At 43.9% G+C, this 144,179-nt stretch overlaps 4 protein-coding genes across 4 annotated transcripts in view; 2 read left to right on the forward strand and 2 right to left on the reverse strand.

The window, feature by feature from the left end:
• Window positions 1-2,307: 2,307 nt before the first annotated feature.
• On the forward strand, window positions 2,308-21,641 carry LOC139376419 (ATP-dependent RNA helicase DHX8). Its single transcript, XM_071118996.1, has 22 exons — window positions 2,308-2,493; window positions 5,938-6,023; window positions 8,103-8,175; window positions 9,649-9,740; window positions 9,856-9,959; window positions 10,053-10,415; window positions 10,527-10,671; window positions 14,105-14,308; window positions 14,400-14,487; window positions 16,873-16,970; window positions 17,083-17,230; window positions 17,561-17,742; window positions 17,854-18,048; window positions 18,168-18,353; window positions 18,438-18,648; window positions 18,821-19,143; window positions 19,265-19,420; window positions 19,549-19,686; window positions 19,778-19,906; window positions 20,122-20,318; window positions 20,429-20,608; window positions 20,744-21,641. The coding sequence occupies exons 1-22, from the start codon at window positions 2,385-2,387 to the stop codon at window positions 20,961-20,963; spliced, it is 3,627 nt and encodes a 1,208-aa protein (XP_070975097.1). The 5' UTR covers window positions 2,308-2,384; the 3' UTR covers window positions 20,964-21,641.
• Window positions 21,642-22,000: 359 nt separating this feature from the next.
• On the forward strand, window positions 22,001-51,273 carry LOC139376420 (ATP-dependent RNA helicase DHX8-like). The gene is made up of 23 exons (XM_071118997.1): window positions 22,001-22,187; window positions 22,614-22,699; window positions 22,804-22,873; window positions 23,033-23,121; window positions 23,256-23,353; window positions 23,470-23,778; window positions 23,895-24,039; window positions 24,161-24,364; window positions 24,456-24,543; window positions 35,538-35,635; window positions 35,756-35,903; window positions 36,349-36,530; window positions 36,677-36,871; window positions 36,973-37,158; window positions 37,247-37,457; window positions 37,578-37,759; window positions 37,891-38,031; window positions 38,447-38,602; window positions 42,429-42,566; window positions 42,822-42,950; window positions 47,647-47,843; window positions 50,062-50,241; window positions 50,513-51,273. Exons 1-23 carry the CDS (start codon window positions 22,079-22,081, stop codon window positions 50,730-50,732), a joined length of 3,561 nt encoding a protein of 1,186 aa, XP_070975098.1. The 5' UTR covers window positions 22,001-22,078; the 3' UTR covers window positions 50,733-51,273.
• Window positions 51,274-53,743: 2,470 nt separating this feature from the next.
• LOC139376421 (ETS translocation variant 4-like) lies at window positions 53,744-93,659 on the reverse strand. Its single transcript, XM_071118998.1, has 12 exons — window positions 93,488-93,659; window positions 92,686-92,776; window positions 92,392-92,439; window positions 84,988-85,041; window positions 70,097-70,226; window positions 67,990-68,190; window positions 65,229-65,626; window positions 62,851-62,919; window positions 61,917-61,964; window positions 59,762-59,934; window positions 54,768-54,869; window positions 53,744-54,512 (listed from the first exon to the last, which is right to left on the reverse strand). The coding sequence occupies exons 1-12, from the start codon at window positions 93,542-93,544 to the stop codon at window positions 54,285-54,287; spliced, it is 1,599 nt and encodes a 532-aa protein (XP_070975099.1). The 5' UTR covers window positions 93,545-93,659; the 3' UTR covers window positions 53,744-54,284.
• Window positions 93,660-142,885: 49,226 nt separating this feature from the next.
• Window positions 142,886-144,179, reverse strand: part of LOC139377454 (homeobox protein MOX-1-like) — a 9,469-nt gene continuing 8,175 nt past the window's right edge. The window contains exon 3 of the mRNA XM_071120484.1: window positions 142,886-143,697. Within this exon, the coding sequence (XP_070976585.1) occupies window positions 143,575-143,697 (123 nt within the window). The 3' untranslated portion in view covers window positions 142,886-143,574. The remainder of the gene's footprint in view (window positions 143,698-144,179) is intronic.

Here is a 144,179-nt window from a genome sequence, read left to right on the forward strand (position 1 = left end):
TCACAATCCCAGACAGCATAATGTGAGGGTCCCTCAGGTGAGGACATGGCCAGCCTGACTCTGTCACCCTCTGGTGGCGGAAATACTGCATTACCCAAGCTTGACAGCTTCAGGTCAGCACATGCTGATAATGTAAAATAAGATAATGTAAAAAAAAGAGTATGGGCAAGCTATCACCTTCGCACACATACAGCTGACATGACTGAAAAAAAATCAGAAGTGGGTGGACAATATATGATGAAATGTTCATTCTCTTAAAAAATTTTTTTTTTTTTTACAAGGCCTAGCTCTACTTAAACACATGTTCATCAATGTGAATGTCAGTCCATTAGCCAGTAAATATGAATGAGTCACATAATAACAGATGCGCAGTGTTTTCTCATTGATACTTTTCTTGTCTCAGAATCTTTAATAGGGAGCCCGCTCACTCGTCATGTGGGTGGGAAGCTGTTGTGGGGGCTGTGATCTCACAAAGGCAGCTTTTCCGCCAACCAATCCCTCCCTTGCTTTTCGGACCCTAGCACGGCCCCCTCAGCGGCTCCCTCCTCCTCTCTTCCCTATTTTCCCTCTCTCCATCCTCAGTTGTAGCAGGAATTTTCCACTCAGCGGCAGGCAAACATCTCAGCCAGCTGTGCTGTCAATTCAAGTATATGCACGCATGTGTACGCGCATACAGAGGCTTCACCTCTCTCTCGTACACTCCTCCCCTCTCTCACCCGCTCGTTCTGACACAAACACATTGCCATACTGAACATATAGCGCCACTGTGAATTCACTTCCTGCCTGTAGGTCAACGGCACATTTGTTTGGAACTCCATCTTGCCGCTCTTTTTTTGCCCCACGCTCACTAATGTAGCAAAGAGCTCGGATGAAGTGACAAGAAATAAACATAAACACGAGGAGGGGGGAAACTGCATTCCATCCACCTTTTTTTAATGTATGAGTGCGGGGATCTTTTCCCATGATGGTTAAACAGGGAAATGTAAAAACAGACACGGAGATGACTGCCTGTCGCCCCCCCCCCCCCCCCGAGTTGGTTGTAAACAATCAGGAAAGAATGTACTCTTGACAGGGGTTCTCTCTCTCTCTCTCTCACTCACTCACTCACTCACTCACTCACTCACTCACTCACACACACACACATAGGCTAAACCCACACAGGTATAAGTCCATTGTGAAAGAGTCTCCACTCCCTCCTCAGCTCCACTCCGCTGGGTCAGGTAAGGACAAGAGAGGGGGCCTCAGCTGCCCCCCCCCCCCCCCCCCAGATCCATTTCAAAACACATAGGAATATGTAGGCTACACCGTGCTGGAAAAGTGAAGAGGGAAGTGGGGGATGATTATACAAGCCCTTGGCTGGGACCTAAGCAGTGAGCCAGGGGGTAGAGAATGAAAGGGGATAAAGGATACACAAATCTTTAATGAAGGAGGGGAGGAAAGAGACTTTAGAAGAGGAGGGGGAGCAAGTGGGTCTCTTGAAGGGAAGGAGATGGTTCTCAGAGACGGCAGTGCAAAGAAAAAGTTTGAAATTCAGGGCAGTTGGGTAACTCATCATACAAAAAGAAAAGGAAACCTATTCAATTATCTCGAGGGTTATAAAAACCCATTAAAAGAGTGTGTCGTAAGAGAGATGATGCACTTGTGGCAGCAGCTCTTCCTAGATTGCAGTGGTTCAGTGCAACTGCATGTTCAGGGTTGGGCAGGTTGCTTTCTAAATGTAATCTGTTACAGTTACCTGTCCAGAATCTTAATCAGTAACAACTTTTGGATTACCCAAACTCATTTATGTAATCTGATTACTTTCCCTCTTTTATTTAACCTTTATTTAACTAGGCAAGTCAGTTAATTAAGAAAAAATTCTTATTTTCCATAATGGCCTAACTGCCTTGTTCAGGGGCAGAACGACAGATGTTTACATTGCCAGCTCAGGGATTCGATCTAGCAAACTTTTGATTACTCGTCCAACACTCTAACCACTAGGCTAACTCGTGTATGTCTGTCACTGTGGCAGTCATAACATCCGGTCAGTGTCCATAGAGACAGTGTCCATCTTGGGAAAGCCCTAAAAACACGCCCCTTCGATACAGTTACGTCTTTTCGTAGCATATTAGGAGGATTTACGCAAGAAATTCGGATAATTAGGTTAAGATTAGGACTAGCGAAAATTCTCTGCTAATTTTATCTGCTACGAAGTGTCTTGTATCGAACTGGAGTGTTTTTAGGGAGTCCCCTTTTGGGAATGGTTTTAGCACCACCAGGTGACAAAATTGAAGAACTACACCACACACACTAATTTCCGGCAGAACCGGAAATGGTGTCATACTCCATCAAATTCCAGATGTCTGCTGCTGGTTTCTTCTGAAAACAAAACAATCTCGTGGAGAATGGCAAACATCGGAGATAACGAGCTAGAACAGCTCGAATACCTTTCGTTAGTATCCAAAGTGTGCACAGAACTCGACAACCATCTGGGGATAAGCGATAAAGATCTAGGTATGAAAACCGCAAGTTGTTTAGCAGCTAACTATCCAGCTACATGTTATCCAACGATAGCTAGCTACCTAAGTTAACTGTCTACGGTCTTATACCCCAAATGAGTCCCAGTAACTCGCTTGGCACTGTTGTGGTTGTCTTGTTGCCAATACAAACGTATCCGGACTAACGTTAGTTAGCTAACTAACACAGCATTGACATCTGTCTGACCTAGCTAGCTAAATTAGTTCTCAATCTCAAGGCGGCATTCTGGCTTCTCCCCTGGCTACAGTTCTGAGCCAAAATTAGCTTCGCCCACGGCTGCCTCATGTGAACTGCAATCCCGACGTTGTTTTAACGTTTAGGAACTTCAATAATCATTGGCACTTGTCTTCCATAAGCGATGAAGAATTCTCAAATAAAAAGATATAAACTTACGGTATCCGTTTTGGACAGATCCATAACGTTATAACTATGGGTGACTCAATCTACGAAACACTTCCGCTACACTTACACACAGGTGTTATGCGAATGCTAGATGGACAATTAGCACAAGTGGTCGCCTCTTGTCTTCTGTCTGTTTTCTTTTTTTAAATAATGTAACATGGATATGGCAGTGTGGGAACACTAACTATATCAAGGTGTGCATCAATGTAATCATTTATATATGTATATACACTACCGTTCAAAAGTTTGGGTCACTTAGAAATGTCCTTGTTTTTGAAAGAAAAGCACATGTTTGGTCCATTTAAAAGAACACCAAATTGATCAGATACAGTGTAGACATTGTTAATGTTGTAAATTACTATTGTAGCTGGAAACGGCAGATTTTTTATGGAATATCCACATAGGTGTACAGAGGCCCATTATCAGCAACAATTACTCCTGTGTTCAAATGGCACATTGTGTTAGCTAATTCAAGTTTATAATTTTAAAAGGCTAATTGATAATTAGATAAACCTTTTGCAATTATGTTAGCACAGCTGAAAACTGCTTATTAAAGAAGCAATAAAGCTGGCCTTTAGACTAGTTGAGTATCTGGAGCATCAACATTTGTGGGTTCGATTACAGGCTCAAAATGGCCAGTTTCAAAAGAAACAAAGGTTTATTTTGAAACTCATCAGTTTATTCTTGTTCTGAGAAATTAAGGCTATTCCAAGATCTCGTACAACGATGTGTACTACTTCCTTCACAGAACAGCGCAAACTGGCTCTAACCAGAATAGAAAGAGGAGTGGGAGGCCCCGTTGCACAACTGAGGAAGAGGACAAGTACATTAGTGTCTAGTTTGATAAACAGATGCCTCACGAGTCCTCAACTGGCAGCTTCATTAAATACTACCCGCAAAACATCAATCTCAAGGTCAACAGTGAAGATGCAACTCCGGGATGCTGGCTTTATAGGCAGAGTTCCAGTGTCTGTGTTCTTTTGCCCATCTTAATCTTTTATTTTTATTGGTCAGTCTGAGATTTGGCTCTTTCTTTGCAACTCTACCAACGGAACATTTCAAGAACTTTTAAAGTTTCGTCAAGTACAGTTGCAAAAACCATCAAGCTCTATAATGAAACTGGCTCTCGTGAGGACTGCCACAGGAATGAAATACCCAGAGTTCAAATCAAATTTTATTGGTCACATAATGTGTATAGCAGATGTTATTTCGGGTGTAACGAAATGCTTGTGCTTCTAGCTCTGACAGTGCAGTAATATCTAACTAGTAATATCTAACATCGGTGCTTTTTGATTGCGCATCTGTAAAAGTTTGAGGGTTTTAGGTGACAAGCCACATTTCTTCAGGCTCCTCAGGTTGAAGAGGCGCTATTGCGCCTTCTTAACCACACTATCTGTGTGAGTGGACCATTTCAGTTTGTCAGTGACGTGTACGCCGAGGAACTTGAACCTTTCCACCTTCTCCATTGCGGTCCCGTCGATGTGGCTAGGGGGGTGCTCCTTCTGCTGTTTCCTGAAGTCCACAATCATCTCCTTTGTTTTTTTTTACATTGAGTGAGAGGTTGTTTTCCAGGCACCACACTCCCAGAGCCCTCACCTCCTCCCTGCAGGCTGTCTCGTCATTGTTGGTAATCAAGCCTACTACTGTTGTCTGAACACTCTCACTTATTTAGAATTCAAGGCACACTTGACCAATATGGCTACCACAGCATTATGCAGCGATATGTCATCCCATCTGGTTTGGGCTTAGTGGCACTATCATTTGTTTTTCAACAGCACAATGACCCAACAAACCTCCAGGCTGTTTAAAGACTATTTTACCAATAAGAAGAGTGATGGAGTGCTGCATCAGATGACCTGGCCTCCACAATCCCCCGACCTCAACCAAACTGAGATGGTTTAGGATGAGTCGGGCCACATAATGAAGGATTTTGGGATGAGTCGGACCGCATAGTGAAGGAAAAGCAGCCAACAAGTGCTCAGCATATGTGGGAACTCCTTCAAGACTGTTGGAAAAGCATTCCAAATCACATACACTTCCAGGTGAGGCTGGTTCAGAGAATGCCAAGAGTGTGCAAAGCAGTCAACAAGGCAAAGGGTGGCTACTTTGAAGAATCTCAAATATAAAATCTATTTTTACTTTTTTTTTGTGATTTGTTATTTCATAGTTTTGTCTTCACTATTATTCTAAAATGTAGAAAATAGTAAAACTTTTGACCGGTAGTGTGTGTGTGTGTGTGTGTGTATATTTATGGAAGATGAGGTCAAAGATTTTTATCACTAACTCAACAGACCAGAGCCTGTCATTTCCAATGGGAGCAAATTAATCATAGTGGGCAGAACAAGCAAGGAGGTGGGCCCAGCCAAGCACAAGCTAGTGAGTTCCCATTGGCACGTTCTAGCATTTATTTGCATATTTTCGTGAGGGAACGCCTACCCTGATGTGTGCAATAACTCAATTCGCCCTTGCACTCCTTATAAACAACACAATGTTTTGAAACTTTAGCAAAGGGTGAAGTCTACAAAACACTCTGTTACAGATTCTAGTTTTTGAAAGAGAACTGTATGGAGATCAAATGTTTCATCGATGAGTAAATTTGCAGAATGTTGGCCAAATTCTATGTTCTCCCACTGCCGGTCACTTGGCTTCCTCATCACAATATTTGGTAGTGAGTGGAAACGCCACCTGGAAGCTTCACATTTTATATATCCAGTGAACGATCTGGCTCATTGTTCTATATGTGATGAGGTCCTTATTCTTTCGATACCCTACCGCAAGCAACGAGTGTTAATGGTCTTAACAAAACGTCCCTGTAAGAGGATCTCTTCATTCAATGACTCTTATGTGTAATGGAACTGAGTCATGCTCAAGGGCTATGTCTGACCTTAAAGTTGGCTAGCTAGCTGGCGTGATAGCCCTGTTTAACAAGCAAACGAGTACATTCTTTATGTTTAGGAGTAACATTACTTGGCTAATCAGGTTAACCCTGAACTAATGGGTTGTTTCTTTGCCACACAGCCGAGTTTGTCATCAGCCTTGCTGAAAAGCAACCAACGTTTGATGGCTTTAAATCACTTCTATTGAAAAATGGCGCAGAATTCACAGTAAGTACTGTCCACTGCTATCTACTGTAACTAGCTAGATAGCCAGCAGATCTGACCCACTTGTGTACAGCTGCACTAGGGTCGTACGGACTTTCTGTGTAGATTAAGACACTGTGGAGCCTGCGCAAGATGTTAAGGTTTGGAAAAAGCACATCAATCCAGGGATAAGAAATGCTTGTGCTGTTACACCGACAAGATTGAACTACCAGCCACAGCAGCCATTATAGCATGTCTTGTTGAACAACAAAGGAGTTGATTGGCTGACACTATCATTCCAAAATGGCTGCTAAAAATTAGCAGCCGTTCAATCTTCTCTGTGTAACAGTTGGGATAATGGAACAAGTCGGGAGTACAACACATTTCTCATCCCTGAATTGAGGTACGTTTTCCAAGCCATATCTCGCGCTGGCTCCGTGGTGTCTTAATCTACACAGAACGCCTGTCCGACCCTAGTGCAGCTGTAAGCAAGCGGGTATGATCTGATGGCTACAGTTGAAGTCGGAAGTTTACATATACCTTAGCCAAATACATTTAAACTCAGTTTTTCACAATTCCTGATATTTAATCCTAGTAAAAATTCCCTGTTTTAGGTCAGGTAGGATCACCTCTTTATTTTTAGAATGTGAAATGTCAGAATAATAGTAGAGAATGATTTATTTCAGCTTTTATTTCTTTCATCACATTCCCAGTGGGTCAGAAGTTTACATACACTCAATTAGTATTTAGTAGCATTGCCTTTACATTTTTTAACTTGGGTCAAACGTTTCAGGTAGCCTTCCACAAGATTCCCACAATAAATTGGGTGAATTTTGGCCCATTCCTCGTGACAGAACTGGTGTAACTGATTCAGGTTTGTAAGGCCTCCTTGCTCGCACACGCTTTTTCAGTTCTGCCTACACATTTTCTATAGGATTGAGGTCAGGGCTTTGTAATGGCCACTCGATACCTTAACTTTGTGGTCCTTATGCCATTTTGCCACAACTTTGGTAGCATACTTGGGGTCATTGTCCATTTGGAAGACCCATTTGCGACCAAGCTTTAACTTCCTGACTGATGTCTTGATTTTGCTTCAATATATCCACATAATTTTCCTCCCTTATGATGACATCTATTTTGTGAAGTGCACCAGTCCCTCCTGCAGCAAAGCACTCCCACAACATGATGCTGCCACCCCCATGCTTCATGGTTGGGATGGTGTTATTTGGCTTGCAAGCATCCCCCTTTTCCTCCTAACATAACAATGGTCATTATGGCCAAACAGTTTTATTTTTCTTCCATCAGACCAGGGGACATCTTTGCGGTCTTTGTCCCCATGTGCAGTTGCAAACCGTAGTCTGGCTTTTTTTATGACGGCTTTGGAGCAGTGGCTTCTTCCTTGCTGAGCGGCCTTTCAGGTTATGTCGATTTAGGACTTGTTTTACTGTGGATATAGATACTATTGTACCTGTTTCCTTCCTGCTCCAAGTACATTCATCTCTTGGAGACAGAATTTGTCTCCTTACTGAGCGGTATGACGGCTGCGTGGTCCCATGAAGTTTATACCTGCATACTATTGTTTGTACAGATTAACGTGGTACCTTCAGGCATTTGGAAATTGCTCCCAAGGATCAACCAGACTTGTGGAGGTCTACAATTTGTTTTTCTTAGGGCTTGGCTAATTTTATTTGATTTTCCCACGATGTCAAGCAAAGAGGCACTGAGTTTGAAGGTAGGCCTTGAAATACATCCACAGGTACATCTCCAATTGACTCAAATGATGTCAATTAGCCTAACAGAAGGTTCTAAAGCCATGACATAATTTTCTGGAATTTTCCAAGCTGTTTAAAGGCACAATCAACTTAGTGTATGTAAACTTCTGATCCACTAGAATTGTGATTAAGTGAAATCTGTCTGTAAACAATTGTTGGAAAAATGACTTGTCATGCACAAAGTAGATTTTCCTAGCTGACTTGCCAAAACTATAGTTTGTTAACAAGAAATGTGTAGAGTGGTTGAAAAACGAGTCTTAATGACTCCAACCGAAATGCATGTAAACTTCCCGACTTTAACTACGTGTTCAATTTATTTTCGATCTTTCAGGATTCACTTGTTGGCAATTTGCTCAGACTTATTCAAACGATGCGGCCTCCATCAAAGACATCTACAAACAAAGGTATGTGAGCTATATTCCACCTATATCGTCTGATTTATGGTGATGTATGCTTTTCACTTACAATTGCAAAGCTATGGGCTTTGTGCAGTGCATTCGGGAAGTATTCAGACCCCTGCCCTTGACTTTTTCCACATTTTGTTACTTTACAGCCTTATTCTAAAATGGATTAAGTACATTTTTCTTCAATCTACACAATATAAAAAATGTACACATACCTTATGTAATTTTCAGACCCTTTGCAATGAGACTTGAAATTGAGCTCAGTTGCATCCTTTTTCCATTGTTTATTCTTGATGTTTCTGCGTCTTGATTGACGTCCACCTGTGGTAAATTCAATTGGTTGGACATGATTTGGAAAGGCACACACCTGTCTATATAAGGTCCCACAGTTGATGGTGCATGTCAGGGAAAAAACCAAGCCATGAGGTCGAAGGAATTGCCCGCAGAGCTCCGAGACAGGATTGTGTCGAGGCACAAAGCTGGGCAAGGGTACCAAAAACATTCTGCAGCATTGACGTTCCCAAACTGAGCAATCAGGGCAGAATGGTCAGGAAGGTGACCAAGAACCTGATAGTCACTAACAGAGCTCCAGAGTTCCTCTTTGGAGATGGGCAACCATCTCCGCAGACCTCCAGCTATCAGGACTTTATTGGTGGAGTGCTCAGTAAAAGGCATATGACAGCCCGTTGGGGTTTGCCAAAAGGCACCTAAAGGACTCCCAGAAAATGAGACACAAGATTCTCTGGTCTGATGAAACCAAGATTTAACTCTTTGGCCTGAATGCCAAGCGTCACATCTGGAGGAAACCTGGTACCATCCCTATGGTGAAGCATGGTGGCAGCAGGATTGAGGGAAAGATAACCCGAACAAGGTACAGGGCGATCCTTGATGAAAACCTGCTCCAGAGCGCTCAGGGCCTGCGACTGGGAGCAAACAGAACAACAACCCTAAGCACACAGCCAAGACAACACAGGAGTGGCTTCGGGACAAGTCTCTGAATATCCTTGGGTGGCCCAGTCAGAGCCCGGACATGAACCCGATCGAACATCTCTGGAGAGATGTGCAGTGCAGCAATGGTCCCCATTCAACCTGACAGAGCTTGAGAGGATCTGCAGAGAAGAATGGGAGAAACTCCCCAAATACAGGTGTGCCAAGCTTGAAGCGTCATACCCAAGAAGTCTCGGCTGTAATCGCTGCCAAAGGTGCTTCAACAAAGTAAAGAGTCTGAATACTCATTTTGTTTTTTTCATCGTTTTTTTTGTTTGTTTTTTGTACATTTGCAAAACATTTTACATGTTTTTGCTTTGTCATTATGGGGTTATTGTGTGTAGATTGTTACGTACCAGTATTATTCTAAATTGATGGGAAAACAACAATTTAATCCATGTGGAAAATATAATGGCGTCCGAATGCACTGTTTATGCTATTGTTACTATGTTGTAGACTTGCTGACTCTTTACTCTATGATTCTAGCTTTTGAGCCTGTGGTCAAGCAGAAGAGTGAGAAGGACAAACTGAAGGAGTTGTTTCCTGCGTTATGCAGGCCAGACGATCCGGCTCCTAAGGTAAGTCTTTGTGCTTTAACGTAGTTCATTTGCAGGTAAAATATACATTATAGACTACTTTGGTTGACTGTGTGACCTACTGATATTTGGCCTACCATTTCTGATCCCCCCCCAGGCCATACTAGACGAAGACGACGTGAAAATCGCAGACGCCGCCATGAAGGAGTTGGAGATGTTCATGCCCAGTGTGAGTAGATCAGACTCAAAGAGCAAGAGCAGGTAAAGAGATTTCCCCAATTAAACTCTTATTGGTTTCAAGTGTACATTTTCCTCAGTTACATAGATTGGAGCTCATAGATTTGCATTCCTCAGGTCGGACAAAAAGAGGCGGCACAGCAGAAGCCGGAGCCGAGACAGGGACAGGAGGAGGCGTCATCGTTCTCGGTCCCGCTCTCGCTCTAGATCTCGATCTAGGGACCGTGATCGTCAGAGAGACCGAGACCGCGAGAGGGACCGCGACCGTGGTAAGAAACGTGCGTCTCGCTGGAGTGAGCGCAGTCGCACCCCCAGCCCCCACAGAGACCGAGACAGGGACACAAAGGAAGGTTCTGACCGGTGGAAGGACAAACACGTGGACCGCCCACCACCAGAGGAGCCTACCGTGGGAGACATATTCAATGGCAAAATCACCAGCATCATGCAGTTTGGCTGCTTCGTGCAACTGGAGGGGCTGAGGTCAGTAAAAGAGTTGTTAATGCCTCGGCAAAAGTCATTAATTCAATAGTGATGAACTTGGTTCGCGTTTGATTGTGCAATGTTGAACGCCTTATCTGTTTTGCATTGTAGGAAACGCTGGGAGGGGTTGGTGCACATCTCTGAGCTACGCAGAGAGGGACGTGTTGCCAATGTGGCTGATGTGGTCCAGAAAGGTCAACGAGTCAAGATCAAGGTGCTGTCCTTTACTGGCTCCAAGACCAGTCTCAGCATGAAGGTATGTGCCTTCAGGAAGTATTCATAACCCATCAAATTGTATTGGTCACATACACGTGTTTAGCAGATGTTAATGCGGGTGTAGCAAAATGCTTGTGCTTCTAGCCCCAGTGCACTAATATCTAACAAATTACACAGCATATACCCGATACACACACATTTAGTAAAGGAATGGAATTAAGAATATAAAAATATATGGACGAGCAATGTCAGAGCGGCATAGAATAGGATACAGTATATACATATGAGATGGGTAATGCAAGATATGTAGACATTTTTGAGTGACTAGTGTTGCATTTATTAGTGGCCAGTGATTTCAGGTCTATGTGTATATAGGCAGCAGCCTCTGTGCTAGTGATGGCTATTTTAACAGTCTTATGGCCTTGAGATCAGTCTCTCGGTCCCATCTATAATGCACATGTACTGACCTCGCCTTCTGGATGATAGCGGGGTGGTTGTTGTCCTTGATGATCTTTTTGACCTTCCTGTGACATCGGGTGCTGTAGGTGCCCTGGAGGACAGGTAGTTTTCACCCTGTGATGCGTTGGGAAGACTGCACCACCCTCTGGAGAGACCTGCTGTTGTGGGTGATGCAGTTGCCATACCAAGCAGTGATACAGCCCGTCAGGATGCTCTCGATTGTGCATCTGTAAAAGTTTGGGGGTTTTAGGTGACAAGCCAAATTTATTCAGCCTCCTGGGGTTGAAGAGGTGCTGTTGTGACTTCACCACACTGTCTGTGTGAGTGAACCATTTCAGTTTGTCAGTGATGTCTACGCTGAGGAACTTGAAGCTTTCCACCTTCTCCATTGCGAGACTGCAAATGTGGATGGGGGGGCGCTCCATCTGCTGTTTCCTGAAGTCTACTATCATCTCCTTTTGTTTTGTTGAGTGAGTGCACCACACTCCAAGAGCCCTCATATCCTCCCTGTAGACGGTCTCGTCATTGTTGGTAATCAAGCCTACTACTGTTGTCTGCAAACTTGATGATTGAGTTGGAGGTGTGCTTGGCCACGCAGTCATGGGTGAACAGGGAGTACAGGAGGGGACTAAGCACGTACCCCTGACGGGCCCCTGTGTTGAGGATCAATCTAGTGGAGGTTTTTCCTACCTTCACCACCTCGGGGCGGCCCATCATGAAGTCCAGGACCCAGTTGCACAGGGCGGAGTTCAGTCCCAGGGCCTCGAGCTTAATGATGAGCTTGGAGGGTACTATGTTGTTGAATGCTAAGCTATAGTCATTGAACAGCATTCTTACATATGTATTCCTCTTGTCTAGATGGGATAGGGCAGTGTGATGGCGATTGCGGCGTCTGTGGATCTAATTGAGACAGTAAGCAAATTGAAGTGGGTTTAGGGTGACGGGTAAGGTAGAGGTGACATGATCCTTGACGAGTCTTTCAAAGCACTTCATGATGACAGAAGTGAGTGTTACCGGGCGAAAGTAATTTAGTTCAGTTACCTTTGCTTGCTAGGGTACAGGAACAATGGTGGCCATCATGAAGCATGCGGGGACAGCAGACTGGTATAGGGAGAGATTGAATATGTCCGTAAACACACCAGCCGGCTGGTCTGCGCATGCTCTGATGACGTGGCTAGGGATGCCGTCTGGGCCGGCAGCCTTGCGAGGGTTAAAACGCTTAAATGTCATACATCGGCCACTGAGAAGGAGAGCCCACAGTCCTTGGCAGCGGGCCGCGTCAGTGGCACTGTTATCCTCAAAGCAAGCAAAGAACGACGTGGCTGGTTTTCCTTTTGTAGCCCGTGATTATCTGTAGACCCTGCCACATAGGTCTGCTGTCTGAGCCGTTGAATTGTGACTCCACTTTGTCTCTATACTGACATTTTGCCTGTTTGGAAATAACTACACTGTTTGTATTCTGCCATATTCCCAGTCACCTTGCCATGGTTAAATGCAGTGATTCGCACTTTCAGTTTTGCGCAAATGCTGCCATATGTCTACGGTTTCTGTTTAGGGTAGGTATTGAGTACAACATCTCCTATACACTTCCTGCTAAAGTGAGTCAGTCTATTCGTCTATGTTGTTCTCGGAGGCTACCCGCAACATATCCCAGTCCGCGTGATTAAAACAATCTTGATGCGTGGATTCCGATTGGTCAGACCAGCGGTGAATAGTCCTTAGCGTGGGTACTACCTGTTTGAGTTTCTGCCTATAGGAAGGGAGGAGCAAAATTGATTTGCGGTCAGATTTGCCGAATGGAGGGCGGGGGGGGGGGCCTTATAGATATCTCGGAAGTTGGAGTAACAGTGGTTGAGTTTTGGCAGCGCAAGTCCAAATTTAACAAATTTGCTTTGTTAAAATCTCCAGCTACAATAAATGCAGTCTCAGGACATATGGTTTGCATAAAGTAAACTGGAGTTCTTTGAGGGCTGTCGCAGTATCAGCTTGAGGAGGAAATATACACGGCCGTGACTATAACCAATGAAAATTCTCTTGGGAGATAATACGGTCTGCATTTGATTTGAGGTATTCTAGATCGGGTGATCAAAAGGACTTGAGTTCCTGTATGTTATCACAATTACACCATGAGTAGTTAATCATGAAACACACCCCCGCCCTCCTTCTTCCCAGAGAGATATTTATTTCTGTCTGTGCGATGAACTGAGATTCCAACTGGCTGGACTGATTCGGACAGTATATCCCGGGAGAGATGTTTCAGTGAAGCAGAGTATGTTACAATCCCGGTCTCTCTGGAAAGAGACCCCCTCCATGAGCTCCTCAACTTTATTATGCAGATAGTAATATGCTTGGAAGCGGTGGGTGGCGTGTGCGCCTCTTAAGTCGGACTAAAAGACCACTCCGAGTACCTCTCCTTCGCCGGAGTTGTTTTGGATTCTGGAATCAGATCATTTTCCCTGGGGGGCAAATTGATCTGCTTCAGGAAAGTCGTATTCCTGGTAGTGCTAATGAGTTACCGGCGCTTTGATATCCAATAGTTCTTCCCGGCTGTATGTAATAACACAACATTTTCTGGGCTAACAATGTAAGAAATTATACATAAAAATAAAAAATTCTGCAGAGTTTCCTAAGAGCAAGAAGTGAGGCAGCCCTTTATGTCAGTGACATTTTTGACTTATTCAGAAGGTTGTTACAGCCTGAATTCAAATTGGATTAAGTGGATTTTTTTCCTTCTCACCTATCTACACATAATTCCCAATAAACTTGTTTTTAGACATTTTAGCAAATTTATTAAATTAATTAATCTAATTTACATAAGTATTCACATCCCTGAGTTAATAAGCACTTTTGGTGGCGATGATAGCTGCTTTGAGTCGTCTTGGGTATGTATATCAGCTTTGCACATCTGGATTTGTGGATATTCTCAAGCTCTCTTAAGTTACAATAGATGGAGAGTGGTGGTGAACAGCACCCTATGGTATCACGATACTACTTGGTATCCTCTTGGTTGACAGGATGTGGACCAGGAAACTGGGGAGGACCTGAACCCCAACAGAAGGAGGAACCAGGGCCCTGATGGTGAGGACGAGAAAATCATGAGGAACCCCGACCGCCCAACCAACCTCAACCTGGGCCACGCCCCTGAGTTGGAGGATGACACACTGGAGCGTAAGAGACTGACCAAGATATCTGACCCCGAGAAGTGGGAAATCAAACAGGTATGTGTGCACACAGGGTTTTTTATCAAGACCTCTTGACTGTTATCAATGTGATTTTTGATCTAATAATGCTATTTTCTTCTGTTCTCAGATGATTGCTGCTAATGTTCTTTCTAAAGAGGAGTTCCCTGACTTTGACGAGGAGACTGGTATCCTCCCCAAAGTTGATGACGAAGAAGGTAAAACATGACTTATGTTATTGTGTGTTCCACAGCGGGTTGGTCAAAACAAGCTTTTTGATTTGCTTGAGACGTGTTCTAAGCCATACTAAAAACTGTTTAGCACGGGTGAGCCTATGATGCAAAAATGGGCATATTTTTTTCTGTTCCATCTGAGAAATCCTTGCCCATCCACTGTCTCATCGTCCCAGCCAGCCAATTCATTAACTTGATCTCCACTGTAAAAAAAAGTATGTCGACGTTATTGCCTCTTGCTTCTAGCCTATCATTTGGTTTGCAACAACAGGGATTTGTATAAACGTTGCTGCCAGTCTCTCGACATTTGCAACATTGTATCAATATTGAAATTCGATCTCCACTGTCTTATTGAGAATGAACGTGTCAGGACGAGACAGTCATCTTTTCGCAGCCAGTCAGTCATGAATCGGCATTATATATATATATATATATATATATATATTACATACACACACACACACTGCTCAAAAAAATAAAGGGAACACTTAGACAACACAATGTAACTCCAAGTCAATCACACTTCTGTGAAATCTGTGGTGACCACAGACCACTTCTCAGTTCCTATGCTTCCTGGCTGATGTTTTGGTCACTTTTGAATGCTGGTGGTGCTTTCACTCTAGTGGTAGCATGAGACGGAGTCTACAACCCACACAAGTGGCTCAGGTAGTGCAGCTCATCCAGGATGGCACATCAATGCGAGCTGTGGCAAGAAGGTTTGCTGTGTCTGTCAGCGTAGTGTCCAGAGCATGGAGGCGCTACCAGGAGACAGGCCAGTACATCAGGAGACGTGGAGGAGGCCGTAGGAGGGCAACAACCCAGCAGCAGGACCGCTACCTCTGCCTTTGTGCAAGGAGGAGAAGGAGGAGCACTGCAAAATGACCTCCAGCAGGCCACAAATGTGCATGTGTCTGCTCAAACGGTCAGAAACAGACTCCATGAGGGTGGTATGAGGGCCCGACGTCCACAGGTGGGGGTTGTGCTTACAGCCCAACACCGTGCAGGACGTTTGGCATTTGCCAGAGAACACCAAGATTGGCAAATTTGCCACTGGTGCCCTGTGCTCTTCACAGATGAAAGCAGGTTCACACTTGAGCACATGTGAAAGAGTCTGGAGACGCTGTGGAGAACGTTCTGCTGCCTGCAACATCCTCCAGCATGTCCGGTTTGGCGGTGGGTCAGTCATGGTGTGGGGTGGCATTTCTTTGGGGGGACCGCACAGCCCTCCATGTGCTTGCCAGAGGTAGCCTGACTGCCATTAGGTACCGAGATGAGATCCTCAGACCCCTTGTGAGACCATATGCTGGTGCGGTTGGCCCTGGGTTCCCCCTAATGCAAGACAATGCTAGACCTCATGTGGCTGGAGTGTGTCAGCAGTTCCTGCAAGAGGAAGGCATTGATGCTATGGACCGCCCGTTCCCCAGACCTGAATCCAATTGAGCACATCTGGGACATCATGTCTCGCTCCATCCACCAACGCCACAGACTGTCCAGGAGTTGGCGGATGCTTTAGTCCAGGTCTGGGAGGAGATCCCTCAGGAGACCATCTGCCACCTCATCAGGAGCATGCCCAGGCGTTGTAGGGAGGTCAGGCACGTGGAGGCTACACACACTACTGAGCCTCATTTTGACTTGTTTTAAGGACATTACATCAAAGTTGGATCAGCCTGTAGTGTGGTTTTCCACTTTAATTTTGAGTGTGACTCCAAATCCAGACCTCCGTGGGTTGATAAATTTGATTTCCATTGATAATTTTTGTGTGATTTTGTTGTCAGCACATTCAACTATGGAAAGAAAAAAGTATTTAATAAGAATATTTAATTCATTCAGATCTAGGATGTGTTATTTTAGTGTTCCCTTTATTTTTTTGAGCTGTGTGTGTGTGTGTGTCGTATGTATGTATGTATGTATGTGTGTGTGTGTGTGTGTGTGTGTGTGTGTGTGTGTGTGTATGTATATATGTCACTAGAAAAGCCGGTCCAACTAAATGAAAGGCAGCTACTTTGCTATTATAGCATAGTTTGACGTAACTGTGTTAGTTGTAGTTGGCTAGCTAGCAAGCAAGGGATAATAGCTTTGCCAGCCAGCATGGCAATGGAACATTTAGATTGGAATATATATATATTATATTTGACTTGTAACCCTTGTAGAAAAGCAATTGTACACTTGCGGTTGTGTAAAAACGTTTTTTTTAGCACGATTGTGCTAATCTACGGTACTCTGCTCCGCCTCGTACCTATGGCCGCAGCATAGCCGTGCTAAAAGAGTAATTTAGCACGCCCTCGTGTACATTTTCTTCATAGAAAACCACTGTCGGTTTAGATTCACATCGATGTATTGGATGCTGATTTGCCCACCGCTTTCTTTCAGATGAGGACCTGGAAATTGAGCTGGTGGAGGAGGAGCCTCCGTTCCTGAGAGGACACACTAAACAGAGTATGGACATGAGCCCTGTCAAGATTGTTAAGGTATGTTTCCATGTCCTCTTGATCAACCTACTTTCAAGGCAATTTTGTTTGAGTGTTTTCATCCTGTTTAGTAGTGTGAACAATTGCAGCTCACTTTGTTTCCCTCTGTCAGAATCCAGATGGCTCGTTGTCCCAGGCAGCCATGATGCAGAGTGCATTGGCTAAGGAGAGGAGGGAGGTGAAGCAGTGTCAGCGAGAGGCTGAGATGGACTCTATCCCCATGGGCCTGAACAAACACTGGGTAGACCCTCTGCCTGATGGTAAGTCCGTATGGAAGCACACAGTAATCCTCAACACAGTCCGGTCTGAGCCACTACATCAGACTTCCTCCAGTGTAGCAGCAGCAGCCCTCAGGGTTTGCAGGGCTGGAGATGGTTATCTGGTTTCCTTTAGCATCCTAACAGGCCGGATAGAGTGGCCTGCTGTAGTGTGCCGTGTCCTCCATGGCCCAGGGTTACAGGGGAGGCTTTGTGGGTGTAAAGGTTCCTCCCAGGGTCCTAGACTGGGTCTGGATCACCAGTCATCTGAAGGGGTGGAGGTTAAATATCACGCCAGTTCATCTCAATTAAAGACGCTTCCCTCTTACACAGTTGATGGAAGGCAGATTGCAGCCAACATGAGAGGAATTGGCATGATGCCAACTGACATCCCAGAATGGAAGAAACATGCCTTTGGGGGCAACAAGGCCTCTTACGGCAAGAAGACGGCAATGTCCATCCTGGAGCAGAGAGAGAGCCTGCCCATCTACAAGCTCAAAGAGCAACTCATACAGGTTTGTGCAAAAGTTTGCAAATTATATATCGCTAGTTATTTCTATTTCAACAGCTGTTTTTGACCATTTATGGCATAACATTTTGCTCACATCTCTGCTTCTCTATTACAGGCTGTCCATGATAACCAGATCTTGATTGTTATTGGAGAGACTGGTTCTGGGAAAACTACCCAGATCACCCAGTACCTGGCCGAGGCGGGCTACACCACTCGGGGGAAGATCGGCTGCACTCAGCCCCGTCGTGTGGCAGCCATGTCTGTGGCCAAGAGAGTTTCTGAAGAGTACGGTTGCTGTCTTGGCCAGGAGGTGAGTGATCTCCTGGCCCACGTGACCATGAGACGATGCCGAATACATCTGATTGCAGAACAATCTCAAACGTCTGGCCCTAGTTATTTCTAACTTGTGTCTCCGTTCTTCTACACCAGGTGGGCTACACCATCCGTTTTGAGGACTGCACCAGCCCTGAGACGGTGATCAAGTACATGACAGACGGTATGTTGCTGAGAGAGTGTTTGATAGATCCGGACCTTGGCCAGTACGCCATCATCATGTTGGATGAGGCCCACGAGAGGACCATCCATACCGATGTGCTCTTCGGTCTGCTCAAGAAGGTATACCAGGGTCTTGTTTCCCCTTGACTTCAGGGTCTAAACATAACAAAAGTTTTGTATTAAGCTAACTCTCCCCCTTTTCAGACGGTGCAGAAACGCACAGACATGAAGCTGATTGTCACTTCAGCCACGCTAGATGCCGTCAAGTTCTCCCAGTACTTCTACGAAGCGCCCATCTTTACCATCCCAGGACGCACCTATCCAGTGGAGGTGCTCTACTGCAAAGAGCCTGAGACGGACTACCTGGACGCCAGTCTCATCACCGTCATGCAGATCCACCTGACTGAGCCTCCAGGTACGGTTTTAACAAAGGTTAAACCCAGTCTATAGTCTAACTGTAATTCATAGTCATTGGCCTAAATCACTGCATGAATGCAAATCCATTGCTATAAAATGTCAGTTTAAAATTCACCCTTGATTGTGAAGAGTTATCAACCTTTATGTCCTCTCTCGCTCCTTGTTTGCAGGTGATGTCCTGGTGTTTCTGACGGGTCAGGAGGAGATTGACACCGCTTGTGAGATCTTGTATGAACGGATGAAGTCTCTGGGACCTGAAGTGCCTGAACTCATCATTCTACCTGTCTACTCTGCGCTGCCAAGCGAGATGCAGACCCGTATCTTTGACCCTGCTCCCCCCGGCAGCAGAAAGGTTGTCATTGCCACTAACATTGCTGAGACGTCGCTGACCATTGACGGTATCTACTACGTTGTGGACCCAGGATTTGTGAAGCAAAAGGTGTACAACTCCAAGACTGGTATTGACCAGCTGGTGGTGACTCCCATTTCACAGGTAGACTGGTTAATCACTCAGTTCATATTTATTTTCTAAACCTACCAAGATTGTAACCCCTCTGTCTCTCTCAAGCAATTACGATTTGGTATGCTAAGGGCTTCAATGTATCTTCTGTTAGGCCCAAGCCAAGCAGCGGGCTGGTAGAGCTGGAAGAACTGGCCCAGGGAAGACCTACAGGCTGTACACCGAGAGAGCATACAGAGACGAGATGCTCACCACCAACGTGCCTGAGATCCAGAGAACTAACTTGGCCAGCACTGTGCTGTCCCTCAAGGTATGCACACAGTCACAAAAGGGGATAAACCTTGTTTCACTGTACATGCTTCTGTGATCTATACTTGTCTGCTGAGACCTACTCCTCCCGTATCATCCCCTGACGTCCCTTTCTCCATATTCCTTCAGGCCATGGGCATCAATGACCTGCTATCGTTTGATTTCATGGACGCTCCACCCATGGAGACGCTGATCACTGCCATGGAGCAGCTCTACACTCTGGGGTCTCTGGACGATGAAGGGTTGCTCACTCGTCTCGGACGCAGGGTAAGAGTTTATACCAAAAAAAGGAGACTATTGTTAAGAAAGGCAAAAGTGAGGATTAATTACCAATTCATTATTTCCATCTCTCTGTCAGATGGCGGAGTTCCCTCTGGAGCCCATGCTGTGTAAGATGCTGATCATGTCCGTCCACCTGGGCTGCAGTGAGGAGATGCTCACCATCGTCTCCATGCTGTCTGTGCAGAACGTCTTCTACAGGCCCAAGGTACGTTAAATCACAAGACTCATAAACACTGAAATAGGGTCATATCACTCCTCTGGGTATCCTGATTAGATCTTTATTTTTCTTTTTTTCTTTGCAGCACAGTTGAATGTTGTTGAGGTTTACCATTATGGTTGGACACCTCAATGAGGCAATTATATGGTGTGCCATTGTTGATCATTTGATGACTAACAGTTATTTTATTCTCTGTGTCTCAGGACAAGCAGGCCCTGGCTGACCAGAAGAAGGCCAAGTTCCACCAGGCCGAGGGAGACCACCTTACTCTGCTGGCTGTCTATAACTCCTGGAAGAACAACAAGTTCTCCAACCCCTGGTGCTACGAGAACTTCATCCAGGCCCGTTCCTTGCGCAGAGCCCAGGATATCCGCAAACAGATGCTGGGTATCATGGACCGGTAGGTTCCACTGTCCATTTGATGATCAAGGTAAATTGTATGTCTGGTAAAGAAACCTCACTTACTAGAAATCTTCTCACACAAATCCAAAAACGTTTACCTCTTTTCAGACATAAACTGGATGTGGTGACTTGTGGAAAGGCCACGGTGCGTGTGCAGAAGGCCATCTGCAGTGGTTTCTTCCGGAACGCAGCCAAAAAGGATCCCCAGGAGGGCTACCGTACGCTCATTGACCAGCAGGTGGTGTACATCCACCCCTCCAGTGCCCTGTTCAACCGCCAGCCTGAGTGGTGAGTCGACCCTCATTTCTGATTACCACGGGGACTAATGGATTAGTCACTAGTTTACATTGAATGTCAACTGTTACTGAGCCATCCTGGACATTATTTTCCTCTTGCCTGATACTCTTATTCCTCTCTCCACAGGGTGGTGTACCATGAGTTGGTGCTGACCACTAAGGAGTACATGAGGGAGGTGACCACCATTGACCCACGCTGGCTGGTAGAGTTCTCGCCGGCCTTTTTCAAAGTGTCCGACCCCACGCGTCTCAGCAAACAGAAGAAGCAGCAGCGCCTCGAGCCCCTCTACAACCGTTACGAGGAGCCCAACGCTTGGAGAATCTCCCGCGCCTTTCGACGGCGCTAGAATGTGCATCTTGTATCGCAACACAGAAAGAGAGGGACACATTCCTATATCAGCTGGTTGAGAAATACCATGGAGAGACATTGTCTGCCAACAGGCCTTTTTAGCTGTAACATGCGATTTGATAAAGCTGGGTCATTATCTACTTGTTTTGGACATGTGTAAAGTATGTGTTATATGTGCTCAGCTGTTTTCTATTAACTGCAATTCTATCATTTTGAGCTGAATTCTGGTAGGCTGAATTCTTTCTCTTGACCTGTATAGCAGTCAACTAGTAAAATTAGGTCATTGCTCTCCTGTCCTTACAGGCTTACCTGGGTAACATGAATAAAAATGTCTCATCCCCCTGAGGAGAATCAATCTTATATTTGAGTATCATGGACAACGAAACATGTTTGTTTTACTTGAATGTCACATCTGACCTGTGTGTAAACTTCTGAAAAAATATAAATTGAATAGGAAGGGGACTGGGCATTAATTTGACAAGGCAGTGAACGTCTTTGTTTAAAATGCACAGTGCTCTGAGACAGTTTGTCTATGCTATATTTTTATACAATGAAGGGAGATACCAGGATGGAAGTTAATACTTGGGCATTGTCTTTTGTTTAGCTTTGTGTGATTGCTTTCCTGTGCTAGTGTAATCCTAACATTTTCTGCACTCATTAAATGCATGTTCTCATACTTTTTGTTGCTAATGTTTCATTTAGAAATGTTTTATTGACATCCACACTGGAGACCACAATGTCAGTTTTGTGGCTCCTGAGTGGCGCAGCGGTCTAAGGCACTGCTCAGTGCCAGAGGTGTCACTTCAGACCCTGATTCGACTGCAGGCTGTATCACAAGCCGTGATTTGCAGTCCCATAGGGCGGTGCACAATTGGCCCAGCGTCGTCCGGGTTAGGTGGTCATTGTAAACAAGAATCTGTTCTTAAACTGACTTGCCACCAGGTTAAAAAAATGAACTTGGAGTTTAGGTTGTCATATTGGCAATGAGTTTACCCCCACCTGGTGACCAATAAAATAATTACCCGGAAGTGTGGTCTAAGTTCAAAGTTCGTAACGTAAAGTGCGTGTTACCAATGCCTGCGTTTTCTGAAAACAAAACAAACACTGGACACAATGGCAGACTTTGGAGTTGAGGAGCTTAAGCGGCTTGAATACCTGTCTTTGGTGTCCAAAGTGTGTACAGAACTTGACAACCATCTTGGTATATGCGAGAAAGATCTTGGCAAGTTGAATCGTCACACACTACTTCTGTCACCCCACATTTGGAACGATCTTACTAGCTTGCTGCTAAGCTAGCTATCTTAGTTACCTTTGGTTTTAGCTAGCTAACGTTAATTTTACTCCCGAATTCCGATTGTAAAACGTATTTTTATTTAGTCATAACGTTATCTATTGTAAAGGAGATGGTTACTTTGCCTTGAAAGTGTGGTGGGTGGTCTGGACCCCATAACATGTTTAAGCATGTGACATTTCCCTTTCTATAAAAGCTAGCTAGTTCATGTTTCATGTGAGCATTCTTGACAAAACAAGAAAGTAATTTGCTGCTGATCAGTTATTTATGATAGTGGCATAGTTACCCTAAGCGAATACAGTAGCCTACCATTTTTTTCTCTCTTCTGAAGTTGATTATTCTTGCTGTCTCTTTTAGCTGAGTTTGTCATCTGCCTTGCTGAAAAGCAACCAACATTTGATGGCTTCAAATCACTTCTGCTGAAAAATGGAGCAGACTTCACTGTAAGTGTTATAGTGTGATGTAGTTGTTTGATATGTTTAAAATTAGCCCGGGCCATTCAATACTCTTTCTTTCTGGTTTTGAATCCACTTTCACTCTTTCATAGGATTCTCTCATCAGCAATTTGCTCAGACTTATTCAAACTATGCGGCCGTCAAAAGCATCTACGAGCAAAGGTTAGTTGATCATATGTTGTGTATAACTCTGGTTAGTGTCGAATGCAGCTGATGTCTTACATTCAAGTATGATTTATACAATGCTGGTATACAATTTGATATACTGTATCTGATTATTTCAAAATGTCATACTGAATCTCTTTAATTTTATGGCGGTAGCCTCTGAGCCTGTGGTCAAACAGAAGAGTGAGAAGGACAAACTGAAGGAGATGTTTCCTGGATTGTGCAGGCCAGACAATCCAGCTCCCGTAAGTCTCTCAGAAATTAGTACATACATAGTGGCTAAACAAGTACGATTAAACAAGGCGCAGCTATTACGTCCCACTCCCCACACACAGCGTATGGTTGTCAGTAGACCAATGCTCTCTAACAACACCCACAGATTCCGCTAGAAGACGATGATGTGAGGGTAGCAGATGCTGCCATGAAAGAATTGGAGATGTTCATGCCCAGTGTTAGTGGAACAAACTCAACGAGCAGGTAAGGACATTTTGATAATTCAGGGTTTGCAGTTTTACTGGTGCACTATGAATAGCAAAACCCTGAATTGGATGAAAAATAGTTGTAATTTTTTTATTTTATTGCTCTTGTTTTAGGTTGGACAACAAAAGGCAGCGAAGCAGAAGTCGGAGCCAAGACAGAGACAGGAAGAGACGCTCACGCTCTCCGTCTTGCGACCGTGAGAGGGACAGAGACTTCAAACGCGGTCGAAAACGTGTTTCCCGCTGGAGTGATCGCAGTCCGAGCCCCTCCAGGGATCGAGACATTGAGGTTGGTTCTGACCGCTGTAAGGACAAACACATGGACCGGCCCCCACCAGAAGAGCCTGCTGTAGGGGACATATTCAACGGCAAAGTCACCAGCATCCTGCAGTTTGGCTGCTTCGTGCAACTGGAGGGACTGAGGTTAGTGAAGAGAATAGGACAATATCGATAGCATGTACCCAACACGTTCTGTATCTTACGGTGATCCAATGTTTTGAAAACCCGATGTTGAAAACTTTTTTTGTTTTTTATTGTAGGAAACGCTGGGAGGGGTTGGTCCACATCTCTGAGCTACGCAAAGAGGGACGTGTTGCCAATGTGGCTGATGTGGTCCAGAAAGGTCAACGAGTCAAGATCAAGGTGCTGTCCTTCACTGGCTCCAAGACCAGTCTCAGCATGAAGGTAAGACAGCAACACAGAGCAGGAATGAATTCAAAGCCTACTGCCCTTTGGTAAGCATGATGAAGGACATGAAGCTAAGTTAAATTATAACTGAAACTTATACTCTACTCTTGGTTGCCAGGATGTAGACCAGGAAACAGGGGAGGACCTGAACCCGAACAGGAGGAGGAACCAGGGCCCTGATGGTGGGGAGGAGAAAATCATGAGGAACCCCGACCGCCCAACCAACCTCAACCTGGGCCACGCCCCTGAGTTGGAGGATGACACACTGGAGCGCAAGAGACTGACCAAGATATCTGACCTTGAGAAGTGGGAGATCAACCAGGTATGTGTACACATGTAGGGTTCATCGAGACATCTTTGCTCATTTTAGTAGTGTGATGTTGATCTATACATGGTATTTTTCCTGTCCACAGATGATTGCTGCTAATGTTCTTTCTAAAGAGGAGTTCCCCGACTTTGACGAGGAGACGGGTATCCTCCCAAAAATTGATGATGAAGAAGGTAACATTTTAGCATGTTTTTTTGGGGGGGGGTCGGGAGCAGTGATCTACTGAAAGCATTAGGGGTGTAATGATTCATCGATACAGATCGGAATCCGGTTCAATTGTTTAAGATGCTTCAGTCAAAAACAATCCAAATGTTTATTTATTTTAATTTCACCTTTATTTAACCAGGTAGGCAAGTTGAGAACAAGTTCTCATTTACAATTGCGACCTGGCCAAGATAAAGCAAAGCAGTTCGACACATAAAACAACACAGAGTTACACATGGAGTAAAACAAACATACAGTCAATAATACAGTAGAAAAATAAGTCTATATACAATGTGAGCAAGTGAGGTGAGATAAGGGAAGTAAAGGCAAAAAAGGCCATGGTGGCAAAGTAAATACAATATAGAAATTAAAACACTGGAATGATAGATTTAACAGTAGATGAGTGTGCAAAGTAGAAATACTGGTGTGCAAAGGAGCAAAATAAATACAGTAGGGGAAGAGGTAGTTGTTTGGGCTATTTATAGATGGGCTATGTACAGGTGCAGTGATCTGTGAGCTGCTCTGACAGTTGGTGCTTAAAGCTAGTGAGGGAGATGTGTTTCCAGTTTCAGAGATTTTTGTAGTTTGTTCCAGTCATTGGCAGCAGAGAACTGGAAGGAGAGGTGGCCAAAGGAGGAATTGGCTTTGGGAATGACAAGTGAGATATACCTGCTGGAGCGCGTGCTATGGTGACCAGCGAGCTGAGATAAGGGGGGACTTTACCTAGCAGGGTCTTGTAGATGACCTGGAGCCAATGGGTTTGGCGATCAGTATGAAGCGAGGGCCAGCCAACGAGAGCGTACAGGTCACAGTGGTGGGTAGTATATGGGGCTTTGGTGACAAAACGGATGGCACTGTGATAGACTGCATCCAATTTGTTGAGTATGGTGTTGGAGGCTATTTTGTAAATGACATCGCCAAAGTCGAGGATCGGTAAGATGGTCAGTTTTACGAGGGTATGTTTGGCAGCATGAGTGAAGGAGGCTTTGTTGCGAAATAGGAAGCCAATTCTAGATGTCATTTTGGATTGGAGATGTTTTATGTGAGTCTGGAAGGAGAGTTTACATTCTAACCAGACACCGAGGTATTTCTAGTTGTCCACATATTCTAAGTCAGAACCGTCCAGAGTAGTGATGATGGACGGGCGGGCAGGTGCAGGCAGCGATTGGTTGAAGAGCATGCATTTAGTTTTACTTGTATTTAAGAGCAGTTGGAGGCCACGGAAGGAGAGCTGTATGGCATCGAAGCTCTATGTCTTAAGTAGTTGAACATGTTATTACTCCAACCTTGTGGTAGTGACAAACTGACACGTTTTCAATACCGTCAAAAAACTACTTTATATCAAAGGAGTGCCTTTGATCTGACGGCCTGCACATGCTCAGTTAGGTGTGACCAGATGTCATGTTTCTATGCATGAGCTTAGCTAGCCAACGTCGCCATGACATCGCCTACATGTGTGATCTATCGGAGAAGCCGTTTCAGCCTGTCTTCATGCTGTACTGTCTTTGGTTTCTCTAGAGATAAATCAGATCCAGCCTGAACTGTGTGATGTTGTAGTTTCCCAACAGGCCAATATTCTACATAGTTTAGCGCATAAAACATGGTAATTAACTACGACCATAATCCATTGCTCATCTACCTGTCCGGTCTGTTTCTTTTATGCCTGCTACAGAAGAGAAAAGAAGGCGCTGTCGTGAGGGGATATAGACAGCAGCTGTTGATATTCAGCAGTCATAAAAGTATGCCTTATTTACTTTGAATTACTTCAAAATAGTGATTTTTGTCAGACAGGATAGGCAGTAGCTCTGTCGAAATGAGAGGACTTGGAATTAAATGATTAAGTCATCAAATGAAACAAATGTAATATACATAACAATTTAAATATATTTTTTAAAGTAATGTGAATAAATTATGGTTAATAAGTGATCAGCAGTAACGGGCAGTCACTACCATTATGGGACTTTTATTAATTGTTTTGTTCTGTGTTACAAGCATTCAACCCAAATAATCGAAACCAAAATCGAAAACCGTGGTTGTTTTTATAATCGCACTGACCTCAAAAAGCACTAGTCGCTCAGTGCTATTAATATTAAGACAACACCGCAAATAAATTACAAATGTTTGCCAAAATTAAAGATTTGGGTCAAATCCAATACAACACAGAATGAAACCCTCTATTTTTTAAGTATTGTAAAGGCAGCATTATGTTATAGGTATGCTTCTCACCAGCAGGGCCCGTGGAGTTCCAGGATCAAAATAAATATGAAAGCTCAGGTAAAAATGTAGAGGAGAAATCACCTCAGTCTTCTGAAAACCTAACCCTGGGATAGTTATATTTTTCAGCGGGACAATTTAGACACATCTTAATGCCAAAAACACACTAGAATGGCTTTTCAAGAGGTTTTGAGTGGTCCAGTCTCAGTCCTGATATAAATTTACTTGAAAATCAGAGAAGGTTTGAATTTTGCTGTCTATCAATTGTTCCCTACCCAAATGTACTGCATGAGCAATTTTGAGAAAAGCAATGGATAAACAGTGCCTTCAGAAATGATTCACCCTTGACTTATTCCACATTTTGTTGTTACAGCCTAAATTCTAAATCGATTAAATACATAATCGCCCAATAACGACTAAGTAAAAACATGTTTTTTGAAAATATCCTATTTATACACCAGTGGCGGTCGGTGCCGTTTAAGATGAGGGAGGACGATTATTTTTTGGGGTGCATGGCCTTATTTCTATTACAGCCTATTTAATGACTCATTCATATTCCATTTACCCTGCTCAATGTAACATCAATTGGTTTAGGTTATTACATGATACTCACATTTTCCCTATACCCATCATGAGGTTGCGCCAACGTAGCCTAGGAATGAAAGTCTTCAATGTAGATACACAGGTCGAGAGAAACGTTTGAGTAGCCTAATCACACTCTTCACTGCATCTAGGGTGTAACCATTAGCCCAACAGTTGCATTTGAGTGTTTCTATTGGACAAATTCAGGTATGTTTATCCCCATTTTGTCAGTTTGCTTCTGTCAAAGAAACGTTTTTCAACAAAATTGCCAGAATGAATACACTCCTGATCACATGCAAACACAGTTCACTTTCATTCTAGCCACATACAAACAGCATGATCACTTTGCTCGTTAATTCCTTCTTGCATCTACATACTCTCCTACTCTCACCTTTTCCCTTCACTTCAGTGCACTACACATCAGCTGTCTGTGAACAGGTGAAAAAACCTTTCCAAGCCAAACCTTCATATCATAACCGCTAAACACTACACACAGCTTACATCGTTGTCACCATATTAGCCGACGTCAGTCAACATAGCTACTAGAACTAACGCGTTAGTATACCCGGTACAATCATGCAGTACATTGTACAGTTAGCAAGCAGTTTAGCAGTTACTCCGGCGGGCCCGGAGGCAATAAATTAATAAAACCAAAAGCTTACCTTGGATAGCCAAAGCTAACATGGCATCCCTCTCTGTTTGGGTAGGCTAAACTAGCTAAGTAAGTGAAAGTCAAAAAGAAAAAAAAAGAAAATATATAGCTAGCTCTCCTTGCTTCTCCTTCATTTTTTAAGAAATGTATTTGTTCAAAATTGTTCAACTATTTTCTTTCTCTTTCTTTGAGTCAACTACTTACCACATTTTGTACTGTAGACCTTCATTGCAAAACAGTGTGTTTTAATAAATTATTGGTCACGTGAATATATTTAGTATACTTTTATCTAAAATTGATAACTTTTTAAACTTTTACTATTTTTATTTTTATGAAATTCACTGAGGATGATCCTCCCCTTCCTCCTCTGAGGATCTTCCACTGATTTACACCCCTGAGTCAATACTTTGTAGAAGCACCTTTGGCAGCGATTACAGCTGTGAGTCTTTCTGGGTAAATCTAAGAGCTTTCCACACCTGGATTGTGTAACATTTGCCGATTTAAAAAAAAAAAAAAAAAAAAAAAAAAACAATTTTCTAAATTCTTCAAGTGCTTTCAAATTGGTTGTTGATCAATTCTCGACAACCATTTTCAAGTCTTGCCATACATCTTCAAGCAAATTTAAGTAAAAACTGTAACTCGGCCACTCAGGAACATTCACTGTCTTCTTAGTAAGCAAGTGCAGTGTTGAGTTGACCTTGTGTTTTGGATTATTGTTCTGCTGAAAGGTGAATTAATCTCCCAGTGTCTGGCGGAAAGCAGACTGAACCAGATATACCTTTAGGATTTTGTCTGTGCTTAGCTCCATTCCGTTACTTTTTTTATCTTGAAAATAACTCCTCAGTCCTTAACGATCACAAGCATACACATGATGCAGCCACCACTAGGCTTGAAAATATGGAGAGTGGTACTCAGTAATGTGTTGTATTGGATTTGCCCCAAACGTAACATTTTGTAATCAGGACAATAAGTTAATCGCATTGCCACATTTTTTGCAGTATTACTTTAGTGCCTTGTTGCAAACAGGATGCATGTTTTGGAATATTTTTATTATGTACAGGCTTTCTTCTTTTCATTCTGTCAATTTGGTTAGTATTGTGGCGTAACTACAATGTTGTTGATCCATCCTCAGTTTTCTTCTATCACCTCCATTAATCTCTGTAACTGTTTCAATTGGCTTCATGCTGAAATTCCTGAGCGGTTTCCTTTCTCTCCCGCAACTAAGTTGTTTATTTTATTTAACCTTTATTTAACCAGGCAAGTCAGTTAAGAACAAATTCTTATTTACATTGATGGCCTACCAAAAGGCCTCCTGCGGGGACGGGGGCCGGGATTCTTTTTTTAAATATATTGGAAAAAAACACATCAGGACAAGAGAGACAACACTTCATAAAGAGAGACCGAAGACAGCAACACATGAAAACACAGCATGGTAGCAACACAACATGACAACAACATGGTAGCAACACCACATAACAACAACATGGTGGCAACACAACATGGCAGCAGCACAACTTGGTAGCAGCACAAAACATGGTACAAACATTATTGGGCACAGACAACAGCACAAAGGCAAGAAGATGGAGACAACAATACTTCACACGAAGCAGCCACAACTGTCAGTAAGAGTGTCCATGATTGAGTCTTTGAATGAAGAGATGGAGATGACTGTCCAGGTTTGAGTGTTTTTTTGCAGCTCGTTCCAGTTGCTAGCTGCAGCAAACTGAAAAGCGGAGCAACCCAGTTCAATAAATAGTTATGGGCTTGTAAGCAAGATTGCACATTTTGGGTAATATTCAGAGGTGGAAACGTTCTGTGAGAATTAACGGGAATGTATGGGAATTAACGGAAATATATGCAAATTAATGTAGATATTTTTTGCATTGGTTATATTTACCATATCATATGGAGACAGAAACATAAACCTTTTACCTTATCATAAGTACACATAATTGCAAATGATTAAATAATTCCAATATAAATAAAAATAACAATTTAGTTACGAATTTAACTTTAATTAAATGAGGTGACTCTTCACATGGGATGATTTCACTGAACAACAAAAGGGAATATTGAAGGATCCCCAATGATCCATCATATCTCCCAAAAATGTTTTCAACATACATCTGTAAAATGATAGTCTAGAAACTAAAGCTTGGTTGTCTTCCTCTCAGGCTTCCATGTCTTCTCCCTGGACCTCCTCAATGTCCACCTCTTGAACATCAGACTCTGAGGCCTCATCTTCACTGTCACTTTCCAACCTTGTTGAGGATGGCTCAAAAAGCCTCAAATTTGCCCGGATGGCTACCAATTTTTCAACCCTTGTATTGGTCAGCCTGTTGCGTGCTTTGGTGTGTGTGTTCCCAAACAAGGACCAGTTGTGCTCTGAGGTGGCTGATGTTGGTGGGATTTGGAGGATGATGGAGGCAACAGGGGAAAGAGCCTCAGATCCACAAAGTCCCTTCCACCAGGTGGCTGATGAGATATGTTGGCACGACTGCCATATTGAGTCTCCATCCCAAAGCCCTTGCTTTGAAGTGTACTTTGCCAGACTGCCAATAACCTTGCCCTCATCCAGGTCAAGGTGGCGAGACACGGTAGTGATGACACCATAGGCCTTGTTGATCTCTGCACCAGACAGGATGCTCTTGCAGCATACTTGGGGTCCAACATGTACGCTGTGGCGTGTATGGGCTTCAGGCAGAAGTCTTCATGCTTTTTGATGTATTTCAAAACTGCAGTTTCCTCTGCTTGGAGCAACAGTGAAGTGGGCAGGGTAGTACGGATTTCTTCTCTTACATCTGCAAGCAGAGTCTGAACATCAGACAGAATGGCATTGTCTCCCTCAATCCGTACAATGGCTACTGCTGTAGGTTTCAGGAGTTTCAGGCTGCTTACCACTCTATCCCAAAATACATCACCCGGGAGGATCCTCTTGATGGGGCTGTCCATATCGGAAGACTGTGATATGGCGATTTCTTGTAGAGTCCTTCCCCTCCAGGAGACTGTCAAACATGATGACATCACCACCCCAACGGGTGTTGCTGGTTAGCTTCAATGTGGTGCTCTTATTCTTCTCACTTTGCTTGGTGAGGTAGATTGCTGCTATAACTTGATGACCCTTCACATACCTAACCATTTCCTTGTCTCTCTTTTTTGATGAATTTAAGCAAAATTCCTGGGCTTAACTTCCCATGGAAAATCTCCGGGGGAAATTACCGGAACTTTTCTGACCCTTTGCAACCCTACTTGTAAGTAAGCATTTCACAATAAGGTCTACACATGTTGTGTTCGGAGCATGTGACAAATAAAGTTTGATTTGATGTGGAGGATGAGGGCTGCAGTAGGTATTTCAGATAGGGAGGGGGGGGGGGGGTGAGGCGTTAGAGGGTTTTATAAATAAGCATCAACCAGTGGGTCTTGCGATGGGTATTCAGAAATGACCAGTTTACAGTGGAGTATAGAGTGCAGTGATGTGTCCTATAAGGATCATTGGTGGCAAATCTCATTCCCGAATGGTAAAGAAGATCTAGCCGCTCGAGAGCACCTTTACCTGCTGATCTATAAATTACATCTCCGTAATCTAGCATGGGTAGGATGGTCATATGAATCGGGGTTAGTTTGGCAGCTTGGGGTGAAAGAGGAGTGATTACGATAGAGGATACCAAATCTAGATTTATCTTTATCCTGCAGCTTTGATATGTGCTGAGAGACAGTGTACCATATAGTCATACTCCCAAGCCCTAAACCCTCAGAGGTAGTAATCACACCTGTGGGTAGAGTGGCATTCTTCTTTCCAAACCACATTAACTTTGTTTTGGAGGTGTTCCGAACAAGGTTAAGGGCAGAGAAAGCTTGTTGGACACTAAGAAATATTTGTTGTGGAGCATTTAACACAAAATCCGGGGAGGGTCCAGCTGAGTATAAGACTGTATCATCTGCATATAAATGGATGAGAGCGCTTCCTACTGCCTGAGCTATGTTGATGTAAATTGAGAAGAGAGTGGGGCCTAGGATCGAGCCTTGGGGTACTCCATTGTTGACAGGCAGTGGCTGAGACAGCAGATGTTCTGACTTAATACACTGCACTCTTTTGAGAAAGGTAATTAGCAAACCATTCCAAAGACCCCTCAGATACACCAATACTCCTTAGCCGGCCCACAAGAATGGAATGATCTACCGTATCAAAATCTTTGGCCAAGTCAATAAAAATAAAGAAGAAAGGATCTAAACCATCTGACCCAGGTGGGGGGGGGGGGTCAAGTTTCAGGAGCTCCTTTAGCACCTCGGAATCAGTGACTGCCTATAGGGAGAAACTTATTAGAAGGGGCAGGGGGAAAAGAGGGAGGAGCATCGGGGCTAGTCGCATTAGAAGGGGTGGGAGATGAGGAAATGTTGGGGTGGGAGGTGAGGAAATGTTGGACGGGCAAGGAGGCATGGCTGAGTCAAATAGGAATCCTGAATTAATGAAGTGGTGATTGAAGAGCTCAGCCATGTGCTCCTTGTCAGTGACAGCCACATCATCAACATTAAGGTACATGGGCAGCTGTGACGAGGAGGGTTAATTCTCAAAATTCTTTAACCGTTTTCCAGAGTTAGGAAGGACACCTGTATCTATCTTTGTAGTGACTGGTAGAATTGATACACTATCCAAAGTGTAATTAATAACTTCACCATGCTCAAAGGATAGTCAATGTCTGCCTTTTTATTTTATTTTTACACATCTACCAATAGGCGCCCTTCTTTGTGAGGCATTGGAAAACTTCCCTGGTCTCTGTTTGAAATTCACTGCTCGACTGAGGGACCTTACAGACAATTGTATGTGTGGTGTACAGAGATGAGGTAGTCATTCAAAAATCATGATACAATATTATTGTACACAAAGTCCATGCAACGTATTATGTAACTTGTTAAGCAAATGTTTACACCTGAACTTATTTAAGCTTGCCATAACAAAGGGGTTGAATGCTTATTTACTCAAGATATTTCAGCTTTTCATTTTTAAAATTAATTTGTAAAAATGTCTCAACATAATTCCACTTTGACATTATGGGGTATTGTGTGTTGGCCAGTGAAAAAAAATCTAAATGTAAATTCAGGCTGTAACTCAAAATGTGGACAAATTTAAGGGATATGAACACTTTCTGAAGACTGTATGTTGCCCTAAGAGTTGTGCAAAGTAGGTAGAATCTTTAAAAAATGATTCCCAGCTGTAATGGCTGCCAAAAGTACTTCCACCAAGAATTAACTCTGGGGTACGAAAACATACGCAATCCAGACATTTAACTTTTTTATGTTCTTAACTTCTTTCACTTTGAAAATGTGTAGATTATTCGGGGGGGAAAGCAAATTATAATCCCTTTTTAGATTGAATTTTAAGACCGCAAAAATGTGAATAGTTTGCAAAGGAAGTAGACTTTCACTTGCGACTGTAACTGCGTATGCCAGTCGTCGATCTACAAGTCATTGCATGCCGAGCAACCTCAATGCCTATCAGTAGCTCTATAACAACTTTGTGCATGCTGTCCAACAAAAGGTAGGCCTATCTCTGATCTACCTGCTGATTTGGGGTTTACGTCGTTTTGATTTGATTTAGATTGCTCAGGTTCACCATCAGAAGAAATAGCTTTTGGTCGTGTTGCCTTAAAGGTGCAATCTGCAGATGCTTCATCCATTTTAGGATGATTTATGATATTGATTCTTGAAGAATATAACTTATAAATAAATGGCTCATGAGCTTAGTACCCCATCAGAACCCATAATATAAGCTTGAAAACAAAGTAAGCGTAAACAAACACAATATAGCCTCAAAACAAGATTAAAACTATAGTTTTGATATCATGGATGGTCAGTCCTTGCATCCAATGCTCCATGTGCTTGAATTTGCATTTCTCCAGCTTTTTACTGAAACGGGTGGGGAGAACGCTTTGTTACTGTTTCAAATTCTGATTACCACTTTAAACCGTTGTTGTATATGGTCATCTTTACATGAATAGGCAAAGTTGGCAGCTCATTTTGTAAAAAAGGGACATCAATAATTTTGCCCAACTGCATTGTTGGAGGAAAAGAGAAGCTCACTCCGTGAAACATTTACTTGAGATGTTCGACTTCAAGAACAACACATTTCAGCTTTTTGGTATAGAACCGTGTTGCGGTTTCACTTTAAAGTTATGGTTAGACGTGCCGCTGTCCTTTTTGAACACACACACTCCTGTCCTCATTACTACCTGTTCCATTGTAAGACTGGGTGTTCTCTCTTGAGTCAGGGAACATTCCGTTCTGTATGCAGCCATAGCCATGCTGCATTCTCATACAGGCTTCCACAAATAACCCATAACGCACACACACCTAAGTTTTCCTAACTGTGAAATCAAGTCTCCATTGTGTGGGTAGAATGGGTTCATTTAGTAAAATTGCTACAATTTAGGCGATAAAAGGGGATTTCAACAGTATCCCCTTTTTAACCTTGTCAACGGTCTATGTGGCTTTAGAATGCAGGTGATTGACTGAGAATTATACCTGCAGTGATATTATGCTTAAAAGAACATTTCAATTGATATATTATAATATATTTAAAGTGGCAGATGATTTTATTTTGTTCCTATGGATGAATAGAATCAGCAACCAATGAAACAACCTGGGGTCTATTCATTAGTCGCTCACCGTAGCAAAAGTTTTTTTTTACTCTAAACGGGTAATGTTACGCCATGTTTGTCACATTTCCTCATCTCCCCGCCCACTGCCCAGTAAGCTATTTGCTCATACTAGAAAGCACAGCTTATAGGGCAACGGACACAATCAGGACTAACTCACAGAAATTCACCAGTCATGTCTCCATTGTATGGATAGAATGGTTTAAATGGTCAAATTGCTACAACTTAGACAATAAAAGTGAATTTTATCGCCTGACCTCTACCTGCTGTGACCTTTTGTGGCATAAGAATGCAGGTGATTGACTGCAAATTATACTAACCTGCAGTGACATTATGCTGGAAAGAACATTACATTGATTCATGACGATATTTGCCTACCATTTAGGGGACGGAGGGAAGAATTTACATGAAATGGAAAATATTTCTTCAACTACAAATATGAAAAAAAAATTAGCTTTTTTTTATGACCAGATAGTAGAAACTGTCAACCATGTCCACATCCAGGCTGTTCCATACACACTCGCACTCGCTCAGAGAAGTCCGCTCAGAGAAGTCCGCTCAGAGAAGTCCGCTCAGAAAAGCTCTAGCTCAGTCGCCCAGCTCCTGAGCTCCATCAGAAGCAGATTTTAATTTTCAAATGGAAAATTAATGTCTTCATGCAATAAATGTTTGAATAAAATCGTATCGCATCAATTTCGTCCTCCTAATCAAACTAAATCGCTTCAAACTAAAACGTATCGTTTCTGTATCGCATTGGACCTTGTGTATCTAGATGTGTGTCGAACCTTCTTTGAAAGGGAAGATCCACACCTCTAGAAAGCATTGACTGCAGTGTCCTAAGTGCACATTTGATTTCATTCAGATCAGGACCTGGAGATTGAGCTGGTGGAGGAGGAGCCTCCGTTCCTGAGAGGACACACTAAACAGAGTATGGACATGAGCCCTGTCAAGATTGTTAAGGTATGTTTTATATTCCTCTGCACCACGCTACTTTCATCCTACCTTTTTTTTAGGCCTAACTGTTTTCTCCTGTCCCGTGTAGTGTGAACAAATGCCGTTCTCTCGGTTTGCCTCTGTCAGAATCCAGATGGCTCGCTGTCCCAGGCAGCCATGATGCAGAGTGCTTTGGCTAAGGAGAGGAGGGAGGTGAAGCAGGCTCAGCGAATGGCTGAGATGGACTGCATACCTATTGGCCTCAACAAGCACTGGGTAGACCCACTGCCTGACTGTAAGGACCCGGACCACACACAAACAGTCCATTAGGGATGCCAGACATACAGTATGCTTTCCAACCATGCGGTTTATCATGCTTTCCTTTCTGCCCTCCACAAGGTCACTACCACATAGAAAAACACAGTCCTGTCCAGTGTTCCTCCTCGGCTACTCTTCCTGGGGTTCACATGAAACTTGACATAATACCAACCATTAATAGACAAGAACCGCACTACATCAATAGTTATCTGGTTTCCTTTAGCATCCTAACAGGCCGGATAGAGTGGCCTGCTGTAGTGTGCCGTGTCCTCCATGGCCCAGGGTTATATAGGGGAGGCTTTGTGGGTGTAAAGGTTCCTCCCAGGGTCCTAGACTGGGTCTGGATCACCAGTCATCTGAAGGGGTGGAGGTTAAATATCACGCCAGTTCATCTCAATTAAAGACGCTTCCCTTTTACACAGTTGATGGAAGGCAGATTGCAGCCAACATGAGAGGAATCGGCATGATGCCAGACGGCGTCCCGGAGTGGAAGAAACATGCCTTTGGAGGCAACCAGGCCTCTTATGGCAAGAAGACAGTGCTTTCCATCCTGGAGCAGAGAGAGAGCCTGCCCATCTTCAAGCTCAAAGAGCAGCTCATACAGGTTTGTAATAGTAATTTCCCTATAGGGAGAAATACAGTTGTTGTCAACATTGCATTATTTCTAATGTTACCCTACTTCATTGTGACTTCAACAGTTTCAATGATCCATTTTATCTGACTTTGGTCACCTCTCTTTTCCATTATTAGGCTGTCCACGATAATCAGATCCTGATTGTGGTTGGGGAGACTGGCTCTGGGAAAACTACCCAGATCACCCAGTACCTGGCCGAGGCGGGCTACTCCGCTCGGGGGAAGATCGGCTGCACTCAGCCCCGTCGTGTGGCAGCCATGTCCGTGGCCAAGAGAGTCTCTGAAGAGTACGGTTGCTGTCTGGGCCAGGAGGTGAGTGAGCAGTTTTAGCTTGGTATTCCTTATAATTTGCTTGTAGACAATGACTTCCTTTTTTGAGGGACCTCTCACCTCTCAATTCTTTTCCACACCAGGTGGGCTACACCATCCGTTTTGAGGACTGCACCAGCCCTGAGACAGTGATCAAGTACATGACACATGGTATGCTGCAGAGGGAATGTCTGATAGATCCGGACATGGGTCAGTACACCATCATCATGTTAGACGAGGCCCACGAGAGGACCATCCATACTGACGTGCTCTTTGGTCTGCTCAAGAAGGTATACCAGGGTCTTGTTCATAACAGAACAGTCTAAATATTTCCTTGACTGTGTGTTAATTGCTTTGAATTCTCTCTGTCAATTTCAGACAGTGAAGAAGCGCCCAGACATGAAGCTGATTGTGTCCTCAGCGACACTAGATGCCGTCAAGTTCTCCCAGTACTTCTTCGAGGCGCCCATCTTTACCATCCCAGGACGCACTTTCCCAGTGGAGGTGCTCTACTGCAAAGAGCCTGAGACGGACTACCTGGACGCCAGTCTCATCACCGTCATGCAGATCCACCTGACCGAGCCTCCAGGTACGGTTCAAACACGGTTACAATGCATGCATCCGCAAGGACTGAACTCCTTGATTGACATCCGTAGTTAAGGATTCGGCGATCAGTGACTCATTGTCCTCTCTCGCTCCTTGTTTGCAGGTGATGTCCTGGTGTTTCTGACGGGTCAGGAGGAGATTGACACCGCTTGTGAGATCTTGTATGAACGGATGAAGTCTCTGGGACCTGAAGTGCCTGAACTCATCATTCTACCTGTCTACTCTGCGCTGCCAAGCGAGATGCAGACCCGTATCTTTGACCCTGCTCCCCCCGGCAGCAGGAAGGTATCAGTCGTGCCCACCCAAACACAAACCAGAACGGTCCCAAAAACACACACACAATCTCCTGCTGCCACACATGCCCGATATCGGAGGTAGGACTAAGCCTAATCATTTTGTGTTATTTGATTCTGCAGGTAATCATTGCCACTAACATTGCTGAGACGTCTCTGACTATTGATGGGATTTACTATGTGGTGGACCCAGGCTTTGTGAAGCAGAATGTCTACAATTCCAAGACTGGCGTCGACCAATTAGTGGTGACCCCCATATCACAGGTAGGTTGAATAAGACAGATATCATTATCGTACATGGAGAAGGAACACTGAAAACGTTGAGCACCTGCTCTTTCCATGACATAGACTGACCAGGTGAATCCATGTGAAAAGATATGATCCCTTATTGATTTATTTTGTTAAATCCACTTCAATCAGTGTAGATAAACGGGGGGAGACAGGTTAAAGAAGTATTTTTAAGCCTTGGGACAATTTGAGACATGGATTGTGTGTTTGAGGGTGAGTGGGCAAGACAAAAGATTTAAGTGCTTTTGAACGGGGTATGGTAGTAGGTGCCAGGCGCACCGTTTTGTGTCAAGAATTGCAACGCTGCTGGGTTTTTCACACTCCGTGTTCTTTGTGTAGTCCAGAGCATTGACATCCAATCTAAATGAATTGCTTTCTCTATATTTCTCAGGCCCAAGCCAAGCAGCGTTCTGGTAGGGCTGGAAGAACTGGCCCTGGGAAATGCTACCGGCTATTTACAGAGAGAGCCTACAGAGACGAGATGCTCACCAGCAATGTGCCTGAAATCCAGAGAACAAACCTGGCCAGTACCATGCTGTCTCTCAAGGTACGTAACACATACAGACAGACACTGGCCTACAACGCTTCTGTAACCATGGGCCCTCATTAACAATGCAACACATATTTTTCTTAAAATATTTGTATATATATTTTCTTGTATTATGCCCCAAGCCCACTCTCTACTGTTTGGAGGACTAGGTGGAAAACATATTGAATGTTAATATATACAGTGCATTCAGAAAGTATTCAGACTTTCCCCTTCCCTTTTTCCACATGTTGTTACGTTACAGCCTTATTCTATATATACACACAGTACCAATCAAAAGTTTGGACCTACTCATTCCAGGGTTTTTCTTTATTTTTTTTACTATTTTCTACATTGTAGAATAATAGTGAAGACATCAAAACTATGAAAGATCACACATGGAATCATGTAGTAACCAAAAAAGTGTTAAACAAATCAAAATATATTATATATTTGACATTCTTCAAAGTAGTCACCCTTTGCCTTGATGATAGCTTTGCAAACTTTTGGCATTCTCTAAACTAGCTTCACATGGAATGCTTGGACATGACATGGACATGACGTTTGGCATTCTCTCAACTAGCTTCACATGGAATGCTTGGACATGACATGGACATGACGTTTGTCATTCTCTAAACTAGCTTCACATGGAATGCTTGGACATGACATGGACATGACGTTTGGCATTCTCTAAACTAGCTTCACATGGAATGCTTGGACATGACATGGACATGACGTTTGGCATTCTCTAAACTAGCTTCACATGGAATGCCTAGACATGACATGGACATGACGTTTGTCATTCTCTAAACTAGCTTCACATGGAATGCTTGGACATGACATGGACATGACGTTTGGCATTCTCTCAACTAGCTTCACATGGAATGCTTGGACATGACATGGACATGACGTTTGTCATTCTCTAAACTAGCTTCACATGGAATGCTTGGACATGACATGGACATGACGTTTGTCATTCTCTAAACTAGCTTCACATGGAATGCTTGGACATGACATGGACATGACGTTTGGCATTCTCTAAACTAGCTTCACATGGAATGCTTGGACATGACATGGACATGACGTTTGGCATTCTCTAAACTAGCTTCACATGGAATGCTTGGACATGACGTTTGGCATTCTCTCAACTAGCTTCACATGGAATGCTTGGACATGACATGGACATGACGTTTGGCATTCAGGTCAAAGAGTTCAATCTTGGTTTCATCAGACCAGAGAATCTTGTTTGTCATGGTCAGAGAGTTTAGGTGCCTATTGCCAAGCGTAAAGGCCTGATTGGTGGAGAGCTGCAGAGATGGTTGTCCTTCTGGAAGGTTCTCCCGTTTCAACAAAGGTACATCGGAGCGCTGTCAGAGTGACCATCGGGTTCTTCGTCACCTCCCTGACCAAGACCCTTCTCCCCCGATTGCTCAGTTTGGCCGGGCAGCCAGCTCTAGGAAGGTCTTGGTGGTTCCAAACTCCTTCCATTTAAGAATGATGGAGGCCACCGTGTTCTTGGGAATCTTCAATGCTGCAGAAATGTTTTGGTACCCTTCCCCAGATCGGTGCCTCGACACAATCCTGTCTCAGAGCTCTACAGACAATTCCTTCAACCTCAGGGCCTGGTTTTTGCTCTGACATGCACTGTCAACTGTGGGACCTCATATAGACAGGCGTGTGCCTTTCCAAATCATGTCAAATCAATTGAATTTACCACAGGTGGACTCCAATCAAGTTGTAGAAACATCGCAAGGATGATCAATGGAAACAGGTTGCACGAGTCTCATAGCAAAGGGTCTGAATACTTATGTAAATAAGTTCTTTAAAAAAAAATAATAATACATGTCAAAAAAATCTCTTCACTTTTTCATTATGGGATATTGTGTGTAGATTGATGAGGAACATTTTTTATTTAATCCATTTTTAGAATAAGGCTCTCACGTAACAATGTGGAAAAAGTCCAGGGGTCTGAATACTTTCCGAATGCACTGTATGTGATATATTTTATTTATTTAGATGTGTGTATAAGTGATAATGCCCTCGAATCAGGTGTTTGGAGGATATATTGGCACGGGTGTTAGGCCCTCGACTTTGTCTCGGCCCAACAAACCATGCCAATATATCCACCAAACGCCAGCTTCGAGGGCATTATCACTTTTATACAACTGGTTACCAACATATTCAAGTAACGATTGACATTTTCATTTTAAAACATTATTTGGGTGAATTTATTTATACTATTTCATCCTTCCACAAGATATAATCCCGACACACATCTAAGGTTGCTACCCAAGCCGGCCAGGTTCGGTTGCTAGAGTGTTTTTGGGTCGCATCCATAGATACAGAACAGTCATTCGTTCTAAAGGTTCCATTGCCATACTCGCTGGCAACGTTCTTATCCCTTGCTTGCTAGCTAGCCAACTACGGCTAACTTAGTCTCGTCAAAAAGTGCAGCCAGAGCCTCCCGGGTGGCGCAGTGGTTAAGGGCGCTGTACTGCAGCGCCAGCTGTGCCATCAGGGTTGGCGCACAGGCTCTGTCGTAACCGGCCGCGACCGGGAGGTCCGTGGGGCGACGCACAATTGGCCTAGCGTCGTCCGGGTTAGGGAGGGCTTGGCCGGTAGGGATGTCCTTGTCTCATCGCGCACCAGCGACTCCGGGCGCAGTGCGCGCTAAACCAAGGTTGCCAGGTGCACAGTGTTTCCTCCGACACATTGGTGCGGCTGGCTTCCGGGTTGGATGCGCGCTGTGTTAAGAAGCTGTGCGGCTTGGTTGTGTTGTGTATCGGAGGACGCAGGACTTTCAACCTTCGTCTCTCCGGAGCCCGTACGGGAGTTGTAGTGATAAGACAAGATAGTAGCTACTAAAACAATTGGATACCACGAAATTGGGGAGAAAAAGGGGTCAAATTTAAAATATATATATTTTTTAAAGTGCAGCCAGAATAACAGCAACGTAGCTGCATTTGCATTTGTTCAAGCGGTTTTCTAGTGACATTTATTTAGATACAATGAGCTAATGAGGTGCAATTTTGCCTGGCATAGAAAATGTGCGCACTCATCAAGACACTGTTGTTCAGAGGAGCTAGCCAACAACACAACTAACAGAATCTCTTCAAACCGAAGCTGGAAAGACTGCAAACTAGCTGCACTTCGTTTTACCTTTTTTGTTTTGACATTTCTTCTGGCCGAGAAACGCCGTCTGCCTGCCTGTCCTGTCCCGACACGTTCATTTCTATGGGACAGCTGGAGATCGAATTTGAATATTGAAACAGTGTTACAAATGTCAGAGAGACAGACACCAAGGTTTATACAAATCTCTGCTGTTGAAAACTAAATGTTAGTCTAAAAGAAATTTGAGAATGTCTAGATGCTTTTTATAGTGGAGATCAAGTTTATAAAGTGTGTGTGTGTGTGTGTGTGTGTGGGCATGTACAGTTGAAGGCGGAAGTTTACATATTCCTCAGTTTTTGACAATTCCTGACATTTAATCCTAGTTAAAATTCCCTGTCTTCGGTCAGTTAGGATCACCACTTTATTTTAAGAACGTGAAATGTCAGAATAATAGTAGAGAGAATTATTTCTTTATTTTGTCACATTCCCAGTGGGTCAGTAGTTTACATACACTCAATTAGTATTTGGTAGCATTGCCTTTAAATTGTTTAACTTGGGTCAAACGTTTTGGGTAGCCTTCCACAAGCTTCCCACGTTGTGTGTGTGTGTGTGTGTGTGTATATATATATATATATATATATATATATATATATATATATATATATATATATATATATATATATATATATATATACAATACTCTGTTCTTCCAATGCCATCCCTTTACTTCCTTCAGGCCATGGGCATCAATGACCTGCTATCGTTTGATTTCATGGACGCTCCACCCATGGAGACAATGATCACAGCCATGGAGCAGCTCTACACTTTAGGGGCTCTGGATGATGAGGGGTTGCTCACTCGACTTGGACGCAGGGTAAGATGGAGTATTGAACAACAAGCGATCTATTCAATGTATTGAAGATGAAAATCCCGCAAGCAATTATATTTGAATTGATGCAGTAGTTAATATGAAAAATTGAAAAACATGTATTAAAATTTGGAAGTTCATGGTCATTGAATTGTCTGAGTTAAAATTGACTTGACCCCAACCACAATATTGTTGTTATGAATGTGGTTAAATGTTATACACTTCCCCATTCCTCTCCCTCTGTCTCTATGTTTGTATCAGATGGCGGAGTTCCCTCTGGAGCCCATGCTGTGTAAGATGCTGATCATGTCCGTCCACCTGGGCTGCAGTGAGGAGATGCTCACCATTGTCTCCATGCTGTCTGTGCAGAACGTCTTCTACAGGCCCAAGGTACCGCAAATCACCGGTCCATAAATACTGTGTAACCATGGCTATGTCTAGGCCAGTGTGTTAACTGAAATATTACATAAAAACCATGCACGGATAAAATAAATAACCTTCTGCAGCTCGACAATGATGGTAGCTATTAGAAATTAGAATACTGTAGTCTGGCTTTTTTATGGCAGTTTTGGAGCAGTGGCTTCTTCCTTGCTGAGTGGCCTTTCAGGTTGTTGATATAGGACTCGTTTTACTGTGGATATAGATACTAGAAAAGTATCTATATCCACAGTAAAACGAGTCCTATATCAAAAAAGTATCTAGAAAAGTATCTATATCCACAGTAAAACGAGTCCTATATCAACAACCTGAAAGGCCACTCAGCAAGGAAGAAGCCACTGCTCCAAAACTGCCATAAAAAAGCCAGACTACAGTTTGTAACTGCACATGGGGACAAAGATTGTACTTTTTGGAGAAATGTCCTCTGGTCTGATGAAACAAAAATAGAACTGTTTGGCCATAACGACCATGTTATGTCTGGAGGAAAAAGGTGGAGGCTTGCAAGCTGAAGAACACCATACCAACCATGAAGCAAGGGGGGTGGCAGCATCCTGTTGTGGGGGTGCTTTGCTGCAGGAGGGACTGGTGTACCTGTTTCCTCCAGCATCTTTTTTTGTTGTGAATTTTTTCTCCCCAATTTTGTGGTATCCAATTGTTACCATCTTGTCTCATCGCTACAACTCCCGTACGGGCTCGGGAGAGACGAAGGTTGAAAGTCACGTGTCCTCCGATACACAACCCAACCAAGCCTCACTGCTTCTTAACACAGCGCGCATCCAACCCCGAAGCCAGCCGCACCAATGTGTCGGAGGAAACACCGTGCACCTAGCAACCTTGGTTAGCGCGTACTGCGCCCGGCCTGCCACGAGTCGCTGGTGCGCGATGAGACAAGAATATCCCGAGCCCTCCCTAACCCGGACGACGCTAGGCCAATTGTGCGTCGCCCCACGGACCTCCCGGTCGCGGCCGGTTACGACCGAGCCTGGGTGCGAACCCAGAGAGTCTCTGGTGGCACAGCGGGCGCTGCAGTACAGCGCCCTTAACCGCTGCTCCACCCAGGAGGCCTCCTCCAGCATCTTCACAAGGTCCTTTGCTGTTGTTCTGGGATTGATTTGCACTTTTCGCACCAAAGTACGTTCATCTCTAAGAGACAGAAATCATCTCCTTCCTTAGCGGTATGAGGCTGGTGGTCCCATGGTGTTTATACTTGCGTACTATTGTTTGTACAGATGAACGTGGTACCTTCAGGCATTTGGAAATTGCTCTTGTGGAGGTCTACAAGTTTTTTTTCTGAGGCTGATTTCTTTGGATTTTGCCATGATGTCAAGCAAAGAGGCACTGAGTTTGAAGGTAGGCCTTAAAATACATCCACATGTCCACCTCCAATTGACTCAAATGATGTCAATTAGCCTATCAGAAGCATCTTAAGCCATGACAGAATTATCTGGATTTTTCCAAGCTGTTTAAAGGCACAGTCACCTTAGTGTATGTAAACTTCTGATCAACTGGGATTGTGATACAGTGAAATAATCGACTTGTGTCATGCACAAAATAGATGTCTTAACCGACTTGCCAAAACTATAGTTTGTTAACAAGAAATTTGTGGAGTGGTTGCAAAACAAGTTTTAATGACTACAACCTAAGTGTACAGTCATAGCCAAAATTTTTGAGAACGACACAAATATTAATTTCCACAAAGTTTGCTGCTTCAGTGTCTTTCGATATTTTTGTCAGCTGTTACTATGGAATACTGAAGTATAATACAAGCATTTCATGAGTGTCAAAGGCTTTTATTGACAATTACATGAAGTTGAAGAGTCCATTTTTGCAGTGTTGACCCTTCTTTGTCAAGACCTTTGCAATTTGCCCTGGCATGCTGTCAATTAACTTCTGGGCCACCGTTTGTCAGAATTTGTGGGATTTTGTTTGTCCACCCGCCTATTGAGGATTGACTACAAGTTCTCAATGGGATTAAGGTTTGAGGAGTTTCCTGGCCATGGACCCAAAATATATCAATGTTTTGTTCCCCAAGCCACTAAGTTATCACTTTTTCCTTATGGCAAGGTGCTCCGTCATGCTGGAAAAGGTATTGTTCGTCACCAAACTGTTCCTGGATGGTTGGGAGAAGTTGCTCTCGGAGGATGTGTTTTTGTGAGTGAGCCCACTCCCTTGGCTGAGAAGCAACCCCACACATGAATGGTGTCAGGATGCTTTACTGTTGGCATGACACAGGACTGATGGTAGCGCTCACCCTGTCTTCTCCGGGCAAGCTTTTTTCCGGATGCCCCAAACATTCGGAAAGGGGATTCATCAGAGAAAATTACTTGACCTCAGTCCTCAGCAGTCCAATCCCTGTACCTTTTGTAGAATATCAGTCTGTCCCTGATGTTTTTCCTGGAGAGAAGTGGCTTCTTTGCTGCCCTTCTTGACACCAGGCCATCCTCCAGAAGTCATCGCCTCAATGCGTGCAGATGCATTCACTCCTGCCTGCTGCCATTCCTGAGCAAGCTCTGTACTGGTGGTGCCCTGATCCTGCAGCTGAATCAACTTTAGGAGATGGTCCTGGTGCTTGCTGGACTTTCTTGGGCGCCCTGAAGCCTTCTTCACAACAATTGAACCGCTCTCCTTGAAGTTCTTGATGATCCGATAAATGGTTGATTTAGGTGCAATCTTACCGGCAGCAATATCCTTGCCTGTGAAGCCCTTTTTGTGCAAAGCAATGATGACGGCACGTGTTTCCTTGCAGGTAACCATGTTTGACAGAGAAAGAACAATGATTCCAAGCACCACCCTCCTTTTGAAGCTTCCAGTCTGTTATTCGTACTCAATCAGCATGACAGAGTGATCTCCAGCCTTGTCCTTGTCAACACTCACACCTGTGTTAACCTCTCTGGGATATGTGGGACGGTAGCATCCCACCTCGCCAACAGCCAGTGAAAGTGCGTGTTTGGCACAATTTGGTCAAATTCAAAACAACAAAAATCTCATAATTAAAATTCCTCAATCATACAAGTATTTTACACCATTTTAAAGATACAATTCTCGTTAATCCAGCCAGTGTCTGATTTCAAAATACTTTACAGCGAAAGCACCACAAACGATTACGTTAGGTCACCACCAACTCACAGAAAAACACAGCCATATTTCCAGCCAAAGAGAGGAGTCACAAAAAGCACAAATGGAGGTAAAATGAATCACTAACCTTTGATGATCTTCATCAGATGTTACACAATACATGTATGTTTTGTTCGATAAAGTGCATATTTATATAAAAAAAATCACATTTCATATTGGCACGTTACGTTCAGTAGTTCTAAAACATGCGATTGTGCAGAGAGCCACATCTATTTACAGAAATACTCATTATAAATGTTGATGAAAATACAACTAATATACCAGAAAGTAGAGATATACTTCCCCTAAAGGCAACCACTGTGTCAGATTTCAAAAAAACTTTACGGAAAAAGCAAACCATGCAATAATCTGAGTACAGCTTTCAGACAACAAAGCAGCCAAAAAGATATCCTATGAATTCCTAGGTCTGTAGAAAAGCAATGGAACGAGAGCTAACTCTCTTGTGACCGCGCCTCAGAGCCTGTGGCAATCTGCCAGACACCTGGCTCAAACAGCCCTTATGAGCCCCCACTTCACAGTAGAATCCTCAAACAAAGTTCTTGACTGTTGACCTCTAATGGAAGACGTAGGAAGGGCAACAGAGTAAAAATAAATAAAAAATACAAGCCTCAGATTTCCCACTTCCTGGTTGGATTTTTCTCAGGTTTTCGCCTGCCATATAAATTCTGTTTTACTCACAGACATCATTCAAACAGTTTTCTATCCAATACTACTAATAATATGCATATATTAGCATCTGGGACTGAGTAGCAGGCAGTTTACTCTGGGCACCTTATTTATCCAAGCTACTCAATACTGCCCCCCTGTCACCAAGAAGTTAGCGAGAGAATCACTGACATGTCAGCTGGTCCTTTTGTGGCAGGGCTGAAATGCAGTGGAAATGTTTTTGGGGGATTCAGTTCATTTGCATGGCAAAAGAGGGGCTTTGCAATTAATTGCAATTCATCTGATCACTCTTCATAATATTCTGGAGTATATGCAAATTGCCATCATAGAAACAGAGGCAGCAGGCTTTGTGAAAATATATATTTGTCATTCTCAACTTTTGGCCACGTCTATGTAAACTTTCGAATTCAACTGTATATACAGTATGTATGTGTGTATGTGTATATATATATATATATATATATATATATATATATATATATATATATATATATATATATATATATATATATATATAAACACACACACACACTACCGTTAAAGTTTGGGGTCACTTAGGAATGTCCTTGTTTTTGAAATATATTTTTTTAAATGTCCATTAAAATAACATAAAATTGATCAGAATACCCTTGGGCAGGGGGTGGTTTATGGGTTTACAACAAGAATCAACTGCTGTCACAGCTGTCACATTTGTTGATGGTGGTGAATTATGGTTGACTGACTTTCCTAACTTGTCATATGTTGCTTGACATCTCCAACCATAATGAGACAGTTGTAGCCTAGTGTGATTTAATGTTGATCAGTTGGTGGCCAGTCCTTATAGTAATTGTATTCTCTGGTGCCCCAGGACAAGCAGCAGATGGCAGACCAGAAGAAGGCTAAGTTCCACCAGGCCGAGGGAGACCACCTTACTCTGCTGGCTGTCTATAACTCCTGGAAGAACAACAAGTTCTCCAACCCCTGGTGCTTCGAGAACTTCATCCAGGCCCGTTCCTTGCGCAGAGCCCAGGATATCCGCAAACAGATGCTGGGTATCATGGACAGGTAGGACACTCATCATAAGCATATGTAATTAATTCTATATCCGGCAAAGTTCTCAAATGGTAGCTTTACTTGTGAGTCATATTAATCCTGTGACTCAAAGAAGCAATCTCTAGGGCCTAAATTTAACCTTATCTACAGTGCATTCGGAAAGTATTCAGACCCCTTGACTTTTTCCACCTTCTGTTATGTTACATCTTCTTCTGAAATGTATTCCATTTGTTTTTTTCCCTCGTCAATCTACACACAATACCCCATAATGACAACGCAAAAACAGGTTTTTAGAATGGTTAGCAGATTTATTAAAAATAAACACCAGAAATATCACATTTACATAAGTATTCAAAGCCTTTACTCAGTACTTTCTTGATGCACCTTTGGCAGCAATTACAGCCTTGAGTCTTCTTGGGTATGACGCTACAAGCTTGGCACACCTGTATTTGCGGAGTTTCTCCCATTGTTCTCTGCAGATCCTCTCAAGCTCTGTCAGGTTGGATGGGGAGCATCGCTTTACACATATTTTCAGGTCTCTCCAGATATGTTCGGTCGGGTTCAAGTCTGGGCTCTTGCTGGGCCACTCAAGGACATTCCAAAACTTGTCCCAAAGCCACTCTTTCATTGTCTTGGCTGTGTGCTTAGGGTCGTTGTCGTGTTGGAAGGTGAACCTTCGCCCCCGTCTGAGGTCCTGAGTGCGCTGGTGCAGGTTTTCATCCAGGATCTCTCTCTGTACTTTACTCCGTTCATCTTTCCCTCGATCCGGATTAGTTTCCCTGCCACTTAAAACATTCCCACAGCATTATGCTGCCACCACCATGCTTCACCGTAGGGATGGTGCCAGGTTTCCTCCAGATGTGACACTTGGCATTCAGGCCAAAGAGTTCAATCTTGGTTTCATCAGACCAGAGGAACTTGTTGGCCAACTCCAAGCAGGCTGTCATGTGCCTTTTTACCGAGGGGTGGTTTCCATCCACTCTACCATAAAGGCCTGATTGGTGGAGTGCTTCAGAGATGGGAGAACCTTCCAGAAGGACAGCCATCTCCACAGGGTTCTTCGTGGTTCCAAACTACTTGATTTTTAAGAATGATGGAGGCCACTGTTCTTGGGGACCTTCAATGCTGCAGAAATTATTTGGTACGCTTCCCCAGATCTGTGCCTCGACACAATCCTGTCTCGGAGCTCTACGGACAATTCCTTTCACCTCATGGCTTGGTTTTTGCTCTGACATGCACTGTCAAACGTGGGACCTTGTATAGACAAGTGTGTGCCTTTCTAAATGTCCAGTCAATTGAATTTTACCACAGGTGGACTCCCAAGTTGTAGAAACAACAACAAAGGTATTTCTCTTTTTTTTTTAATATATATATATATATATATATATATATATATATATACATTTTTTTTAAATTATAAAAAGCTGTTTTTGCTTTGTCATTATGGGGTATTGTGTGTAGATTGATGAGGAAAATAATAATTGTATTACGTACAAAAATATAAATGCAACATGAGACAAATTCAACATTTTTACTAATTTACAGTTCATATAAGGAAATCAGTCAATTTAAATTAATTCATTATGCCCTAATCTATGGATTGTACAGGGGTGCAGCCATGAGTGGGCGTGGGAAGGCCCACCCACTGGGGAGCCAGGCTCGGCCAATCAGAATGAGTTTTCCCCCACAAAAGTGCTATTATTACAGACAGAAATACTCCTCAGTTTCATCAGCTGTCCGGGTGGCTGGTCTCAGATGATCCCGCAGGTAAAGATGTTTGATGTGGAGGTCCTGGGCTGGCGTGGTTATACGTGGGCTGTGGTTGTGAGGCCAGTTGGATGTACTGCACTCCCTCAAAACTTGAGAAATCTGTGCCATTGTGTTTTTGTGACAAAACTGTACATTTTAGTGGCCTTTTTATTGTGCGCATGTGTAATGATCATGCTGTTTAATCACAGCTGTCAGGTGGATGGATTATCTTGGCAAAGGAGAAATGCTCTCTAACAGTGATCTAAACAAATATGTGCACAAAATTTGAGAGAAATTAGCATTTTGTGCATATGGAACATTTCTAGGATATTTTATTTCAGCTCATGAAAAATGGGACCAACACTTTTAGCATTTATATTTTTGTTCAGTTTACTTCATAGAAAATCTACAGGACTTACTGTATCAATATGTCAGACATAGGACACCAATAATTCACCTTTACTTTGACCTGTTTTATCAGGCATAAACTGGACATGGTGTCCTGTGGCAAGGCCACAGTGCGCATACAGAAGGCCATCTGCAGTGGTTTCTTCCGGAACGCAGCCAAAAAGGATCCCCAGGAGGGCTACCGTACGCTCATTGACCAGCAGGTGGTGTACATCCACCCCTCCAGTTCCCTGTTCAACCGCCAGCCTGAGTGGTGAGTCTATACCCGTGGGGGTTATAGGCATAGTCTCAAGTTTACATTGACATTCGTCAATTGTTACTCGTAAAAGTTTTTGACATCTTTGCCTCTATGTAGTAGAGTCATTGTATAGATCAAACATTTTTGGAAAGTAAAGAGTACTGTATAAGTTTATAGACTGATAGTTTTTAAATATATATGATCAGGCAATAGAGCTCCAGAAAGGTTAAAAACGTGCTCTTCTGTACACTAATTTCCCCCACTCCTTTCATCCCCATATCGCCAGGTTAGTGTACCATGAGTTGGTGCTGACTACTAAGGAGTACATGAGGGAGGTGACCACCATTGACCCACGCTGGCTGGTAGAGTTCTCGCCGGCCTTTTTCAAAGTGGCCGATCCCACGCGTCTCAGCAAACAGAAGAAGATGCAGCGCCTCGAGCCCCTCTACAACCGTTACGAGGAGCCCAACGCTTGGAGAATCTCCCGTGCCTTTCGCAGGAAGTAGAGGTGTATCCCTATACCCTTACACACAGGCTCACACCACAGCAGGAGAGAGAGGGAGACTGTCCTTGACAACTGGTTGAGAAATACCCCGTCCATTGTTCCTAGCTGTGTTCCTTCCGAGTCATTTGGCTTCATGGTCAATGTCAGTTAACTTACCTCCCATCAGACAGATAATCAAAAGTGCCCATATATTACCAAAAAGTTTTTTTTGTCCAATGTATAAATTATCTCAAAACAGAACATTACGGATTCCCTCAAAGAAAATGACCATTAAGTGATTAGGAAGGAGACTGGACACTTTAAGTGGGCAGTAATCTGATCAGTCAGTGGAAGTCTGTTTGTTTATGAGGACACAATGCTCAGAGTCCATTTAGTCTAGAGGTCACATGTAATATAGTTTATATCTAGGGAAATGGATCGGACTTTGATTGTGGTCAACAATTACCAGATCTGTGGTTTTATTAAGATGACGGAAATGTAAGCGAACTGAAATGAGTGATATCTAAATGACCATATTTTTCCATATTAAATATTGGATGGTCTCATGTCTGCTGATTTTGTCTTGTTGCTGTTATAATTAAACTGTCTTGGTCCGCCAATGATGGGAATGGAAAGTATAGTACAGACAAGTTACAGAATTGGCCCTTGCAGAACTACCATCAAAAGTCAACTGATTTTAATTTCTGAATGTTCAGGTGTCCCATTACAGCTGTGTGCAGATACAGTGCATTTGGAAAGTATTCAAACCCCTTGACTTTTTCCACATTTCGTTATGTTACAGCCTTATTCTAAAATGGATTAAATAGTTTTTTCCCCTCATCAATCTATGCACAATACCACATAATGACAAAGCAAAAACAGGTTTTTAGAAATGTCTGCACATTTATATAAAACAAAAAGAAACTGAAATAACATTTACATAAGTATTCAAACCCTTTACTCACCACTTTGTTGAAGAATCTTTGGCAGCGATTACAGTCTCGAGTCTTCTTGGGTATGACGCTACAAGCTTGGCACACCTGTATTTGGGGAGTTTCTCCCCTTCTTCTCTGCAGATCCTCTCAAGCTCTGTCAGGTTGGATGGGGAGCGTCGCTGCACAGCTATTTTCAGGTCTCTCCAGATATGTTTGATTGGGTTCAAGTCTGGGCTCTGGCTGGGCCACTCGGACTGTGTTGTCTTGACTGTGTGCTTATGGTCATTGTCCTGTTGGAAGGTAAACCTTTGACCCAGTCTGAGGTACTGAGCACTCAGGAGCAGGTTTTCATCAAGGATCTCGCTGTCATTTGCTCCGTTCATCTTTCCCTTGATCCTGACTAGTCTCCCCTGCCGCTGAAAAACATCCCCACAGCATGATGCTGCCACCACCATGCTTCACCATAGGGATGGTGGCAGCTTTCCTCCAGACGTGACATGAAGCATGGCATTCAGGCCAAAGAGTTTAATCTGTATGAATCTGTTTCATCAGACTAAAGAATATTTTTTGTCATGGTCTGAGAGTCCTATAGCACCAGTAAAGCACCCCCACACCATAACACCTGCTCCTCCATGCTTTACGGTGGGAAATACACATGCCGAGATCATCCGTTCACCCATACCGCATCTCACAAAGACGCGGCGGTTGGAACCAAAATTCTCCAATTTGGACATCAGACCAAAGGACACATTTCCACCGGTCTAATGTCCATTGCTTGTGTTTCTTGGCCCAAGCAAGTATTTTCTTCTTATTGATGTCCTTTTAGTAGTAGTTTCTTTTCAGCAATTCGACCGCAAAGGCCTGATTCACAGTCTCCTCTGAAAAGTTGATGTTGAGATGTGTCTGTTACTTGAACTCTGTGAAGCATTTATTTGGGCTGCAATTTCTGAGGCTGGTAACTCTAATGAACAGAGGTAATTCTGGGTCTTCCATTCCTGTGGTGGTCCTAATGAGAGCCAGTTTCATCATAGTGCTTGATGGTTTCTGCGACTGCACTCGAATAAACTTTCAACTTTCACATTTTCCGTATTGACTGACCTTCATGACTTAAAGGAAGGATGGACTGTCGTTTCTCTTTGCTTATTTGAGCTGTTCTTGCCATAATATGGACGTGGTCTTTATCAAATAGGGCTATCTTCTGTATACCACCCCTACCTTGTCACAACACAACTGATTGGCTCAAACGCATTAAGAAGGAAAGAAATTCCACAAATTAACGTTTAAGAAGGCACACATGTTTATTAAAATGCATTCCAGGTGAGTACCTCATGAAGCTGGTTGAGAGAATGTCAAGAGTGCAATGCTGTCAAGGCAACGGATGGCTATTTGATTTGTTTAACACTTTTTTGTTTACTACATGATTCCATATGTTATTTCATTTCATGTCTTCGCTATTATTCTACAATGTAGAAAATAGTAAAAATAAAGAAAAACCCTTGAATGAGTAGGTGTTCTAAAACTTTTGACCAGTAGTGTGTCTTTAAAAAAAATATGTTTTATACATTTGCAAACATTTTGAAAAACATGTTTTCGCTTTGTCATTATGGGGTATTGTGTGTAGATTAATGAGGAAAACATTTATTTAAGTAATTTTAGATTAAGGCTGTAATGTAACAAAGGGGAAGGGGTCTGAATACTTTACGAATGCACTGTATTAGGAGTGGAGCAGTCTGACCTATAAGAACCTTCGTAGTAATCATGTTTCCTAGTTCACATAAGGTGTGACCACTGATAATGTCAGCATGTGAGGTCGGAAATGCATGTGCTCTTTTGTCAACGACTTTGGGAGAATCTCAATTGCATACTCCTCGCGTACTCCCCTCAAAACCCATTGGATGAGAAAGCCAGAGGAGAGAGGACTCGAGGAGTATGCAATTGAGAGTGCCATAGACTGAAGTTACATTAACTGATTTTCATGCTCATGATCTATACTGTAAATTACTCCCATGTGTTGAAATAACACCCATTCTCCCTCTGTGTAGCCATTCCAAATCTGTCACAATGTTATCAGAGAAAGAATATATGTCTTTGCACAGAGTAGTAGTAATATTGTGTCTTTATTAAGCAATCTCTTTAACCACAGTCATGTGTATGGATTAAATAGGCCTCAGAAGTGAGAGGAATGCAGCTGTTAAAAACTAAAAGAAACACCATAGCCTTTTTATATACAAGTGAATGGGGTGGACATGTGCAATAGGGGCCGGGGTAGGCAACTAGATTAGATTCAGATGCGGGACCATATTTTTCCGGAGCGGATGGTCGGGGGTCCCGGAACATAATCATTTGTACGCTGCAAATTGACCACAACTAAGCTCAAAAAAGAGATTGTATTTGAAAAAAACAACTTTTATACCTTGATTACATTGAGACATTATCACCTCTTTTTATTTGTGGGAATACTTGGGAACAAATGTTCTAAATGAAACACATTTTGGGCTGAATGTTAGTCTTTGACAAAACGAAAACCAAACATTTTTTGGAGGCCCCGCCCCCCGAAAAAACACTTGTCGGTCGGTTTCGGCCCACGGGCCGGCTGTTGCCAACCCCCAACAGCGAGGATAGCGGGTGGGGTGGTGGCATTAGTACATGTAACCTTTGGAGTAGGGCTGGGCGCCCATGTTTGGTGGGGCTTGTTCACTGGGGTAGGAGGCCCCCTCGTCCATGTGGGACAGGGGCACAGTGTCCTCCTCGTTGACGTAGCGCTCAAACTCTGCCTTCAGGCTGGGCCGCTGGTTGTCGGGGAAGGCCAGGGAGATGAGAGCCTCGGGCTCGCACACAAACTTGTAAACATAGCGCTCCCCTGCCACCTGCCAATAAGAAGGAAAGGAATTCCTTTGTTAGGTATGTTCATTAGTCGGTGTTGTTATACTAATGCAAGTGTGTGTAACAAATCTAATCAAATAAATCCAATATACACATTAGCCATTTAATGTAAAACATTGCTTCTAAATGAAATGGAAGAGCCAACCATATGATCGGCAGACCCATCGCTCTGAGACACATTTGATCTACTGAATAAAGCATATTGTACAGCTAGGTTTATAAATGCCTTTAGTTTGAACCTTTTGCATAATGCCCTTCTCGTAGTAATAACGCAGGGAGCGACTGAGCTTGTCATAGTTCATGGCTGGACGGTTCTTCTGCATGCCCCAGAGCCTGGCCACCTGAGGAGAGAGGGGGAGGGAGGGAAAAGAGCAAGAGGTGGTTACATCTGGGACTGTTCAGCTCCAGGCCCTCTGCTCTTCACGGGTGAATGAACACACATTAAAGGAGACAAAGTTTTTAACATCTGCCAAAGGACACTCCTATTATATTATTTTATGGATTGAGGTCAGATGGAGTGAGGACCTGTGTATATATTCATATATTCTATATTCATTTAGCAGGGGTGGCACACCGCGACTTAATTGTTGCCCCCTCTGCCCAAATTATTTTGGGGCTATATATGTATTTTTGCGGAGACGCACTTTCAAATGGATAGTCGTTGGCTCAATGACTGGAAGTCTATGGGAACAGCTAGCATGTCGTTGCACAATGGAATAGCTAGCATATAACTGCGCTAACGCTAGTAGTAATCTTAGCCTCCCCGGCCACCACTGAAGCAACAAATCCTAGGGGGAAAGCTGCTGGGGCCAATATGAATGAATTCCAAATAATTTGCCCTGTAGGGAACAACACCATTTTTCTTCCTTCTGCCTGCAAATCTCCAATGCCACCACTAGGGGATCCTCGGTGACCAGTTTTGAGGCTCTTTCTCTCTTGAGTTAACTGGCTCATCATATCAAAAGCCCCCACATGTGGATTCACTTCCTTTTTATATAACCCATCACCACTTTAATGCAACCAGAGTCCCACAATGTGCGCAGTGAAATTACCCTGGTGCCAGGTTGTCATAGAGGCAGCATCGTGAAATATTGTCTCAACCTCAAGTTGAACTCCCCACTGACAGCCTGCTAATTCCAATACCTACGAAATGTCTCACATCTCCAAATGAGACCAGAATGGAACCGTGCCGTCTGAGATGTGTGTTGATGACAAACAGCCTGGTCACTATAGGAAGACTTGAGTGTGGATAGAGGACACGTTGAGAAGGCGTAGTCGACTCCTGACTTAGGGGTTTAGGGAATGCTGATTTCCCTGAGCAGACTACTCTCACTGATCCTGAGTGGACACTCAACCTTAGCTGCTCTTGTAGTATGAATTATTTATGTACAGTAGACAGATAATGGAAGTATCATTGTATCAGAATGTTTTCTAAATGTCTTGTAAATTCAGTTATCTGTTTGAGTAAACTTCAAGTCAACAGCTCAACTTCAAAAGCATCTCTCAACCAGTCCATTTACTTATAGGTGATGTGTAGTGAATATGAGGTGATGGAGCTCATCTTCCATTTTGTGTGTGTATCTCCTGTTATTAGGTGTGGTAAATAATGCATGGAGGTTAATGGGCAACTGGCAGTTTAGATCAGTGCACGGCCCCAGAGATGGTTTAGAGGGGTGGAGGGGGGAGCAATCTCAAACATTGAAACCTTTTTCTAGAGAAAGCTCAATCAGTGTTAAAGGGGCAATCAGTGCTTGAAACCATAAAGTGTACTCTTCTCCCCTGTTTCGGTAAAAAGCTGGGGTTGGAGAAATCCAACCACTCTCAAATTCATCGACAGAGCTATGGACTTACCGTCCATGATATCAAAATGATAGTGTTAGCCATGTTTTGAGGCTATAGACCCACATTAAAAAATACAGTTTACTATAGAATACTACAGTACTTACTATAGAATTATGTAGTAAACTGTAGAATACTATACTAAACACTAGTATACCTATAACATGTGTAGTACTTACTAGAGAATGTTGTAGTATATTGTAGAATACTATAGTAAATACTACAGTATACTACTTACCACAAAAATACTACCTTAATGTTTGCAGAAACACTACAGTAAATCCTAAAGAAATGTCTGCAAAAACACTACAGTATTTAATTTGCATATACCCTGCCCATCCCCCCCCCATATCCAAATTTTTGCCACCCATAAGTGAGAAACCTAAAAGCCAATTATAGACCATATATTGTGTTCCCTACAGGTTATCAAAAGAGCAGGAGCTCTGAACTGTCCGTTTAGACCTAAGTTCTACCCAGCTACAGATTGGGAAAATTTGCTCTTTAAAGTATTTTGTCCAGGAGGTTTTCTTCGCTATGTCAAAGATAATAAAACAAAAACACTATAGTAAATACTACAGTAATGTCAGCAAAAACTCTACAACAAGTACTACAGTCCATACTACAGTATACTATAATACACTATAGTATATACAGTCCCTTCAGAAAGTATTCATACCCCTTGACTTATTCCACATTTTTGGTGTTACAGCCTGAATTCCCCAAAAAATGTGTCACCTATCTACACACCTTACCCCATAATGACAGAGAACATGTTTTTATACATTTTTGCTCATTTATAAAAAATGAAATACAGAAATATAAATATTCATACCCATTTGCTCATAATTCCTTTGATCATCCTTGAGATGTCACTACAACTTGATTGGAGTTCACCTGAGGCCAATTAAATTGTGAAATGATTTAGAAAGAAACACACCTGTCTCTATGAGGTCCCATAGTTGACAGTGCATGTCAGAGCAGAACCTATACCATGAAGTCCAAGGAACTGTCCGTAGATCTCCGAGAGAGAATTGTGAGGAGGCACACTGTATATCCTTGGTCCTTCGTACAAAATGAATTGGCTGAGATGGGAGAACTTGCCAGAAGGAAAACAGTCTCTAAAGCACTTCACCAATCTGGACTTTATGGGAGAGCGGTCAGATGGATGCCACTCCTGCGAAAAAGGTACATGAGCACGCCTGGAGTTTGCAAAAAGGCACGTGAAAGACTGAGAGCATAAGCTAAAAGATTCTGTGGTCTGAATGCAAAGCGCCCACCTAACACCATCCCTACCGTGAAGCATGGTGGTTGCAGCATCATGCTATGGGATGCTTTTCGACTGCAAGGACAGGGAGACTGGTAAGGATAGAGGGAACAATGAATGGAGCCAAATACAGGTCAACCCTGGATGAGAACCTGCTTCAGAGTGCATATGACCTTAGACTGGGGCAAAGATTTACTTTCCAACAGGACAATGACCCCATGCATACATCCAGCAAATCTGGAATGGTTTCAGGACAAGAATGTGAAAGTCCTATAGTGGCCCAGACTTGAATCACATTGAAAATCTGTGGAAAGACTTGAAGATTGCTATTCACCACCGCTCCCCATCTAATGTAACAGAGCTTGAGAAAATGTGCTAACATTTCTAAAAACATGTTTTCACTTTGTCATTATGGGGTATTGTGTGCAGATGGGTGAGATTTTTTTTAATCCATTTTGAATTCACGCTGTAACAAAACTGTGGAATAAGTCAAGTGATATGAATACCTTCGGAAGGCGCTGTACTACATTTTTTTTCTTACTACAGTATTTATACTGAACAGAAATATAAATGCAATCACATTGAAAATCTGTGGAAAGACTTGAAGATTGCTGTTCACCACCGCTCCCCATCTAAAGTAACAGAGCTTGAGAAAATGTGCTAACATTTCTAAAAACATGTTTTCACTTTGTCATTATGGGGTATTGTGTGTAGATGGGTGAGATTTTTTAATATCCATTTTGAATTCAGGCTGTAACAAAACTGTGGAATAAGTCAAGTGATATGAATACCTTCGGAAGGCGCTGTACTACAGTTTTTTTCTTACTACAGTATTTATACTGAACAGAAATATAAATGCAACATGTAAAGTGTTGGTCCCATGTTTCTTGATCTGAAATGAAAGATCCCAGAATTTTCCATATGCTCAAAAAGCTAATTTCTCTCATTTTGTGCACGCATTTCTTTACGTCCCTGTTGGTGAGCATTTATCCTTTGCCAAGACAATCCATCCACCTGACAGGTGTGGCATATCAAGAAGCTGATTAAACAGCTTAATCATTACACAGGTGCACCTTGTGCTGGGGACACCAAAAGGAATTTAATGTTCATTTCTCTACCATAAGCCGTTTTAGAGAATTTGGCAACTGGCCTCACAACTGCAGACCACATGTAACCAAGCCAGCCCTGGACCTCCACATCCGGCTTCTTCACCTGCGAGATCGTCTGAGACTAGCCACCCGGACAGCTGATGAAACTGAGGTGTATTTCTGTCTGTAATAACTCATTCTGGGGAATAACTCATTCTGATTGGCTGGGCCTGGCTCCCAAGTGAGTGTGCCTATGTCCTCCCAGGTCCACCCATGGCTGCACCCTTGCCCAGTCATGTGAAATCCATAGTTTAGGGCCTAATTTGTTTATTTCAATTGACTGATTTCTTTATGAACTGTAACTCAGTAAAACAATTGAAGCTGTTGCATGTTGTGTGTATTTTTTTGTTCAGTATACATTCTAGTAAACTGTAAATACTACAGTAAAGTCTGTAAAAACACTACAGTGAATACTATAGTATTTAAACATAGTATACGATACCATTTTTTTCACGTGGGTAGTGTTTTAACATTTTTTTTTACAATTACTTTGTTTACAAACATTGGAGTAAAACGAGCTTGTATTTTGGGTTCTGATGTGGTATGACAGTTGAACTAAGTTCATGAGGCGTTTCTAAGTTAAATGATTCAAGACTCAATGTGTCCATAATTAATTAAGCCCAGAAAGGAATGTAGCAACTGCAGATTGCCCCTTTACATACCTCTTACGTCTGACCCTGCAACACATAGCAGGGGAAACTACTTCTAATGGTCAAGCCTATAACGTTTCTTAACAAAGAGAAAAGATCCCAAATTGGGAGATGACATTACAAGGCACACTTCGCATGAAATACTTCTTATGTCTGTCTCTGACCTCCCAAACAAGCGAACTTAGCCTTGTTCTAACGGTTAAGCCTACTTCTAACAATTCTTTCCAAAGAGGACGTGATACAATTTGTTTTACAGTAGATATAGTTCCGCTGGAGATGTCATTACTGTCGTTCTAGTTACTCTAGATCTCGACTTGTAGATTGGGCCTTACCTCCTCAGGCTCAATGAGTTTGAACTCCATGCCGCGGCCGGTCCAGGCGATGAAGTGTGCGTTTCCCGGGTCATCCAGCAGGGCCACCAGGAACTGCCAGAGCTGCAGGGATCCCCGGCGCTGGTAGTTGGCCCCATCACGGAACACACTACCCCCCTCCTGCTTCACCTCACCTGGAGAGGAATAGGGACACCGGAGGTTGGACTAGGCTGTAGGCTCAGGCTGGTTTAAGGAAGTAGGCAGCTACCATTGACATAAGACCGCTACTAACAAGCATAGTAATGTGGGCAAAGCTTGTTTACCATTACTAATAGGATATGGATAAGACTATCATTTTGGGTTGAGTCCAATCAATGGCTGTCTTGACATGCTTAAGACACTGTAGTAACTGCATCCATGTGAGGGAGAGTTGATTATCTTGAGAGTCAGGGTGATGGTGTATTTCCACTGAGGATTTACCCCAGTGTTTTACCCCAAATGATCCTATTTTTGGGGGGTTTTCATCTATGCGGGGTTACGGCTCCGGCGGATCTGCTTTAAGGGAAGGCCCTGGGTACTTTTCAGCTTTCATTTACATAGCAGCGGCTAACTGTGAACTTTAACACCTTCTCACAAAGCAACAGTCTTGAATGATGCGGAGGTTGTTGCTTCTGCTCGCCGCGAGTCTTTAGTTTGCCACCAATGCTCCTTATAGGACACATCACTGCACTCTATACTCCTCTGTGAACTGGTCATCTCTGTATACCCGTTGCAAGACCCACTGGTTGATGCTTATTTATAAAACCCTCTTAGGCCTCACTCCCCCCTATCTGAGATATCTACTGCAGCCCTCATCCTCCACATACAGTGGGGCAAAAAAGTATTTAGTCAGCCACCAATTGTGCAAGTTCTCCCACTTAAAAAGATGAGAGAGGCCTGTAATTTTCATCATAAGTACACTTCAACTATGACAGACAAAATGAGAAAAAAAATCCAGAAAATCACATTGTATGATTTTTTATGAATTTATTTGCAAATTATGGTGGAAAATAAGTATTTGGTCACCTACAAACAAGCAAGATTTCTGGCTCTCACAGACCTGTAACTTCTTCTTTAAGAGGCTCCTCTGTCCTACACTCGTTATCTGTATTAATGGCACCTGTTTGAACTTGTTATCAGTATAAAAGACACCTGTCCACAACCTCAAACAGTCACACTCCAAACTCCACACTCTTACTGACAGTTGTGGCTGCTTTGTGTGAAGTATTGTTGTCTCTACCTTATTGACATCTCTGCTGTTGACTGTGCCCAATAATTTTTGCTGCAAGTTTTGTGCTGCTACCATGTTGTGTTGCTACCATGCTGTGTTGTCTTGTGTTGCTGCCTTGCTGTGTTGTTGTCTTAGGTCTCTCTTTATGTAGTGTTGTTTTGTCTTATATTTATATTGCATATATTTTATTTTTAATCCCAGCCCCCCCATCCCCGCAGGAGGCCTTTTGGTAGGCCATCATTGTAAATAAGAATTTGTTCTTTACTGACTTGCCTGGTTAAATAAACTAAATAAAAAGTGTCACACTCCTGATGGAAACGCAATAACACTAGAGGCAACATTAACATAAAACAGTGGTGACCCACTGGTGTGGGGGTAAGTCTAATTGGATAAGCACCGTATGTGTGGGAACTTGGGGCAAGCCGCTGCAAGTAAATGGTGCTCTAACGCAGTGTGTTTCGCCGGTTCAACCTGTGCAGTAGCCCTCAGGCTCTCCCCTCACGCCAATCACCCCCAGCTCACAATGGGAAACCGACTGTCACCTTGCTCTCCATGACACAGGAGCCTGGTCCCTACCTCACGCACGGGGAAACAAAACCCGCTAACTCAGCTCCAACCAAGAGCCTGTCACGCAAAAAAAAAAAACTCTAAAGCTTATTGTTCAGTCAGCGACACTCTATCTGATACGATTGGCACTTATAGTGTGCTGATACCAAACGGAGAGACACGTGATGTGATTGAATGGATTCTGTTATGGAGAACGGACAGTGGACACCCTCAGTGCCATCACCCATAACCATTATCTGATCTCAGTGACACCTATTGAAGTGGATTGGAGTGTGCAAGTTTTAGGCTCTGTGTCTTGAGCTGACTCCTGGACGGTCGATAGCAGGTTGTAAGGCTCACCTTCGAATTTCTCCGGAACGACGCAGGAGTCGTTTTCAAAGAGATAGCCTGTAAAACAAGACAGGTGTTATAATTAGTTCCTCAAGTTGTCCTGTGTGGCTTTAACTTGTATGCCAAATCTTGAATCACATTGTGGCAAAATGAATGAGTATGAAAACGGTGAATTCGCCCATGACACATGTTGAAGTGGTTGAGAAGAGAACACTCTTTATTGGATGTGCTTATCCACTTCAACACAAATGAGTAGAGTACTTAGTGAGAAGGGGAGGATTCCTTCATGTAAATATCTCAAAAGGACCCCATCTTCCTTCTTCCTTTTGTTTTCATATTTCATTTGAAGTGTTTAATACTCTGATGATCCTTAGTAATACAGTCTGTCTTGGGAATGGCTGTTCAAGGGCAGTTCCTGAGTTCTCACTTGTTTAAGAAATGATCCTGGACAATAACTAGAATGGTGTGACAAACAAAGGGAGTGAAGAGGAGGAGTGTTTTTCTTTTCTCAAGGAAGAATACACAGGCTTTTTCCAGTAGAAATGTTTATCCAGAGATCCTTGAGGCAGGAAAAGGGGCCAGAGCCTCTGCCAATGGAAACATAGCGACACCTCCGGTTAGCCAATGGAAATACGGACACTGGGCCGGTTAGCCTATGACCGCAATGCTACAGCCAGTAGCAAGGCCTCATTTAAATAAATAAAAAATGGGAGAGGGAGATTCGGTACATGTAGTATGCCCCTCCCATCTACAGTGCAATGAACCGGGGGCACAGACTTTTGGTAATAAGGCATGAATGTAAAAAAAACACACAAAAAACATGCTGCAGTCATAATGCATTATAACACTAGTCATACGTGTCTATGAAGTATCTATGAAGGGTTTATACGTGCTTCTGACAAGTCATAATTCGTATAACCTAGTTACCAGAGTTTTTGCTTACCTTCATTGTTGTGCTGGGGGTTGGGGTACCCCTCGTTGTGGTGGTACATTGAAGGACATCCAGGCACGTCTATAGGACAGAAACGCAAGCATACACCTATTGCTCAATGCAGTGTGAACTTTTTCAATGTACAGATGGGTTGTCTTCCTCGGTCTATAAATACCAGGCCAATATCCACAGGGAGAGAGAGAGTATTAATGTGCATATTTTTTGGTTTGATCGCCTCTAGCCCTGCAAGGACAAAACCTTCATTTGTCATAATATCTCTTGTCCTCGGAAGTATTTTTAGGCGATGAGTAAGCACCTAGTGGGGAGCAGCAGTATAGTGTAGTACAGTGGTAGAGAATGGTGAGTCTGCGGTGTCGGCACTCTGCCCATCCACCTGGCATTAGTAATACAGGTCAGGAACTGGACACACCCTGACAACCAGCCACACCGCAAATGGTGTGATCTTTGTATGTCTATCAATCCCTAATCAAATCTTTTAATCACATTTCTATTTCCGGAAGTTGTATAAATTGAAAACCTCTCTCATCCGGGGTGGGTGGTGGATGTTTCTCCTTGTTGCTAATGGTTGTGGTCCGGTTGGTGACGACCTGGTCTCATCTCATATACAGTATAGTGTATGTGTCCCTGTGTGAGTGAGTGCATGCGCATGCATCGGTGTGTTTGTTTGTATGAGTGGCCGAAGGGCAAGAGCAGGCAAAAGTGGGTGAAGCTCTAGTCTCCTGCACCTCAGCAGTGTGGTGAGTTTGGTGACTCACTCCTGGGGAATTCAGTTGCAGTGCCGTGGCTCTGATAAGATGTCACTGGGGGAAATCAGACTCTTCATTCCCGGGCCAGCACTCTATCACACTGTAAATAATATCACTGCCAGCCAGTGATGGGGAGATTTGGGGCGATAGCACCAGTGTCAATTGTGTGCTGGCTGGTGTAGCTAGCTTTAGTAGGCACACATTATTTTACGAAACGGAAATGTAAATGTAAAAAAGACTTTATTCGCAAGCCTGAACCACATAACTGCCTAAGGCCTAGTGGCGCACTTATCTATCATTTTGATTTGATTTGGTCATATTAGGACTATGAGGTCCTTGTGATAGAATTTCTGAACAGGCAAAATAGCTGGCCAGCTCTTATTTGTGGCACAACACTCAGGCAGGCCCACCAGCCCCCTCAACTCCTCCTCCTACCAACAGAGTCCAGTTTATCCACAAACGTCCTTTTTTTTCTATCAGATTCCTTCAAGCACCAAGTTGAACTTTCTGAGCAGTATCCGGCTTCTATCAAAACATAAAAAAGTCAAAAGAATTTAGATCGTCGGTCTTATTGTATTGAGATGTATGCTGGTTTCAGCGCTGGGAGGCTCACTTTGTAGCTGTGTTTGTCCACTGTGCCCATAAGACCCAAGGGAAACACAACAAAGACAGCTCTGCTCCCAGTTGACTGTCACTTATATGCACAACATCCATGCCATATGTCGCTTATACACCGTATTGCATTTCCAGCCCTTGTGTTTGCATCCTAGCACTGCTTAAAGGGAACCGCCAGGGCTTTGGGGCTGTGCTGTGGTGGTAGGGCTGGTTCTCAGTTTGTTGTTGCCAAGGCCCGTAGCTACCCCCACCCTCCCCTCCACATCCCAGCCAGTGAGAGGTTCGGGTTACTGCGGCCACGCTCATTTTTCCATTATGAGTTCATCTGCCTGCAGAAAGAAAGCCGCTGTTGCAACCCAACACCCCAGAGTGCTCCACTGGGGACTCTAGTCTTTCCAGTGCCCTCCATTTTCTCAATGAAATTCCTCTGCCTTCCTATCGGTGAGACGAGCGAGCAGCGAGAGGGAGTGGGGAGGAATGTAGAGGAGGGGAAAAAACAGAATTACAGACGAGTCGAGACCTTTTTTGCAAATTGTCAGGGAGTTGAAAGGAGGAGTTTGGAGGTAGGGAGGGGGTAGGGAAAAGTCTGTTGTAGATATAGAAGTGTCTGCTTTTGGACATTTTGTTCTAAGGTTAGCCTTACACAGGTTGGCTCAAAGGAACTTTTGTAGGACCGAGAGCAAAAGCCACAAAGCAATATGTACATAACATTTCAATGCGTAGGTAATTGGGTTGTATACATCCTACGTCCTACAGAAGGCCTACATGTTCTTTTGAGTGACATAGGATTAGTTTGGGTATGTTTTGCAGTGTTCGGTGTGTTGTGATTTGCCAGGGAGGAATGATGCTCAGTGACTTCCATTAGAGATTAGCTTCTCTCCAAAAAAACCCATTAGCTATTCATTATAGATAGACTATTTATACTAAAGGGATTGCTGCCATTCAAAACATTCTCATACTGTATCTCTGTCATTCTGCTCTCGGGCCCACCATGATTGAATTACTCACCAGGCTCATAGGTGTAGTCAGTTGGTTCCTGCTTCACCATCATGTGGGCAGGGGGGAACCTGTGAGGATGGGGGTGGGAGTTTTGGGGTTGGTGAGGTGGGTGCCTTGATCCATGCCCTGGCCCAGGCCCGTGTCCTTGTCCTGCCATGTGGGCTGCCCTCTCATACAGAGGGTCCAGATACTCCTGCTTGAAGCTCTGCTGCAGGTAGGGTAGACAGGGTTCTGAGTGCTGCCGATGGTAGCCACCCCCGCCACCACCACCACCACCTCCACCTGGTCCTCCACCTCCTCCACCGCCACCACCTCCGGCTGGGGCAGCGTGCATTCGCTGGAAGGCCTGCCCTTGGGGGGGGAACCCTGGGGGGCACATGTCTGCTGAGGGGGCCTGATACCTGGAACTGAGAGAAGGGAAGAGAGGGCAATGAAAAACTATCAGTATCAAATCAAACTTTATTTGTCACATGCGCCATATACAACACCGTGAAATGCTTACTTACAAGCCCTTAACCAACAATGTAGTTCAAGAAAGAGTTAAGAAAATATTTACCAAATAAGCTAAAGTAAAAAATAATAAAAAGTAACACAATAAAATAACAATAACGAGGCTATATACAGGGGGTACCGGTACCGAGTCAATATGCGGGGGTACAGGTTAGTCAAAGTAATTTGTACATGTAGGTAGGGGTAAAGTGACTATGCATAGGTAATAAACAGTGAGTAGCAGTTGTGTAAACACAAATGGGTGGGTGGGGGGTCAATGTAAATAGTCTGGGTGGCCATTTGATTAATTGTTCAGCAGTCTTATGGCTTGGGGGTAGAAGCTGTTAAGGAGCCTTTTGGTCCTAGACTTGGCGCTCTGGTACCGCTTGCCGTGCGGTAGCAGAGAGAAGAGTCTATGACTTCGGTGACTGGAGTCTTTGACCATTTTTTGGTCTTTCCTCTGACACTGCCTAGGATATAGGTCCTGGATGGCAGGAAACTTAGCCCCAGTGATGCACTGGGCCGTACACACTACCCTCTGTAGCGCCTTACGGTCAAATGCCGAGCAGTTGCCATACCAGGCGGTGATGCAACCGGTCCGGATGCTCTCGATGGTACAGCTGTAGAACTTTTTGAGGATCTGGGGACCCATGCCAAAACTTTTCAGTCTCCTGAGGGGGAAACCCAGCCACGAGCTGTGTTGTCATGCCCTCTTCACGACTGTCTTGGTGTGTTTGGGGCATGATAGTTCATTGGTGATGTGGACACCAAGGAACTTGAAACTCTCGACTCGCTCCACCTACAACCCCGTCGATGTTAATGGGGGCTTGTTCGGCCCGCCTTTTCCTGCAGTCCACGATCAGCTCCTTTGTCTTGCTCATATTGAGAGTGGTTGTTGTCCTGGCACCACACTGCCAGGTCTCTGACATCCTCCCTATAGGCTGTCTCATCGTTGTCGGTAATCAGGCTACCACTGTTGTGTCGTCAGCAAACTTAATGATAGTGTTGGAGTTGTGTTTGGCGACGCAGTCGTGGGTGAACAGGGAGTACAGCAGGGGACTAAGCACACACCCCTGAGGGGCACCAGTGTTGAGGATTAGTGTGGCAGATGTGTTGTTGCCTACACTTACCACCTGGGGGTGGCCCGTCAGGGAGTCCAGAATCCAGTTGCAGAGGAAGGTGTTTAGTCCCAGGGTCCTTAGCTTAGTGATGAGTTTTGTGGGCACTAAGCTAAGGTGTTTGTGTTGAATGCTGAGCTGTAGTCAATGAAAAGCATTCTCACATAGGTGTTCCTTTTTTCCAGGTGGGAAAGGCCAGTGTGGACTGCGATTGAGATTGCGTCATCTGTGGATCTGTTAGGGAGGTATGCAAATTGGAGTGGGTCTAGTGTATCTGGGATAATGCTGTTGATGTGAGCCATGATGTGAGTGCTTCAGGGTGGTAATCATTTAGGCAGGTTACCTTCGCTACCTTGGGCACAGGGACTATGGTGGTCTGCTTGAAACATGTTGGTATTACAGACTCGGTCAGGGAGAGGTTGAAAATGGCAGTGAAGACACATGCCAGTTGGTCCATGCATGCTTTGTAATCCATCTGGCCCCGCGGTTTTGTGAATGTTGACCTGTTTATTAAAGGTATTGCTCACATCGGCTACCGAGATCTTTATCACACAGTCGTCCGGAACAGCTGGTGCTCTCATGCATACTTTAGTGTTGCTTGCATTGAAGCGAGCATAAAAGGTATTTCACTCATCTGGTAGGCTCGCGTCACTGGCAGCTCGTGGCTGGGTTTCCCTTTGTAGTCTGCAAAAGTTTTCAAGCAGTGCCACATCCGACAAACGTCAGAGCCGGTGTAGTATAATTCAATCTTAATCCTGTATTGACACTTTGCCTGTTTGATGGTTTGTCTGAGGGCGTAGCGGGATTTCTTATAAGTGTCTGGATTAGTGTCCTGCTTCTTGAAATCGGCTGCTCTTGCCTTTAGCTCGATGCGGATGTTGCCTGTAATCCATGGCTTCTGGTTGGGATATGTATGTATGGTCACTGTGGGGACGACACTGTCATTGCACTTATTGATGAAGCCGATAACTGAGGTGGTATTCTCCTCAATGCCATTGGATGAATCCCGGAACCTATTCCATTCTGTGCTAGCAAAACAGTCTTGTAGCGTAGCATCCGCGTCAAAAGCACATTATTACCCACCAAAGCACATTGTCACCCACCAAAGGCATGCACTTTTTTGGCACAAGTTTAAGTATTTCGTACAGTACAGGGGGTAATACCTGGTGTTCATGGGGTAGTTGTTGTGGCTGGGAAGTGGCTGGGAGGCAGCAGGGTGGTTCATGTTGTAGGCCATGTTGTCAGGCCTTCCACCAGCGCCTCCGACTTGCTTGGGGGAGTAATGATGCTGCATGGGGGACATGGGTGTCCCTTGGGTGCAGGAGCTCTTATTTTGTCCTGGAGCTCTCTTCTGCTCGTAGGCACTGGAAAAAACACACACAAACATGGTTTATGAATCCCAATGTGGTTTATGAGCACTACCATGGCATCAGTAGTAGGCCCTAGCACTAATAATACAGGTCAGTAAGCCAAACTGGGCTTATGGAGGATGGCTGTTTTGTAGATACTGGCGTTGTGGTCAATAGCGTGTGGTCACTCTCTTATGCCTGACTTATGCCTGATAATTGACTGGAATTGGATGACTATTGACTTGCTATGGACCGTCTAACTCTAAAATGTTTGTAAACGGGCCATAATTAGCTGTGTACTATACAGTGGCAAGACAAACTATGTGAACCCTTTGAAATTCCCTGGATTTTTGCATAAATTGGTCATCAAATTTGATCTGATCTTCATCTAAGTCACAACAATAGACAAACATAGTGTGCTTAAACTAATAACACACACATAATTTTATTTTTCTTGTCTATATTGAGTACATCATTTAAAAATTTACATTGCAGGGTGGGAAAAGTATGTGAACCCTTGGATTTAATAACTGGTTGACCCACCTTAGGCAGCAATAAACTCAACCAAACGTTTTCTGTAGTTGCGGATCAGACCTGTACAACAATCAGGAGGAATTTTGGACCATTCATCTTTACAAAACTGTTTCAGTTCAGCAATATTCTTAGCATGTCTTGTGTGAACCGCTCTCGAGGTCATGCCACAGCATTTTAAATCAGGTTGCGGTTAGGACTCTGACTGGGCCACTCCAGAAGGCACATTTTCTTCTGTTGAAGCCATTCTGTTGTTGATTTACTTCTGTGTTTTGAGGCAGTGTCCTGTTGCATCACCCAGCTTCTGTTGAGCTTCAATTGGCAGACAGATAGCCTTACATTCACCTGCAAAATGTCTTGATAAATTTAGAAATTCATTTTTCTGTCGATGATAGCAAGCTGTCCAGGCCCTGCAGCCCTAAACCATGATACTCCCTCCACCATACTTTACAGTTGGGATAAGGTTTTGATGTTGGTGTGCTGTGCCTTTTTTTCTCCACACATAGTGTCGTGTGTTCCTTCCTTCCAAACAACTCAACTGTAGTTTCATCTGTCCACAGAATATGTTGCCAGTAACCCTGTGGAACATACAGGTGCTCTTTTGCGAACTTCAGACGTGCAGCAATAGTTTTTTTGGACAGCAGTGGCTTCTTCCGTGGTGTTCTTCTATGAACACCATTCGTATTTAGTGTTTTACGTATCTTAGACTCATCAACAGAGATGTTAGCATGTTCCAGGGATTTCTGTAACTCCTTTTAGCTGACACTCTAGGATTCTACTTAACCTCATTGAGAATTTGGCTCTGTGCTCTTGAAGCCACTCCTAGGGAGAGTAGCAACAGCGCTGAACTTTCTCCATTTATAGACAATTTGTCTTACCGTAGACTGATGAACATCAAGTCTTTTAGAGATACTTTTGTAACCCTTTCCAGCTTTATGCAAGTCAACAATTCTTCATCTTAGGTCTTCTGAGTTCTCTTTTGTCCGAAGCATGGTTCACATCAGGCAATGCTTCTTGTGAATACCAAACTCAAATGTTGTGAGTGTTTTTTATAGGGCAGGGCAGCTCTAACCAACATCTCCAATCTCGTCTCATTGATTGGACTCCAAGTTAGCTGACTCCTGACTCCAATTAGCTTTTGTAAAAGTCATTAAGCTAGGGGTTAACATACTTTTCCCAACCTACACTGTGAATGTTTAAATGATATATTCAATAATAGACAAGAAAAATATAATAATTTGTGTGTTATTAGTTTTGCACACTGTGTTTGTCTGTTGTTGTGATTTGGATGAAGATCAGATCAAATTTTATGACGAATTTATGCAGAAATCCAGGTCATTCCAAAGGGTTCACATACTTTTTCTTGCCACCGTTGTGCTGACATGGGTACCTGGCGTAAGGGCACTGCTCTCCATTGGGGTAGGTGAAGGTCTGCTTGTGGCTACAGGATTGGCTGGGGTCGGAACCTGGGCTCTGTGGTTCCTTCTTGATGGTGACTGGCGGGCTGTGGAATGCCACTGCTGTAGAAGAAACAGAGACCCGAAAAGGAGGTTGGCGCACATGGATCATTTTCTTTTCCCCTCTGTGGTGTTGTCAAGCTCAAAGGCTAAGCAAATACTTCTGATCCACACAGGAATCTCTAATACGAGCCAGAACACTCAAGTGACAGTCAATTGAAAACAAGGGATGCAGACAGACACATCTAAACACACGTATAACATGTGCGTACACACATTCCCGCAGTTCATTTGGAAGCTGTTGGTGTCCTCGCCCACTTTCTGTCCTCTCCTCCAGACACAACACCAGCCATAACATCCTATGTACCAACACAAAGTCAAGCCAAACCTAAACAACGACAGTGGCCAAGACACTGTCTTTAGATGAGCAAAAGGCAATGTAACACTTTGGTCAGCATGATGTTTGACTGAGACATAATACATTCTTTATTTCCTTGGCAGACAATGTTATATCATTTTTTGTATTTCAGTTAAGAACTTTCTTTTCCAAAGGGAAATGGCTAGATACAATGTTTTGTCTTGGTTTAGTTCTTCGTTTGCAAACATTCTGAGCTGTTTATGAGACGCTTCTTTTCTGCACAGTCTATATTTTTTCCCGTGTCCAATCCAAACTCCACCTAAGACGTCTACTGTCTATCAAGCTCCTCTCTTGGTGAGGACCTTTGTCTAAAAGGCCACACAAATCACCAAAGGTGGGGCTTCAAACTGTGCCGAGAATGTGTTTATTATGTGAGGGGAGGTTTTCACCGACTGTACAGCACAGGATGTTTTTCTGGCCCTGAGAGGGTAAACAGCAGCAGCTGTGCACTTCCAGCTGGTGGTGTGTGTGTGTGTGTGTGTGTGTGTGTGTGTGTGTGTGTGTGTGTGTGTGTGTGTGTGTGTGTGTGTGTGTGTGTGTGTGTGTGTGTGTGTGTGTGTGTGTGTGTGCGTGTGTGCGTGTGTGCGTGTGTGTGTGTGTGTGTGTGTGCGCACTGTGTGTGACTGCAGTGGGTGTGGTGCTGACAGAACAGGCCCCACTGAAACCCGAGACCAGGTAATTACGTACTGTCTGTATCCCATTCACAAAAAGGGAGGAGAAAAAATGCGGCGACTGACTGTAAAAGGCTGCGAAAGGAACTTCTACAGCTATTCAAAGAGAGCAACACAGTAGAATAGAAGGCTAGAGAGGAATGGAGAGAGGCCAAAAGAAAGAGACAATCGGGGAGAAATGTAGACAGAATGAAAGAGACTGAGAAAGAGAGAGAGAAAGCGACACACAGAAAGGCAGGCAGGCAGGCAGACAGACAGAAAGAAAGACAAAAAGACAGGCCGGCAGACAGACAGAAAGAAAGACAAAAAGACTGGCAGACAGACAGAAAGAAAGACAGACAGACAGAAAGAAAGACAAAAAGACAGGCAGGCAGACAGACAGACAGAAAGAAAGACAAAAAGACAGGCAGGCAGGCAGACAGAAAGAAAGACAAAAAGACAGACAGACAGAAAGAAAGACAAAAAGACAGGCAGGCAGACAGACAGACAGACAGAAAGAAATACAAAAAGACAGGCAGGCAGGAAGAAAGACAAAAAGACAGGCAGGCAGACAGACAGACAGACAGAAAGAAAGACAAAAAGACTGGCAGGCAGACAGAAAGAAAGACAAAAAGACAGGCAGGCAGACAGACAGAAAGAAAGACAAAAAGACAGGCAGACAGACAGAAAGAAAGACAAAAAGACAGGCAGACAGACAGGAAGAAAGACAAAAAGACAGGCAGGCAGACAGACAGAAAGACAGGCAGGCAGGCAGACAGACAGACAGAAAGAAAGACAGAAAGACAGGCAGACAGACAGCTTGTAGAACAGATCCTATTATTTTAGTCTCCCCTCCTTGACAAACCCGGGCAGGTGAAGAAGTGTTGGCTTTAGAGTGCGATCAGAAAGGATTAGAAAGTATTTGCCCAGATTTCCCACACAGACACATTAAGATTGCAGCACTCCTTAATCCCTCTGCTCTCTTCACTCCTCTTAATACCCAGGGTGGCACATGACTGACTGACTTTCGAATACGTCTATGAGAGTGTGGGATGTGTTTGTCTCACATATTGACCCTCTCACTTTGTGCCACACTTATGAATGGCAAACAATCCATGGTGTGTAGTGTGTACTGTAAACAAGTCCAGCCTCAATGCAGCCCAAGTGGAGCAGCTAATGTGATTGGCAGACATATTGCCTTTTGATGTGGCCCCGCTTCTGAGGACAGCCTCAGAACATGTTTAATTTCAGAACCTGCATACTCCTCTGAACAGCATCGAGCCAAGAGCATGGGTCACTGTTTGAGAATGAAGCGCAGCACTGGTCAATAGTGAATTGGTGGAGATTTGTCTGTCAGGATCTACAATATTAATTACTCTTGTAAATGAGCACGGGATGGCTGTGAGTGTGTGTGATTGCTGCTGTTGTTGTCTGGCACGCTTCCTCAATTAGCAGAAGTTGGCTGACTTCCCCGTTAACGAAGCCCTAATGAATCAAATGATTTATCAAGCCCAGGATCAAAGGATGGGAGACATTGGATTAGTCTCCATCCCTTGATGCTTATAGAAATATCCCAAAATTTGAGCATATGAATTGTTTCAGTTGTATTTGATATCTTCTCTAGCCTGGCACCGCAATGGTGGCACCAGCTTCCCCCTGAAGCTAGGACAGCAGAGTCCCTGCCCATTTTCAGAAAACTTCTTACAGAAAAAGTATGATTTATTTCAAATAGAAAAAGGTTGATTCCTAAAATGTGCGGTTTCAAAACGGTTTAACAAATGACGGTTTTACAAATCTTGGAAAAAACGTACATTATTGAGGTTAATCCAGTTCAAATTATATCAAATTTGCCGCCAAAGTTTATAAAGTAGTGGCAGCCATATAAACAGTTTGGACAGCATTGCCCTTCCATGTTGGTTTCATTTTGGGACATTTGACCCCAGTTTACAGGCTCCGGTTTCTCTCTCTACAGCCCTGTTAGTAGTTGCATCACTTTTTCTCCAAGATCCTCATATTTTACTTCAAGGAGTTTTTTTCTAAGGGGGTGTGGTGAACTTAAACATAATGTACTGTATAATGGCCTAGAGAAGTGTTCAGATCTTTCTGGACCGATACTGTACACATCCTCTCTTAATATTTGGAATGGGTGTTGGGGGGGCGTGGGGGGCGTATTATGTGAACACATCCTAACATCTCAACATCATTCGGTAGGGGGTCGGTAACCTTAGAGACGTTCACTGCTGATGCGCTTGTCTTATTCTCTCCACAAAATAAACGGAGTCGGGCTACAGGGCATGTGGAAAGCGTTCTTCTTGTGGTGAAAGTTGAACATTTTTTCATCTTGTGTTTCCTCCTCTTTCTGATTTGTTTTTTTTCTTCCAATCTTTCGATTTATGCTTTCTCTTCGTGTCTCACCATTCACTCTCATTCTGACTACCCCTGTAGGTTGGGGTGGGGGGTGGAGGGAGGAGCAGGAGGACTTTACATATGTAAATGGTGATGCCTTGGGGGAGGATGCAGGGTGAAAGGTGATGGTCATGGTTGAGTGCTTCAGGAAGTGGCAGGATTATTATGGAAGGGGGGCACTATTCAGTCAACACCCACCACAAACAAAATGTCAGGACCGGAGACCTCCAACCCCTTCAACACTCCACCACACCCCCCCCCCCCCCGCCCTCACAAAAGGGTGCTCAGCTGGAACACATGGGGGTACTAGTAGGAACTCCTCAGGACTGAGGAGCCGCCCGAAGCTCGTCTGAAATGGGACATAACACTGAGGCTTAAGACAGGAAGTGCTAAAGAAATACCTTGTCATAGCCATGCTACTACATTGTGTAACGCAAAGAGGAATTCAGGGTTCCGAGTGCTGCATCATCAAGAGACTTCAAGTTGAAAACGTAAAGTATCAAGAAAGAATAAAAATAAATAGGGTATCTATCTCGTCTCACTATCCTCTTGTGATCTTCAGTTTGTTCAGGATTCCAATCATAGCTTGGTAGCTAATGGCAATGATCAAACAAGTGGCAGCCAGGATTGAATGCCAGGTAGGAAAATCTCCTCCCCTGTAAACTTCTCCGTTTATTTTATACAGAGCATTTCCTACCATTAAAGGTTCTCCTCTAGGGGAATTTAAACCTGAAGTGAGAGAGGATCTGGAGAACTTTACATTGGGGTGTTTATCTCTAGGATGGGAAGTCTCTGGAAGTCTGCAGGCCGTGACAGCTTCTGTACCCACCAGCCAGCCAGTGAGCTTCCCAGTGACTTAACATTCTGGTTCAGGGCCGATTCCAGGCACAAGCGACATAAGCGGTCACTTAGGTCCCCAGGCGGCTAGGGGGCCCCCCCCAAAACTCAACTTACTATTGAGAGTTAGAATAGTAGAATACACAAGTTCGACATTTGGTTGTGCACCAGCAGTCAGCAATGCCAGTCACTGGAAGTCACTCAATTAGCCATTTTAGCTAACAATTTTTAGATTGGTAAATTAGTCTAGCCAGCTATCTAAACTTGCTGCAATCATGGCTGAATACCGACTGGTCACATGCCCAGGGGCCCTGACCTCTAGGGAGCCACTATTGATTTGGTTAGTCTCTCTCACCTAAATATAATTAACATGGTATAAGTCATGGTAAAATGTGTAGAATTGCAGGAAATGACTTTTAAAACATTTGTATTTTCACCGTCAAGAGGGGGGGGCACTAAAATGTTTGGCCCGCGAGGTGGGCAATGTCAAATAGGGTGAATAGTATTGCAAACTACTGCCATAGGTAAACCATGAGTATGAATGTAGGTGTATTTCAACTGTCACAAGACTTTCCCTTGAATGTTAATGATATGGCATTTCTTGCATTAGTGCATGACTCTTTCTAAAAAGTCAGAGAGAGACCTGGTCCCCCACTGGCCAATTGATCCCAACGATGACAGATCAATAAAAACAACAAGGATTATAATATCACAATGGCTCTAAAGGTTTTGAAAGGAACTAAATGGATTTCTGAGAGATGTTATATAGCATTCTTCTCTCTGACTTTGTGGACTGGCTCAACAATAGTTTTATATGTTATGATGGCAAAGGTCAAAATATATCAACATGTGCTGCTTCACCTACACCTAATTCTGGCACCTTTTTTGTTGAAGTGATTCTTACTTTCAACTGGGCTTGTTGCCACTGCTGTAACTTTCAACCCTATCAAGTACAGAATAATGGCACTCAATTTCACTCACTGTAAACATTTAGGTGAAATTTAAACGCTGACATTTTAATTCCAAGTATGTTGGCCCACACATTGAAAGTACTGTGTGTATAATGTATACTGAACAAAAATATAATCGCAACATGCAACAATTTCAAAGATTTGACTGAGATACAGTTTATATAAGTAAATCAGTCAATTGAAATACATTCATTAGGCCCTAATCTATGGATTGCATATGACTGGGAATACAGATAAACATCTATTGGTCACAGATACCTTTAAAAAAAAAAAATAGGGTCGTGGGTCAGATAACCAGTCATATCTTGTGTGACTACCATTTGTCTCATTCAGCGCAACACATTTATTTCCCATAGAGTTGATCAGGCTGTTGATTGTGGCCTGTGGATTGTTGTCCCACTCCTCTTCAATAGCTGTGTGAAGTTGGTGGATACTGGCGGAAGTGGAACATACTGTTGTACACATCAATCCAGAGCATCCTAAACATGCGCAATAGGTCTGGTGAGTATGCAGGCCATGGAAGAACTTGGACATTTTCAGCTTCCAGGAATTGTGTACAGATCCTTGCAACATGGGCTGTGCATTATCAAGCTGAAACATGTGGTGATGGCAGAGGATGAATGGCACGACAAGGGGCCTCAGTATCTCGTCACGGTATCTCTAAGCATTCAAATTGCCATCGATGAGATGCAATTGTGTTCATTGTCCGTAGCTTATGCCTGCCCATACTATGACCCCACCTCCACCTCTGTTCACAAAGCTGACATCACCAAACCTCTCACCCACACAATGCCATACACGTTGTCTGCGGTTGTGAGACCTGTTGGACGTACTGCCAAATTCTCTAAAACGACATTGGAAGCGGCTTATGGTAGAGAAATCAACATTCAGTTTTCTGGCAACAGCTCTGGTGGACATTCCTGCGGTCAGCATGCCAATTGCACTCTCCCTCAAAACTTGAAACATCTGTGTCATTGTGTTGTGTGACAAAACTGCACATTTCAGATTGGCCTGTTATTGTCCTCAGAACAAGGTGCATCTGTGTAATGATCATGTTGTTTAATCAGCTTCTTGATATGCCACACCTGTCAGGTGGATGGATTATCTTGGCAAAGGAGAAATTCTCACTAACAGGGATGTAAACAAATTTGTGCCCAACATTTGAGAGAAATTTGTGCGTATGGAACATTTCTGGGATCTTTTATTTCAGCTCATGAAACATGGGACCAACACTTTACATGTTGAGTTTATATTTTTGTTCAGTGTAATAGTGCATCAGTGGAAAATCCAGTGGGATGGCGAGTCAACGACTACGATTCAATGTGTTCCACATCATTGAAACTAGAGAGACAATCCAGCAGCTACTCCACTGGCACATGGAAACATGTGCTGGACATGTGTGCTTCTCAGGTCAATGCACAATCTGAAAGAGCAGAGAGAGCAATGGGCAAACTGACAACTCGGCATCTTTAAAAGCCAACGCTTGGTCCATTTAACCATTAGTTTCTCCTATCTGATTTACGGGTCCCCCATTCTGATCAGATATTGTTTTTGCGACTTGACTTCCTTGAATATTTAAAGCATTGTTGTCAGAAACCTGCCAAATGAGCCTGACACGATAGATAGGCAGTACTGAAGTATCAACAGGAAGCAATTGGAAGGTAAAGCGAAGTGGCAGGTCCCTTTATCTCCCTTGGCTTTGTTTGCTTCAAAACCGATGAACTATGTGAGAGATATCAAGACGCTTTAAGAGAAACGGAAGTGTTCGATGTATTTTGGTTTCATATTATTGGGTGTAGCTTGATGTTGTTTTGGGTAAGAGGATGTGGCGGACTTGAACGAAACCCAGTTCATGTGACCAGAGTATGGAGTGTCACACGTTCAATCATCCAAGTTTCACTTCTTACTTCTAGATCATTTTAACATTTTTCTCAGGTTGCCTTTTTTTGACCGTGGAAATTCCTTTTTCATATCCCGTGTGCTTAATAATATTTGAAATGAAATGATGTCACCCACCAATGACTGTAGCATACTGTACATATCCTTAGGACAATATGACTGCAGGACCTTCATGAGAAACTAGAACCGTTCAGGAGTAGCTAGTGAAGAGACGGTACCGTGAATCTGAAGGTGTGTGTGCATGTGACTGTCATGTCCATCCTGTGGTCAAGACAAGGAGGAGTGGACACAGGATTTAGAAAAAGGCAGCTCTTCCACCAGAATGATCCCTTATTAACCTACTTCGCCTCTTCTCGATGAATGAACCTAATAGCGATTAGCACTGACAACAGGACGTGTTGTGGATAATAGCATGGTAAATAACAACATGTACAGTGATACAGAATCAAAGTTTTACGCGGCTACACTGAAATCTAAGTTGAATCAAAGTTGGCCATTGCCTTCCTATTGACAAAAAACATGACCTGTATCTCTTTAAACATTTAGATTAATCACACTTCATCCATTGTCCATTTCATCCCCAGTGCGTTGCGGTGGTATTTTATGAATGGCCATTGACTGTCTATAAATCTTTCTCCCCCATTGCTGTTTAGTGGACACAATACAATACATCCCCATCCCAGGACATGGGCAGCGAGCGGGACGTTCCATCGCAGAAAGCAAGGGGTGTGATTAATGTGGCACAATATTGACTCTTCACTCTCGATCCCTCAGTCCCCAATATAGCTGCCCCCTCTTAATGTTTAATGTGCCGATCGATTCCCGCCCCCCCCTGCCATTATCGAAATGATATAATGAGCTCCCAGTGACCTGGCTGATATCCGTCTAGTGCTGAAGTGAGGGAGGGGATGGGGAGGGGAGGAGATATGGGGGCAGACCAGGCTTATCTTGACTGGAGATATATAACACTGTTCCCATCAAGTCCTAGTAGAAAGCCTGGCCGGACACCTCCCTGTAATTATCAGAGCACATGCCACGTCCACAGATCCTCTCGCCCTATCGCTCCCTTCAATCTCTCTATTTCTTCCTCTATCTCTCTTCCTCTCTCTCTCCCCTTTCCTGATTTATCCACACTTTATCCTTTCATCTATCCCTCCGCCTCCCACTCTTCCTCCCCCGTCTGGGGAATCTTTAGGATCAATACAGCGCTACTAGGTTCACTCCACACACACGTCCTGTCCTCTGTCAGCAGGTCACTATAGCAAGACCACAGCCTCAGCCATCAGCCATCCCATCTTAAAGTCACATGTGGCGGTTGTAAACAATGAGCAAACCAGGGTCATGTTTAGTAAGACACAGAGAAGATCTGTGTTCTTACTGGTGTTCTTAAGTTCAGGTGCAGGTCCCACTTTCACTTCTTTTCAAAGCGTTTTCTACCTATTGAACAGGACCCAGGTATGACTGACTCAGTCAAGAAGAGAAAATAGAGGTATAGCCCTAGCTGCCTGCCTTGGCAAAAACTATGGCATCACCAATTAACGCTGGTGCTATTTTGTGATGGCATGTGTGGTTTGCTGACGTGCCCTCCTTGTTTCTCGTCAGTCATGTATTATTGCTCAACGTGGAACTAACTGGCTGGTTATTTTTAGGCCTCATCTCTGCCTGTATCTGCTCCTCCTTGTTCTCCCCTGTTCTCACCTTAGAAAGAGAAAACATTCCAGCTGCGGAGAACGTTAAAGCACAGCAGTTCCTCGAGCCCCCCTTTCTCTCCCTGTACATGCACATTATGTTAGTATGTGCATTACAAGAGGGAAAACAACTATTGATTCTTTCAAATTCCTACATCGAGAAGACATAAGACACTTTCTGGAAAATAGATTTATGGGATTACATTAGCAGAAACCAAATGTAAAGAGATAAAGCATTGTTCTCCCTCTCTTTTTGTAGCGTTAGTCGTAGAATAACGGCCCTCCAATTCATGAATTGAGATTCCCTCTCCTTGACCCAATGTGCTGCTTCAGCCAGTCTCTCACAACCAGCCCATTCATAAAACTGTGGGGCTGAAGTGTGTGCAGAGTGTGTATGTGTGTGTGCGTAGTGTGTATGTGTGTGTGTGTGTACCATGTGTAGGTGGGCAGGATGCATGTGTGTTTGTAGAGAGAAAAGACCTTTTCAATCATATAACCACACGTACGCACGTACACATTGAAGAGGAATCGTCCTCCCAGGGCGAATGGTATCCATGCATATCTGGCAGTCACCTGGATGTTTTTGCAGACTTGTTGCATAGCAGCTGTATTTTGGAAAGTTGAGAACACTGGGCTGCATATTTCTTTTCGTTTGAGTGGAGAGAGAGCAGAGGGAGAGACTCACCAATTTACTCTCCCTCTGCACCAAATGGGGACTGATTGGGCCAGCTCTGAACGAATGAGTGAGCAGGGGAACACAACAACACAAACAAGAGAGAAGGTTGAAAATGAATGTCGAGGCAGAATGCTTCCTACCGATGAGACAAACTGCTGTGAGCGTTCGCACTCAACTGCACTCCCTATCTCTTTCTTTCTTTCTCTTTCCGTTCTCTCTCTCTGTTTCCCCTTTTCTCTCTAAAAGACTGGAACAGCATCTACAGCCACAACTTCCTATATAATTACTACAAGGCCCAAAACTAAACAATCGGCCCACACAGCTCCGAAATGACTGGATCAGCTCACATCTTGGAACACTCAATGTGTAGAGAAAGAGAGAGGGTAGAAGGGAGGAAAGGAGAGAGAGAGAGAGGGAGGGGGGTAGTTAGGGGTGTCCAGATTTAAAACTCAGCTTAGTTTGTACAGAGGCAGGAAGAGGGAGGGGTCAGAGAATCCACTCGTAGAGAGGGGGGGTCACAAAGGGGGTAACGTAGTACTGTAGCACTTTTTTTATGAATGGGGAGAGGGGGAGACACGCTTCCTCTTACACTCAGGAGAAAATGTATGAATGGGATGTGTCTGTTGGGCTGCTCTCCATCTAATGGAACCCAAAGAACTCTTGCTTGCCACACAATTTGTATTTCAGTAACAACACATTTATCAATGGCTTATTTATTCTCTCTTAGACAATTCTAAAAACCTTCAAATGTAGAAACTAAGTAAACAGTCAGTGTGTGTAAGATTTGTTTGACAATCGACTGAGTTCCCTCCCTGCAGCCAGACACATTGAAAACAAGTGGGCCTGTCAGTATCCAACAGCCTCATTACAGATCAGATAGGGGGATTTGTCAAACCCCCAAAAGTCAACATACCTCCTCCACTTTTTACTTCATTTCATAACGGTATTCACTGAATCATATGTTAAGGAACACACATGTATTGTATTAAAGCTTGAAGGTCAATTCCCATCAAATACACAGTATAATTCCGAGGTAAAGGACATGTGTTTACATAACCTTCCCTCAGTGGAACTCTGCAGACAGAGCATGCTTGTTATCTGTTATTGAGGGAGAAGGGAACAGATAGATTTACCAGATGTGCAGGTATTGCACAATAACTTATTGTCCCCCCCTCCTCCCATCTCCTTCATCTAGCATTCCAGTGTCCCAAAGCCTGGCGCTCTGTTTTTACTCTCTTCATCCCTCTCGCTCTCTCATTTTCGCTCTCTCCGTCATTCTCGCTCCCTTTCCCTCTATCTTCCACACCCATACAGGTAACAACCTGACTCAGAAAACAACTTTTGATTTGCTGTGGCGCCTTTTCAATACGGCCTCCAGAAAACGTTAGGACTTTGTTTGCCAGCTTTGCGCCCTGTACTCTGAGTTACCATAACATCTGACTCACCTGTTTAGAACTATATTACAAGGCTGAAGAGTGATGAGTTCGATGGAATAATGCATAACCGGGTATGGGAACAGACAAGGCTTTCATTTAACCCGCAAGGGGGCTTAAATAGACTCGCTACCAGTCGCAACCACAAACACATAGAATAATATCTTTCTGTCAATGGCAGCCTGTCTACTTGGAGCTTCCCATCACATCATGTTGAATAGAGAAGCCCAAAAGAGTGTTCTGGCCATTGAGTACGAACAGCAGGAGCTAGCAGGAGTGCTGTCTGTCAACCTGAGCCCATCTCTGCTCAGACTACTGCATATAAGTGAGCTGCCTGTCAAAGTGAATCCCCAATGACCCTACGGATCATACCAGGGTCAACCACGGGCAGCAAGCTGGCAGTGATTGGCTGGGTTAGCCTAGGGTTAAGTAGACATGACCCTTGCGTGCCCTAGGGTTCATCGCCACTTCCTCCTCCTCATTGTTGTTCCACAGACATGTTTCACTGGGCATGTTTCACTGGGGCTAATGGGTTTTGAGCAGGGCCAGGGGGAACTCCGTTGCTAAGTTTCACACTATACAACTTCTGACTTATTTTCAGGTTTAAATTGTGTTCAAAACACGTTTAATTGAGACTTTATCCATTGAAATTGCTATGTTAATTCTGCATAAAAAATTCTGTTAAATATACCAATGTCCTCTTCGTCATCATTTTGAACGGTCTCACCCATAAGGGCCTATTCAGAATGACGAAAATTAGAAGAGAGTCTGAGGAGCGGACTGGTGAAGATACACTACATGGCCAAAAACATGTGGACACCCCTTCAAATCAGTGGATTCGGCTATTTCAGCCACACCCGGTCCTGATAGGTGTATAAAATCACATAGCCATACAATCTCCATAGACAAACATTGGCAGTAGTATGGTCCATACTGAAGAGCTCAGTGACTTTCAACGTGGCACAGTCATAGGATGCCACATTTCCAACAAGTCAGTTAGTCGGGGGGGGGGACCAGCACCATATTAATGCCCATGATTTTCAAATGAGATGTTCGAAGAGCAAGTGTCCACATATTTCTGGCTATGTAGTGTATTTAGATGTTTCAATTTACATTACATCCTTGCTTTACCTTTCGACATGGCTGGCAATGTGACATTCTTGCTTTTTAGCTTCAAATTTACCATAAATATCACAGTAGACACTAGCCAGTAAGCATGCAAACTATTCAACAATGCAAGCAACTTTTCATTTAGTTAAAACATATTAGCTACACTCTTAAATAATGCAACCCTAGCATATTACACTCTTCAATAATGAAACCAGAGCACATTACTCTCTTGAATAATGCAACAATTCACAAGCATGTGCAGACAATTAAAGGGTTTATTTGCTTGTTCGTACACACATTAAATGTACCTAGCACGTAAGACAATAGCACAGTTAGCTAAGCTACCACTAGCTAGTAATGTTAGCATATCAAACATGAACGTTTACCTGTCTCATACGAATATAAAATACAGTAACATTATCATACAGTGTCATTCATAGTATTGTATAGAGCTTGCTAGGAGGCAAGCTAAACAAAATCATTTCTGTATTCTCATTAGCTATCTACATCATAATAGCTAGCTACTAACATTAGCCAGTTACCTGAATGCTGAACCATAGCTAGATTGCTAGCTCTTAGTTCTACATGACAATATCAGCGTATTAAAGTTCCCTTAAAACTGGGGTCTTCAACCTTCTCTTGCCCAGGGAACCCCACACCCCATGCAAACCCGCGACCCAGGGTCCCCAATCATATGTTTGCAAAAAATAATTTTCACATCTTGTCTTATCCTCAGGTGAGAATGATAATGACAAGGAGAGAGGTAATCAACATTTTAAAATTAATAGATTTGGTATATATATTTTTTTTTGTATTGTTCTGACCTCCCCACATTATAATTGGAAGAGGAAGTGTAAACTTTAACAGCCTATTAGCTAGAAAGGTAACTCCAAACCCGGTTTTGCTAAGAGCAGCTGCTTAGCTGGTTAAACAAAAAATTTGGCCATGTGTTGGCAAACATTTATGTCCAAGTCAAGAAAGCTTACCAGCAGCACTTGCCGCAGTGGTAGCATGTTCATGGGTGGTTTTTCAAAGCCCATGTCAGATATTCCAGTAAGTTTAATACCAACGACAGTAGAAACTCCGTGTAATTTGCTCAATATTAGGAGTTAAGAAAAAAAGCTGACATCATTAGAAAGAAGATATTCTGCTTTTCTGCTGTATGTATGTAATTCTACATTTGTTTATTCTGTTGTTGCTATCGATATTCATAAAAACATTATTATTTTTTTTTTTTTTGCGGACATCCTGGTTGAATAACACTGCCTTAGAACAAATCAGGCTTCATTTGATCAACACTATGGAAGTCATTATATGAGGTAAACACAAATTGCGACTAAAACGTTGATCATTTCCTCGGGAGCTGATCAGGTCTTGCTTGCATAGCTAGATCAAATGGCTTCCTGCCTGGAAAGTGGCTCAGTGCAGGGTAGCCAAGCAAGGGGGGGGGGGGGTACACTGTTGAGATTTTCTTAAAGCTACGGCTACAAATGTAGAATGTAACAGGCTGTTACTGCAATAATACAAGTCTCAAATTTAAGGAAAATGTCTATGCATTTCAGCTGTTCCAAAAACATTGTTCTGCAATTATGATTTTTACTGTAGGAGTGCTGGACTCAATGAGACAATTCTGTTTACACTGCCCTGCTTGTGCGCTACCCCTGAAGGTAGCTAGCGGTCACAGCTTTAAATTCCATTATTAATAAGTATATATTCTCACAATTTATTTAAAAAATAATAATAATGGGAATTTTACCCCAATTTCGTGGTATCCAATTGTTTTTAGTAGCTACTATCTTGTCTCTTCGCTACAACTCCCGTATGGGCTCGGGAGAGACGAAGGTTGAAAGTCATGCGTCCTCCGATACACAACCCAACCAAGCCGCACTGCTTCTTAACACAGCACGCATCCAACCCGGAAGCCAGCCGCACCAATGTGTCGGAGGAAACATCGTGCACCTGGCAACCTTGGTTTAGCGCGCACTGCGCCCGGCCCGCCACAGTAGTCGCTGGTGCCCGATGAGACAAGGATATCCCTACCGGCCAACCCCTCCCGCTAGGCCAATTGTGCGTAGCCCCACAGACCTCCCGGTTGCGGCCGGTTACGACAGAGCCTGGGCGCGAACCAAGAGTCTCTGGTGGCACAGCTGTCTCACAATTTATTTTGATACCTCTCGAGAATCTCCTCTCGAGAATCTCCAACTTTTGTCAATGTAAAAAAGGGCCTAACTCTATGAATGGCTTTAAATGAAAAGGGCACGAAGGACGCTGTTTGTAAAGTGCACACTCCCCTACAGATCCTGAATCGCCATTGTCTAGACACACAACAAAAAGGGAAACCCATTCAAATACTAGCCACGCAGTTGTGTAGTACGGGAATTTGCTTTCCCCTCTTACACCTCAGACATACACAAAAGGGAATCTTTGTACCTGGACTCTGAATGATCTTTTACTGGTTTCCTGGGCCGATCCATTCAGCTTTCATAACTATGCAAATGGATGGAGGAGGACAATAGTAGCATCCAAATTCACCCATGATGAGTAGGTTGTATTAAGTATGTGTCTTGGAAATGTTATGTTTCACAGGCAAAGATTACCGTAACTTTGACAAGGACAGTAGCTCCGCCCAAGCCTTGAACAGTTCAACATCCCAACGCTGACCCCGTATCTAAGTTTCTCTCTCTCTCCCTCACGCACACAGAATTCTTAGCAGTGACACATGCATTTTTTTCTTACAGTTTTCGGAGTGGAAATCAGGAACAAACTGCTCATCACTGTCAGGAACTTGAGCTGAAATCAGAAAAGAAAGAGAAACCGTTAGTCATGTCATGGGTTGAGCATAATGTAGCTAGCCTTGCTAGCCTTGGTGGTCGGTCTGTCAATTTATCTAGAGAGAGTGAGCACTATGCTAGCCTGCTATGCTAGCCTTTCTAGGCGAGTGAGCGCTACATTAGCACGCTTAGCCTGTCTGATGCTAGCTACATCTCTCCATTAACTGAGCCAGTCTTAGTGCTTCATGCTGTCCAGCAGCTTTGCCAGTGTGGAAGCTCAGCTCAACCTGCCCATGGTCCTTGGCGGTCACGGTGCTGGGCCTCGTCTTTCCTTGGCCATGAAACCTGAGTCACTGCCTGGGTCCAGCCAAGCAACCTTCACTTCCACACTTTCCAGTGTGCCAGCACTTTTCCATGAGCGACAGATCAATACCACATAGTCAAGGGGGGAATGAAGCTTAGCAGTTGGACTCAGTCACAGCTACATACTACCTCGCTCTCCTCATTTCATGTGGCATTTAACGTCTTGATGGCGCAAACACTGATTTATTCGTTAACTTTTCGAGCTGCGCCTTGGAAGGGTTTAACCTCAGTTATGCCTTGACCGCAGTCAAGCATCGTTACTGTGACTATTGACTGTGTCTAATTTTTGTTCTGACCTCAATTAGTGTCAGGAGTTTTTCCTGACCTCATGACCTGACCAGGAAAAACTCTGGGTCCCTTCTGATAACTAATTTTGGTATGAAGGACGATGCCCTGACCAGTAGCGGTGCGTGGGTAAAATAACTGGTGAAGCCAAGACAGAAAAAAAGGCATTTTCAGCCTATGTGTTGTGATAATTGTGTTGTTTGCTCTATAACCTGTTAGTTCACATGCCTTGCTACAGTGATATATAAGCCTAAAGGCTGAGACAATAAGAAGACATGGTGGCAGAATAAATTCAACCACACCTTAGTTTCATAACAAAACCGGAGAGCAAACTCTGTCTGGTGAAGTCCACAAAGCATATTGCATGTAACAAACAGTTACATAACCTACAGAATGGTCAAGAAAGTTAATGTTTCTGACATTTTTGGACTATTAAACAACTATTGATTTAGAACCACGGAGAGTTACAATAAGTTGCAAAGAAAACGAGCTGCCTCCACTATTCCAGCACCATTTCAACTTCAACATTTCAACATCCTCAAATCACCTATGCTTAGTCTAATACATTGACAACTAAAAGATACCAAAAACAGTTTAGTCCAATCAACTTAAGCTAAATAAGATGTGGCTGTCCATGGTTATGATTTCTGTGTGTGTGTGTGTGTGTGCGTGCAAGTAGAGAAAACATGTTAACTCACCCTATTTGTAGAGAAATGCCAATGCCATCCTCCTCTCTTTCATGTTGACGAAACGGTCTATGATTCTGTTATACAGTACACAATTGTATTTTTTGTTGTCCTGGGCTACCTGCCTAAAATGCTTGCTTGCAATGTTAGCTAGTAAACATTAGCTTCTACATCTAGCTACATATTGAACTTCCATCCTCTCAGGCTAGGGGCACAATGTATGAATTTATGGTTGGATCAGATTTGTCGTTATAATAATTGGCCACTGGGAGAATTAAGTAAAACCACAAGTCCAAATCGCTATCACCATCCATGGCTAATTTAGGAGAGGGACAATTTTAGCTAGCTAAGTAGCTAGCCACCAGATGCAACAATTCAAGTTGTTTCTGTCAATGACGTATTGCTCTCGATGTGATGTGATTTGAGGGAAGCCAAATCCAAACTGGCTTCCTTTCACAATTTTATTTTGGTGCGCTAGGACCATTCACAGTTGAGCTCACTCAATTCAACTCAACTGTGATTGGCTATTATTTTATTTTAAAATGATCAAGGGTGGCCAAATGCTCGCTGGCTTCCCTTGCATTAAATGCTACGGGTGGCAATAATGTATACTCTTTTGACCAGTCAGATAGATGCCTTACACATACAGAGACAGAGGAGTGCTGTTTCGCTCGCTCGGATGCTTTCTCCGGTGAGATAGAGTCAGCCTCTTGCCAATTGAAGGAAAATTAATAAAGATGAATTATTATTATTTTATTGGGAGGGGCCTGACTTCCCTCGGCATCCATGAACGCATGCCACTGGCTCTGACATGAGGCCTAACGATGGCAGCACAGGGTGATTTAAGACCTTAAGAGGTGCACTTACAGTGGAGACAGGGTTACTGTCACTCACGCAGACTAGCTATCGAACCAAAGTGGTGATTAATGGATCAGTACAGAGGTGGAGCTGCCTTCCTTTCCTCCACCCACGGATCCCATTTCAAGACATTCAGTTGGTTTTGTATTCTCTTTGTAAATCCTGGCCAAATATCCACAGAGATATGTTTTGCCCTCATTGATGTGAATTGTGACAAGACGTCAGTGGCATGTAAAATGTGTGCATGTTGTTTACTTGTGTCTGTGTACTTTCCATCACAGAGCACAGACAGACTAAACATGCTTTTTAAACAAGGAAGGAAATCAGATGTCTTCTGTCAGTCTTACACCCATTTAGTGGAGCTAGAGGACATTCTTGGTCAATCTAGATGCTCTGCGGCTAGTGAAGTGTTCTGGAATTCGTCACCTGCTTTGGAGCCTTTGAGATATTGTTCTTAAGGTCAAGCTAGAGGTGGTAGGAGGACGAGGAACTGAGAGAGAAGTAGGGGGAGCTGAGGGCAAGTTTAGGTTAGCGCTATTTAGATCTTGGTCACAAGGCCACTAGCATGAATGAGTGATGTTTTGTTGAATAATTCTATCATAAAAACTTCAAAAATGTTCAACATTTACAGAAACACTGGACCTGGTGAAATAAATATTAATGTATTCATACTTGATTTTAACTTGCAGTCTGTTTAATTTACAATCTTATTACTGACATGATAGTCAAATTAACCTTATCCTACCATCTAGGCCGTATCTGACTGAATTGCCGCAGTCGTTTTGTAAAACCAGCCCATTATGTACGGGTGCAACAGGGCTGGATAGTATTGTACTTTTCTGTTTGCTAAGATGTTCAGATCCAAATACATTTCCGATATCAATTGTCCTCCCAAGCACTGGACTTTGAACCACACAACCAGGTTAGGAAATCCAGATTAGTGGACTGCCAATGTCCCAATGGGTGAAAAGGTCAAATTTACCCAGTGAGCCATGAGCACACTGGCATCTGAATCGCTACCCGTGGCTAAATGGCCTAAACCTCGCCTGCAGCCAGGTCTGGAAACCTTTACAACAGGCATGAGTCCAATTTAAAAGGTTCCTGCTTTTTCATAAGCCTTTTAATTGCTTTGGTCTTGCACTTACGTAATGGTACACGTCAATTCTTAGGAAAAGTTGATGGTTTACGAACGAAAAACAAAATGCCACCACATGGGAAGCACATGTCCCCTCTCCACTCTAAAATGGTTTAAAATAATGAGAATATGGAAAGTGAAAGTGTATAGTATTATAGGAAACCAAATCTGAAGTTTCATTTACTAACATTAAAAAGTCTCTCAAATTGAAACTCAAATGTGGCATAAGCAAACTTACTTAACACTTAGCTTTTTTTCCTTAAACAAAGCTAGGGCAACTTCATAGAACCCACAAAGAGAAAGTTAGTAAGTGCCAGCGCCTGTGACATCCCCCAGCCAAGTTAAAGACCCAAACCTAGCCAAAAGGCCCCCTCTCTCACGTCAGCTAACAGTCCACAAAACAAAGCAGGGAAAACGGAGCGAAAAGAGGAAATAGGAAATTCAAATCCACTTTCACGTATTTCTGCCCCGCTTCCTGTGAGGAGGAAACCGGATGATGGCGTCTTGGAGCATGTTCAGATAAATGACATTGATTTCTTATATAATGCTGCGTCCTGTTCCTATACGGTAATACTATTACCCCTTTTAACTTTTGCCCTAAGGAGAAGGATAAAGCTGCTTTATGAGAAAGAGCAGAGGCCAATATTTAGTCCACCAGATCAAACAATAAATAATTTCCACCCGTTTCAACGTGTCTAAAATGGAATACGTTGGATCGAACTAAGAAAAAGGAAGAGAAGAAAGAAAACATTAAGGATATCTGAGCGTCAGTGCGACTGGCTCGTAGACAAGAGCACAACCCTGTGCTTAGGGAGAGTGTGTGTGTGTGTGTGTGTGTGTGTGCGTGAGCGCGTGTGTGTATCCGATTTGCTTCCAGGAACACCCTCGTCAAAGGCTTTGAGATGCAAGTCAGCACAAGACAGAAAATGTGTTTATATGAGCAAAGACAAATTTCCTTTTTACATTTTTTTATTTATTTCAGGCACCTTGAATTACTTTTTTTCCTCAATGGGAGATCCTGGGAGGAGCATAAAACTCTGTCATAAACGCCAATGACAAGATGTGACAAAAACCTGAACTCTCTCTCTCTCCCTCCCTCTCATCTCCTTTATTTCTTCCACACTCTCCAGCAGAAAACTCCCTCCAGCTAGCGAGTTTTTACAATGCGGGTGAATCCCTTGCAACCACAATCAGACACAATGATAGGCCTCTAATTAATGCAACAGGACAGAGGAGTTCTGCCAGAACAGCTCAAAAACAAGCTACTATTTAGGGTTAAATAGCACACCGATAGTTACGCCACTGACTTCCACCCAGGCAGCTCGGGCTTTTTCATTCTCTCTATGGCCCAGCGAGTCCTCCTCTTGGCAATCTGTTGATGCAGTACAACAGAATGCCATATCTACTGCTCTGCTATGGATGTTACCTTTATGGTTGACTAACCACAAATAGAATGTCCATCAAAGGGATCAGACTTTGGGATGGTTCTCATTGTTGTCCCTTTTATTGGTGCTGGCTCTGTCTTTGTCTGTGGAGCGTGGTGGTGTGAACTTGCCAGTTTGACACTGCATGAGAATTAGGTGCCGGAGGCCGAGATACAATGAGAGCATTGTTTGCTGGGCATCATAAACAATCATTTTTCATAAGAGTCGAGGCCCATTTCAATGACTTGAACCCTTTTCACGCTAGCGTGCCGACTCGAATGGTACTGTGTTGGCTCGGGTATTTTCTTTTCACATTGGCCTTTCCAGCACAGTTCCAGCAATTATGGTGGATGCGTAACCGGACCAATACAGTACAGCTCGGCTCAGTAGTGTGAAAAAGGTATAGCTCAACTCAAGCATCCACAACAACTTACTTAAAGTAGTTTGTGTCGATAATACAGGATCTGGTTATAGATTTTGGTCTTGTGTGACTCATGGTCAATACTAAGGATGCTACTGTGAACTGTCCTCTACCATAAAAAAAAATGGTTACTTCAAGATAAGCAGATAAGCTGTGTCTAGGGATAGTCATGCAAAAAATGCATAACTTTAGAAATCCCCTTTCCTCACAACAACAGTCTGGAAGCACCTCCCATGTAATCACTAGTGTACCCACTACTCTTTTACAATGAACACAGCACTGGCAATTCAAGACTCCTGTACATGTACGTATGGAGATGAGCTTTTTGCTTTTCATTCAAGGCAATAAGATACCCTCTCGAGCCAAACAAAAGAATGTTACATAAGTTATCTGGTTGTTTTGTTATGTACATTATGTATACTGTAAACCAGTCTCGGGTCTGAAAGGATTTGAGGTGCACTTGATTCAGCTTGGACTTTACACTTTTGGGACTTTTCTATTGGCTCCATTATGCAGATAAAATCAACCGAAGCTCAAGTATTTGAAAGCATTTGACATACATGTATATTTGACCCAGGTCTGCTACAAATCACAGGATATCAATTTGGCTGGTTCAAGATGGCAGGCATTTTGTAGCAGGTTTAATTTCTTGTTTAGAGGTTGTTTAAGTGTTACATATTGCCCTTACACTTCTGGGCCCCAGATTTACCAAACATGCGTGAGTCATTCCTTAGTGTTGTTGTCCTGTCCTAACATATAATTGCTTCTTTAGAGCGCGCACGTCATATTGTACCTTTAAACTCCACACTGCTGACAATTGATGATGCCTGCCTGGGTCCATTTCATCGCTATGTGCTTTTAGTGACAAGGGCCTAACATGCTGTTTGTTTGCATTGGCTGGGATTATTGGCACGCAAAGACACTACATGCCAACACAGCCAAAATAGGGAATGTTTACAGCTTATCATGTCCTGTCTATGTTCACCAAGGAAATGTTTCTGTCGTAACATATCACTAATGACCATGTGTATTGCAACATAATGTTTAACTCCCCGAGCCTTTCTTCACCTCTTAAAGTGAAAAGGTCCTTGTTTTACTGTCTACGTTTTTACGTTTGCCTACATTTTTACTGAAACTACGTTTTGCTACTCAACCCTGTATACTGTGTGTCTAACACTCACTAAAGCTGTGGTATTCAAAGTCGGGGTTACGACCCCTAGTGGGTAAATAATAATATTTTATTTCAATTTTTTGGGGAACAAAAAATTAAGAGTACAGATTATTGAATGGGACAATATAAAAACGTTTTTCAAAAAAATATTATTTTATTGAGTATTTATTGGTTTCTTTTCATTTTTATAAGAGATGAAAATGCAATTAAATTGAAATGTACCGATTTTAAGTTTGTGTAATTAGATTTGGGTGGGGTTGCGAGAAATTCCTGTGCACAAATGGTGTCCCCAAATATTCTGGTCGAAAACATTGTGCTGAAAAAGTTTGAATACCACCACAGTAAATTAAAATAGGCCTTTCCTGATGTCAACTAAATATTTGGTACAGATGACCAGGGGTGAAAATTTCATCGCGGACAGGTCCCCCCCACATTCTGGAATTACATTTTTGTCTCCCCCAGTTTTAGCAATGGCATGTGATATAAAACGAGGCAACAGTGCTCATGTTATCCGACTGGAGTGTTTATTCGACTAGAAAAAAATAAAATAAATGTAACTCGCAAAAAAACGTCCCCCGCACTTCTAAAACCAAAGTTGTGCCCCTGCACATGACTAATAGTCAAATTAATTATCATACTGTACATTCTTTCAGTCCCACTCTTTATTAATAAGTCTGTAGGGATTTAATTACTGGTTCGTGGTGGTATGTGTTCTCATCAACCTAGCAGTCATCAACTGAGAAATTGAGATCAAACACACTCACAGCTATGTCAACAGACTCCTTTTGTACTGGATCATTTCCATATTAATATGTCTGACCAAGGTTGGTCCTCCATGATATCAATATCACTAATGTTCAACAGATCACCCGCATATTTAAACATACTATCTAACATATTCAAATATTGTTGACCTTTCCCTAGTCTCTGTTGCGATATGATTTATCATTGCCACTCTCACTGAAACATAGCAATTAATCCAACAACAAAAAAACGAATTTAAGTAAATGCTGCAGGTAGTCTCACCTTCTGTGAGCCATGTCTCCTGAAGTTGGCTTAAATCCTGAAAGAGGTCTGAAAGAAGAAGAAGAAGAAAACGACATGATTACCACAGAACAACAAGATCAAAGAGCATTCACTCACAAGATGGTCTGGTCATGTCGGCTAGATCAAGTTTTCGGCAAGTTAAGTCATGTTTATATCAATCCATAAATAGGAGCCATACATCTGTATGATGCTTTGGTAAGCAGACCATTGACGAGGTAAACTTGTGTCACCTAAAGGGGACATTGAGAGCCGCCGTTGGAGCTCTAACTTTACCTTCAGATTCCTGAGGGGGTAATTCCGTGTCCATGTATTTCCTTTTTGCTGCCATCAACAGTCTATTTAGGGGCCCATGTCCTTGTGACTTCTGCAAAGCATCAGAAATATTACAGAAGTGGGAAATACACACAAACATGACATGTAGCCTACATGACAAGTAGCTACCTAGAACATTCCCACGGTCACTAATTGGTTTAGGTAATTAGTCAATATGGCAATCAATACTAAAATAATCACATATTACGTTATCTAAAGGATATTAAAAGGATATAATTCTACTTTTTATTAGTAGTTGTATCCTAATTACTATTATAGAGTTGTAACTTTTGGGGTTTTTCTTTTTTTGTTTTCATTCCAGACTGAACAAATATTGTCCCTTCAAATACCATTGAGAATTACTCTCATATAACCTATTATCAACCCAATACAACCACAACAGAATACCAACGCATCTTGTCACCGTAAACTGCAACAGTGTTGCAACACAAACGCGCTCGACAGTTCCATTTGCCCTCTCAAATTGTTAACCCATTTGCTAGGGGACACTGTTAACATGTCCGGTCTAGAGACAAGCAATGTGTTAATGAACAGTGTAAAATAAAAGCTTTCATTTAGTGTATGTAGTAAAACAATTATGCAGAACTTTTGATAGTTTAGAAGCGAATGAAAACAGTTTTCTTCGCGCACACAATTGCTTCAGCCAAATCTCATGCAAAGGGCGATCAGAGAGAAAGCCCGGTAGCCAAGTCCTAAAAACTGAGCACAGCATTTACAAATACATTACTTTATCCATACGTACATTTGCTAAAGTGTAAGGCACTTGCTGATCCAAATATCCATCCATTTTATAATTCATCCGTTAACCGTTTGTGGTCATTTAGGCTGAGTTGAATGAGATCCACGCAGCCTGCAGGGAGAGAGGGAAGAGGGACAAGAGGGGCGATAGTTGTGAATGGAGCTGCGAGAAAGCTGCGAGAAAGCTGCATACATAATGAGCTCCATTCACATAAAATGCAGAGGGAAGCGATGGCGAGCTTTTACTCAGGGAGCTGCTGCCCCCTTTACAACGGCCATCTCTAGATGTAATACAACTTTGTCAAATTGCCATCGAAAGTGTTAACATTTTAGCTAGCCTTTTCATAACCTTAACCCAATTATCCTGACATGCTGGGTAAATTCTCCTAAACCTGCTACGAAAATACAGTTTTTTACAAAGCTGTATCCCTTCTAGACAAAAACCCTTTACTGCTGGTTCGTGATAGATCTCGCACAGTCTTCAGATACCGCACAAAATTCTCTCAACAAGTAAGCCTATACAATGTGCCTCTTCTTTGCTCTTAGAGTTATAAAATGTTATTTGTTGTTCATAAATGGCTTATACAGGATTTATGGAAATAATGGGTCACACTTTATTTGGATAGTCTGGATCATACTATCAACAACCTATCAGTTGACAAGCAACTGCTTGCTAAGGTTACGGTTAGGGTTAGGTTTGGAATAAGGGTTAGTATAAAGGTTAAGGTTATGTTCAGAGCTAGGGTTAGGGTTAGTAGATATTTAGTTGAAATGTTACTGATAGTCTGTAGAGCATCTACAGATGGACTATCCAAATAAAGTGTTACCTAATAATGTTGAATTTTCATTTGTAAAATCGACAGGCAAAACCAATAAATTTGATTTTTATAGGACCATGCACTTACAAAAAATAGGCTTTTCTTACAACAAAAAAAGTAGCTTATACTTTATATTTACACAAACGACGCGAGAGGAAATGGAACTGTGGATAATGTGAAGAATAAAAAACAAATGTCGCGTCTCGACTTTACAGGCTACAGGGTAACTAAATAACTATTGCTCTATAATCAAACTAGAAGCTTGATCCGTGTGTTATCAGCTTGGGTCGGAAATGCCCCAAAAATCAAGGGTGTTGTCAATTATTTTCCAGACTTGAGTGTTGATTTGGACTACATAGACTTGATTTCAGACGCTTGCTCTGGCCAAATGACTTGGGTGATTGGTTGATTTCCTCTTTCAAGGGGTTGAATTTCTACTTTTGTCCTAATGAATGACCTGATTTATGAATGAAAACTAGGTTCCCTCTTTGAACCAATCGGCTATGAGGCTGTCCATGTCCCTAGCAACCATGGGTGGAGTTAGAGGAGTGGCAGCCAATCAGAGCTTGGGACTCAGAGAGCCTTTATACTAGAATGTCCTGTTGTTTTTCATTCACAAAAAGAGAGAGAGGTAAAGTTGGGAAAAAACTTCCATTCATAAAAACCTGCCCTAGCTTGAATGTCCCTCCTGCCCAGACACTGTCAAATAAGTTAATTTGTTTACCTTCTTACACTTCTTCTCCTCACTTTTATTGACTAGGCTACATAACACGTTTTACAGTATGTGATGTACAACTAGAAATTACTTTGCTCAATGACTGAGTCAGAGGTCAGCTATTTGGAACACCTTTTGATAAAAATGCCACGGAACATCACAGGTTGCGTTTAAACAAATATCATACCGAGTTGGAAGGAACATGTCACTATCGTGTTATTATGTTTTATGACGCAATTTAAAACAAATACTCTATTCAATTCAATTCTACCACATGCACTCTAAAATGAAAATAAAAGGGGGGGAAAATGGTATAAAAAAAGCTTTCTGTGGCTTATAGTGGTAGTTAATTTCTGAAACTAATGGAGATGTTTCATTATCTTAAAAGTACTCATATAGTCTATCTCATTTCCAAAACATTTACTAATAGCCATGTATGCTTGTCTGAGGCAAACCTCAATGTGTGTCAGCAGGGTTAAGAAGAGTCCACAGAGAGCGAAAGGAGGCTCTTTGAAGCGTTCTGTAGAAGGGATGCTGTTTTTAATACAAAATAGAACACAACCACACCAGTATTTTATAAAATGCTCACTCATATTGAGATATAGAACATTGATAAGTAAGGTTGTATTCGGCACATGTGACGAATAAAGTTGGATTTGATTTGGATTATGTCCTGAAATGATGTGCTTGTACAACTGTTATTTTTACCGCTCATTTTATTGAAAATCATTCTTATTTTCAACCAAATATTTTATTCATTTGAGCAATGCCAGGCTACGTGTTTTTATTGTGTCTATGAGACAGCTTGCCCTGGGTCAAGTCGGTGGCTCCATGGCGGGACATACCATTATCCCCACTGGGAATCTAATGAGTTCCCATACCAGAGTCGAGCCATGCCAGACCAGACCATGCCAGAACTAAACCATTTGTGCTACTCAAGAGATCTCTGCCAATACCCCACCCCCCACCCCCATATACATCCTCTTGTCCTTGATCATATCTCAAAGAGTATTGTATTATGTTACTGTGTAACAATAACCATAATATCGCTGAATTCTATGTTCATAATTCCTAAATTGACACTAAACATTTACGATTTATAAACCATGTAGTTTTCATTCTTTAATCTTCATTCCCCCAAATTGTGACACATTTATAACGCTACATTTAGAATGCTTACAGCTTTTTACAATCACTTTGGCACTAATTTTGGAACGTTGATGTCCTTTTTCAAAACTCTAGACACAAAACTCACAACCAATGATCAAAATGCACATTTTTCAAAACTCTAACACTTTTTCCAATTGCTTGGATACAATACACATAAAGCTAAGATCATTTGTTCATTGAACTAAAATCACCTGTTCAAAATGACACAACTTAACATCAAAGTACTACCATTTCAAAATGCAATTCACACACTACATCTGAAATGACTGTCTATTCATTTCATTACAATGATCTAACTATCAATTGATCCAACTGCTAAAAATGATAAGTAACTGTTGCGTTACTCTTAATGCATAGATTTATGGAAACTGACAAACAATATTCCATGTTTAGATCATGAAAGTTTCAGGATAACGAGATCCATTGACACCAATGACCGTGGACTTCATTATCTATGGATGTAATATTTCATCATCATTCTCTATCAGAAACAGTTTTTATGGTCCCATGTACCACTTTTCCCGACCATGTTTTCAGATTTGACATTACTGTACACTCACCGGCCACTTTTTTAGGTACACCTATCTAGTACAGGGTAGGACCCCCTTTTGCCTCCACAACAGCCTGAATTATTCACGGTGTTGTACGTTAAGAGATGCCCTTCTGCACACCACTGTTTTAAAACAGCTGTTATTTGAGCGTTTGTGGCCTTTCTGTTAGCTTGAATGAGTCTGGACATTCTCTTCTGACCTCTCTCATTAACAAGGTGGTTTTGCCCACAGAACTGCCGCTCACTGAATGTGTTTTGTTTATCGCACCATTTTCTGTAAACTCTAGAGACTGTACTGCGTAACTATCCCAGGAAGGCAGCTGTTTCTGAGATGCTGGAATCACCATGTGTGGCATCAACAATCATACCACGGTCAAAGTTGCTTAGATTGCGCATCTTGCCGTTCTAATGTTTGGTCGAACAACATCTAAAGCTCTCTAATCTATATACTCTATATATTGAGTTGCAGGCAGCCACATGATTTGCTGTTCGATAGTAACCGTCCTTGATGAGCTAAATCAGGTTGGTAGAGTTGATGGCATGACCTATGTCATTGTGTGGGATAATGTCAGGTTCCACCATGCTCAAATGGTGCAAGCCTGGTTTCAGGCCCATCCACAATTTACCACCCTGTACTTACCCCCATACTCTACTTTCCTTAACCCGATTGAGGAATTTTTCTCCACATGGAGGTGGAAGGTAGGCACCCTCACAAACAAGCCACCCTTCTCCAGGCCATGGATGACGCATGCAATGACATCACGGCAGACCAGTGCCAGGCCTGGATTCGCCCAAAGATTCTTCCCAAGATTTTTGGCTAATGAAAACATCCCTTGTGATGTGGATGAGAACCTGTGGCCAAATCAACAAGACAGGGTTGATGGAAATATAGAAGTACAGTAATCAATCTTTTGTTTCGCTTTTTACAGTAAGCCAGTTGAGGAACACTGCAGTTGACCTCTGTTTTTTCTTTTTTTGTAGCTAATTATTTTTGCTTTGATTCATGTTGGGATCTTATTGTATTTCATCAATAAATGTCATATTTTGTTCAATGATTCCACTGTGTCTGTAGTATTCTCTCTACTAGTCCTTTTACAGTGATGTATTTACGTGTAATAGCATAATGAAACATGTATCACATACAATATTTAATGATTGTACGATCTTGTGTGTGGGTGATCTAAATGAATGTTCCTATGGTATTTCATGATAAATGAGTTATTTGATCCAAGGATTCTGCAAGTGCAAGGTTTCTTTAACGATATGAAAGCACAATGCAATGTTTTGAACATTGGACAGCCTGTGTTTACAAGTGATGACCGTTTTGTGTTTTGTGTCTACAGTTTTGAAAAAGGACCACAAGGTTCTGAAATGAGTGCCAAAGTGATTCTTAAACACTGTAATATAATACATGAATGCCCATGAGGGTGTCCATTCATTTCATTGACCCGTGCATGACATCCATGTTTCTCATCCATAGAGGGGGCATCTCTGGGCCATTAAAACAAACAGGACATACTCTCTCAGGCAGAGGGCAGAGGCCAGACAAGACAGGCAGCCCTGGCTGTTTGCAATAGGGACGGGCGTTCGAGGAAGAGCAGCTTGCTCTCACATGCCATGTCAACTGGAAGATGATTCCCAGTCCAAACAGTTGCCGTGTGAAAAGAGGTGCAGGGCGAGTGTGTGTGTGCGTGAGAGAGGGAGTGTATGTGTGTGTATGCGTGCGCGTGTGTGTCTTTCTGTGTGTGTGTGCGCTAAACAAACGTTTCCAGTGAAATAGCTACTAAAAATACACTCTACACATTTGGGCATGGACTTATCGCACATCCTTTTTGTGCCAGGCTGCCTTGCCCTTATGTCCTGACTCCTCTGGGCCAATGGCGTCTCCATTCATTTCCGGACTTCCTCCATCCTCCTGAACAGCAAACAATGCTCACCTGAAAATAACTCAAGCATAAACCAGAGCCAATTATGTTTATTAAGGCCAAGAGGTCAGATTTAATAGGTGTCGACACTACACAAATTCAAATCAGGGTTCTGAACCCTCATCCTTGAGAGTTGTGTTGTTCTGTTTCTGTCAGTGTCTGCCGCTGCCTGTCAGTCAGGCACTTGCCCTGTTATGACTACACCTGAATAGTGAACAGATTTGCCCCAAATAGTGAAGGGAGTGAGAGTCACTTGCGGTGCATTTTCTCTGATATGAACGCTTGTAAGTCATGAGCTGATTTATGTATCCTGGCTCGGGCCTGGTGCATGGGATTGTCACTGGCTGCTGGCTTAGACCGCAACACATAAATTGATTTCCCACCGCCAACCCTGTGGAATGCCTGGCACTGCAGTTCACACAGACCCCAGACAGGCTTAGCTCAGCCTGCCTCCCCCACAACAACAGATGAGCTTTAACGGCTGTGTGTGTGTGTGTGTGTGTGTGTGCATTCATCAGTGTGTGTATTGTCTATCTGTGTGTGTGTTCTCTATCTATGTGTGTATACGGTCTGAGTGTGTGTGTGTGCTCTGTACCCGCCGGTGGCCTATTATTAATTCCCCCAGGACATGGCTTCGTTGCTGTGTATAGTCACAGGCAGGAAATGTCACCATTGGCACCATTGGCATCTGAGGAGGTCTAGTGCGCCAACCCAAGCATGCTCAGCACCTGCAGTCTCAGTCTCCTGCCACAGACACTGACTTGCTTGTTGTACCCCACCATCCATGCCCCACCAAAGCCAGCCTGTATAGCCTGCACTGCCCTATGAAAGATCAATCAGGTGAATACAATCATCTCCTCGTTTATGGGGGGTTTTTCAGATGCCGGCTGAAAGTCCCCATGCAGCTGCACTGGCCCAGCTGAGGTTCCAGATAAGAGACAAAGCAAACCCCCCTTTATTCAAGGTTTAGACTGGCCCTCTCCAGTTTTCTCAACAAGCCAACAGCACACATCAGGAGCCCATAGAGAAGAGCTGGGACTGGGAGAAGTTCTTTTTTTTTTAGAGCGGGATGGTTCAGATGAGGAGACATAGAGGAGCCTTGTTGCTGTCTCTGTCGCTCCACAGCCCTGGTTTTGTGTAAACTCTCTATTGTCGCTCCAACCAACTCGCCCACATTTTCATTTATATCCCAAATTCCACTTCATTTCCATGCTAATTTGGGGATAAAACAAAATCCCATTTACTTCAGCTATGGTAATCCAGCTGCATCATCTAGGCGCATGGGGAAAGCAAATGGTTTGGCTTTGGGGCGTGTGCTGTGCCTCATCATCACTGTCTTAGTCTGATCAAAAGGCTATATGGATAGAAGGAATATTCAGTATTGTGGAATGTTTATCATGAATTTTACAGTGGAAAATGTTAATATGAAATCATGATGATTGAGTATGGGTCATCATTGATTAGAAGTTGATATGTTGAGAAATCATTTGTAAAAGAATACATTTGTTAAATAATTCTATAGATGTGCGTAATGTACAGAAAACCCCTGCAGGGCTGTCCACTTTCAGTGCTACTCAGACAGATATCAAAGCTCTACCCAAGAGCATGTTGAGAAAAGAAGAGACTTCTCACAGATTCACTGATCAGTGGTGTCTCAGATTTAACCAGTCTTCTCGCCCATCCTCACCCCTTCTCTTTTCCTAAATAATATTGTTGAGGTTTCATGATTTAGCATCACTATAATTTTGTTTCCACAAGGGAGCCTCGCTCATTTTGTCAACATTTTTGTTGTAGTTAGTTATGAACTCTGCACGTTTAAACAATGCCCCTAGACCTTCCCCCTCAAACACGAGGGCCTGTGTTGGGATTCCAAACAACTGGGCGGTAGTGTTTAGTTTGGGTTTATCCGGTTTAGGCTGACCTGATAAGACAATGTCACTCAGCTTGACCACAGATTTACTGCACGACAGAGCACTCTCATAAAGTTTATGTCAAGAAATATCAAGAAATATCAAGACTGTCAAGAAATACTGTAGTTCTGGTTTGGATTTTTGCAGCTGGTAGTTTTTAGTTTCTTCATACTGTATATTTTACTGTAATTCATGTTGACTCAATTCTCAATGCTTATGTAACTTGAAATCTCACATTTGTTAGAAAGCACTCTTAGGAAAACAGAGGTATGGACTTAAGCAAAGCAACTAAGCTCAATCTATCATCCTGTATGCGTATTATATCAGCATGACGTGAAATCATATAAATATAGCGATACAGTATGTGGACATGTACACGTTTAATTAACACACTGTCCTATTAGTAAAATACTCTTACAAATCTTACGCACCCACCATCAACCTCAACAAGATTATACAGACGCTGAAGATAGAGATGACCTTTTGCAGCTACAAGTGTACCAAGCTAATACCAGGCTTATAGGCCACACGTGGAGAATGCCTGGCACTCCACCGTTCTCTTTGAAGGAAGATGGATGTGACACTGGCACTAGAGCCATCAGGTGCCATCTGGGTATTGGTGAGACCTGGTATATGAATGACCTCCTGTTGGGATGAGCCGGGTATGTGGGACTGACAGATCAGTGGCAGTGTGGACATGCTTTATTGCCATTAGACATAGGAGATGAAGAAGATGTACCCAGTGGACAGGGATAGAAATGCCAGTGGGTTACTGGGAGGATTCTAACTAATGAGTGAGAGTGGTGGACATTTGGTCCCGTGTGGCTCTGTTGGTAGATCATGGCACTTGCAACGCCAAGGATGTGGGTACGATTCTCACGGGGAACCAGTATAAACAAATATGAAAATGTATCCACTCACTAGTGTAAGTCGCTCTGGATAAGAGTATCTGCAAAAGTATGTAAATGTGGAACATAGCTTTAGCAGTGGCCTGGATTTGAATAGGAAACAGCTTTGAATAGGTTTGGTTTAAATAAAATATTTGTTCAAATATTTAGAGGTCTATCTATTTCTCTATTGAAATAAAGTCAATGTATGAGGGAGGGAGAATCATTATCTGTGTCATTTTGAAATTACAATTGCCATCTAATATATTGGCACTTGCACATTTAGAAAATATTTCACTATTTCTTCTAAAATGTGTTGAAATGGACAACACCTTTGGTGCTCTCTTGTGTATTTGTTTGATTTACAACTGCACAGAACCAAGAAATAACTAATCTAAACTGCCCTGTACTAAATTATTCAGAATTAATTTGGTTGGAGGCAGGTGATTCTCATTTACTGTGTAATTGATCTGATCTGTGGTAAATTGCAGGTGCTTACAGGGTAGAAATAGCCATTCAAACAGTTATGAAAAGAGGAAACAGAACATTCTGCTTCCTCCATTGCACTCCATCTATAATGGCGCCGGAGGGGATGGCTGCCGTTTTACTGGCTCCTAATCAACTGTGCTATTTTGTTAGTTTTTTTTGCTTTGTATTTGAACTTATTTTGTACATAATGTTGCTGCTACCGTCTCTTATGACCGAAAATAACTTCTGGACATGAGAACAGTGATTACTCACCTCGAACTGGAAGTCCGAAGCGAAGGATATACTGCTTTCTCGGGAACAGGCCCAAATCCCCGTCATTTGCGTGAAGAAAAGATGGAGAAAAAGGGGACGGAGGTCGGGTTGCCTTCTGAGAATTGGTAGGCGAGTGAGTAAACCTCCAATACCATCCGTTCTTTTGGACAATCTGCAATAATTGGAAAACAAAATGGATGATATACGATCAAGACTATCCTACCAACGGGATATTAAAAACTGTAATATGTTATGTTTCACCGAGTCGTGGCTGAGCGATGACACAGATAATATAGAGCTGGCTGGATTTTCCATGTAATGGCAGGACAGAGAAACTACGTCTGGTAAGACGAGGGGTGGGTGTGTGTGTCTATTTGTCAACAACAGCTGGTGCGCCGGCACGACTTCTGCCAAAGTCGGCGCCTCTCCTTGTTCGGGCGGTGTTAGGCGATCGACGTCACCGGCTTTCTAGCCATTGCCGCTCCATTTTTCATATATCCATTTGTTTTGTATTGTTCCATACACACCTGGTTTTCAGTCCCCAATTTATCTACATGTATTTAACCCTCTGATTCCCATCATGTCTTTGTGTGTAATTGTTATGTGGTGTTTTATTACGCGCTTGACTTTTGTTATGTTCCGTGTTTTGAGCGCGTTTGATATATGTAGTGTTCTCGTTTTTGGAACAAAAATAAAAGTGTGCCTGTTAACACTACTCTGCTCTCCTGCACCTGACCTTGCCTCTAGTACACCCCTTGACAGAATTACCCACCGACTATGGAGTCAGCAGGAGCAGGTACCCCGGTTAAAGGAGTCGAGGAGCACGTCCAGGAACATTCGGCTATGATACATCATCTTGGTACCATGATCGATCGCGTTGTCCAGAATATGGACCACTGGGAGAGACAGGCAGTCTCTCCAGTGCCTCGACCAGTACCCGTCCTATCTGGAGCCAGTCCTAGTGGGATACATCTCTCCCATCCCAGGGAGTATGATGGGACAGCCACACAGTGCCAGGGATTCTTATTACAACTGGACCTTTACCTGGCCACTGTACACCCAGCTCCCTCGGAAAGGGAGAGATTGTCAGCCCTCGTCTCATGCCTCTCAGGGAGAGCTCTGGAGTGAGTAAACGCCATATGGGGAGAAGATGACGCGGCGTTGGACCACTTCGAGGAGTTCACCCGTTGCTTCCGGGCCGTTTTCGACCATCTGCCCGAAGGGAGAGTGGCGGGGGAATGGCCCTTCCTTTTGAGGCAGGGGACGAGGAGCGCTCAGGAATTCGCCCTGGAATTCTGGACCTTGGCCTCCGGAGCAGGCTGGAGCGACAGGGCCCTCATCGACCAATATCGGTGTAGCCTGCGAGAGGACGTCCGATGAGAGTTGGCCTGCAGGCATGCTACCATCTCTTTCGACCAACTGGTGGATTTGTCCATCCGGTTGGATAACCTGCTGGTCACCCGCGGACGTCCAGAGGGGGCTCTGTCGGTGCCATCCTCTAGCACCCCCACTCCGGTGCCCATGGAGTTGGGAGGGGCTGTGCATAGGGAGACTGGAGGTGGAGCCATCACGTGCACCATCTGTGGCTGCAGAGGACACACTGCCGGTCGGTGCCGTGTCGGTTCCTCTGGGAGTCGAGGTAACAGGCAGGGCACTCTGGCGTCACCTCAGGTGAGTTTGCACCACACTCATCCAGAGTCCTCTGTTGACCAAATGTTTGTACGTGTTTGTTTCCCTGAGTTTTCCCCACATTCCCAGCATAAGGCGCTCGTCGATTCAGGCGCAGCTGGAAATTTTATTGACAGAGCGTTAGCCATTAGTTTAGGGATTCCCACTTTTCCTGTAGTTAGACCCTTCCCGGTACACGCTCTGGATAGTCGACCATTAGGGTCCGGGCTAATCATGGAGGACACCATCTCCTTGGCCATGGTCACGCAGGGGGATCACGAGGAGAGAATCAGCCTCTTCCTCATTGACTCTCCTGCGTTTCCTGTGATACTAGGCCTTCCCTGGCTGGCTCATCATAACCCTACCATTTCCTGGCAACAGAGGGCTCTCACGGGGTGTTCGCGAGAGTGCTCGGGGAGGTGTGTAGGGGTTGCCGTTGGTGCTACCACGGTGGAAAGTCCAGATCAGGTCTCCACCGTGCGCATCCCCCCAGAATATTCCGATTTCTGTAAAAAGAAGGCGACTCAATTACCACCTCATCGACGGGGGGATTGTGCGATAAATCTCCTGGCAGACGCTGCGCTTCCCAGGAGTCACGTGTATCACCTGTCGCAAGCGGAGACGGTGGCTATGGATACATATGTCTCTGAATCCTTGCGTCAGGGGTACATTCGGCTCTCTACTTCACCCGCCTCCTCGAGTTTATTTTTAGTGAAGAAGAAGGATGGAGGTTTATGCCCGTGCATTGACTATAGAGGTCTCAATCAAATCACGGTGAGGTACAGTTACCCGCTACCTCTTATCGTCATATAGCGATTGAATCAATGCATGGGGCGCGCTTCCTCACAAAACTGGATCTCAGGAGCGAGTATAACCTGGTGCATATCCGGGAGGGAGACGAGTGGAAGACAGTGTTTAGTACCACTACAGGGCATTATGAGTACCTCGTCATGCCGTACGGGTTGGTGAATGCCAGTTTTCCAATCCTTTGTAGAAGAGATTTTCAGGGACCTGCACGGACAGGGTGTAGTGGTGTATATCGATGACATTCTGATATACTCCGCTACACGCGCCAAGCATGTGTCCTTGGTGCGCAAGGTACTTGAACAACTGTTGGAGCATGACCTGTATGTCAAGGCTGAGAAATGCCTGTTCTTTCAGCAGTCCGTCTCCTTCCTAGGGTATCGCATTTCCACATCAGGGGTGGAGATGGAGAGTGACCGCATTGCAGCCGTGCGTAATTAGCCGACTCCCACCACGGTAGAGGAGGTGCAACGCTTTTTAGGGTTTGCCAATTACTAGCGGAGATTTATCCGGGGTTTTGGCCAGGTTGCTGCTCCCATTACCTCACTGCTAAAGGGGGTCCTGTATGGTTGAAGTGTTAGGCTGAGGCGGACAGGGCTTTAAGAGCTCTGTTTACTTTGGCTCCCGTGCTGGCCCATCCGGATCCTTCTTTGGCATTCATAGTGGAGGTGGACGCTTCCGAGGCTGGGATAGGAGCCGTGCTCTCACAGCGCTTGGATACACCACCGAAACGCCGCCCCTGTGCTTTCTTCTCGAAGAAGCTCAGCCCGGCAGAGTGTAACTAGGATGTGGGGGACTGGGATTTGTTGGCTGTGGTTAAAAGCGTTGAAGACGTGGAGACATTGGCTTGAGGGGGCTAAACAGGGGTACTGTCATGACTTCCGCCGAAGTTGGAGCCTCTCCTTGTTCGGGCGGCGTTCGGTAATCGCAGCTCCATTTTTCATATATCCATTTGTTTTGTCTTGTTCCATACACACCTGGTTTTCATTCTCCAATTCATCTACATTTATCTACATTAACCCTTTGTTTCCCAACATGTCTTTGTGTGTAATTGTTTCATGTTATGTCGTGTTTTATTACGTGCTTGACTTTTGTTATGTTCCATGTATTGAGCACGTTTGATTTATGTAGTGCTCTCGTTTTTGGAATGAAAATAAAAGTGCGCCTGTTAACACTACTCCCCTGCACCTGACTTCGCCTCTAGTAAACCCCTTGACATGCTGCACTCTAATATTAAAGAAGTCTTGAGGTATTGCTCGCCTGAGGTAGAGTACCTTATGATAAGCTGGAGACCACACAATCTACCAAGAGAGTTCTCATCTATATTATTCATGGCCATCTATTTATCACGACAAACCGATGCTGGCACTAAGACTGCAGTCAACCAGCTATTTAAGGCGATAAGCAAACAAGAAAATGCTCATCCAGAAGCGGCGCTCCTAGTGGCCGGGGACTTTAATGCAGGTAAACTTAAATCCATTTTACCTCATTTCTACCAGCATGTCAACCAGAGGAAAAAAATCTCTAGACCACCTTAGCTTCACGGTCATTTTGCTATTTTGTATAGTTTGTTTAGTGTTCGTCTTCATTAATAAATGGAAGATGTATTCACACCACGCTGCGCTTTGGTCTCCTCACTACGACGAACGTGACAGAATAACCCACCATAAAAGGACCAAGCAGCGTGATTGGGAGGAACAGCGCTTAATGGAGAAATGGACCCGGGAGAAGGACGAATGGGTAACAACCTGGGAGGAGATTGAGAGTTGGTCGATCGATCCAGGGAGAGTGCCAGAGCCTGCATGGGATTCTTTGGAACATTACGAGGAGGGATACAGGAGAATGGAGGAACGGTGAAGATATAAGGGTACACGGCTAGCACGGAAGGAGATTGGCTAAGTCAGGTAGGAGACCTGAGCCTACCGTGGGGAGCGTGTAACTGGGCAGGCACCATGATATGCAGAGATGCGCATGGTGTCTCCAGAGCGCATTTCTAGCCCGGTGCGCTATATTCCAGCTCCTCACATTGGCCGGGCTAGAATGAGCATCCAGCCAGGACGGGTTGTGTCAGCATTACACTCCAGACCTCCAGTACGCCTCCACAGCCCAGTACGTCCTGTGCCTGCTCCCCGCACTCGCCCTGAGGTGTGTGTCCCCAGCCCAGTACCACCAGTGCCAACACCACGCACCAGGCTTCCTGTGCGTCTCCAGAGCCCTGTACGCCCTGTTCCTCTTCCCCGCACTCGCCCTGAGGTGCGTGTCCTCGGCCCAGTATCACCAGTACCGGCACCACGCACCAGGCTTACAGTGTGCCTCGCCAGTCCACAGCGTCCGGCAACAGTACCCAGTCCAGAGCGTCCGGCTACAGTACCCAGTCCAGAGCGTCCGGCTACAATACCCAGTCCAGAGCGTCCGGCTACAGTACCCAGTCCAGAGCGTCCGGCAACAGTACCCAGTCCAGAGCGTCCGGCAACAGTACCCAGTCCAGAGCGTCCGGCAACAGTCTACAGACCGGAACCTCCTACGACGGGCCGCAGACCGGAACCTCCTACGACGGTTTGCAGTCCGGAACCTACCACGACGGGTCGCAGTCCGGAACCTACCACGACGGGTCACAATCCAGAACCTACCACGACGGGTCGCAGTCCGGAACCTACCACGACAGGTCGCAGTCGTGAACCTACCACGACGGGTCGCAGTCCGGAACCTACCAGTCCGGATCCGCCAGAGTCTCCCTCCAGTCCGCATCCGCGAGAGTCTCCCTCCAGTCCGGATCCGCCAGTCTCCCTCCAGTCCGGATCCGCCAGAGTCTCCCTCCAGTCCGGATCCGCCAGATTCTCCCTCCAATCCAGAGGCGCCACTCACTCCAGACTCGACCATCAGTCCAGTGGCGTCCTCTAATCCGTGGTCGGCGGTGAAGGTTCCCACTCCAGAGACATTAAGTAATTGTGACGAGTCAGAAATGGAGCGGGGTCCACGTCCTGAGCCAGAACCGCCACCTCGGAGTCATGCCCACCCACACCCTCCCATACAGGTTTAGGTGTGCGGCCGGGAGTCCACATCTTTGGGGGGGAGGTACTGTCACGCCCTGACCTTAGTATTCTTTGTTTTCTTTATTGTTTCGTTAGGTCAGGGGGTGACATGGGTGATGTATGTGCTTTTGTACTGTCTAGGGGTTTTGTAGGTTTATGGGGTTGTTTACCATCTAGGTGTTTATGTATGTCTATGGTTGCCTAGATTGGTTCTCAATTAGAGGCAGCTGTTTATCGTTGTCTCTAATTGGGAACCATATTTAGGCAGCCAATTTCTTTGGGTATTTCGTGGGTTATTGTCTATGTCTATGTCTAGTTGCCTGTGTCTGCACTTTTGTAAGACAGCTTCACGGTTTGTTGTGATTTTGTATAGTTTGTTTAGTGTTCGTCTTCATTAATAAATAGAAGATGTATTCACACCACGCTGCGCTTTGGTCTCCTTACTACGACGAACGTGACACCCCCGAGTTGCCCGGTGACGTGAGCCTACCAGACGAGCTAAATACTTTTTATGCTCGCTTCAAGGCAAGCAACACTGAAGCATGAATGAGATCACCAGCTGTTCTTAACAACTGTGTGATAACGCTCTCGGTAGCCGATGTAAGCAAGACCTTTAAACAGGTCAACATTCACAAAGCCGTGGGTCCAGACAGATTACCAGGACGTGTACTCAAAGCATGCACAGACCAACTTTCAAGTGTCTTCACTGACATTTACAACCTCTCCCTGACCGAGACTATAGTACCTACTTGTTTCAAGCAGACCTCCATAGTCCCTGAAGTGAAGGTAACCTGCCTAAATTATTACTGCCCCATAGCACTCACGTCGGTAGCCATGAAGTGCATTGCAAGGCTGGTCATTGCTCACATCAACAGCATCATCCCGGATACCCAAGACCCACTCCAATTCACATACTACCCTAACAGATCCACAGATGACACAACCTCAATTGCACTCCACACTGCCCTTTCCCACCTGGACAAAAGGAACACCTATGTGAGAACACGGTTCATTGACTACAGCTCAGCATTCAACACCATAGTGCCCACAAAGCTCATCACTAAGCTAAGGACCCTGGAACTAAACACCTCCCTCTGCAACTGGATCCTGGACTTCCTGACGGGTCGCCCCCAGGTGGTAAGGTTAGCTAACAGACATCTGTCACGCTTATCCTCAACACTGGGGCCCCTCAGGGGTGCGTGCTTAATCCATTCCTGTACTCCCTGTTTACCCATGACTGTGTGGCCAAACATGACTCCAACACCATCATTGAGTTTGCTTATGACAACAGTGGTAGGCCATGATTACCGACAACGATGAGACAGCCTATAGGGAGGAGGTCAGAGACCTGGCAGTGTGGTGCCAGGACAACAACCTCTCCCTCAATGTGAGCAAGACAAAGGAGCTGATCGTGGACTACAGGAAAAGGCGGGCCGTTTCAAGCTCCTTGGTGTCCACATCACCAACGAACTATCATGGTCCAAACACACCAAGACAGTCGTGAAGAGGGCACGACAACACCTTTTCCTCCTCAGGAGACTGAAAAGATTTGGCATGGATCCCCAGATCCTCAAAAAGTTCTACAGCTGCACCATCGAGAGCATCCTGACCGGTTGCATCACCGCCTGGTATGGCAACTGCTCGGCATCTGACCGTAAGGCACTACAGAGGGTAGTGCATACGGCCCAGTACATCACTGGGGCCAAGTTTCCGGCCATCCAGGACCTATATACTAGGCGGTGTCAGAGGAAAGCCCAAAAAATTGTCAAAGACACCAGTCACCCAAGTTATAGACTATTCTCTCTGCTACCGCATGGCATGTGGTACAGGAGCATTAAGTATAGGACCAAAAGGCTCCTTAACAGCCTCTACCCCCAAACCATAAGACTGCTGAACAATTAATCAAATGGCCACCTAGGCTATTTACATTGACCCCCACATTTTTTTTTTACACTCCTGCTACTTGTTGTTTGTTATCTATGCATAGTCAATTTATCCCTACCTACATGTACAAATTACCTCGACTAACCTGCACCCCTGCACATTGTCTCACTACCGGTATCCCCTGTATATAGTTTCGTTATTGCTATTTTATTGTGTTACTTTTTACTTTTTATAATTTTTTCACTTTAGTATATTTGGTAAATATTTTCTTAACTCTTTCTTAAACTGCATTGTTGGTTAAGGGCTTGTAAGTAAACATTTCACGGTAAGTTCTACACCTGTGGTATTCAGCACGTGACAAATAAAGTTTGAGTTGATAAAGTTTGATTTGATTTGTAAAGTGCAAGAGTGCCAATATATTAGAGCACAACAGTATGTGTTGTAACCAAGTGTTACGGCTCTCGTTTGTGGAATGAAGAGTGGACCAAGGCGCAGCGTTGAAAGTGTTCATGATTTTAATATTCAAAAAACACTTAAACAAAATAACAAACGTGAAGGTGCACAGTTCTGTCAGGCACAGACACTAAACAGAAAACAAGATCCCACAAAACCCAAAAGGAAAATGACAACTTATATACGATCCCCAATCAGAGACAACGATAGACAGATGCCTCTGATTGGGAACCATACTCGGCCAAAAACAAAGAAATAGAAAACATAGACTTTCCCACCCGAGTCACACCCTGACCTAACCAAACATAGAGAAATAATAAGTATCTCTAAGGTCAGGGCATGACACAAAGACCTAGCACACTGCATAAATCTGGCTTGATGACTCAGTTGATTGGGACCATGACATTGGAAATTCCAGTATGGGGTAAATGCTGTATAGTACATAACAGGTACAATGGATAAAAGCATAAAAAGACCATACTTTCGTCATATACTGTCCCATCTAATTTCCCTCTATCACCTCAGTCAAAGGTGCCAATGAGGGTATAGTCACCTATTGTATAATATGAAAGTAATAAACAATTCATAAAATGAGGCCTTTGTGAATGGAATCAAAAGAACCCTCCCTGCTAATACTATGGTAGAAAGATGACGCTGCAGTGGATAGCTGTCGTCTTACGGGCTCCTGGCCAATTGTGTTATTTTGTGTGTTTTTTTACACTGTTTCCAACCATTATTTCCTATGACTGAAAACAGCTTCTGGACATCAGAACAGCAGTCACTAACCTCGATATGAATTATCATTTCTACTTCAACAAGTTGGCAGATCTGGGCGTTATGCAAAGCTTGGACCAGGCCCTGATCCCCGGGACTCGAATGAGGAAGAGGTGACGGAGGAGAGGCAAGCTAGGTGTCGTTATGATAAGACTACTTCGGCAAGCATCTAGAACACCATTGCCCTCTATTTTGTTGGCAAACGTACAATCACTGGAGGACAAACTGGACGAGCTCCGTTCGAGACTATCCAATCAATGGGACATGAAAACTGTAATATTCTGTTTGTCTGAGTCATGGCTGAAAGAGGACATGGATAATATACACCTCGCTGGCTTTTCATCCATCTTCGCTGGTTTTTAATCCATCGCCAAGATAAGATGGCAGCAGAGTCCAGGCTCTGTTGCAGCAGGCTGCGACCGGGGGACCCATGGGGCGGTGCAGAATTGTCCCAGCATCGTCGGGATTAGGGGAGGGTTTGGCCGGCAGCGATGTCCTTGTCCCATTGCACTCTAGCGACTCCTGTGGAGGTCCGAGCGCATGCACGCTGACACAGTCGCCAAGTGTACAGTGTTTCCTCATTGGTGTGGCTGGCTTCCGGGTTAAGCGGGCATTGTGTCAAGAAGCAGTGTGACTTGGTTGGGTCGTGTTTCAGAGGACGCACGGCTCTCGACCTTCGCCTCTCCCGAGTCCGTACGGGAGTTGCAGCGAGTTGCAGCGATGAAACAGGATGGGAGCAGTGGTGAAGCTGTGTTTGAGGTGCCGGAACGCCCGGTCCGCAGCAGGGGACCACGTGAACTGAACCTTGGGAGAGGTGAGAGCCAAGGTGCTGTAACCCCGGACGAAGCGGCGATAGAAGTTGGCGAACCCCAGGAAACATTGCAGCTGCACCCTGGACGAAGGCTGGGGCCAATCCACCACCGCTCTCGTCATCCCGGGATCCATCTGGACACTCCCAGCAGAGATGATGTACCACAGAAAGGGGATGGTGGAGTGATGGAACTCGCACTTTTCCTCCTTAATGAACAGCTAGTTCTCCAGGAGGAGTTGAAGAACCTGTCAGACGTGAAGAACATGTTCTTGGGTGGAGCGGGAGAAGACGAGGATGTTATCAATGTAGACGAAGACGATCCGGTTCAACATGTCGCGGAGAACATAATTTACCAGAGCCTGGAACACAGCAGGGGCATAGGTGAGGCCAAACGGCATGACCAAATACTTGTAATGGCCGCTGGCCATGTTGAAGGTGGTCTTCCATTCATCCCCTCCCGTATCCTCACCAGGTGGTAGGCGTTCCGTAGATCCAGCTTGGAAAACAACGTGGCCCCCTGGAGCGGCTCGACTGCTGAGGAGATGAGTGGTAGCGGGTAGCGGATCTTCACCGTTATGTCATTGAGTCCCCGGTAGTCGATGCACGGGCGCAGGGTCTTGTCCTTCTTCTCCACAAAGAAGAACCCTGCGTCGGCAGGAGAGGAGGAAGGTCGTACAAATCCTGCAGCTATGGAGTCCCCAATTTACAGTTGAAGTCAGAAGTTTACATACACTTAGGTTGGAGTCATTAAAACTATTTTTTCAACCACTCCACAAATTTCTTGTTAACATACTATAGTTTTGACAAGTCGGTTAGGACATCTACTTTGTAGATGTGACAGATTTGTGACAGATTATTCCACTTATAATTCACTGTAACACAATTCCAGTGGGTCAGAAGTTTACATACACTAAGTTGACAGTGCCTTTAAACAGTTTGGAATATTCCAGAAAATTTTGTCATGGCTTTAGAAGCTTCTGATAGGCTAATTGACATAATTTGAGTCAATTGGAGGTGTACCTGTGGATGTATTTCAAGGCCTACCTTCAAACTCAGTGCATCTTTGCTTGACATCATGGGAAAATCAAAAGACATTAGTCAAGACCTCAGAAAAAAAAATGTAGACCTCCACAAGTCTGGTTCATCCTTGGCAGCAATTTCCAAATGCCTGAAGGTACCTCGTTCATCTGTACAAACAATAGTACGCAAGTATAAACACCATGGGACCACGCTCAGGAAGGAGATGCGTTCTGTCTCCTAGAGATGAATGTACTTTGGTGCGAAAAGTGCAAATCAATCCCAAAACAACAGCAAAGGACCTTGTGAAGATGCTGTAGGAAATAGGTACAAAAGTATCGATATCCACAGTTAAATGAGTCCCAAATCGAAATAACATGAAAGGCCACTCAGCAAGAAAGAAGCCACTGCTCCAAAACCACCATAAAAAAGCCTGACTATGGTTTGCAACTGCACACAGGGACAAAGATCGTGCTTTTTGGAGAAATATCCTCTGGTCTGATGTAACACAAATAGAACTGTTTGGCCATAATTTCCATCGTTGTGTTTGGAGGAAAATGGGGGAGGCTTGCAAGCTGAAGAACACCATCCCAATCGTGAGCACGGGGGCGGCAGCATCATGTTGTGGGGGTGCTTTGCTGCGGTGCACTTCGCAAAATAGATGGCATCATGAGGGAGGAAAATTATGTGCATATATTGAAGCAACATCTCAAGACAGCAGTCAGGAAGTTAAAGCTTGGTCGCAAATGGGTCTTCCAAATGGACAATGACCCCAAGCATACTTCCAAAGTTATGGCAAAATGGTTTAAGGACAACAAAGTCAAGGTATTGCAGTGGCCATCACAAAGTCCTGACTTCAACCCTATAGAAAATGCGAGGCAAGAGGCCTACAAACCTGACTCAGTTACACCACCTCTGTCAGGAAGAATGGGCCAAAATTCACCCAACTTATTGTGGGAAGCTTGTGGAAGGATGCCCGAAATGTATGACCCAAGTTAAACAATTTAAAGGCAATTCTGCCAAATATGAATTGAGTGTATGTAAACTTCTGACCCACTGGGAATATGATGAAAGAAATAAAAGCTGAAATAAATCATTTTCTCTACTATTATTCTTACATTTCACATTCTTACAATAAAGTGGTGATCCTAACTGACCTAAAACAGGGAATGTTTACTCGGATTAAATGTCAGGAATTGTGAAAAACAGATTTTAAATGTATTTGGCTATGGTGTATGTTAACTTCCGACTTCAACTGTAGGTGTCCATAGCCTTGGTCTCCGTTCACAACAGCGAGTACAGTCGTCCCCGGGGCGGAGTGGTGCTAGGAGAAGGTCAATCCCGCAGTCATATTGTCGGTGCCGCGGAAGCGAAGTAGCCCAGGCCTTGTTGAACACCTGCCGAAGGTCCTGGTATTCCACGGGAACGGCGAAGATGTCCGGGGAGCCTTCCGAGCCGCCAGGAAGACATCCTGGGGCAGGTTGCGCTGACTTCAGACACTGGGCGTGGCTGAACTGACTCCAGCCCATGATGGCACAAGTAGATGAGGGGATTGTGTCGCTGTGGAGCCAGGAGAATCCCAATATCATGGGAATCTGAGGAGACTTGATGAGTAGGAATTGAATACTCTCGCTGTGATTCCCTGACACCTTTATGTTGATGGGAGTGGTAGTATGAGTGACCCGGCCTATAGAGCGCCCGTCAAGTGCTCTAACATCCATGGGAGTGGAGAGAGGCTGAGTGGGGATGTTCAGCTTGGAAGCCAGCGTACCTTCCAAAAAACTGTCATCGGCCCCAGAGTCAATGAGGACCCAGAGAGATTTAGACTGGTTTCCCCACAGCAGAATGTTATGCACAGGGGTGCGAGCATGGGAAGCAGGAAAATTCTAACTATGACCTACCAAAGTACTCGCTCCTACTAGTGAGCCTGATCTCTTTAACGGACAAGAGAACCCAAAATGACCAAACGTCTCGCCATACAGACAACACTTTGCGTCCTGTGTTGCCGTTCCCGAGAAGGTGTAGTGGCCGGTGGAGCTGCGCTGCTACCCGCCGTGTATTTGAGGGGCGGTGGGTGTACCACCGTGGCAGGCTGCCTCCCAGACAACCCACGGAATTGCTCCAGCAGCATGTCCAATGCCCGGTCATGGGGCTCAGCCGATGTTTGGACCCCCTCTATAAGACCACAAATAAATTCCTTGTTCCTACCAATGGAGGCTCCTTGGGAGGAAATGGCGTTGCACAGCTGGCCCGGGTTTGCTTGGTCAGTCATGGCCAGTTCGTACTATCAGGATAAAGGTAATACCCAGAAGCAGACTGTGTCAAGGTAACATTGTTTATTACAGGTACAGGACGGCAGGCAGGCTCGGGGTCAGGGTCAGGTGGGCAGGCTTTGTCAGGACAGGCAAGGGTCAAAAGCAGGAGGACGAGAAAAGAGAGACTGGGGAAAAGCCAGAGCAGATCTAAAAAACGCTTGTTGACTTGACAAACAAGATGAACTGGCAACAGACAAACAGAGAACACAGGGGACATACACAGGGGATAATGGGGAAGATGGGCGACACCTAGAGGAGGATGGAGACAATCACAAAGACAGGTGAAACAGATCAGGGCGTGACAATTTACCAAGATAATTTTCATCTATATATTTCATAGCTGTCTATTTACCACCACAAACCAATGCATGCATTAAAACCACACTCAATGAACTGTATAGGGCAATAAGCAAACAAGACAATGCACATCCAGATGCAGCGCTTCTCGTGGCATGTGATTTTAATGCAGGGAAACTGAAATCCGCTTTACCTTATTTTTACTAGCATGTCACCTGTGCAATTAGAGGTAACCAAACTCTAGATCACCTTTACTCCACACACAGAAACAAATACAAGGCTCTCCCTTTGGTGAATCAGACCGTACCTCAGACCGTAGCTCTATCCTCCTGCTTCCTGCATACAATGTGGTCCGATGAAGCCGATGCTAAGCTACAGGACTGTTTCACTAGCGCAGACTGGAAAATGTTCCTGGGATTCATCCAATAACATTGAGGAGTTTTCCACATCAGTCATCTGCTTCCTTAATAATAAGTGCATCAATGACATCGTCCCCACAGTGACAGTACTTACAAATCCTAACCAAAAGCTCTCCCTGAAAGTCAGCAAGACAAAGAAGCTGATAGTGGACTACAGAAAACGGAGGGCCGAGCATGCTCCCATCCATATCGACAGGGCTATAGTGGAGCGGGTTGAGAGCTTCCACATGACTAAGGAATTAACATGGTCCACACACAACAACACAGTCATGAAGAAGGCACGACAACACCTCTTCCCCCTCAGGATGTTGAAAAGATTTGGCATGTGCCCTCAGATCCTCACAAGGTTCTATAGCTGCACCATTGAGAGCATTTTGACAGGCTGCATCACCACTTGCTATGGAAACCGCAAGGTGCTACAGAGGGTAATGCGTACGGCCCAGTGCATCACCGTTGTCGAGCTCCCTGCCATCCAGGACCTCTATACTAGCCGGTGTCAGAGGAAGGCCCTAAAAATGGTAATGGATTCCAGCCAGCGGTACCGATGCACCAAGTCTGGAACCAACAGGACCCTGAATAGCTTCTACACCCAAGCCATAAGACTGCTAAATAGTTAACCAAATCGCTACCCGGACTATCTGCATTGACCCTTTTTGCGCTCTTTTGACTCATCACATACGCTGTTGTTACTGTTTATTATCTATTCTGTTGCCTAGTCACTTTACCCCTACCTATACATGTACTGTTTGTACAACTGACTTGTTGGAAGGGTGGAATCCTATGATGGTGCCACATTGAAAGTTACTGAGCTCTTCAATAAGACCATTCTACTGCCAATGTTAGTCTATGAAGATTGCATGGCTGTGTGCTCAATTTTATGTACCTGTCAGCAACGGGTGTGGCTGAAATAGCGAGATGCTGCAGGTCCACTTCACACTAGCTCATTAGATGAGCCTAAAACAGCCCTGCTGATGTTTTCTCACCCTCATCAACCAACCTCCAGACACACATGCAATAAACTCACAGGTACACGCACACACACACACTTTCTCTCTCTTTCTCTCTCTCTCTCTCTCTCTCTCTCTTTCGCTCTCTCTCTTTCTTTTTTTCTCTGTCTCTCTCTCTCAATTCAATTTTATGGGGCTTTATTGACATGGGAAACATATGTTTACATTGCCAAATCAAGTGAAATAGATATTAAACAAAGGTGAAATAAACAATAAAAATAATTAAGAAAAAATAATTTCAAATGTCATATTATGTCTATATACAGTGTTACAATAATGTGCAAATAGTTAAAGTACAAAAGGGAAAATAAATGAACATAAATACAGGTTGAATTTACAATGATGTTTGTTCTTCACTGGTTGCTCTTTTCTTGGGGCAACAGGTCACAAATCTTACTGATGTGATTGCACACTGTGGTATTTCACCCAATAGATATGGGTGTTTATCAAAATTGGATTTGTTTTCAAATTCTTTGTTGGTCTGTGTAACCTGAGGGAAATGTGTGTCTCTAATATGGTCATACATTTGGCAGGAGGTTAGGAAGTGCATCTCAGTTTTCAACTATTTTTGTGGGCAATGTGCACATAGCCTGTCTTCTCTTGAGAGCCAGGTCTGCCTTCAGCGGCCTTTCTCAATAGCAAGGCTATGCTCACTGAGTCTGTGCATAGTCAAAGATTTCCTTAATTTTGAGTCAGTCACAGTGGTTAGGTATTTTGCCATGGTGTACTCTCTGTTTAGGGCCAAATAGCATTCTAGTTTGCTCTGTTCTTTTGTAAATTCTTTCCAATGTGTCAAGTAATTATCTTTTTGTTTTCTTATGATTTAGTTGCGTCTAATTGTGTTGCTGTCCTGGGGCACTGTGGGGTCTGTTTATGTTTGTGAACAGAGCCCCATGACCAGCTTGCTTAGAGGGCTCTTCTCCGGGTTAATTTCTCTATAGGTGATGGCTTTGTTATGGAAGGTTTGGGAATCGCTTCCTTTTAGGTGGTTGTCTCGTTTCTGGATTTTGATAATTAGCGGGTATCGGCCTATTTCTGCTCTGCATGCATTATTTGGTGTTTTACGTTTTACACAGAGAACATTTTTGCTTATTTCTGCATGCATAGTCTCAATTTGGTATTTGTCCCATTTTGTGAATTATTGGTTGGTGGGCAGACCCCAGACCTCACAAACATAAAGGGCAATGGGTTCTATAATTGATTCAAGTATTTTTAGCCAGATCCTAATTGGTATGTCAAATTTGATGTTCCTTTTGATGGTATAGAAGGCCCTTCGTGACTTTTCTCTCAGATTGTTCACAGCTTTGTGGAAGCTACTTGTGGCGCTGATGTTTAGGCTGGGGTATGTATAGTTTTTTGTGTGCTCTAGGGAAACAGTGTCTAGATGGAATTTGTATGTATGGTACTGGCATCTGGACTTTTTTTGGAACACCATTCTTTTTGTCTTACTGAGATTTACTGTCAGGGCCCAGGTCTGATAGAATCTGTGCAGAAGATCTAGGTGCTGCTGTAGGCCCTCCTTGGTTGGGGACAGAAGCACCAGATCATGAGCAAACAGGAAACATTTGACTTCAGATTCTAGTAGGGTGAGGCCGGGTGTTGCAGACTGTTCTAGTGCCCTTGCCAATTTGTTGATATATACGTTGAAGATAGTGGGGCTTAAGCTGCATCCCTGTCTCACCCCTGGTGATATGTAAACATTACACTCACAAACGTTATTTATTTATTTCTCTCTCTCTCTCTCTCTCTCTCTCTCTCTCTCTCTCTCTCTCTCTCTCTCTCTCTCTCTCAAACCAGGCCCCCTAATCCTGTATTGTCTAGGTTAGGGACATAACCACCCCAGTTAGTCACCACCATGTGGGCTTCTGCCTTTGCCCCCTCTCCTTCACTGAAGGGGAGATATATGACACACCTACCCCACTCCCACATACACACACTCACTCCCCCTCCCCACCAACTTTACCCATCATCACAGCATGACATCACCCTATCCTGGGTTACACGGCCTCCTGAGTGTCCTGATGCAAGAGATAAGGCAGGAAAGTCACTGATTAGCCTGGAATCTCGTTACACTAGAGCAATGGATCCCTCCCTTCCTTTCCGGCCTCCACTGACAGCTGCATGAGCAGGCCCACAAACCCAGGCAGGTGAGCTGAAACCAGCTCCATCCACAACACTGATCTTAGATAATGTAGAGAGAGATGCTGTGGTAAAAGCATATAGAGAGCCCAATCATCTAACAATATTCCATAGCACCTGGTCCATTTCCTGCTACTCTCACGAGACACGTGTAATGTTGCAGGAATGTTGCAGGAATGTTTCCTGGATGTTGTTAGGGTGTTATGTTGGGCCCTTTGTCTTGGGAACAAGGGGACAGGGGAGAGGGCACATGCTTGAGGGAGCCCCCTTTAAGACTCAATCACTCCTTTGGTGGGGTTCACTGACCCAGAAAATGGTCTCCCACCACAGAGGAAATGATAGCCCAGTAACCACCTTATACTGCGAATAAGACCACCACAAATAGAATCCATAGAAGTCTATCACACACTGTAAGGTGGTGAATACACAGAATCATTGAAAAACGAGGAGTAGGTTTAAAGTGTCGATTTGACTTTCAAAGTGACAATGTTTGAAAGACCTCATGGCAGGATCTATAATACAGTACCAGTCAAAAGTTTGGACACACCTACTCATTCAAGGGTTTTTCTTTATTTGTACTATTTTTTACATTGTAGAATAATAGTGAAGACATCAACACTATAAAATAACACATATGGAATCATGTCGTAACCAAAGAAGTGTTAAACAAATCAAAATATACTTTAGAATTTTCAAGGTAGCCACCCTTTGCCTTGATGACAACTTTGTACACTCTTGGCATTCTCTCAACCAGCTTCACCTGGAATGCTTTTCCAACAGTCTTGAAGGAGTTCAATTGGGTTGAGGTCGGGTGATTGTGGAGTCCAGATCACCTGATGCAGCACCCCATCACTCTCCTTCTTCATCAAATAGCCCTTACACAGCCTGGAGGTGTGTTGGGTCATTGTCCTGTTGAATAACAAATGATAGTCCCACTAAGAGCAAACCAAATGAGATGGCGTATCGCTGCAGAATGCTGTGGTATCTATGCTGGTTAAGAGTGCCTTGAATTCTAAATAAATCACCAACAGTGTCACCAGAAAGCACCTCCACACCCTCACACCTCCTCCTTCATGTTTCATGGTGGGAACCACACATGCTGTTCACCTACTCTGCGTCTCACAAAGACACGGCGGTTGGAACCAAAAATCTCAAATTTGGTCTCATCCGACCAAAGGACAGATTTCCACCGGTCTAATGGTTACTACATGATGTCATCACTATTATTCTACAATGTAGAATATAATCCAAATTAAGAAAAGTCCTTGAATGAGTAGGTGCGTCCAAGCTTTTGACTGGTACTGTATATTTAGCTTCCAACATTACTTGGCCTTTGAGTTTTTTTCCACTTTGAATTCTCTCTTTTCACGCAGAAGCCATTTAAGCCTAAATATATCTTGTATTCTTCAAGCCTCTTACGCACGGGTATATTGTTTGGGTTCTGAGCATGCTGTTCTGTTGACTTGTTGTTCCCACACATTCCTACCATATGGTCCTACAGGGTTGTCATGTTGAGCTGAGGGCTGGATCGTATTTCTCTCAACGTTCTCATGGGAGCTAGCGAGGGTGGCGCTGTCCGATCTGAGATACCGTCGTCCTTTGGAGGCGAATCATAGGTCCACTGTCTTTCTCCCTGGCTGAGACATGAGGCATGTACCCACTGAAGAGGTCTCTACCATTATAGCTAAGTGTCTCGTCAAGTAGCAACACAGATCAAACTGGCCAGATCAACCCTTTCTAAACGCCAACGAACCACTCTTATAAGATCAGAGAAGACTTTGACTTGCATGTGAATAGATCTGCTTGTCCCCGGGGCTTATTGATGTCGTGGTGAGATGCGCAGGGCATTGATATGGGTGGGGCTGGCCGGGCGATTGAAATTGTTTTCCCTATGCTATCTGTTACACATGCCACTGCGTAATCATGTGTGATTTCTAAAGGTTGCCTTTCAGAGACTTGTTACTTAAGCTCTCTCCAGCAATCGCAGTCAATCTAGGTTAGGTTCCGTTACAGATTCTGAATGAATGAAACGTTTTCCATTGTGATATCAGCCAAACGGTAGAGATACACCACAGATAACTTCCCTGTCACATGAAACTCAAACTCATATTTCAGTACTATTCTATTTTAGGCCTTTTAGGGAACTATTGGCGTTGCAGATCCCCCCCCCCCCCCCCCCCCCCCTACACACACACAGACAGAAACCAAGAGGCCAAGCATCCTTGATGAAGTGCATCTCAGCACATGGACCCTCTTTGTATTCCTAATGGTCAAGGATGTCACAACGGCAAATGATATGCCACATATGAGCCGAATAGAACCAGTGTAGCAAAATCAGGCCACCTCATGGACGTTTCCGGATAATAGAGGTTGGATACGTGCAGGTGGACAGAGATATATCCACATTGTTAGCACTCTCTCTTTCTTTCTCTTTCCGCTGAGTGCCCATTTACTGTAGGTGGCTGTGGCCCACAACAGATGGGTCAGTGGGGGAGCTGAGAGGAGCAGGTAAGGTTTAGAGAGATATCTCTCAGCAACATGACGTAGGTAAAATACAAATCTGAACCTGTGTTTGTTGGACGTAAATATTTTGGTGACCTAGAAGGTGATTTGCTGGAAAGCACCCGATGGCTCCATATTTTGAGGTGCAGTCAAGTGAAATAGGTCCTTATCAGTGCTGCTCAATCTAGGATAGCCTACTACTTGTAAAATGTGCTTTAATGAGACATAGAGCATTATTCAAAGTGAATGTCTTAAGAGTTGTTTTTCTACTCAGAGAATAGCTCTTCAGCGATGCAAATGGTCATTTTGTTGTCAACTACACCACCACGTGGTCATTTGTGGTACAGCCTAGGCGCTGACAACCATCTGTTGCCTGTACTGAGTGACTCTCTCAGTTTACACTAGGTGGCAGTAAAGACCTCAAATCTGCTGCGGCAGAACGCTGCAATGTGATGTTGTTCAAGTCACTCAGTCACTGAAGTCACTGAGCCCGATAATCATTATTCATTTTCTAATATCAACTGCCTGCCTATGACTGCAGCCACACAGCCAACCTACCATTAACGCTCCATCAAATATAAGACAGAGCCATCAACTCAAGAGGTCTGCTTGATGGATCGGGCAGAACAGGTAAACAAACACATACAGTACATATATCGGAAGGCAAAAGCCAACAGTAATGCAACATATTTTTGCTTTTTTTGATCATTTGATCAGTCTCGTAAGTCGTACAATCGTCAGTGGTGTAAAGCCTTCCCTGCTGGGCCTGCATCAATGGGTCCACTATTTTGGCCTATTGTATAGTAACTACTGTAACCTATTTCTACACTGTTACTAGTTAGACAGGGAAATGGTAAATAGCTGGTATTGGTAGGGTGTAGAGCAGTGAGCAAGGCCAGGGCACATCATTGGGCATGAATCCACGTCACTCAGCACACTGCATCGCTGTATTTCACTCATATCCAGTTGTTTGACTGGCAGTAAAACTGTAATGATGTAACTTTTCCAGGGCTATCACTACCAATTAGTGTCACTACACCGCGCGCACACACACACACACACACACACACACGCGCACGCACACACACACACACACACACACAGCCCATAATTAAGACATAAAGCTTACATAAACAGAGAAATATAATATCTTAAGACCCGTTTAGCGGGGAGCGGTGAAGTAAACGTTTATCCTATTGCGTCCGTCAGTTCTCTCAAGCTGATTGCCCGTGCTCTCTGTTCCCTCCCTCCCGTCCTCGCTCTCTTTCCTTCTCCCCCCCGGCTGATGAAATATGGTGCAGGAAGATGAGTGAAACCCTGCCCGTTGTGAAACACATGGGCTGTCGGAGGAGAGGTCTGGAGGGGATGGAGAGACAGGCTACAGCAGAATGTAGTAATAATGCAAGCCTGCTGGAAGCAGAGCAAACCTGGACCTGGTTCTCTTCTTCTCCCGAAGAGAGAGGGTGTAGAATAACGCCGTCTGTCCTGGTTGAATGTACCCGAGCGGGGCTAACACCTGTCTATTGGTTGATATAAGATGCATTTCAGTACAGCAGTGGCAACCCAAAAAAGGCAATAAATAGCTATAGGAGATCTGTGAAGAAATTGGACGCTTGTTTTGTACTGTCCATGGATATTCTTCTCAGAGCATCACATCCACTGATCACACTGAAAGAGAGTATAAAGAGAGATATTCAAATCGCGAGACCTTCACATGTTTTAATGTGCAATTGAGGCCTACATCCAATGGGCATGAAGTCCTGTATAATTTTTACGGACGAAAGAGCAATCCAACATTACACAAGAAGTACATGTACTACATTAGACTAGACTAGGACTGTCCATCTGTGTCCAGTTTGTCCGTTTGTCCAGGCGAGTTGGGAATGCAGATTTATGAGCGTGTGCGCCCGCGCAGATGTGGACCGGGCAGCAAGTGGTTTGGCGTGTCCCCCCCCCCCCCCCGCTCAACCCGTCCATCCCACCCCTCCCATCCACCCATCATACGGCAGGCAGCATCCCTGCTGGGCCGGGCTTGTTTATCTCTCCCGAAAGCGGCCATGATTAATGAGGCCCTGAACACATCCTCTTTCCCCTGGCTGGACCTGTGGAGCCATACAGCTGAGTAAACAGCCCCCTCTCTGTCCCCCTCTACTCCCCCTGATCGGCATTATTCCACGCTGCCTGCCCAGGACCTGCCCCGGCATGGTAGGCCCAGCCTGGGAAGGTTCAGCTACAGGTTGCCAGCCGACAGAGACAACACGCATACACATACAAAAGTGAGCACACGCATACACTCATGCATGTAGCCACACACGCATACTGAAAAAAATGTATATTCGTAAAGTACTAAACAAGAGCCATGGACTCCCACCGTGCTCATTCAATGGCTACACTACCATACCTACCATAGCCTTCCCATTGTGTGCTGGAAAGGGAACATAGCCAAGGAGGACTGAAGTTTGACAAAATCATCGAGCCAGTGCTACAATCGGCTCCGGTCTAGAATCAATGCAGGACATGTCCATAAAAAGGCTACAAGCCTAAAACACACCCGATCACGGACAATGACACTTACCCACTCCACAGTGCTGCACAAGAGCAGCTTCAGTAGCAGGTTCATCCTGCTCAGAAGTTCCATGAGGCTTTTTAACGAGTGTAATGATTAACTGATTTTATGATGTCTTCTCATTATGAATGTTGTTGTTGCTTGTTTCCCCAGATAAGGATAGACAACAACATTATTTCTTATTAAGGATTAGCCCCCCTTTTTCAATTTTTGCCTAAAATGACATAGCCAAATCTAACTGTTTGTAGCTCAGGCCCTGAAACAAGGATATGCATATTCTTGGTACCATTGGAAAGGAACCACCTTGAAGTTTATGGAAATGTGAAATGAATGTAGTAGAATATAACACATTAGATCTGGTAAAATACAATACAATGTAAAAGCCAACCGTTTTTTTGCATTTTTTTTGTACCATCATCTTTGAAATGCAAGAGAAAGGCCATAATGTATTGTTCCAGCCCAGGTGCAATTTAGATTTTGGCCACTAGATGTGCAAAGTTTTAGACAGATCCAATTTCTGTTCAAAATGTTTTATCAAGCCTGCCCATATGTGCCTAATTTGTTTATTAATATGTTCACGTTCAAAATTGTGCACGCTCCTCAAACAATAGCATGATATTATTTCACTGTAATAGCTACTGTAAATTGGACAGTGCAGTTAGATTAGCAAGAATTTAAGCTTTCTGCCAATATCAGATGTGTCTTGTCCTGGGTAATTTTCTTGTAACTTACAACCTCATGCTAATCGCATTAACCTACGTTAGCTCAACCGTCCCGTGGAAGGGACACCGATACAGAAGAATATTTATTAACACCTTTGAGTCAGACTGTCTTTAATGGCTACTGAAGTGCAGGTGCGTGCCATTGTTACTTGTCCTGTCCTTGTAATTTATTGATGATGCTGAGTTATTAAACCATTTCCCATGTTGGGATCTACTCTGCTCTGTTCTACTCTACTCTATTCTTCTCTGCTCTGCTCTGCTCTCCTCTACTCTATTATTCTCTACTCTACTCTATTCTTGTCTGCTCTGCTCTACTCTACTCTGCTCTACTCTATTATTCTCTGCTCTACTCTACTATATTCTTCTCTGCTCTGCTCTGGTCTAGTCTACTCTTCTCTATTCTTCACTAATCTACTCTACTGTGCTCTACTCTACCCTACTGTGCTCTACTCTACTCTACTCTACTCTACTCTACTCTACTCTGCTATATTATCCTCTACTCTATTCTACTCTACTGTGCTCTACTCTACTCTATTATTCTCTGCTCTACTCTACTCTGGCCACATTGGGGTGAATTGTCAAACCAAGATGTACCACAAACCACCAGAACATGTGTAGAGGTAGAGCCTTATAGTATTGCTTTCCATTTGTATTTTGATGCACTTGGGTTTAATTGATCTGCAACAGATATTAGTAATTGATTATGTGGAAATCTATATATTGAAGACATCCATTGCTGTTGGGGAAACATTTGACATTCTTGGACGCAAATAGTAGGTTTATTTATCCTTGTAATTCAGTGTATAGTGTGCAGAGCAAGACCAGATTATTTTAGAGACTTTTGTCTGGCAGCGAGTTTTAAGATGATTTTCTTAATCGCTGCGTCTTGACAGGCTGGTAAACAAAAATAGATACTGAGTCACAAAAAGCATGACTTGTGGGAAGAAAATAACTTAATTGCCCATAGTACATGGGATTTAGAGTAGATTTATTTAGGCTAGTCTAAATCACAATTGCCACTAATTTGTCCAACACAAAAAAAACGCCCATGCCTGTAAATTCCTTATGTATCCAATCTAACCTAAAGTTTGGATCAATGTTTTTGGATATTTGTTTTCTCATGTATTTGATTACGTAGATTTCCGCCAAAACTCCAGTTTTTGTTTGGGGAGACAGTGGTGCCAAAAGGTTTATTTCTCATGCGATGCGGCAGTGTCAAAAGTTGTGCTCTATACTCATCAGGGGGTTTCCCCAGTTACTGACAGGAACCACATTTAGTGGCCCTTACGCCCGCTATCCTTCTCTTTTTCACAGTGGAAGGGACAAGGCTGCCGTATACAGCAGTCACTTTGCATTTCTCCCATTTGTCCACAGGCATTTCCTCTTCTTCGCGTGTTTGTTTTTCACAGGTCAAAGTGTCGGACCTGACACCATTGGGGGGGGGGGGGGTGAGGGACATCGTAGGAGTGTGTGGGGATTCCCTATTGGCCCCAGGCATGGCGTGGGGTGAAGGAGCGTGGGTGTGTTTGCATGTGTGTGTGTGTGTGTGTGTGTGTTTGCGTGCTTGCGTGTGTAATGGATACGGTGGTCTCCAGCAGCAGGGGCCTTCTTCCCATGGTTGGTTGGGGCCCTCTCCAGTCTGTCTGTTGGGGGCCTCTCCAGTCTGTCTGCCCTTGGTTGTCCCGTCTGCCTGGCCCCTGCCTGGTCTGAGGTGTGGGGTGAAGGATGGGGAGCAGGCCGAGGTGCAGCCATTACTGGTGACATGGCCAGGAGATGTGGGTAGACACACGCAGACACAGACAAACACTGATATGGTGTTCTGGGGGGAATCTGTCTCCCTCTTCATCACCCTCATCACTGAATCCACTTCCTCTCCCTGCCTGGAAGCCCAGAAGAGAGGAACCGCTGTGTCTGAGACGAGACTGAGAAACAGCTGGGGCAAGGTGTGTGTGTGTGTGGTTTGGAACCTGGTGATTTCTTCTTGTAGCTATATTTCTGTGTGTGAGTCCGTGTGTGAGTCCGTCCGTGTGTGTGTGTGTGTGTGTGTGTGTGTGTGTGTGTGTGTGTGTGTATTTGTGCATGTGCACGTGTGTCTGACATGTTTCTTTGGGCATTGTTATGAGTATATGCAGGTATTTGTGAGGTTGGTTGACTGTGACCTGTCTGTCTGCGGGCTGTCCCCCAAGGGCTAGGGCTGATTGGAAAAGCTACATTGACGCTCTTCCTCTCCCTCTCTTTCATTCTCTCTCTCTCTCTCTCTCTCTCTCTCTCTCGTTCTTTCTCTCTCCCCTCTCTCTCCAGCCCAGGAGAGGAGAACACAAACTGAGGTGCTGCCTGCGTGAGGCACACATCCTCGCTTCCTCTGAAACTTCCAGCAGCTCCGCTTTTTTCCTGTCCAAATTCCACAGCCATTAAACTTTCCTGGCAAGCGTTCAGAAAACAACCGAGAGCAAAAACCACCCCCAGACCCCCAGTCCCTCCCCCACTCCCCACCTCTCCTTTGGATATCACAGATCTTGCGGCCTGGCTCCCTTAAAATAAAGATACAGTATGACTTCATTCTTGTTTTCGCTTGCCGATCGGATTTCCTCCATAGTGTCTACTGGTTATCACAAAAGGTCCCGGTGAGGTGTGCATGAGTGTTGAGCGCGGGGGCTCCCTTCCCATTTCCCCTGCCTCAGTCAGACGTGTCTGTTGCTACTCTGCTTCCATCCAGCATCAGAGCTGAGATGATAGAAAACATGGCTGGATTAGTGCAGGGTGAATATCCAGGGCTGTGAGTTTAAGGCTGTTTGACTGGTGGTGTTGCTTTGGTTCAGTTCACTGGTAGCCGTTACAGTACAAACAATATGGCCGCCCTCTTAGTGATACACCAGAACTACTGTGCTGGACATCGTCTTGATTTAGGAAGGGTTCGCTTTTCAGAGAAAGATGTGTTCAACAGAGTTGTCGATGTAGCCTTCACAGAAGTATCAATATTGTATATTCTTTCCATATTGTAGACTGTCATTTTGGGAGAGAATAGCTAGATGAGAAATAACACATGAATAACATACCATACCATCGTTAAACTCACCAACTACCATACTATACAGCTACAGTATAAACCTTACTTTATAAACGTTCCTGTATTTAAGCACTAACCACAGTCTGTCCAAGACAAACCCCAGCACTTACTCTTAAATGAGGAGAAAAATGGATAGGAGCAGAGGCAGTGGGAACCAGTCTGACGCAATGCCCACAACCCCCTTCACCCCCGTCCTTGCCCCTCCATGAACAAACTTTAATGTGGGTTTGGTGTTGAGCCTCCAAATGCTCTCTCTGTCACTTACCTCAGAGCTTTATCTTTTTAACAATCCCAAATCCCAAGGGATTTAGTGGACGAGCCCAGCTGCTTGGACTTGTAAAACCTACAGAGGGAAGTGGAGAGAGAGAGATAAGGAGAGAGAGGGAAAGGGGAGAGTGGTCTGGTCTGGGTCTGGGGCTGTGTGGGAGAGTCCCCCCCCCAACCTCGGCAGGTCTTAAGGAGAAAAATCTTGAACTGCCTGTGTTTGTCGGACCCAGAGATCCAGAGAGAGAGGGAACGAGGGAAGAGAAGAAGGCAGGGGATGGGTGCAGGGCCAGGGAAGCACAGCGCTCGTCAAAAACAAGAAGACTTGACAGGGCGGAGGATAAGAAAGGGGTGACACCTGCGGCGGAAGCCCCCAGCCAGCCTGCCTTAGGTCTGGCCTGTGGCACGGCTTCTCTCTGCTGTGGTGCTCTGCACTGGGCTGATCTGTCCTGTAATAACTCAGGGGCTTAAGGGGCCATGGTCCTGAAAGGTGATATAGCCTGGCAGGAGTTGGTTTACATCCAGAGAGCCCTGACCAATAGTCCTGGAGGCTGGGCCTGGCCACGTCCCTCCCGCCAGAGACAGACAGAGAAGCAAATTTGAGCGTGATCGCTGTAAGACTAGATTTCCTGTTTTTGGGTCTGATTCATGGATGAGAAAGGATGGAGTGATGATTCTTAGAGTTGGCTAGAGCTGGTGATGATGATGGATATGGTAAAGATGGTGCTTTTAACCTCCGCTTTGCCCAGCTTTTTGGCAGGAGTAATAAAGAAGTAGTACACGCCTTGATCAAAATCTCTAACACCCATTAGCACAACTTCCATTACGCCTTGAGAGGTCTCTGTGTTCGTTTCGTATGCCAAGTTTGCTTGTATGATGTAAGCAGAAACACCTGAAGTGGGTAAAAAAGTATCCTCTCCGACTACCCTACCCTACCCCCAGTGGCGGACTTTGATGATTTGAATCAGGTGTGTAGTGCTCGGGCAAAAACAAAAATGTACACCCCTTTGGGTCCCCGGGACCAGGATTGAGAACCACTGAATTAAGAAACTCAGGCGATTGCCTGGGGCCTCACATAATCAGGGGGCCTCGTGAACTTGGCATCATTTAATTTCATAATTTCTGTTAACTTGTCTTTCTCCTCCGCTCTTGAGTAACCTCCAACGTGCGCTATTTAGCGGTCGTGATAAACGGAGCGGTTTCTGTTGTCTTCTTCTGAATTTTGCTCTAGCTTTCGAAGTTTGGCTATTAGCTATTACCTCATTCCTTACAGCTTAGACTCTTGTACAGGTTTTCTGTTTCCTTCTACGCTTACAAAAGCTTACAAGCTGAGCAGGAGTCAGGACACGTTAGAAGAATTTGCGACAAAACCGCAATTAAACACAATGCCTACCCTACCCTATCCTACAATACATTTGCCTACTCCCCCCTCCCTTCCCTCTATTTAACTAGGCAAGTCAGTTAAGAACCTATTCTTATTTACAGTGACGGCCTAACCTGTCAAACCTGGTCCAATTGTGCGCCACCCTATGGGACTCCCAATCACGGCCGGATATGATATAACCTGGATTCAAACCAGGGATTGTAGTGATGCCTCTCGCTCTGAGATGCATTGCCTTAGACCGCTGCACCACTCGGGAGCAAATGATCTTTGCCCCTCAACATAATCATCTAGCCGTGTTGTTAAAGAGCCTGTTATGCTGTTGACTTTTCTCCTCTGCTCCTCTCTGAATGGTGTAGACTAGTGTTTACAGAGTGGTAGGTAAATATTGACTCATGTCCACACTGCCTGGCACAGATGGTCTCAGTAGCTACTAGCTGGCCCTGATCCTGATCTACAGTGTAAATACGCAAACAAACAGCACAGTGACCCCAAGGTTGTTTTGATAGTGTTCATTCAGCCTGCTGACTACCAGAACAAACTGTCCCTACAGGGGCTCAGAACTGCTGGTAGTCAGTGATACTCACTTAGGGACTGATGGAAATGTACAGATTGGTTACCTGGAGGAAAATTGGGGAGGGTTATGATTTTTAACATTTCAATCAAGGGGAGGGTTTAGTATATATTTTTAATCTAGTCCCGGGGAGGGTCATGTAATTTGTAATTAATTACATTTATATTTTTCTCAGTGTTTTAGAATTAGTTTCTTATTAGGCTATATATCTCAGATATTAATTGCGCCTATAGGCTATATCGTGTGGTCTCAATCAAATGATCCAAAGCAGATAGGCTACGATGTGCATGCTCGGAGAAGCATAGAGCAACGTTATATTTCTGAGATGGCTGCTGGGATGTTGTAAATAGGCTGCATTACACACCACAATGGACATTCCAACCCTGAGCCCTGGCCTCCAACCCTAAATCCTTGACCTCACAATAAGCCAGATTTGAGTAACTTACATTGTGGAGCTGAAACTGAAAGCAGCAGTCAATCGGAAATGGACAGCTCATGGTGCTGAAAGTAAGCAAATTCGAGGAGGCATAATTCATTTCAACCATCTTAATTTTAATTAGACTTAACTAACAACAAGAGGGCTTTGTGTTGGAGCCTATTTCTTACTATTGAAGAAATAAGAGGTAGACCTACCTGTTTGACAGACAAAATGAGGCTATATGCTGCTATATCCATAGATTTGTCAGTGAATTCCTCCACCCACCATGCCCTCTTTTAAGTAGCCTAGCTCTGTGTCAGTGAAGGGCTGTTAAATTAAAAGACTCGAATTGAGGATGGTTTGAGAGGGTATGCCATAGGCCTACCTTTTATTGATGAAAAAAAGCACAGGTCTACTCCTTATTAGCTGAAGATTTTGAAGAAAATAAAACGGATCCGATTATATGAAGTGATCTTTGGTCAGCGATGCTTAATGCTAGAAACAAGCTGTAAAATACCCGGGAAAGACGGGACTCCGATGAATATGGGGATGTCATTGGTTCCTTTCTTTGACATTCGGAGGCTGAACTTCAACCTTCTATAGCCGAGGAGACAAACAAATGTACTTTGCTTGGGAAGTAATGTGATTCTGTCAATATCAATTGATTAAGCTAATTCACTTTCTGTATAATATAAGTTGTTTAAACCCTGACAGCTTTTAGGGAAACAACTTGTGACTTTCTCTCATTTGGGTTTAGCCATGGAAGAAGAGTAGCCAGCAGTCAAAGCTTACATTTTTCTGCGACAGGTTGCCTACTCTGTCTTCAGGCAAAAAGATTCTGCTAATATAGAAAATTACATAATATTGCATGAAATGTTAAAAAAAATCAAATCTCACACCTGCAAGTACGATGATAGATTCATGCAATGCTTTTGATATGAAGGAGATCTTTCCACCCCTACTCTTGTTCATGGTGGTCTGCGAACCCACAACCTTCTGGCTCGCAGCCCTGTGCGCTATCAAAAGTCCTGTGTTTCCGTGTAATGCTTACAGCACAAAGAACAGTGCATATTTAAGGCTCTGGTTTGTCCAAGAAGTAAGTGTAGAAGGTAGACATGTTCTCTGCTACCCACTTTGTTTTAATTACTATTTTGGGTGTAGGGGAGGGTCACTTGTTTGTTTTTTTCCGATTTTCTTCACGTTATCCTTATTATAAATAACGTTCACTCTCTTGGCTTAGACAACTTTGGATTTTAGGTGGACTTTAATGAAATATAATGGAATGTATCATTTGAGTCATACATTTTTCTTGTTTGAAGCTGCAATATGTACATTTTTGGGCGACCCAGCCAAATTCACATAGAAAGTTGAGTTATAAAGCTGTCATTCTCATCGAATGCAAGTCTAAGAAGCAGGCATCTCTTCTATGTGCAGTTCTATGCTTCACATTCTTTTGTTTAGTTTTTGCTTATTTTACTTTCTGTTTTGTACATCAGCTTCACACAGCTGAAAATCCAATATTTTTTGTTATTGAACATATATTTCCCAAGTTTAGACGATACAATGATTCTCTATACTCTACATTTCTTGTTTTGTCACAAACTGAAATCAGGCGAACTATTAGAATTTAATCAACCAGGAAATGGCAGAGCGAGTTCTGCATATTGTGCCTTTGAGTTAAATATATATATTTATATATATATTTCAAAAATACGATACTTGGTCAATAAAAAGTAGGTAAGTCACCTGAAAGCAAAGACGTTGGGGCAGAATGTCTGCAGGGTAGATCACCACCCTCCCTGTAAGCCAGTTCCTCTTACCAGCAGAAGAAAACACTCAACCTAAGTTGTTACATTACACTTTCTCCTTCTCCCTTTGCCTCTGTGATATACCGAATATCATTCCCACAGCTCTGTGTAGTGTCTGTCTGTCTGTCTGAGTTCTATTTATGTGCCTGCCTGCATGTGTGTGTGTCATAGTGAAAGGTATGTTAGGACATTCCCACCAGTCCCCACTCCCTCCAGGGAGAAGCCAGGAGTTAAGTCCCACTCTGAGGCCAGAGGGTGTGGACTGTGGAGGTTCCCGGTCACAAACAATGACCCCGGCCGGGCTGACAATGGACTCACACACATATTGTTATGGTTTGGCCCAACTCTTGGTCCCACTGTGATGGATGACTTTCCTCACTCTTTTTGTCTGGCGTGTGCTGCGGCCCAGCGGACCACCGGGACCTACCCTCACTCCCTCACCACTGTCAGCAACCCGGCTCATGTACCACTGTGACGTTGTTTTTCTGTCCTACTCTGTGTTTTTCCAATGCTGGCATTGGCTTCTGGCTTCTGGTAGTGCTCGGCTATCTGCTTTCAAACAATAGAAACGTATGGGAAGAGCTGCAATGTCTTCTGTTTACTACAACTATAAAAGAAGAGGCAGAGACATCCGGGAACAGACACTTGTGACATGGCCACAGACATATCCATCATTCTCGATAGCCACCAGAGTCCAAGTACAATAGATCTGATGAATCTAAATCAAATCAAAAGTTATTTGTCACATGCGACGAATACAAGTGTAGACTTCACCCGTAAATGCTTACTTAAAAGCCCTTTCCCAGCAATGCAGTTAAACAGTATGAGCATTAGCAATTAGCAAAAGAATATAGTAACACAATAAAATAACAAATAAAATAACAACGAGACTATATACAGGCTATACAGTATATAAGGAGTACTGGTCCCGATTCAGTGTACTGGGGTACGAGGTAGTTGGGGTGACTGATCGAGGTAATATGGACATGTAGGTAGGGGTGAAAAGCATAACGTCCAGGTAACCATTTCATTAAATGTTCAGCAGTCTTATGAATTTGGGGTAGAAGCTATTGAGGAGTATGTTTGGTCCCAGACTTGGCACTCCGGCACCGCTTGCCATGCATTAGCAGAGAGAACAGAAAATCCAGGATCCAGTTGCAGAAGGAGGTGGTTAATCCCAGGGTCCTTAGCTTAGTGATGAGCTTGGAGGACACTATGGTGTTGAACACTGAGCTGTAGTCAATTAACAGCATTCTCACTTAGGTGTTCCTTTTGTCCAGGCAGGAAAGGGCAGTGTGGAGTGCAATAGAGATTGCGTCATCTGTGGATCTGTTGGGGCGGTATGCAAATTGGAGTGGGCCCAGTGTGTCTGGGGTGATAGTGGTGATGGGAGCCATGACCAGCCTTTCAAAGCATTTCATGGCTACAGATGTGAGTGCTACAGGGCGATAGTCATTTAGACAGGTTACCTTGGCGTTCTTGGGCACAGGGACTATGGTGGTCTGCTTAAAACATGTGGGTGTTACAGACTGGGTCAAGGAGAGGTAGAAAATTTCAGGGAAGACACTTGCCAGCTGGTCAGCACATGCTCTGAGTACAGTTCCTGGTAATCTGCCTTGTGAATGTTAACCTGTTTAAAGGTCTTACTCACATCGGCTACAGAGAGCATGATCACACAGTCGTCCGGAACAGCTGGTGCTCTCATGTACGGTTCAGGCAGCTTGCCTCGAAGCGAGCGTAGAAGGCATTTAGGTCGTCTGGTAGGCTCGCAGCTGGGTTTTCCTTTGTAGTCCGTTATAGTTTGCAAGCCCTGCCACATCCGACGAGCGCCAGAGCTGATGTAGTAGGATTCAATTTTTGTCCTGTACTGACACTTTGTGTGTTTGATGGTTTATTGGAGAACGTAGTGGGATTTCTTATAGGCTTCTGGATTTGTGTCCCACTTCTTGAAAGCGGCAGTTCTAGCCTTGAGCTCAGTGCAGATGTTGCCTGTAATCCATGGCTTTGAGATAGGGTATGTACGTATGGTCACTGTGCGTATTATGTCGCCGATGCAGTTATTAATGATGCCGGTGAACTCCTCAATGACATTGGAGGAATCCCGGAACATAAAACATGTATTGTCCATGTCCTTGTTCAGCCATGACTTGGTGAAACGTAGGATATTACAGTCCTTCAGATCACGTTGATAGGATAGTCTCGATAGGAGCTTATCCAGTTTACTCTCCAGTGATTGCACATTCATCAATAGAACAGAGGGTAAGGGCGACTTATCCACTTGCCAGCGCATTCTAGGTGTCACACACTCCGAGTGACGGGGATTTGGGCCTAGTCTGGGATGAGCATTATGTCCTTCGCCTCTGATTCACCCTCATCCAAAACGAGGATAGCAATTGCTGTTTTGATGTCCAAATGTTATTTTTGGTCATATAAAACAATGTGCGAAACATTATGCTCAAAAAAAGTTAGGATCGGCCCCCAAAAAACAAACAAATTAGCACAATTGGTCAGGAGCCCGTAAAACGGTGGCCATCACATCTAGCTTGCATCCCTGGCAAAACCAAGCGAATCCTATGGACACGTGCCAGTTTGCTAACACATCTAATGCCAAAATCTACTGCCAAAACCAGTCGGTGTGGAAGCTCAGTTTCAGTGAGCTGGGCTGGAGGTGTCACGACAGGCCAGACCAGTATCCCTCATGATGTGTGAGGGAGCTGCAGAGCTGCAGCTGAAGCTTTTGCCACTGTTAGAGCTTTAATCCTGCAGACCCAGGTGGCTCCAGGCCAGACTATAACATACAACTTGTTCTAATGTGGGGGCTGGTGTAGTGTAAAAACAGGTGTTAATTGGAGCATGGGACTAGGGTGAAGAAGGATGGGGGGGGGTGTGAATGGGTGTGACATCACTAACCCCTGTTCTGTCGGGGTGGCTGGGCGGCTGGGACTGACAGGTCCTTCATTGTTTTTTCTGCGGCCCCCGGGCTCCATGTGTTAGAAATCATCCTCCCACGTGCTGCAGACAGGGCCCCAGCGGTGAAACTGTACACTAGCAGCTCCTTACCTTCTCTCTGAGCTGTCTGTGAGCCGAAGGACAGGACCTGATGAAAGACAGTGCGGGGATGGAGAATATCACAGGCCAGGAGCTGCAGAAATCCCCGCCTGCCTGTCACTCCACAGGCTCGAGCCCGGACTCGGGTTCCGTCTCTGGGGCCTGATTGGAGCTGGAGTGCGGGGGTGGGTGGATGAATGGATGGATGGATGGAGGCGTTGAGAAATGGAGTGGAGTGGAGGACTGGTTCCATGTCTACAAGACTCGGCTGTTCATTGCTGTTGTTCCTGCCCAAGGCTGATTGGATGAGGGCTCTGTTCCCTGGTGAACATAGTCACACTATTGACTAGAGCTCTTGCTTTAGACTTTGGAAGCAATGAGAAAGAGAGGACAGATGTGAAATGTTTCACTTACGTGGGTTTTAAGACAGTCTGTATCATTGTCAGACTGTGTTAACATTCACATGAGTAGGGGAGAGCGGGGCTTGTTGTCACATTGTTTAGGGGAAAACGAGGTTGTCTGTGACAGTGCTCAAAACAAAAAACCAGGAGGGTGCTATGAATGTTTACAGTATATCCTCATCATTAGAGATCATCCTTGCCTTTGAGTATGGTACTCCTCATGACTCCAGGGTCGTTGCACTGCGGATGACCGTGTGTTCCCTACAGTGTTTCTGTATTGTCTGGGGTTGGGAGTAGTAGTGCAAAAGATACATTTCCAGATGGAAACCTGTGAAGTAGTACTACTGTTCTATTCTTGTTGTTGATCTACATCAGTATTGCAAACCGTTTATAGATGAGGACAGCATCTGTGTTTTATATGGCCAAAATCGATATGTTCATGACTTTTATGTTTATGATCTAAATCTTGAGATATTGTTCTGTCAGTGAATGTGGGACAGAGTTTGTGTAATACATCGACAGGCTAAGTAGTATACAGTAGGTAAGAAGAAATGGGACAACCAGCCCCACTCTCCCCTAATCCTTGATTTCCGGAGATTTTTGGTTGTCACCTCAAGGCAGGGGTTGTTTCAACCACTAAAATTATCCCATTCAGTGAGAGAGAGTACCTTGTATGTGGATGTTTTCTACACAGGCATTCATGCATGAAACCTGTTTCCCATTTCCCAAGGGTTCCCATGGCCGAACTTTGTCTGGCAGAACTGGGAACCTAAAGCGTGCCCTACACTCTACCTGCCCCCTCAAATGCACAAAAATAACATACAGTACACAATGGTTCCTACTTATACACCAAAATATGAACTTTTGAAGTAATGATGTCACTTCTAAAGGAAAACTCTGCACCACAGATGTGTTGTATTATCTAGTTTGTGGTGTCCTCGTGGCATGTCTACTTTATTTAGGCCTAAGTCAAACATTTTCTAATGACATACGCATTTGTACTTAAACATTCCTTCCATTTCTCATCTAAAACTTTGGAAACCTGAATCCTTGGAATTTACTGAAGTAATAAACCGGAGCCTGATACGCAGTAAACTCAGCTATTTATTGATCAACTCACTGTAAAGCGCCCATCCTCACGCTAACATAAATAGCCTTATTGAGATCATCTCTACTGACACACACTATGAACCACACTCAGCAGCTTGATGATTTCACAATGACGTCATTCGGTATACCACTGATGATGCACCAAATGACCCAATAACATGTCACGCCAAATTACCATCCAAAGACAATAATTAGAGAAAACCTTCCATCCACAGACAGCAGATCAGTTCCCCAGCCTGAGACACCAGGGTCTTTGTTACACAGAAGGCTGTCTGTCTGGCGGCCATGACACCTTTCATGACAGCATAGCACTGATCCCAGGGCACTCAAAGAGCAGTGGTGCTGATGGATGGCTCCTCTACTACCCACCTCCCTTACTGCCAACACCACTTCCTACCACTCCTCAGACCCTAAGAACTTCTGGGCTATTTGAAGAAGGGATCTCTAGTCTCTGGATGGTACTAGACTGACTAAATGGGCTTTTGTACAGGATGGGGAGGATGGGGCACAAGTACGCAGCTAGACGAGGGATCGTCTTGCATGGAAACAAAGACTACTGTTCTTGCTGTCATTTTGACACAAAAAAAAACTGATATCTCGTAAAGATCTTGTTAGAGATCATACAGATCATTGTTTTATAGGCTTAGACTGTCACGCCTTGACCTTATAGAGACGTTTTATTTCTCTATTTGGTTAGGTCAGGTGTTAGGTGTGATGCGGGGTGGGCATTCTATGTTTTGTTATTCTATGATTTTGTATTTCTATGTTTTGGCCGGGTATTGTTCTCAATCAGGGACAGCTGTCTATCGTTGTCTCTGATTGGGAACCATACTTAGGTAGCCCTTTTCCCTCCTTCCTTTGTGGGAGGTTAACTTTATTTGAGGCACCATAGCCCTGTGAGCTTCACGGTCGTGTTGTATTGTTTATTGTTTTTGTTGGCGACAATTTTAATAAAAAGGAAAATGTACGCTCACCACGCTGCGCCTTGGTCCTCTTCATTCGACGGCCGTGACATAGACATTATGAGATGGGATATCAGATACTGTAGGCTCTAAGTCACCATGCCAGTTTAGAGACCTGTGTCTAAAATGAATTGTGTACATCCTTCCGTGCCTGTCCTGAACAGGACCCTCCACATTCAACTTGTGGAGCAACAATATAATTGAGTGCTCCTTTGTGTGATGATTGGGAAAGTGTAACTGCTGGTGGCTTTCCTGCCTCCATGTTGGTGAAGGGAAGAGCAGGTCAGCACTACCAGCCAGAGGGAGCAATAGAGAGGGTCGCAGGCCTGCACCGCTGCTCTCCTATTGGCTAAAGAAACTGTCAAAAGAGCTTTGCAGGAAGTCCCGGATAATTTAAGGTCGTGCTCCTCCACTCGAGCCCATCTTTGACTGGCTGCGCAATGGAAGACGGAAGATTTATCTGTCCTGCCGGGGTCGCGAATCACTGCAGATGGGGGGTGGGGGGGGTGGTATGAGGGGGGAGGAAGCTGCTCCAATGACTTTCCCTCACCACATCCTACTACATACTGTACATTCAAGCTGCTTCACCAGACTTGCTCTGCTACCCCGAAGGCACACGCACGCATGCACGCTCGCACGCACACACACACACACACTATTTTTCCTTGTATCCCCCCTTCAACACAACTGCTGTCTTGGGAGGATGCGGAGGATGTGCGGAAGACATCGCACATTTTCTCCTTCTTCTTCTCTTCAGTCTCTGCCTTGCATGTGCGAAAGGGCAAAAAGCAGACGTAGCGGAGGGTAGAGAGATGGATGGAATAGATTTGCAAGTGACCTAAAATAACAATGAGGATGAAAAGAAAGAGAGGATGTGTCTTATGTCTCTTAGCCCCTGCGCAAGGAACTTGGGAGGAAGGAGGGTTGGGGGTTTGAGCTAGTCTTATTACGTACAATTTCTCCTGGGCCCATTTGGCTTGACGAAACACAGTGTAGTTCTGCCTCAGTGGCAGTGTAGGATGGAAGAGGTGGAGAGCAAGGTGAGGCATGTCTGGGTCTGGGATAGATCCCACTGTAGAGGTTGAAAAGACCAACAACAGACTGAATGACTGTTGAATCACTGTTTTCTGATGACAGGCTGAGGACAGGCTATACACTACAATGTACTCTAAGGTACATGTAGTGTATCAAGCAGCGGTAGCTAGATGGTGGAGAAGGATCATTGTCAATGGTGCAACAATACATGTAGGAAAATATAGTAAGGCTTTGAGAAAGTCTTTGGAGAAGAACCAGACTTTCTAAAAGTCACCTCTGGTTCTACATTATCATGTTAAATTAATTTGAGAGTGGTTAAATTACCCCACCACCACCCCTCAGCTTTATAAGTCGAAGCAAGTGGCAACGCTGCCACTGTTCATCAAATTAAAAGGGTAGGCCTTTAATGTTAACATTCCATTGACTCTGTAGTTTATTAATATTACACGCACGGCATAATAATAGAACAACAACGTTCTATCTTAAAGTACTCACGGTGGTGTCCTCCCATGTCAGCGTGTCAGGGTGTAGTAGAGGTGCTTCGATGTCAGAAGGGAAATGTTTCCTCAGTCAGTCAACAATGCCATCATGCAGATGGGTCTGGGCCCGGAGGCCTGAGCAGGGCGTAGAGGATACGCTTCCATTTCAACGGACGCTTCTTAGTGCTGACCTTCACACCTCCTGCGATCCATCAAACTCTCCTTCCCGTCCCAGAGCTTCTCCCTTCAAAATAAAAGTATTTGACCCACTCTCAGGTCTGTTGCTTTTGAGATAATTATCTCAAAAGGTGTTAAAGGGAAGTCTTGCGGTGCATATACATTTTCAGTTACATTTGAGCAGATTTCTTCCTGTGATGCAATAATAACGGGCCTCACATGGATTGTCATTGTTTTTACAGGGAGAATTTCTAAAATCACTCTGGAGTGTAAGAGTGCTTTCTAGGCTGTTTGTAAATTCAGAGCATTGTCAGACTGTCCGTTCCTAAATTCAAAGCGTTTTGCTCTCAGAGAGTTTAAAGCTCACACTGGATACTCGGGCCGAGGAGTAGGCTGATCCGAGGAGTAGGCTGATCCGAGGAGTAGGCTGATCCGAGGAGTAGGCTGATCCGAGGAGTAGGCTGATCCGAGGAGTAGGCTGATCCGAGGAGTAGGCTGATCCTAGGAGTAGGCTGATTCGAGGAGTAGGCTGATCCGAGGAGTAGGCTGATCCGAGGAGTAGGCTGATCTGAGGAGTAGGCTGATCTGAGGAGTAGGCTGATCCAAGGAGTAGGCTGATCCGAGCGTTCTGACATCACAATGACAGTTAAGCAGCCAAGCTAACTGGCTAAAGTTGTATAGCTTGCTAGCTACTTCCAGACACAAATGAGAGAACACCTCACTCTGACCATTTTACTTGCCCTAGCAGAGCTTGTTATCGTGTTTTCATTTCATTTCGTGGGTTTAGGACTGTAACTGTGTTATTGGCAACAATTGAATTAAGTATTTTAGCTGATGTTTACTGACTGCTCGCCTGCTCCCTGCAGATGTGAAACGAACTACCTCAGCCCAGACAAATGGTGGCAAGTGGCAGAGAGACGCTGCTGACAGTGGCCTTGTGAGGTCAGACACAATGTCTTTATGTCCCTCAACTCCTGCCTTGAATCAACAGACCCCGTCCCCCGTCCCCCGTCCCCCAAAATATCAGATCATCAAAACAGACACATTTTTGCCTCTAAAAATAAAAGTTCTATATAAACATCAAATATGGAAAAGATAGACAATTATTAATATGAAAAAACCCCAATAAAAACAACCATTCTATCAGATCTTTTAACACTTTAGAGGAGTTGAAGTTAGTCATACCAACCAATTAAATGTCATCCATACATTTGGCCACCCTGTACCTTTTAAAGAAACCTTACTGGTACAAGAACAACATTCCAAGTTCATTGGTTTACTCAAGTGATATTAATACTATCATTACAATTGGACATGGTTCAGTTTGACTACTATTACCGCTAATACAATAATAGTCCCTAATAGGGACCCAATGAGGAGGAAGTGATGAGAGGATCGGCTCAGAGCTCTCCCATCCTCAGCAGATGCTGCGAAGCCTCACCGGGTCAGTGCTACAGTCACACTTGACCCCTATACCGTGGGTGTGTATGGAACCTCTCCCCCAGTTGGTGGAACAGAAAGGGCAATAACCTCCAAAGTCTTTGTTTGGGCCGGCCAGGCTGAGCATAGGCCGGCCATTGTAAGTCCCCGGACTCCTATGCTTTACCTCTTGTTTTCTTTGGGAAGCAGGAAATTGGATGACTGGCTACCTGCTACAACAACATCCTGTACTTGAGAAGCCGTCTTTTCACCCATACCCACCTATTATTTCCCCTTTCCATCATACGCAAGTGGTCAGCCAGCAGACTTCTGGTTCCTAGGGGCCCTCGCGTGGGCTTGTCTGAGTTCCACTCGGGTTGAGATCAAATTGGCCCCAGCCAGATGCTTCCGTTGAAAATAGTTTGGGGGCCAAATAGGGCTTTAGGAGCCAGATTTCACCTTGTCAGGTTAACGGTGCTTTGTAAGCTGATTGAAATGGCAGTGATGATGGTGTGCAAAGCGAATGTGATCATTCAAATGCAGGCTCCCATGTCAGTATCACGTCAGATAAATGTACTTCCATCATAGTGATCTTTTTAGGGTTTACTGCTATTAGGAAGAACGCCAGACCAGACAAATTTCCAGTGTAAAAACATCCTGGAGGATTATTCTAATATATACCAGGTTTTGTGTGGGTGCAAATTAGTCTAATCAAATCCTCCTTAGACATGCTCGCTTTGGCGACTACTAAGTATTTTTTTTAAACCTCTCGCTTTGGGCTGGATGTGTCAATGTGTAGTTCACACATAATCTATGAGCAGAATTGTTGTTTTACCTCAATTAGTCACAAAATCCCTAGTTTGAAAGCAACTGTTTTCTTGGAAGCTGTGCTGTGCCAGCCCCCTAGCAATTCGAGTTGCAGCCAATGATCTTCAGCCCCTCGCCATTTGAGTGACAGCTAGCAAGATGCACACACAGCAGAGTGAGAGAGTGAGAGCAATGGTGTTATCTTCACATATGTGACTTGGTATACTTGGCACTACTTTTGGCTCGGGGAACTACTTTCAGAACTCCTAGCTAAAAAGTTTACAAATGTACCGGATAATCTCTTTAAAGGGTGACTGCACTTCCTAATTTTTTAGATTTGGTTATTAAGAAATGCTAGCGCCCATGACTGAATTCAAACGTGAGTTGTTTTTGGGGTTTGGTTTGATGTGGGTATGTCTTGTGTGTGTTAGCAGGTGGGAAGAGCTAGCCATATAATTTCCATATAATTTGAATTTTTTCCAATATTTGTATATGAATTTCTACAATTTATAGTTGGTTTGAGGTTTTTATGTAATTGACATTGGGAGCTATTGACCTTTAAAAAAATTGTCCCATGTACAATGTGTAATTTACTGATGGTCCCTAATTAGCCCCATAGGGATATCAAATGTTAAACCAAATTGTCCATGGGCATTAAGATCAGGTCGTGTGCAGCTGCGCTCCAAATCAATGATTACTTGGGTGCTGCCAGCTGTGGGCAGGATTGAAATAAACCCAACCCATGGAAAACTCTTACGGTACCCTTCATTCTGCGACATACAATTTTTCCTATCATTTTGCAAATCTCCATTTTGGACGAGACTGACTTCATGACCAAAATTATCCTATTTTCACTTTGTTGTAAAATTTGACACTAGAATAAATGTTTCTGACTTATATCGATGCCACATAAGCCATTTTCAAAACAAGACGTTGCTTTATAGGGGCAGCCGCTCTTTTCTAAGAGTGTAGTTCTATATGAGAGGGTTTTGTATTTCTCTCTCTCTCTCTTTCTCGCTGTGCCTCTCTCTGTCCATCTCTCTCAAATCAAATCAAAGTTTATTGGTTTGCGTACACAGATTTGCAGATGTTATTGCAGGGGTAGCTCTCTCTCTCTCACACACTCGCAGGCAAGCACACAGACAGGAAAAGAAAGAAAAGACAGTTGAGATAGAGACAGACGTCTGCAGACAGTTGTCATAGAAAATGGACTAAGTAACCTGTCAATGCCAAAGAATTGGCTATGTCCTTATAGTCGGGCCAAGAAGCTCCATGCACTGTCACTTCATAACTCACGTGGCTGGTTTGGAAGAAATGATCAAAGTATTTTTTTTTATGATTTATTAATTTTTGCAGATTTCAAATGGCAACATCCTGTGTTTTATCAATATCATTCAAATGTAAAAAAAAAAGAAGAAAAGTACAAAAAAAAGTAAATTCTAGGAAAAACCTGACAACACAACTATGAATACAATCAGATTTTGGGGCACTTAAGGCTTGGCAACGCTGAAACGGTTTGAGTGTCTGCAGGTGGCTCGTAGTGAAGCGTCGAGGGCCATGATTACGATGCGAGAGCTGAGGAGATGTCCTCAAACAAAATCAAATCGCGGACCTGGCATGTCATCACTGAGCAGCAAGCGCTCACTTGGGAAGGGTGATAAACTCTGCAACTCGCTCAGATTGAGCCATTCCTTCGTTTGTTTGTTCCAACACTCCACCGCAGTCAATGCTCCAGGAGTTAGATTGTAGGGAATAAAGAAAATGTTACAACCCCTTTGAAGTTAGGTCTAATATTGTCCTCATTTGACAGAGAAGTTCAAAAAAATTACTTTGGACATTGGCAGACAGAGCACTACAGTATTTACAATCGGAAACACACTGGGGTTCAGACTGCGTACAAAGTCTCTAGAAATGCTTTGTTCCAGCAGCTGACTCTCCAGGGATATTATAGGATGTCTTGTGTTCTCTATGGATGTCCAGTTGGTGTTTGAGGGCCTCCTCTCCTCTCTATGTGTTCACTCTGAGCTGGGTGAGGCAGCAGAGTCTATGTCGTCTGCCTCCAGGTCGTTAGGGGAAGCTGGCTGTCCTCCTTTCACTCTCTTCCACTTCATCCTTCTGTTCTGGAACCACACCTTCACCTACAGGACATAAACAGGAAGTGTCACTACATTTTCTACCTAGTGATATATATGGACGTTTGGGATACTGAGTGAGATTGTTTCCATATGTTCAAATCTTAATGTTTATTATAAATAAGCATAATCCCACAACTTTCCACACCAGTTCAGATCATCAGTCAGGTGGGTGTTTTTTTTTTGGTGCTTGTGAAACGCGTGCAGTCTCAGTGTAAAGTATGAATTTAGGTTTGGATTACAGTTAAGTCAGTATCATATCGTTTCTGTCTGATGAAGACCTTGTAACTCAATTTTTGTTTAGATTTTTTGAAAGCAGCAACTCCCCTCATTGTACTCTGTACATTTCATGACTCTAGGACCAATAAAATGTGTTCAAAATAGCTTCTGAAGTTTCATAATTGTATGTTCAATAGTGGGAAAATATGCCACTTTTTTTCCATTTCCTGAAAGGTTTCTGTTTTGTAGATAAGTGGTTGTCATCAGAC

Source organism: Oncorhynchus clarkii, chromosome 20 (genome assembly GCF_045791955.1).
Source record: "Oncorhynchus clarkii lewisi isolate Uvic-CL-2024 chromosome 20, UVic_Ocla_1.0, whole genome shotgun sequence".
In the NCBI taxonomy this organism is placed as follows: domain Eukaryota; kingdom Metazoa; phylum Chordata; class Actinopteri; order Salmoniformes; family Salmonidae; genus Oncorhynchus; species Oncorhynchus clarkii.

Excerpts from the sequence above, each read along its gene's own strand:
- LOC139376420 (XM_071118997.1), top strand. The coding sequence starts at position 22,079 with ATGGCAGACTTTGGAGTTGAGGAGCTTAAGCGGCTTGAATACCTGTCT. Across the intron at positions 37,760-37,890 it reads CTCCCCCCGGCAGCAGGAAG|GTAATCATTGCCACTAACAT; the intron begins GTATCAGTCGTG and ends TTGATTCTGCAG. Across the intron at positions 42,567-42,821 it reads TCACTCGACTTGGACGCAGG|ATGGCGGAGTTCCCTCTGGA; the intron begins GTAAGATGGAGT and ends TGTTTGTATCAG.
- LOC139376421 (XM_071118998.1), bottom strand. The coding sequence starts at position 93,544 with ATGAATTATAAAATGGATGGATATTTGGATCAGCAAGTGCCTTACACT. Across the intron at positions 70,227-84,987 it reads TGATTTCCACTCCGAAAACT|CAGTGGCATTCCACAGCCCG; the intron begins GTAAGAAAAAAA and ends TTTCTTCTACAG. Across the intron at positions 59,935-61,916 it reads CGTTCCGGAGAAATTCGAAG|GTGAGGTGAAGCAGGAGGGG; the intron begins GTGAGCCTTACA and ends ATTCCTCTCCAG.
- LOC139376419 (XM_071118996.1), top strand. The coding sequence starts at position 2,385 with ATGGCAAACATCGGAGATAACGAGCTAGAACAGCTCGAATACCTTTCG. Across the intron at positions 8,176-9,648 it reads AAAGACATCTACAAACAAAG|CTTTTGAGCCTGTGGTCAAG; the intron begins GTATGTGAGCTA and ends CTATGATTCTAG. Across the intron at positions 18,049-18,167 it reads GTTGCTGTCTTGGCCAGGAG|GTGGGCTACACCATCCGTTT; the intron begins GTGAGTGATCTC and ends CTTCTACACCAG.